The sequence below is a fragment of the Argentina silus genome, assembly GCF_951799395.1.
Source record: "Argentina silus genome assembly, chromosome: 1".
NCBI lineage: Eukaryota > Metazoa > Chordata > Actinopteri > Argentiniformes > Argentinidae > Argentina > Argentina silus.
In genome coordinates this window covers 17475995-17577744 of record NC_139655.1, presented here as the reverse complement: position 1 = coordinate 17577744, position 101750 = coordinate 17475995, and the positions used below count along the sequence as shown (strand labels likewise).

At 41.0% G+C, this 101750-nt stretch overlaps 7 protein-coding genes across 9 annotated transcripts; 5 read left to right on the top strand and 2 right to left on the bottom strand.

Moving 5' to 3' along the window:
- Positions 1–4721: 4721 nt before the first annotated feature.
- Positions 4722–5420, top strand: LOC310808456 (transcription factor Sox-14; the record flags this gene model as incomplete). Its single annotated transcript, XM_083675361.1, has 1 exon — positions 4722–5420. The coding sequence occupies one exon, from the start codon at positions 4722–4724 to the stop codon at positions 5418–5420; it is 699 nt and encodes a 232-aa protein (XP_083531487.1).
- Positions 5421–10311: 4891 nt separating this feature from the next.
- Positions 10312–12464, top strand: cldn18 (claudin 18; the record flags this gene model as incomplete). Its single annotated transcript, XM_083669800.1, has 5 exons — positions 10312–10531; positions 11580–11744; positions 11915–12053; positions 12161–12271; positions 12365–12464. The coding sequence occupies 5 exons, from the start codon at positions 10312–10314 to the stop codon at positions 12462–12464; spliced, it is 735 nt and encodes a 244-aa protein (XP_083525926.1).
- Positions 12465–13105: 641 nt separating this feature from the next.
- On the bottom strand, positions 13106–18579 carry selenof (selenoprotein F). The gene is made up of 5 exons (XM_083677910.1): positions 18428–18579; positions 17385–17552; positions 15413–15476; positions 15062–15111; positions 13106–13855 (listed from the first exon to the last, which is right to left on the bottom strand). The coding sequence occupies exons 1-5, from the start codon at positions 18473–18475 to the stop codon at positions 13724–13726; spliced, it is 462 nt and encodes a 153-aa protein (XP_083534036.1). The 5' UTR covers positions 18476–18579; the 3' UTR covers positions 13106–13723.
- Positions 18580–18941: 362 nt separating this feature from the next.
- On the top strand, positions 18942–42781 carry hs2st1a (heparan sulfate 2-O-sulfotransferase 1a). Its single transcript, XM_083665289.1, has 7 exons — positions 18942–19365; positions 38386–38624; positions 39257–39342; positions 39710–39848; positions 40058–40155; positions 40577–40734; positions 40899–42781. The coding sequence occupies exons 1-7, from the start codon at positions 19242–19244 to the stop codon at positions 41123–41125; spliced, it is 1071 nt and encodes a 356-aa protein (XP_083521415.1). The 5' UTR covers positions 18942–19241; the 3' UTR covers positions 41126–42781.
- A 1826-nt stretch (positions 42782–44607) lies between these two features.
- pkn2a (protein kinase N2a) lies at positions 44608–87729 on the top strand. 3 transcript variants are annotated; one of them, XM_083670683.1, is made up of 22 exons: positions 44608–44913; positions 68176–68476; positions 73017–73171; positions 74264–74393; positions 74609–74754; positions 75127–75340; positions 75619–75804; positions 75937–76046; positions 76773–76916; positions 77801–77876; positions 80197–80353; positions 80453–80573; positions 81044–81180; positions 81454–81523; positions 81624–81715; positions 82333–82509; positions 83100–83162; positions 83255–83331; positions 83471–83613; positions 83817–83924; positions 85556–85636; positions 85827–87729. In XM_083670683.1, the coding sequence occupies exons 1-22, from the start codon at positions 44893–44895 to the stop codon at positions 86028–86030; spliced, it is 2913 nt and encodes a 970-aa protein (XP_083526809.1). In that variant the 5' UTR covers positions 44608–44892; the 3' UTR covers positions 86031–87729. The 3 variants fall into 3 exon arrangements, with proteins under 3 accessions (XP_083526809.1, XP_083526808.1, XP_083526807.1); XM_083670682.1 differs by having other exon boundaries at positions 80453–80585; XM_083670681.1 differs by having other exon boundaries at positions 80453–80597.
- Positions 87730–88225: 496 nt separating this feature from the next.
- gtf2b (general transcription factor IIB) lies at positions 88226–92743 on the bottom strand. Its single transcript, XM_083670713.1, has 7 exons — positions 92653–92743; positions 91154–91266; positions 90115–90248; positions 89781–89927; positions 89496–89625; positions 88969–89250; positions 88226–88767 (listed from the first exon to the last, which is right to left on the bottom strand). Exons 1-7 carry the CDS (start codon positions 92667–92669, stop codon positions 88634–88636), a joined length of 957 nt encoding a protein of 318 aa, XP_083526839.1. The 5' UTR covers positions 92670–92743; the 3' UTR covers positions 88226–88633.
- Positions 92744–96919: 4176 nt separating this feature from the next.
- lrrc8da (leucine rich repeat containing 8 VRAC subunit Da) lies at positions 96920–101450 on the top strand. Its single transcript, XM_083678960.1, has 2 exons — positions 96920–97126; positions 98374–101450. The coding sequence occupies exon 2, from the start codon at positions 98376–98378 to the stop codon at positions 100926–100928; it is 2553 nt and encodes an 850-aa protein (XP_083535086.1). The 5' UTR covers positions 96920–97126; positions 98374–98375; the 3' UTR covers positions 100929–101450.
- Positions 101451–101750: the final 300 nt, after the last annotated feature.

Genomic DNA, 101750 nt, shown 5'->3' with positions numbered 1-101750 from the left:
GCTTCTGGAGTGCCCTGTTTCATTGTCAAATTTAGTCGTTCATAAATTGGGAGGTAGGACTACAGTTAAGGATGCCTGATCACAAAATTGATTGCAGTGATACAGAGAAAGATTGACAGGAACATGATTTTATTCCCCATGTTGCTACCAAAACAGATGAGGTTGCATTGGGATGGATATAAAACAATGATGTCAGTTTTGCTAGTTAAAAGGTCATGAATTATGAACTGAATAATTAAACTAGACTCTGAATCTGCAGTAACCCTATCTTAGGAGCAATCTTACCCTCTCACTCTCACCATTTAATGTTAGCATTGCTATGCTTAGCCCACACCTTTTACTTTCAAGCAGCACTTAATTTACTGTAGGATATTTGAAATCTCTAGCCTGCATGACGCTGAGCCGCTGACAAATGCCTGGTTGCAAATGTATCTCATTGACTGCTGACTCTGTACTATTATAGGCTTTTAGATAGGCCTCCACTGTAATATGGCCTTCAGGTTTATCCTGAGATGTTGGAAGTGTATTAATTTAGCTGGGCCACAAGAGCATGCAGGGGTAGAGCTCTCAACCCCCTCAGGATTGGAACTGTCTGCCACAGAGCCAAAGCATATTCCACCATCAATGTGTCAGGGGGAAAGCTATTAAAACCGCTTTACTTTTCCTAAGTATCATGAGAATAAGCACACGATTTAGTGAAATCCCCCTGGAGCTTGGAAATCTGGGGGATTTTCCCACTGAAATGTTTCCTAATGTACTGCTCAGAAGTGTCAAAAACTTTGTTTTTTTCATACCCAGAAGTTGCGCATTTTCTGGGATTTCTGTGTATTTATGGCTAGCTGAAATTACAACATTTGAAGTGAGGGTGTTGCTGAACTTTCTATACACTCAAGCGAGATTTCTTTTTAATTTACTGTACATTTTTTCCTCAATTACAGTTAATAAACAGGTTTTTGAAAACATTCTTTCTCCATGTTATTTCATGTTCATTTGTGATGTGAGAGTGAATTAATATTTTCCAAAGGAAATAAAAAATAGAACATTGAACAAACAGTTTAAATAAAGGTTAAGGAAGGAAAGAGATATTAACATAAAACACAGATGAAGACATTTTAATGTTCAGTTTTGTTTTTGGTGATTTATCCCATTGGCCTATTGAATAAACAGGTGTGGTTTGCACATGGTGGAAACCACTTAGTGAATCAGGTCCTCTGTCTTTTGACCAGTAAGTCTAGGTTTTCTACTGTATTGTGTGTCAATAATCAATTTTATCCCTGCACTCTTACCTGCCTGACCCTGGATAACCCAACAGTTAGGAACTGTGATAAAGAGAGAGGGACACCTACTGCAGTCTGAGTTGCCGGCAAAATGTCTTCTCTAATATAGACAGAGAGAGACAGACGTTGAAATTCATGTGGTCTATAAGCAGACTTGTAACATCATCAATTAAGACAAGTTATCCAGTTCTTGTGGCATGCCTAAACCATAGCACTCCCTCCGCCATGTTTCCCAGATGAGGTGAGAACTTTTTAGCAGACTTGACCTGACTTGTCCTTTTTGAGGATAACTCGTGGTTTGCGCCTTAATTATGGTGAACATTCTTCGGTCATCCACTGTCATAGTCTTCCTTGGCCTACCAGCCTATTTGCAATTGCTGAGCTCACCAGTGCTTTCTTTCTTTTTTCTTTTTTAATGGTGTTACAAACTGTTGATTTTGGTAAGGGTCTGGCTATGTTTTTTATTTTTCTGATATTTCAGCCTCTTAATGGCTTCCTTTACTTTCATTGATGTCTCTTTGGTCCTCATGGTGACAGACACCAATAGCAGACTCCAAAGGCAAATGCAAAGCCTAGAATCAATACTAGATATTGATAGCTCTCTTATGCCTGCACAAATGATGTAACGGAACACACCTGACTAACCAGAAACACCTGTCAAGCCAATTTTCTAATACTTTTGGTGCTCTGAAATAAGGGGACTACGTATAAAAAGGGTTGTAATTTCTAATTGGTGAAACCAATCTGAAAAAAGAAGAAGAACATTTAATTAAAGCTGAGAATTTCTACTTTTCTACCTAATAGTAATTGATTGATTTCAAAGTGTACAAGAGTATAGAGCTAAAATAAGACAAAATTCTTCCTCTTTCCAATACTTATGTACTTAACTGTACTAAAACTGTACTTTTAGTAAAAATGCCAAACGCAAACGTCAGGTGCACAAAAAGGAAAAGAGAAACAAAAAGGACAACATGAAATAATAACAGGCCAAATTTCAAAAGAGAGGTGATGGTGTAGTGGTTGAAGCAGCAGATCGTCATCACTGTTACACCATGGCAGATATATAATCAGCGATCACATCTATTGTAAATAGTGGGAGTAGTCAATATTTAGTCTCAAAAGAAAATTAACATGCAGGGCTTTTTTTTTTTTTTTTTTTTTTTTTATAACTTTTGGAGGAATTCTCTGTTTTTACCTCTGATTAACAGAAGTTGGGGCTCTGACCTCCAACTATCCCCCTGTTCTTTCTACCTTTTAATTTCCTTTCTCCCCCTGTCAATTTATATCTCAATTATGACTCCTTAATCCACCTGAGTGCACAGAGGACAGTTTTGACATAAGAAGAAAAGAGGACCAGTAGAGCCTGGAGGATAACCGGATTATGTTGGCCATTTTGTGCTGTTGGGCAGTTTTTCTTATTACCCAGGGTTTTTGTCATCTTTAGGTGGGAACACCATCCTTAAAGAACACAAACATTGACATACCAACAGACTCTACTAAAAACTACACATTTATCACTACCTTCAAATAAACCTCTCAGAGCTCTAAACTACCCTTTGAGGACAGCATGACTGAAGGAGTATTGTTATTAAACTCTCTTAAATATGCATGAGTATTGTCACATTTTGGGTTACACTATTGTTCATTATGATTCCATCTAAGTACAAAGAAGAACCAAGTTGTTATTCTGTGGAAGCAATCAGCTTCACTGCATGGTCAATGCCTCCTGTGTCTGAACTAAACCCACAGTAGATAACATGGCTGAAGGGGCACTGTGGATTCACTGACCCCTGCTGACAGACAGTTTATCCATCCAGCCTATGGAGAGGCCCAGCTTGGACCCCAAGATTCTTTCAAGTCGTTATCATCTCTCCGTCTGTCGCAGGACACACAGATCCTTTATGTCAAATGCTTTGCTTTTGAAGTGGTCGGCAGTGCTACTGGGCTAGCTAGACTATAAAAAGGCCCCCACTCTGGGCCCCTCTCCTTACCAACCATTCCCAACTCTGATCCACTGGTACCAGTCTATCTGCAGAAACATCCTCCTGTCATGGTAATAATCCATTTGTTACAAGCCCTATAGGACATTTTGGAGTGGCACAGGGGCTCCCACTTCTAAAGACACCAACCAACTCCATTCCCCTTAAAATTGTCTGCCTCCAGTTGTTAACAGTAATACATACCAAATCCCATAGCATAAGTGAGTATTGCATTTATAAATGCCCAAAGCTATTTTGATCTGGTGCAAACCTGGGTATTTAGATATTTTAGTTGCTGTATTGTAAGTATGCTGGCAATATATTACATACATAAATTAATGTAATTTAAATATGAAAAATAGCTTAAATGTTTATTTTTGTATTAGATAAGGGATAGTAATTAGTCATCTACAGATCAATGTAATCCTCCAAGACTTGTGAATTATGTCAGTGAATATTATTATTGATTTATGCATGGATGGCTGGGTCAGGTGAGTCACACATACACAAATACAGTAGCAAGTGTGTTCAGTCTATTAGTTCAGCCTGTCAACTTTGAAACAAAGTTTGTAGGTGAAGAAATCATAGATCACCACACATTGATGAAAAACTGCCAATGGCCCCTGGTGTGAGCATTGATTACTTTGTCTTATGATGACTGTTGGATAGATGATTCACTTACTTAAACAAATGTATTTGTTGTAAGTCGCTTTGGATAAAGGCGTCTGCTAAATGCCATAAATGTAAAATGTAAATGTAAAATGTTTCAGCTTTTTCTAATGTTCCTTCTGCTCTATATTTATTTATACAATATCAGATAGGCTAATGTATTTTGGGGGCTATCAGATAAATTGGCCTATGAACTACATTTTAAAAATGCATCTGACTTTAATGCTATCAAATAGAGTCCCTGTTTTTCTCTGGGCGCCAAACGTTGTCCACGGGAGACGAATGTGAGGGATTTCTCGCGTCCTTAAAAAACGCACTTTGCCTTCACAGGGATTTTGGGGAGGTTAGAGAAAGAGAAATATGGAAAGGTTTCCTCCTTGAAATTGTGGCTAATCTAATAGGTTACTTTTGAAGAAAAGATTGTAGGTCTATTGCTCTCGACTCCGATTGGCTTGGTGAGATGTGACAACTCTGTGATGTTGTCAGGTTGCGCGCAGACCTGCCCAGCACCATCCATACCTTTGAACTTGGCCGCATTTGGCTCCCATACACTAGTCTTCACTAGTGTGCTGCTCCTCTTTTTTGAAAAACACGCACGTTTTTGAACGGGAACATATGTATTTATTTTGTATTCTTTTTTGCATATTTCGATAGAACCAATAGAACCAATCTGTTTAAATTTAAATGACCTACTGTCCCTCTTGTGCTTCAATTTCCCCACCACATCAGAAGAGTATGAACAGTTGAAGAGGTGAATATCTTCAGTAACGTTTTTGGTTACCTTGCGCATTTAAACATGGCAAAACCTTTAGATCACATCAAGAGACCCATGAACGCTTTCATGGTGTGGTCTCGGGGTCAAAGGCGAAAGATGGCACTGGAGAACCCAAAAATGCACAACTCTGAAATCAGCAAAAGACTTGGAGCGGAGTGGAAGTTGCTCTCCGAATCAGAGAAGAGACCTTACATCGACGAGGCCAAGAGATTGCGCGCGCAACACATGAAAGAGCACCCCGACTACAAATACAGACCCCGGCGCAAAGTCAAGAACTTGCTGAAGAAGGACCGTTTTGTCTTCCCCTTGCCTTTCCTTGGGGACGCAGAACATTTGAAAGGATTCTCCACAGATTCGCTTCTGGCCACAGCAGAGAAAGCAAGAGCTCTCCTGCCGCAGACGTCTTTACCGTACTCATTCACTGAACCTGGCCAATTCAGCACTGGCGCTATCCAGCGGATTTCGGAAATTCCGCACACCCTGACTGCCAACGCCTTGTCCTACGCACCCTCTTTGGGTTACCAGACTGGCGCTTTTGGAAGATTGGGTTGCCCTGGACAGCACACTCACCACTCACCCACAAATCCGGGCTACGTCGTGCCTTGTAACTGTGGCGCGTGGTCATCGACGTGTTTACAGCCACAGGTTGCTTACATTCTTTTTCCAGGTATGACCAAGACTGGGATAGACCCATACTCCTCACCAAATTCAAGTGGGTGACGACCGATGCAAAAATATATTGCTCTTATGAACCTTTGGAAAATGCATGTGATTAACCAAAGAATGTTCATACAATACTGTGATAATAACGTTTTCTAGATCACCATATCATGAACCATGCATCATACAGGCGGGCTCAAGGAGGACCGAATAAGTTCATAATACAACGTCTATAGGCTATTTATTTATGGTAGATATGCATTTATATTTTCACCTTGAAGCTTTTGAAGAGTTTTTGTTCTATACAATTATGGTAGCTTAAAGACGTTGAAAACAAATGTGACATCCAATATGATGTCACTTAGGCTATAAAACAGAAGCCTATATAAAAAAAGATCAGATATTGTCTATTGTAACTACTGATTAACTAATGAATTAGAACACCCCTACATGGCAAATTAGTCTGGACGCAAATACATCTGAACCAAGTATAGCTGCAAAGTTGACGTTATCACGAATGCCATAAGAGGCGGATGATTCGCACAGGGAATGATTCAATCAGGATAATTTCTTATATGAACAAACGGAATTTCTCTAAATGTCAATGGATTATTTTGTATATTATTATTCACCATTCATTTGAATAATGTTCAATTAATGCTTTAGTTTGAACTCTTATACAGACGAATAAAGCAGTCAATCTCAAATTGCAGTGAGTGCATTCTTCTATCCATCACTTGCACAAAGCCATTGGATATGTGTATACTCTGACATAACAGTTCATAGGTCATTAACTGGTGTTTGGCTTTTCTCCCTTCTATCTTAACTGTTCGCTGGTGTGCATAGGATATAATTACTAATTAGGGCTGATCTATGTTCAGTCTTGTGTTTTATGTTATAATATTTTAAGGGGATTGGGGTTGGGGTAAACCTATGATCTATTTTAAATTAGGGGTTTGGGACCAGTACACTGTTAGAAGAAAATGACCCAAAACATGCATATTGCATTTTGAAGCCATAGCAAATGTACCTAAGCGTACCTAAGTGTACCTTAGCTAAGATCTGGTGTTTCAATGGTGTTTGAATGGAAACCCCATACATGTTGTGATACACTGAATGTGATTGAACACGCCATTACAGTGCAACTAACCACCCAAAGTGGTTCTTAAATCAGAATTTGGTGTAGAGAGAGTCTGGCAAGAGAGTGCTATGAAAATACATTTAGGTTTTTCAGTACACTTAAAAGCAACATCCAAACACTAAAGCAGTTTGTATGATATGTTTTGCCAGACTGTCGTCCATGAAATCAAATACTGTAAGTGAACAGTTAATGATAAAATTAGCTATGAGAGAGAAAACATGTGCAGTGTCATAATAATGGTATTTGCAGCATAAAGAAATATAGATTAAATAATAGTATAACAATCTGCAATGATGGGGCTTGAACACTGACCATTTGTTCTTCAGGCAACTACTCTATCCACGACTCCAAACAGAGATTTACCACCTAAAGTGCAAGTTTGTTAGGCTTACATAGGCCAGGATCACTACAATCTTATTAACAATCAATGTTTTCACGTCATACTGTATCAAAATTTTTTCACTCAATTGACAAATTATAGCATTTTACCAAACTGTTTGTAGAGCCTATGTGACTCATCCTGAAGAGAAGAGAGAATGGCACTGCAACTGTGCAATAGTTGCTCGGCTCAATTTATGGGCATAGATAATGTTATATTTGTAATGTGGAGGACTGTAAGTCATAGTCAAAACTGTGAGGTCAATAATTTAAGCAAATTGTAAAACCTGAGACTTGAACCCAGGATCGGAGTAGTCCCATAGACCTCGTTGAGCTAAAGCCTGTGTCCTTATGATATGACACATATTTAGATTATGGGAAAGATTACCATAGAGGGTTTTGTGAACTATGAACTATATTGTGCTGGGAACAATTAATAATGTTTGTTTTCTTAGATTTCAAGGGGGAACAAAAGATAATACACAGTAGGTCTGTGTGAGACATATAAACTCAAGTGTCACAGCTCTTGGCCTAATGGTCTTCCATGTGGGAAACATGGGTTCGAGAACCTTGTCCGTCTCAACAGTTTAGGTTCTAAAAACAAAATCCTGTTTGGTCTGGAGAATTTTGATTGATTAGGTGATATCGCTTGAATGGAACCCTAGCTACCAGCAACTATGAGTTCTCTTTTTCGTTACTCTTGAAAAGAGCAAATTAGTCGTTGTTAGACAATCAACGTAGCTACCATTGATAGCAAGCTATATTTTTTTAAGTGGTTTTATTTTTCCTGGAATTATAATTTGGTTGTTGCAACACTATCCACGTGGGGATAAGTGAAAATGACTGGCTCTTCGTTTTGAGCTGCCTATTGACTGCGTGAGTGTGGCAAGCACATTACAGGTGCAGGTTACAAGGGGCACACCTCTCAATGCCCATGAGCATAAATTTATCTTGCCGAAGTTTGTAATCCTAAAACTATGTTGTGTAGTTTATAATGAGGTAAGAAATTGATTGACAACACTCAAGCAAAAACATGGACACAATTTGCAATTAAACTTCAACTGCAATTAAAGAGTGTATCTTTAATCAATACAATACAAAATAATATGTAGGGTAGTGAAACTCACCCTACACAAAAGACAATAAAAGAGAACAAAAGAGGAAAAAATGTTAACAACTATCAGAGATAATGAGACTTGATCAACACAGGCATTACATTGTTTCCCTTATTTCCAATAATCAGGCTTATTAAAGTAGGCTATTTCCTGATTAGAGGTGTAAAATAGATTAACCTGTCTGGGAAAAGTGTTGAAAACATGTGGGAACAAGATGGTATATTTCATTGGCTATGGAGGTACATTTGAGCACCTGTTCAACCAATGACTTGTAATAGGAAGCATTCAAAAGTATAGACACTCCCCCTTCTCTCTGTCTGAGAGAGTGGAGTGTGAGGCCAAGTAGTCACCAACATTGTTGGTTTTTGATGCTTTTATACTGCTTGGGTTCATTGATGGTTCCTGTATAACTCTTGTATTGTGCACGGATAGGCTAACTTGTTCCTTCACTGCTTGTAAATTCTTAATCTCAGTTTGTATTGCTTCTTACTATGGTAAACAATATTGCCTTAGTCCTGTTGTTTAGTCACATTTTTTTGTTTGATATGCAAGATGGCTGACACCATGTGCTCTTCAAAATGGCCAAACTTGCCTGTGCTTTATGCCCACATGGCGATAGTGTCAGCCATCTTGCGCATCAAACAAGTTGACCAAACAATAAGAACCAAAATTAAGACATTGACAGTTAACCATAGTATATAGATATGTGTACGGGAATTAAGTACTTACTGGTTATGCACACTATCAATGCAACTATGCACATATCTTAAACGCACTCTACAACTGCATTCTGTCAGCATCAGTGGCAGAGGTGTGTCTGTACTTCTTCCCATTGCATGTAATTTTCTGAGCAAACATTGGGTGCTGGTGAGTAAATTTAACTCAGCAGCCAACCAATGAAAAACAAGATTGTTCCCGAAGTTTATAAACCCATTTCTGCCCAGCTTTTTTAATTAGTAGATACTCCCGATGAGGAGTTTATCATCTCACCTTCAGAGATAGGACTCCCGATGAGTGTATCAAACACCCTGGTAGAGAAGGGACTCCTGATAGGGATAATGTTGATACACCTCACTGTTTAGAAACCTCAGAGGGAAGTGTCTTGGAGCTCCCAAAAAAGAGGTCTGATTCTGCACATGCCGTGTTTCAAAACACCATTGTATTGGTGCTCAAACTCCTCGAGATTAGTATTCTGAATCTCTGAGAGGTGCTTCACAACTCTTTATTTATTGGTATAACACACCACCATGTCATGTTTCGAAGCATCTAATTTAGGATGTATGAGTGTTTTATACATCCTAAAATGTGTGGTCTGAAAAAAAACAGCGAAGAAAGGTTTTGAAGCCTTTGGTGGCAGCTCAGTTGGGTTTCACAACAGTGTAACACTTTTAGCAAGTGCAACAGGGATTCAAATAATTTTTGAAATTTCCATGTAACAGTTAATTTCTGTTTCATTTCATTTATATTCAAATTCTGAAATGAAGTTATTTGTTCCCAGATTTGACTTCCCTACCCACTGATGACAATGTCTAGAAAAACATCAGTATGTTACTGTATAATGTTCAGTGAAATCCAGACTATTTATTACTTACTTTACTGAAACAAAGCTTGTATTAATCATCTACCTCTTACATTGTGTGTTTTCAGCACTTAAGATGTTTGTGATAAGAGAAGAATAGAAGCCCTCTCTCCTGTCCAGTCTAACTCTGTTGACAAAGTGATAAGGTTCAATCATGTGATTAAAAATGGTTTCTGTTCTGTGTTTCTTCAGTATGAGACAATATGAGTATTTAAAACCACCATGGTAAAGTATTGATACAATTACAGTACATCAGCAAATGCAACACTCATTACTGGCTAGTTGAATGACCAGAATCTTCTTGGCCTGATGTCTGTCTCAGTACAGGCTTTTACTCACATTGAATCATCTTATGCACTCAAGCCTCAACTAAGATCACCCCTCTACATATCTATCGTGTGTGTGTGTGTGTGTGTGTGTGGGTGGTTGGGTGGTAGGTACTGTTAGGGGGTTGCCAGAGCCTTGTGGAGTGATTCAGATCTATTATTTACTCCCGCTCTTGGTTGTTAGCTCTTATGAAAGGTTTCAGGTGTGCCTATCGCCACTGAGCCCAGAACTCAATTGAGAATGTGCACGTGAGCATGCACGTGGTCAGTCCATGCCATGTCACACACCCAGCAGCAAAACCCAGCAGCCCCACCCTGCACCTCGTCAGTCCCACCACCACCCTCTTGCTGTGCACCACTATTGCCCTCAGTGTCCTTTCCCACATACACATACTTCACACAGGAGAGAAGAATGGCCTCCACCGTGCTCCAGACAGGCGGCTTTGTCTTGGGCCTACTTGGTGCAGCTGCCATCATCGCTGCAACAGGCATGAACAACTGGAGCTCCAAGGATCGTCAGGGGGACGTAATAACATCGGTATACACCTATAAGGGCCTCTGGCGGGACTGTGAGAGGGGCTCGTCGGGGTTCACCGAGTGCCGACCACTCTATGGCATCCTGGGGTTCTCAGGTATGGGTAGAGGTTTAGTGAGCAGAGTTGAGGTCATTTCAATCTATTCATTCTGTCCCTATTCTGTTAATAGGATACACATTGAAATTCCATTTAAAGAATTGGAAAATCCTTTTTTTACATTTTTTTTATTCCAGTTTCTCTCTTGAATTGAATAGAAATGTAATTGACTCAACCTTGTTACAGAGACAGTAGTTAAGAATTCAAATGACATTGACTTATAAAGGTAGCCTACTACGAATAGTGGCTGGACAAAAAGGGTACTAATGGTTTGAATGTTTATGAGGGTGCCCTGATTTGTAATGATTTTGAATTAGGGGAGTACACTCCCCTAATTCAAACAATACCAAAGCTACAGTTGGTGTGGGTCCACAAAGACTTGAAGGGTACATATCAAAGCTGAGGTTAAATCCATTTCTGTTTCTCCCGGTTTGGAGTTGGACGTGGAAGGTTTTTGTCTGGGTTTTTTAAATGCACCACCAAGCAAGGCTTCTCTTTGAGTTACTCTGACTGCAGGATAGTTTAGACTTGCTTGAACTGGTGCTGACATCTGAATGAGAAAAATCATCAATGTTGACTTAAAAAAAAAACTCTTCCTCTTATTCTACCTGATTGAATAGGTCTTAGAGGTCTGTGTGATAGGGCATGGTGGAGTGGTTCTGCTTTTAGTTTCAGTCCCCAGATGAACTCCCATGTCCCTGGCCTGTGCCTATCAGTATTTACCTTAGCATCAGTGCATCATGATTACTCTGCCAGGCCCATGCTTAGTCAACACAGTTATCACAGATAAAACAAACAGCAAGCATAGGTTCAAACACCTAGAGAATAGAGTATATTTCAGCTTGCTGTATGAGAAAATGCAGTTGATGGTGAAGTGAAAAGTCTACTGACAAAAGAACACGTACACACAAAACAGTTCATGTTTTGCTAGTTGGATAAATGTGGTCTACAGTATGTCAATAGTGCACATTGTTTATAATATTTCATCACATTGAGAAAAGCATTTGCTGAATTTACTTTCTGTGGTGTGATCTGTGTTGTCTTCCAGGTAGCTTCCAGGCAGTGAGAGCACTGATGATAGTGGGTATTGTACTAGGCGTTATTGGGGCAATGATATCACTGTTCTCCCTGAAGTGCCTTAAAATGGGAAACATGGACGACTCCTCCAAAGCCAAGATGACTCTTACAGCCGGGGTCATGTTCATCATTGCAGGTAGGAGGAACAGTATTTTGTTGAGGAAACTTGGGTGCACACTGGTATTTGTTAACCAGACTTCTGAACACTCACTGGATTAAGTGTTAAATTGTCAAATGTGTCAAAACAAACAGCCTTTTAAAGTCAATTAAAACTTTCCTTCTTTCCACCCCCATCCACCCTCTCAGGCATTTGTAGCATTGCTGGGGCTTCAATCTATGCAAACCAAATTGTGGCCAGTTTCATGATGACCACCAACAATTATGGGGGGATGGAACAGGGGATGGGGATGGGGATGGGAATGGGCGGAGGGAATATGATGCCCAGGTAAGACAGCTTCTCATATCGGCATATTTCCATATTTTATCAAGATATTGCAAAAGACAGTTGAGTCACTTCCTATGTGATAAGTGGATTCTCTTTCTCTGTACCAGGTACACGTTTGGCCCTGCCCTCTTTGTTGCCTGGATAGGTGGGGCTGTACTGGTAGTGGGTGGGGTCCTGAAATGTCTGGCCTTCAGGGGGTTGAGATCCGACAAGTCAAAGTGAGTCAAGTCACAAATCTTAATGACACTAAATTCATATGAATTATACATATGGAAAGTAGTTTGACTTAATATATGTTATTTTCCTATCAGTTACCCAGGAGTTGCGTACAAAGCCCAAGTCCACAACAAGCCTGCCAATGATGACTATCATGGAGAGGATGGGAAGAGAGAAAACCAGAAATATGTATAACTCCTGTCAGGTTGAATTGTTGCTCAGAAACATAGCAATGCATTTCATGTATACAATATGTTTGCTAAATCAGTTTGAATAGAAGTAGTTTCTTACATTTCACAGGCTACAAACTGAATGTTATTTAATTATCTTTCTGTTGTTGCAATGGGCTTCTTTTGTATGTTTTCTACAGCCAATAATTATTTTACATAAATGTAGTCTTGAATAGTGTGTTACTGCTCTTGTTGTTGGTATTTGAATTTGTCCAATTTAATCTACCAAATAAATCTTCTAATTAAAAAAAAAAGAAAAAAAAAAAGAAAAAAACTTTTCTTGAAAGTGTATTTCCTGCGACTGAAATGTCCAACTTGACTAATTGCCTCAAATTCTGTGCAACATAAAAAACAATACCTAATTCAAAATCTCACAGTACACAAAATGCCTTAATTTCAGTCAGGGATCAATAAAGTACCTTTCTAAACAGTTCATGCCTTTTTCTTCCACTAGATGGCAGGAATGCTTCATTCTTTGGACTCAAATCAAAGCCCCACACAGTTAATTTTCCCAGCTATCATATCTTAAATAATTGTGTCTATGCATCTATAGAAAGTCTCAAGAATTTAACACTGTATGGAATTAGAGAGAAAACAGAGCACACATTTGAAAACAAATGACCATGAAATACATTTTAATGCAGCATTTCCCCCCTCCCCATTCTATACAGACACTAGGGAATCCAGTCCCTCTCCAAAAGCAAGATGTCCAGAGTGACACACAGGAACATCAGACCTCACATCCCAGGTTTGGTTTACTGTGAGGCCTTCACAAATGTATGCCCATCTATTAACATCCACATGTGGCGAGCCACAAAGATCCCCCCGCATCTCCCCCCCATCACTGACACCGCAAGCATTATAAAAAAACTATACAGGGGTAAATCAATAAACTTGGGGAAAGGGGAAAATAGTCTTCCATAGATAAAAAAAGAAAACAAAAGACAAAGAAAAACAGTGGACAGTGACAAGCAGTGGACATCATCTTTACAGTCTCTCTGAAAAATTTGTAAGCATTTTTGATATTTTAACAAGTCTATGAACAGCCATTTTTCATCCATGCACAAATGTCATTGATAAAATCTATAGATGAAGTTCATGATTTTCATGTATTCAGATACAAAAACAGTCAAACAGTGCAGTCCTTCAACAAATAATTCAATAATCAATTCTGAACTGTGTACAAATTGGTAGCTAAAAGAAAAAATGAAATAAGGATAAGCATTATATCCGGTCGAGCTTCTCACTCAAAAATTCCTCCACGCTGTCTGTGTTCCACTTGAGGATGCTGAGTTCTTCAGCCATGTTCCCGTTATCGTCCAGCAGCTTTAGTACAGGGTCTGAGCCTCTCACGTACTGAAACCAAAACAGACAGGACTTATTAAACTACGTAGGGTTCATCAAATTAAATGTGAAGCATTTAGTTGAGCTTTGAGACCGTCTTTGGGATAGGCCTATTTTCACACTGTATATTTGAAAATGTGAATATGCTACGTTTTATAATAGCGGCAAATATGTGCATATCCTTGTAAACAAATGAAACATAAAATGGGTACGTAAAAGGCCAGTGCTTGACCACCAGATTTTAGAAAACACTTTGTTTGAAGCAAAACAGAGCTCTTCTCTGAACGTTCTTTACCATGTGATCTGGACCGTTAATGTACCTTGCCAGTCTGTTCCAGTTAGGATACGAACAACTAAAATTCAAATAAACTGTGCGTAGTGAGCTTGACTTAAGCAGGGGCAAGTTAGGATTTCAACCTAATTGAATATTGTATAGAATCATTGCACAAGGCATAATTTAAAGGCACAATCTGGCATTTTTTCAGATGTTCAATGGTCATTTAAATGTATGATATCAGTATCCAATGATTCTAACAATATGAATACCTAATGAGCATTATACAACTGTTGAACCATAACCCAAAATATAAGGTTGCTAGTCTTTGTAAACAATGTATAGCTTTGAAATATGTTGAAAACATTAGTTTCAATATAATGGACTGTTAGTCCTTGCATCCACAACTCTGGTTATTAATTTTATAGTAGTCATATTTGCAAATACCCATCTCTCAACTTTATACCAAAACAAGCAGCAAGCAGGTCATTTGGCTAAGATTTTGAAATTTGCACTTCTACATTTTCCAATATAATGGAAGTGGATGGGGTCGACCTGATGGCCTTTCACCCCATCCACTTCCATGATATTGGAAAATCTGGAAGTGCAAGTTGCCAAATAATTAGAATACGGACTTAAATTGTCTTGGTGTATTGACTGGAGGGATGGTATGTGATTGATCACAGGAATGTGATTTTTAAGGTTATGTTTTAGAGTGGGGCAGTCCCATTCGTACTTTTTTTTCGGACAGAGACAGTAGAGAAAGACAGGATGTAAGGAGGAGAGGGTATGTCAGCAGGGCATGGGCCAGTTTCAAACCCATGCCGACATGGGCATATGTGGGCACTGTAGGCCATGGTGCTAAACCACTGGAACACCTCAGGCGTGATACAGAATCACAGAACATAACTATGCCTTTAAGAATATCAACAATTTATTTTTACCTTGATTTGAAGACCCTTGAACATCTTCGGCTTGTCACTCCTGACAAAAGCTGTGGAGATCAAGAAATAATCCAAAACTCATTATTGCAGGTGATGAATCCATCAATAGGGGAACAATTCTATTTGTGTTCAAAGCTTGTAAACAGTGACTGTTGAGAAACATTCTTGAATACAAGTTCACAACACAGCTGTGTGTGTACAGCAGGTCCTAACAAGCAGTGCCATATGGTCGAGGGCTCAGTGACTCTGCCCCACACTGTGGCAGGCTGCAATAACAAACAAAGTAAAGTAAACTGGCACAAATAAGCTTGCCAGGACAGGTGGTCTACTACATGAACCCACACCTCTCACCTTGGACTTGAGGGAACCTCCCCAATTTTCATCCACAGACCTCAAGGATAGCCCCAGGATAGAGCTGTGGAGGGAGAGCAGATTGTAAATATAGTACAAGCAGTTGGCCACTTCCATGTTTCTCTATTGTAGGTAAGCCCTAGGAGCTCACTGATGCCCACGTTAAAACGATAAGTTCTTTGATGCCAACACAGTTCTGGACTGCCATAGATTCCTCACTCTATATACCAACGGGTTGGTGAGATTCATAATTACATCCCTTTGTCAACCCAATGTTCTGTTATAAAATCAGAGAAACCCAACTTCCTCCCTGACTATTAATTTGTACACGTTAATGCCCACACAGAGAAGGGCCTGGTGGAGGTGAGGTACGGTAATTTGATTCTGGCAGTCTGACTCATAAATGTGTCCAGGCTGTTTCTCAGGGTATTTAAACTATGTGAGCCTGTGCATATGGAGGGGGTCTGACAAATGGCAGCTTTGTGGCCGCTTGTAATCAGACCTACACACCAATATACAACAACTTGGAAATTGGAGTGTCACAGCAATCTCAAATGTGTGCTGTAACTGGGAGTGGGCATACATTAAATTACATCAGCAAAGCTCCCTTCTTCTAAGCCAGCACTGCAAATTAAATTTGAAAAAAATTATTTTTAATAAGATGCACAGTCACAGTTCTGTTATAGTTCTTCTGAAGTATATGACTTGCCGGTTAAACAGGACGCTTAAGGTACTAATGCCAATGGGCTAAAAGCGTAAATGCCAGTGTTGGCCTGCTACACTAATGGAACTGAAGTGACAGTAATATTAGCCTGCAGAGAGGCAGTGGCACTGGAGGGTTAGAGGTGCAGCTGAGTGTTTCTGAAAACACATGGAAAAATGGGTGAGAAAATGTCTTCCTTGCTCACAAGTCTCATTTTATTACTTTAAAATGTACTCTTTTAAATGTTTGATGCAGCAAAATGTCAAGCATGAAGAAAATAATTCTACAGACAGGAAAAGGGTGACATTCACTCAAGTGAATATATTTATGGCAGTGCCATTTCCAAGGTTTCATAATAGCAAGAGGAGGAGCAGAGACTTGATGTTTTCACTGACATTTGCAGAAGAAGGGAAACGGCAGCCCTAAATGAAAATCAAGGCGAAGTTATAATCAAGATGTGAAATGAGGTGTGCTCAGTCCTCCCTGTGGGCTCTCTCCTAGGTGATGTTGCTAGGATACCACAGCACTCAGGGGGCTTAGTTTAATCATGGAAAAATCACATTTGTTTTGCACTTGACTCCACTACTTAACCCAAGTTTAGTTCATTGCTGAAGGATACCCTGTTAAATCAAGGAAAATGTAAGGGGCCATGAGTGGCGTAGTTTCTAAAACTATTGGCAAAAATAAAAATGTTCTGCTGTGAAGAGATAAATATTTACACAAAGGGGTTGTGAATTAGTCAATTGCATCTCCATTATTTTAGCACTCATGACTTATAAGGCTGCAAATTAGGACAAAAGTGGTCCCAAATTTTATAATAATTATTACTCTTAGTGAGCCTAGTGATTGTGACCCTGGTATGTGAATGCAGCATTTGAGTGAGAACATCTGCATGCCCCGGAGGACAGCTCTGCTCCATAAGCTGACAACTGAGCATGTGTTTTGGGGCAGACAAAGGGACAACTCATCATGTAATGCTGACATGTCAGACAATGTGGCACATAACCAAATCCTAACAGCAATGAATGTACAATATCATCCACTCCAAGTGACTGCATGGCTAACTTGTCTAACCTTAGAGAGGTGGAATAGCATTCTCAACTCATTTAAAAAACATCTTCAGGGTGCAGCGTCTCGAGGACATAATGAAAAGAAAACACATACTCGCTAGAATTACTTTTAGTACTTGAATGCATACTTGCAGCAGCAGCCTAAAAGTATTTCTAGCAAGTGTGTTTTCTTTTCTTTATATCACCTTGCTTGTCTTACCTTCCTGGACTCCATCTGGGCCTCCTGCTGGCAGCATTGCCTGCAAACAGGCTGGATCTGACTCAGGCTGAACTCGCCCAGCAGGTCACAGGAGCTGCACTGGAGGTTACTGGAGAATCCCAGCTCCCTGCATGCCTCGGAGGACAGCTCTGCTCCGTAAGCTGACAACTGAGCAGGAAAGAATGGACACAACTCAACTGTTAAAAGGTGTCAGTTAATATTAAGTATGTAATGTGTTCATTGGCGTTCATTCAATAAAAGTAAGTGTATGTATTTTTCTACAATCTATCTTTCCATCCTTTAAATCATTAGAAAGACAACTCTTAAGTTAGTTTATGAGCTTTGCACTGTTTTAACATATTTTATATGTTGTGTCTCGTGTATGTATACCTTTGTGTATGCTGCTTTCTTGGTTAGAGCTCACTTGAAAAATATGTAAAATTCTGTGACTTCTCTGGTTAAATAAAAAACACAAAAATTAGGCTATTCATTAATTCAGGCCGCGGCGCGAATATCCAATTTGCCAAAGAAAGACTTTACAACAAAGCTCGAGCTTTTAAGATTTTGAAAATGATGAGCTGCTTTCTGGTGAACAGCTTTGTCACCTATCACATCGGCTGTGCTCTACTTCAGAGCCCTCTACTTCAACCAGTTTGCGCTAATCAAGGCCCAGCTAGCTAGTCAAGAGTATAGTGCTGTGCCAGTGGCATACTACTACTAGTTTGATTGAGTATATTGGCAGAAGTGAATAGCTCTAGGAGTGGACGCATTTTTCATTTAGCTTCTTTAAATTCATGGAAACTGAAAAACATCACGAAACACAACTGTAGCAAACAAACGTGATCGTTTGTGGTAAACAGGTGAGATAAGCCACGTCATTCAAGTCAAGCTAGCTGGTTGTGAATGCGATGATGGACGCTACTACAGAGAACGAAATTTAGTGGGGGGGGTTTCGGAAAAGCGGCCATAGAATAAAAGATATGCTCTTTTGCATCATATCAACAACATTTTCATGCAGGCCTATATTTCTGTTTATAACTTACCGTTTGTATGAGCGAAAGAAGCCACATGAGATACACCTCCCCCGACATTTTTGGGACTGCTTCGTTAGGGAAGTAGGAAGCTGGACTTGTTATTAAAAGGGAAGTGATTGTCTTGGTAGATGCTGAGTGGGATCCTTGGGACGATCTACCCTTAAACTAAAGAGAGTACCTAGGGGTGACGTTAAGGTCGGGCCGTCCCAACGATCCCAGTTAGTCTTTCAACACTGTCTAGTCCGACTTCATACTAGTCCGGGTAGAAACAGGGACTGTGAAACATCGACTACAACCATAGACTGCAACAGTCACAACCATTCAGTGGGTGAACAGCGCTCCCTGTTGCCAAAATGTATACCTGTCTCAAAAATACGGCCCAATCGCGTTTCAAAAGGCGTTATTTTTGACGAATGAAAAGCCTGCTCATTTTTGTGAACTGTTGGTACAGCCAATAGCCTTTTTGTCACTCAGTTGAGAGAGACATGCGTACAGGCTAGACAGAACACAGGACAGAGCTGCTACAGACGAACACAAGCTTGTACAGCTGCTATTCCTTTGATACCTAGAGGAACGATTCAACATCAACACTGCATTTGGATTTTATGCAGTTCACTCTTATGAGAGTATATTATTCTATGATACCAATATGTTGGAACTGAGTGTGTTCTACAAAACCGCCGGGGATTTAAACACAGGACAATAACATCTAAAATACATAGGGCCATACGCAGCCAGTCAGTCACTTTGTAATTGACAACGTTATATTGCCTTTTTTTTTTTTTTTTAAACATGGAATGACTTGTTCTCACTGGATTGTTTGATGGGGCTATTAAGGATCATGATGCCGCCTAAGTTTCAGCTTCTGGCGCTGTTGGCATTCGCAGTGGCCATGTTCTTCTTGGAGAACCAAATCCAGAAGCTGGAGGAGTCTCGGGGAAAGCTAGGTAAGACTGGTCAGGTTTGCAATAGACTAACCCTGCACGATTTGCAGACAACAAAACATAGGCATATAAGCTATGTATTTGTCTGTGAAATTCAGTAGTTGTAACATTGCTAGATGCACCTTGACAACTTGGCCACCAATTTGGATTGACTTGTGAGTGAAAGCATCATTATCATTATCTTTAGGAAATGACAGGCTTGCACTTCTATGACTGCAGGGCAAATCAAAGAGCATATCAGCCCCGTTTGAGTTAGTCATTGGTAATGTAGTGATTTAAGGGTATTTTCACTCACATTTCCTTTCAGTCAATTTTGTAAAGTGGGTTGCCAACATTATCATGCATATGTGAATGTTCCAAATGAACTCCCCTCTGAAGCTAACCGAACTGAGACCATCTCAGGATCTGAGCTCGGTTCACTTTATGTTCGCTTTTCTGGATGCAATGTGAGTGCAAAGCACTCCCAGTCCACTTGTCATTGGAACCGCTTTGTCCTTTCCTGGCATGACTGTCTTGGCCGTCTGGGCTTGCTTTACATGCCACATACTTAATCAATGTGCAACTCACCCAAGGTACAAAGCACTTAATTGGCCTAAGTTCCAATGAATGATGGCACTGTGAAAGCAGAGTGGACTGAGACCTCATCACTGCTGAAATAGACTATGGCAGCAAGACAGCAATAGTCCTCATTCTAACAGAAGGGCGTTGAACATACATAAGTTGTTTTATTTTTTTTCACCTCTTGGTTCATGAGTTTGGTTCTTTTAAAGAGGACTATATGTGAAAATACCTTCAGTGAGGACCATGGGGATTGACCTGCACTACAGGGCTCGTGGACTACCTTTTAAGACATAAAAGATGCATACTTCTAGGTAGAGGCCATAGCGCATATTTCTGGTTACAATATTCTTCCTCTCTCAAGAAGCAGTCGACTCATAAACTTGATAATGAACAGTACAGGAGCACACACAAAAAATGGCCAGAGAGACCGCAGGATTATCTCATGCTGCAAACAATTTTTTGGAAGAACTGCCTGAGTAGGACTTGAACTGGCCCCACTCCAGTCATAGGGCAGGCACTCTGCATCCTGTTTCATAAAGGTCCTCTTTGCACATGGTTTTCTATGCTTGTACTGTATGTACATACAGGGAAGTGTCCCATGGAAACCTTTTTTTCCATTGTAAAATTAAGGCCTATAGGGCACTTTCCTAAAGAATGTTTTTTCAAACAACCCCCTATTTTGATGGTATGGTTTGTGAATTGGTGAATGTTGTTGTCAAGTATTTGGTTTATATTGCACAGTGCTTATAGAAAGTGTGGATGGGATAAAATTGCTCAAGAATGCTACCCTGATGCCTGGGCCGGTAGTTATCAAGCCTCTCAGAGTAGGAAACACCTCATAAGTCCCAAAAAATTCAGAGAGTGATGCACATTTGATCCTACTTTTATGCATATTGAATAAAAGTTATCAAGATTCTTTAGACTAAAAAATGTGTTGTGTGAAGAATAGTTGTATGATTGTCATCAGCTGGGACTGGGGAGTTTGTCAGGATCAAGAGAAATTGTAGAATGTTGCTGAGTTCGTAGTGACAGCCTGATCAACGCAGTGTGTTATTGATTCCTTTTCAAAGGAGAGACCCACCAAAGACAAGGGTATTCTTTCGAAATCATGTGAACTATTATGATTGCACTCAGGTGTACTCAATTAAACGTATTTAGTCACTTATTGAAGTCTGCATTGCATTTGAGGAGGCTATATTAGGAGAGCCACAGCAAGGGGTGTGTAGACTTTTGCAAACAGGTCTTCTTTGTTTTTCATTTGTAATCAATTATTGACATATTTTGAGATATGAAGTTGAAAGTATCCAGCAGGCTGTGCTGATCAGTGAGGAAAAAAAATCTGATTTAATGTATTCTGATTTAAGGAATTTAATTAGATTCCAGGCTCTAGGACAGCAAAAGGTGAACATTTTTGAAAGGGTGTGTAGACTTTCTTTAGGCACTGTACATGTTTTGGCTGAGTAGAAATAAAGCAAATAGTAACTCAAATAGAGTTGACATCCAAATGCTTCTTGGGCACAAGCCTTGGTCTACATAAGATTCTGAAACGGGACCTAAATACCTGTCTTTCCCCTTACAGTCTACTCCAAGAATTTGATGACTTGGCAATACCACTGATTGATGGCTAGATGGAGGAGACGTCTGTATACTGGAGACGTGAATTATGTGCTGCATAATCAAATAGTTTTGAGGTTTAAGGAGCATGACACTATGGACACCCCCTGACTGTTCAACCAGGTGCTGATGCATTTTTCCAGTCCACTATGAAAGCAAGTGATATTTCTGTTATAACTAGGCTATTTTATTACAAATTATGTCCATTTCCAAAATATATATTTTTTTTTTTTCTGGTGTCATAGCTAGTTACTTGGTATTGAGGTTCAATCACTTTTCTCATTAGAAGATTCCAGCTGAGAAGCCACTGTGATTTGTTTTCAGGCTAATTGTCAGAAGTTTAATTAAAACCCTCCTAGATTGCAATCATACCATAATTATCTCTGTATCCGCAAGTGTTGTGTGTTATCTGACAACATATTTCCCAGTATGCTAGGTCAACAGTAGCACAGACGATGGGGAAAACTGAGGTGCTTATGCATGGACCCATGGGGGGCTGACCCTCTCCCCATTGGCCGTAACCCTAGAGGGGAGTCATGCTATGTTAAGAGCTGTGTAAATAGAAACATTGTTTATAAACCTGTCATCTCACGGCTCATGCAACTGGAATTTAACGTCTCACCAGTCCCCCCTATGTTACAACAGGCTTGTTTAGTGTTATTGGTTGTCATTGGTGTTTCTTTTCATTGGTCCACCTCCAGACCCCCTTGTCGGAGGACGTTATCTATTTTTCATAAAAATTAAACAGTTAGGCCTACAGAATAACTTTTACCCTGTTTCTCTAACAAGCAATAGTGCCCAAGGTTCCCAGTGACACCCATTCAGCCCAGGGGTAATTAAGAATGGCTTAAATCATACAAGCTCCATTGTGCAATATTTGAGTGTTGTGCCTCATCTTGGTATGCGATAAATTGAGTTTGGAAATTGATTCCTACAGGATATTGCTTTGATATTCTATTCTGTCCTAATAGAAAATCAGCCCCATAAAATAACCCCTAAAAGAGATGCCCTGTGTAAGAGAAGAAAGGGTGCAGATGATGTGAAATGTAGATGTGATGTAGGGATGCTTCTTCAACATGTATTCATTGTCTGTGCCATAACCTCCTCGAGAGTGGAATCTGAACTTTCTTCTATTGCCATGCCCCGTTACTCACTGCTGAATGCTCTGGACAGAAATTAATTCATGGAAGGACCTGGCCATCGCTAGATCCACAACGTGGATTATTATTACTATGAAATGCCCAGCTAGGTACAGTGAAAAAGGATTGCTACATCATCAGTAGTAGTTATGACCAAACAGATATATTCTGGTCCATATCTTGGACCATTCATCCCTTATTATGCTGTATTCTTAACCATACTGACTGAAATAATTTTGACTGAACATACACCAATAACATGAACATTTGTGCAATGGGCAATTCCACGGTAACAAACATATGTCAATCAAAAACCTGTGATAGCAAAGTTTAACTAACCATACAACACGAAAATGGAAGAAAAACATAAAATGTACTTTAAGAACTGTGCAGATTCAAAGTTTGGTAATGAATGACCCAAAAATCTTCCTGGGTTTTCCACCCCAAAATATCTGCTACAAATTAAGATTCAAATACAGTCATGAGAAAAAGTTAGGACACCCCCCAAAATATTAAGTTATTCTCTTAAAAATATGGACATATCAATATGTTATCTTCTTTCTAACAATGTCTATAGATAAAGGGGATGTAATTGAACAAAAAACTATGAAAATGTAACTTTGTAATCATTTATTTAACGAAAAATTAACAATAATGCCAATTCCTACTGAGGAAAAAGTTAGGACACCCTATGCCCTAATAGCTAGTATTGCCCCCCTTGGCTGAAATAACCTCAATTAGACGTTTCTTATAACTGTCTACAGGTCTCTGACATCAATTGGGAGAAAGTTTTTCCCACTCCTCCTTGCAGAATTCTTTCAGCTGTGTGATGTTCGAGGGGTGTCTTGCATGCACAGCCAGTTTCAAATCAATCCACAGCATCTCAATAAGATTAAGATCCGGGCTTTGACTTGACCATTCCAGAACTCTCAATTTATTTTTCTTGAGTCATTCCTTGGTAGATTTACTGGAATGTTTTGGGTCATTGTCATGTTGCATGGTCCACATCTGCTTCAGCTTCAACTTTCGAACAGATGGTCTCACATTTTCCTCAAGCACCCTCTGATACAATACAAAATTCATAGTGGATTCTATGATGGTGAGCTGACCAGGCCCTGCTGCAGAAAAGCAGCCCCAAACCATGACATTTCCACCCCCATGCTTCACAGTTGGTATGAGGTTCTTGTTCTCAAATGCTGTCTTGGTTTTGTGCCAAACATGTCTACTCTTACTGTGCCCAAATAGTTCAACTTTGGATTCATCTGTCCAAAGCACATTGTTCCAGAAGTTCTGGTCTTTCTCTAGGTGTTCTCTGGCAAACTTTAGTCTTGCCCTGATGTTTTTTTTTGACAGCAGGGGTTTCCTCCTTGCACACCTCCCATGTAATGCAAACTTGTTCAGTCTCTTTCTTATGGTGGATGCATGTACTTTGACATCAATTGTGGCAAGAGATACCTGTAGGTCTCGTGATGACATTCTGGGATTGTTGGAGACTTCTTTAAGCATCTTTCGGTCAGCTCTTAGGCTGAACTTGCTTGGGCGGCCTGACCTGGCCATGTTGGTGGTGGTTTTAAATGTTCTCCACTTGTAAATTATTTTCCGGACAGTGGAATGGCCAATTTCGAATAGTTTGGAGATCTTTTTATATCCCTTCCCAGACTCATATGCATCTACAATTTTTCTTCTGAAGGCCTCAGAGAGCTCTTTTGATCTCGCCATGGTGATGCAACTCACTTCAACAATCAAGAGCAAACCAAACTAAATATCTGAGGCTTAAATAGGACAGGCTCCTCCAAAATCCTCTGTAACGATGTTCTAATCATTTGCACCTGATGTGGTGCTCTTTATTATAATTTTAGGCATTTTAAGTGGAACTAAATGTGGGGGTGTCCTAACTTTTTCCTCACAAGAAGATTGCATTTCTATTAATTACATTTTACCAATCATTTTTTAAATAATTTGTTTCAGTTGTATTTGTTTAGTTATATTACCTCAATTTTTCAATATTGTTCAAATGAATATCAAATGTCCATATGTTTGAATATGTTGAAGAAGACAAAGGTTTTCATAGGGTGTCCTAATTTTTTCTCATGACTGTATGTCTGGAGAAAGACTGGGGTGTTAGCTATCATATGGTACCTTGAGTTTGAAAACTTAATTTTGATTGTTGAGTTACAGTAAGTGAAGTGGATTTATATCCAGTAACAGATTGATGATGAATGATGTGATTGATTTGAATGTCATTCTTTACATGATGATGTATCCAAAATAGACACACTCATTGAAGTCATAATGTATTCTTTTATCAACTTAAAAAAGGAAATTGATTAAAAACACATGAAACATAAATCTTCATTTATTGTGATTTAAATTAATGACATTTCTGGTTTTCAGTGTCTTTTTCTTCATTATACCAAAAGACACTTTGGGCAGCAAAAAATAAAATACGTTACCGATTTGGTAACAGAATGACCTGTTTTAATCACTTATTCATTCATCAGTTAAATTGATATCAGTAAAAACAACAACAAACATTTGGTAGGTCTACCTATACTTCTTACTTTTGCTACCTTCCATTATCCTCGCCTCTCATGAGGCAGAGACATTGTAAAATATCTTACACTTTTTGGGTTTTTGGTAACACAATGATTCTTAAACTTACTAATTTCCTAAAAATGAAATGTATTTGTTGACACCTTTTTAAAGACTTTTTCTGGTAGATAGTTTTTCGTAAAAAGCTTTTCCATATGTTTGACCAGAAGTCAAAGCCTTTGCTTATCCCCATTCTTATGATGGAAGATGGTTGAGAAATGTATTTCTCATTTAATTTTCCCAAAATATAAACTCTTAGCTTTCATTTGACACTCAATGTGATATGCTTTGATGAATGTCATATTTTGGTCCTCATTGGTCCTTACACAGAACTGCTCCAATATCAAACTTTCTACTGGCATGTTGTCAATTATGCACAAGGAGGGCCTATCTCAATGCAGGAGGTTCAGCTATATTGAATAGGCTTGGTTTTATCATGATATACAGTGCCCTGCGTAAGTAACAGGGACAGTGATTTTTTTCTTCTTTTGGCTCTATACTCAAAAAGTTTGGATTTGAAATCAAACAATTACTATGAGGTTAAAGTAGAGATTCTCAGATTTTATTTGAGGATATTTGTGTACATATTGGTTTCACCATTTAGAAATGACAACTTTTTATACACTGTCCCCCTATTTCAGGGCACCAAAAACAATGGGTCATCATTTGTGCAGGCATAAGAGATCTCTCAATGTCTAGTATTGATTCTAGGCTTTGCGTTTGCATATACCATAGCAACTAGGGAGTTTTTCAGTGCCAAAAAGTGGAAAGTTCTTCACTGGCCAAGTCAATTTTCAGATTTAAATCCAATTGAACATGCATTTCATTTCCTGATGATATGATTTTAGGTTGCAGTAAAGGCCTGGCAGAGCATCACCAGAGAAGATACCCAGCATCTGGTGGGGTCAATAGGTGGCAGGCAGTTATTGCATGCAAAGGATTGTCAACCAAATACTAAACACTTTTGCCCTAAAAAAGGGGGCTATGTATAAAAAGTGTTGTCATTTCTAAATGGTGAAACCTGTACACAAATGCCCTCAAATAAAAGCTGAGAATCTCTACTTTTAACCTCATCGTAATTCAAATCCAAACTTTTGAAGTATAGAGCCAAAAGAAGAAATAATGGTTAGTCTGTATCCTCACTGGACTCAATCATTTCTCTTACCTTTATTACCACAAGGTTTAAACTTCAGCTCTGTCTCGTCTCTCAAGTTCAACTCCAGCTTTGCTAAATGGTGGCAGACACGACATTGCTGTATTTAGCCCCCCTAGGGTTATAAAAAGGTTTGAGTCATATGCTATAAGTCGGCTGGCATTCATTACAGAGGCTACTGTACCTCTTGTGGGCCAGAGTGGATCTCACTCGGCTTTGGAACATGTCATTGGAGTGCCTAATGGAGGGGATCCTTCCGTGGAAAAGCAGGTGTCAGAAATGGATTTGGTGTGGGCATAGTGCTAATGGCATGAGCTCTAGCTGTTAGGAGCTTCATTGTGTATTTATGGCATTGGCTTGCACATAGAGAAATATGTGTCCTGTGAAGTTACTCTGTATGTGCTACATTTTCATGTGCAGTTGTAGCTTTGACAGACAGACTAATCACGTTGTTATGAACTGTTCCGCACTGAATGTAATTGAGACCACCCTCCCTCCTGCAGTGTTCCCTTGTATGGCTTGACAAATGATGCAGTCTGTCTTAATGCTGGGAATTGCATGTTATATCACAATATGATATTATCACAATACATCTCTATTGCGATTTGATACTACAAAATATTGCGATTCAATATTGTTAAAAAAAATAAAAAATAAAAGTTTTACAGTTGAATCATATGGAGAACATGTTTTTCTTTTTTAAAAAACACAGCCTGTAAAATAAAGAATAAAGTTGTCCTCCAAAGGGGGCTGGGCAAAAAAATACATAATAGTCTTGATAGAGATTAACGAAAAATAATACCGCGATACTCAACTGTATCGATATTTTCCCCCACCACTAGTCTGTGTAGTTAAGCATGCATGAAAGCAGGTGTAATTTCCCTCTGCATTTATTTGAGGCGGGTTACCATCAGTACTGATCAACGTCCTTTCAGAGACAGAGCCGCTGTTATTTTGTCACAATCACACATAATGATATTACTTTCATCCGATTCTTTCCTTTGCCAGTTAATATCCATAAACAGCTCTTTTATCTGGAGTCTGAGATGCTGCTGCAAGATGATAATCCCCTATGGTCAAACAGTCTTTGGATGGCTGTCTGAAATTGGATATCTGATGCTTCAGAGCTGAGTTGTATCAAAGGAGCAAAAAAGATTTAATTTTCATCTCAACAGAGAAATATTTAAATCCCTGGCTGCTCAAATCATAAGCCTCCACAAAGAGAAGAAACATGCCTTTAGCATTTTACAACCAATTTCATCAGAGAAAAGGGGGATAAGGCAGTCTGGCTGAACTGCTCTACTTCTCTCTTGCCTGCATTTAACATTGCCTTACTGCCTTAGTATTCATATTGTTTGCTACAGTGCATCTTGTATATCAGTCCTGTACCTACTGTATAGGAAACTGAGTGTTTCTCTTATCTACTGCCCCTCCTTGTAAGACTTTCTTTCCAGCATTGCACTGTATGCCACTGGCACACTGAGTCTGCAGACTCTCCAGGGACAGACTCTTACCACAGAAGTGGTGTGTGTCACAGAAAGGACATTTAGCATACAGTATTTGAGATGTTCTTGTTCATGAATTATCTCAATGAATTGTTCATGGGCTCTAGTTTTTGGGGACTAGGATTGAGGACTGCCTGCCACTGACGCCATGGAAAATGTTTTGGTTGTTCCTCTCTGCTCTATACTTTTAGTAATGACAGCAAATGATGGATCTCACCCCATATACTGATACATTTTGAATGTGGGGAAGGCACTCTCTGTTGGGTATTCTCTGTGATGCTTTTGGTCCTATTAACCTGTCCATCCCTCCTCATCTGGCCTATGAATAGCTTCCCTCAGCAGAATTGCCTGAATTGCCTGTGGATTTTCCCCTTGACTCCTATCTATGCATTATTAACAGTGTGTTATGGGCAGAGAATCAAATATGTGTTGTAACAACAAGATCTGCATTGTCATGTTAGCTGTTTGTATTTAGTATGCTGTGGTTTTCACTACATTTATTCATCTGTCAAACCGTTTCTTTGGTGGTGGACTTGGAGAAAGATTCCTCTATAATTCTGGAAAGATAATGTTATTATTCAGATGATATTTTGTTCCATTAAGAGCACCTGCCTTTGAAAATGTAACTCCCCTGCTTAGTCAATGACAAGTCTTGCCAAGAGATCCGGTCAAATCAATTGTCTACCAGACAGAGCAGCCCATGGAATTAGTCCTAGAAACTACCATCTGTGTAAATTGCCCTATAATCTTGTCTAATTGCCTGTTTCTGATGGACTAGATAGAATGTAGGAAAGTGTAAAATACTATACAGTATATAGGGCAGTTCTATGTAAAAGCACCCATGAGGACCAAAATGTGAAATTCATCAGAGCATATCAAATTGGGTGTCAAATGAAAGAAGAAGAGAGAGTGCGTATTTTTGTGGAATTAAGTGAAATACATTTCTCAACCCTCTTTCATCATAAGAATAGGGATAAGCAAAGGCTTTGACTTATGGTCAAACATGGAAAAGCGTCTATGAAAATCTACCAGAAAAAGTATTTAACGGTGTTTAGAAAAACATGAAACCTCACTATTATATGTTCAAGTATGGACCACGGCCAGCTAATATCAACACTTTTATATTTTGTTTTTATGAAACAGTTTGAGAACTTTAAGAATCATTACCCAGTCTCCAGGTCATTCTGTTACTAAAAACCCACATAAGTGAAAGTTATTATTTTCTCTGCCTCATTAGGAGTGAGGATAATGAAAGTAAGAAAGTACTTTTAACAAAAGTAAGAAGTATAGGTAGACCTGCCAAATACTTGTAGTGTTTTTACTGATATCAAGTTTATGTATTAATAAGTGATTAAAACAGGTAGTTCTGTTGCCAAATCGTCACATATAACCTAAAAGGGTTCTTCGGCTGTCCCTGTGGGGGAACCTTTCAATGAACCCTTTTGGGTTCCATATAGAACGGTTTTGGGCTCCATGTAGACCCCTTTTTACAGAGGGTTCTACATGGAAGCCCAAAGTATTCTACATGGAACTTAAAAGGGTTCTACAGGGACAAGCAAAAAACATTGGGAAATCATACAGGAGTAGTTACAAACTACTGCATCAACATCCTCACCAAGCACTGCATCAACATCCTCATCTCATGCTCCAATAAATGCAGACTTCATTGTTGTTGAGTACAGTGGGGAAAGCAAAGCCAGCAAATCACACAAATATGTAGGGCAACTAACTTCCATTGAGAATGATGACATACATGTTGCAAAACTTTTACAAAAAGGATGTGAAAGGATTTATCGTCATCATTACAGAGCACACTAACACATGGTGTGGTGTCCCACACCGGCTGCAGACAATATACAAGGTTTTCATTTTGCAGAGGATACCTCTGAGGCAAATTAGGAGCAGATTGGGTGTCTCTGCGTGTGTCTGTACATGACAGAGGCCTAATTGTATTTCATTTTTTCAAAATCTGTTTTTTTGCTACCAAAAGTGTAGGCTATTTTCTTTTGGTATTATGAAGAAAAAGACACTGAACCACAAATCTCACTGATTTAAATCACATTAAATGAAGAGTTTTAACGGCAGATTTATGTTTCTTGTGTTTTGTGAGTTTTTATCAATTTCCTTTTTTAATGTTATATATAAGTTGATAAAATAATACATTATTACCTTAATGACAGTGTCTATTGTATATTTCTACTCGAATGCTCACCATAATGAAGAAAAAAAACAATACAACTGTCCCACAGTTCAGGAACACTCTCCAGGAGGTAGGCGTGAATGTGTCAGAGATACATCCGCAGAATACGTCACCAGTCAAACTACAGACACTTCACTGCAAGATGCAAACCACTAGTTATCCTCAAAAAGAATGGTCAGGTTACAGTTTGCTAAAAAGTACCTAAAAAGCCTGCAGAGGTGTGGAAAAAGGTATTGTGGATAGATAAGATTAATAGAGCATACCACCTCATCTGTGAAACATGGTGCAGGTGGTGTTAGGTTTGGACCTGTATGCCACTAGAACTTGCTAACTTGTCTTAATTGATGATTTGAAACTGTTGACGGCAACAACAGAATGTATTCTGAAGTCTACAGAAACATTTTGTCTGCTCAAGTTTTTCAAGGGCAAAAAGTGGAAAGGTCTTGACTGGTCAAGTCAATCTTCAGATTTAAATCCAATTGAACATGCATTTCATTTTCTGATGATAAGATTTTAGGCAAAAACCTGAAGATTGCTGCAATATAGGCCTGGCAGAGCATCACCAGAGAAGATACCCAGTGTCTGATGGGGTCAATGAGTCTCAGACTTCAGGCAGTGCCCCTGCATGCAAGGATTGTCGACCAAATACTAAACATTAGTGCTTAATTTGGACATTTGATGAATCTGTCCCATTACTTTTGGGTAACCTAAAATAGGGGGACTGTGCATAAAAAGTGTTGGAATTTCTGAATGGTGAAACCAATATGTACATAAATACCATCAAATAAAAGCTGAGAATCTCTACTTTAACCTCCAGTAATTGTTAGATTTCAAATCCAAACTCTTGGGAGTGTAGAGCCAAAAGAAGACAAAATGCTTTACTCTTCCATGACTTATGCAGGGCACTGTATTTTCAGACTCAAGGTATCATTTCATAGCTAACACCCCACTCTTTCTGCAGACATTTGAATCTTAATTTAGAGCAGATATTCAACAGTTTTTTTATTCAAGAGTTTTTGTGAAACCTGGTTACATAAAAAAAAAAGAGGGAGATGTTATGGTCATGCCATTACCAAACTTAATCTGCACAGTTCTTAAAGCAAATGTTTTTTCTAAAGTTGGAATTGTTTGAAGTAGTCCTTGTGCATAGAGTTGTATGGTTTGTTAAACTCGCGATCAAGGGTTTTTATTTAGCATGTTTGAAAGTGAAACATTAAGCCCCAGCATCATTCTGTTACTGTGGAATTTCCCATATGCACACCTGTCAGTCAGATATGATGAGTTTAAGACTTGTTATGGAAAATACATTGATAGAACTGTTTGAAGAACCTACACTTTCATATGACTGGTAACTTGTGTGAATACTGTGATTACATGTTGTCCTTTCTTACCACACCTCTAAGGTTCTATCGCCATTGTTCTGAGAAACATTGTATAATTACCATATGGATAGCTGTGATTCCGGGCTGGGGGGTAGGAGGGAGAGTACAGAGACGGTCACATCCTGCCAACTGGATAGTGGAAGTGTGAAATGTTGAACGCCGATTGATCAATAGGATATGGTAGGAAGTCTCCCCATTGTTCTTTCCCTCCCGCCACCTCTCACGTAAGCACAAGCTCGTAAGTGATAGCCTTTGCAGCACCGACATTTGGTGTTTCATATCTATAAAAGACAATCTTGAGAATCGCCTCTTCAGACTTGCGCTGAACAGACCCTCGGATTTACACTGGGCTGCTGTTACGCGCTTGTCTCTTGTTTGCAAGCAATAATGAATACCGGACTCAAATATTGTGGCTACTCAGGACTTTATTTCTTGAATCTTACCTCCGAAGAACTGTACAGAGTGGTAAATCCTAGTCATCCACCACAGACTACTGAGAGAAATACAAGGTAACTGTGATTAGCGCATAGTGTGTATTTCCTCAGCTTGCAGTGACACTGACGCTATAAGCTTAAACCGCACAGCTCCCATATACAGTTAGGTCCGGAAATATTTGGACAGTGACACGATTTTCATAATTTTGGCTCTGTACACCACCACAATGGATTTGAAATGAAACAATCGAGATGCAATTGAAGCACAGACTTTCAGCTTTAATTCAAGGGGTTGAACAAAAATGTCATATGAAACGTTTAGGAATTGCAACCATTTTTATACACAGTCCCCTATTTTCAGGGGCTCAAATGTAATTGGACAAATTAACATAATCATAAATAAAATGTTCATTTTTAATACTTTGTCGAGAATCCTTTGCAGGCAATGACTGCCTGAAGTCTGGAACCCACGGACATCACCAAATGCTGGGTTTCCTCCTTTGTGATGCTTTGCCAGGCCTTTACTGCAGTTGTCTTCAGTTGTTGTTTGCTTGTGGGTCTTTCTGCCTTTAGTTTTGTCTTCAGCAAGTGACATGCATGCTCGTTCAGGTTGAGATCAGGTGATTGACTCGGCCATTGCAGAATATTCCACTTCTTTGCCTTAAAAAACTCCTGGGTTGCTTTTGCAGTGTGTTTTGGGTCATTTTCCATCTGTATTGTGAAGCGCCGTCCAATCAACTTTGCTGAATCTGAGCAGACAGTATATCCCTAAACACTTCAGAATCCGTCCAGCTGCTTCTGTCTTCTGTCACATCATCAATAAACACTAGTGACCCAGTGCCATTGGAAGCCATGCATTCCCATGCCATCACACTGCCTCCACCGTGTTTTATAGATGATGTGGTATGCTTCGGATCATGAGTAGTTCCAAGCCTTCTCCATACTTTTTTCTTACCTTCATTCTGGTACAGGTTGATCTTAGTTTCATCCAAAGAATGCTGTTCCAGAACTGGGCTGGCTTTTTTAGATGTTTTTTTAGCAAAGTCTAATCTGGCCTTTCTATTCTTGAGGCTTATGAATAGTTTGCAGCTTGTGGTGAACCCTGTATATTTGCTCTCGTGAAGTCTTCTCTTTATGGTAGACTTGGATAATGATATGCCTACCTCCTGGAGAGTGTTCTTCACTTGGCTAGATGTTGTGAAGGGGTTTTTCTTTACCATGTGAAGGATCCTGCGATCATCCACCACTGTTGTCTTCCATGGACATTCAGGCCTTTTTGTGTTGCCGAGCTCACCAGTGCATTCTTTTTCTCTCAGAATGTACCAAACTGTTGATTTGGCCACTCCTAATGTTGCCGCTATCTCTTTGATGGATTTTTTTTGTTAATGCAGCCTAAGGATGGCCTGTTTCACTTGCATTGAGAGCTCCTTTGACCGCATGTTGTGCGTTCACAGCAACAGTTTCCAAATGCAAAAGCCACACTTGGAATCAACTCAGACCTTTTACCAGCTTAATTGATAAAGAAATAACAAAGGAATAGCCCACACATGTCCATGAAACTGCTTTGAGTCAATTGTCCAATTACTTTTGGTCTCTTGAAAAAGAAGGGGCTACATATTAAAGAGCTGTAATTCCTAAACCCTTCCTCCAATTTGGATGTGAATACCTTCAGACTTAAATTAAAACTGAGAATCTGCACTTTAAGCCCATATTCATTATATAACTGTAACTTTTTTGGTAAACAGCTAAAATAACAAAAATTGTGTCAGAGTCTAAATATATATGGACCTAAATGTATTCTCACAGGAAGAGGCCTTTTTTTGAGGTCTGCAGGGTTAACTTTCTTATAGTGACAGACCGTCTGGTCACAAGACCCTTTCACAAAACAATGTTCCTGAAAACTGGCTGCAGAAGTTCTCTCACTGACAAGGGCATGTTTTGTCTGCTTTCAATGACACAAGAATATTTTGTCTGGGTTCACAAAAAAGCTTGTTTAAACTCTCATATGGAACGATAAGGGTACTTAGCAAAAAACCTGGCCTCCAGAAAATAATCTACCTCCACATTCTATAGCTTGGCTTTTAGGTCTAGAAACAGGACACATAGGCCACTCCACTGCACCTCTGTTGATATTGGAACTAGTGAAATGTCTCCACTATATTGGTCATTTGGTTGTAGTTTCTCATGTTCTGCTTTGTCTCCCTACCCAGCTCAGTCCCTGTCCTCTCTCACCCAGCTGTCTAGACCTCAGCTGGTCAGGATGGACATGAATGAGAGCTTTCATAGAGCATCAATGCAGCAGTTGTGTCTCAAACCAGGAAAAGTCCCCCCAGAAACAGTAATCTTCCCTAAAAAGAACACTTAAGGAATTAAATAGTGACTCATGGTGCCACTGCCGCTGTAATTTCTTCCCAAACATGACAAAGAATGTGTCTCTGATTTTGTTTCTTTTTAACATACTGAGAACACTTATGCAGACGTTGATGAAGCATTTCTGATATGGCATGCTTGAAGTTTAATGAAACTGTTCAGAATAATGGTTATACAGGGGACCAATAGAGACTCAGCATCTCTGCTCTACTTTCCCCCTCAGTCAGTCACACACTCCTTTTGCTACCTGCCTGAATGTTCATGAGTGATGAAATTGGAGAGGAAACCACACCACAGGCCACATCTACACCTGTGTGTGTGTGTGTATGTATGTATATATATTATATATATATATATATATACAGCTCTGGAAAAAATTAAGAGACCACTCCAAAATGTTCTTCAATCAGCATCTCTACATGTATGGCAGCCATTCCATTCCAGTGTCTGTTGAATTCCAATACAGGCACACCTCATTCTACTTAATGAGGTACTGAGTAGGTGATCACCTGAAACAAATCTTATTTAATGAGAAAAAGTATAAAAACCACTGCTGTGGTCATCACTATCCTCTTGCAATAGGACCAGCTGGATGGCAAAAACAGTTCTAGTAGTACCTCAAAAGTAATTGGAATAAACATTTTTACTATTGACCATGCCAAAAGAGTTGAAAAGAAAAGTTTTGAGTGAGGAAAAGAAGGGTTCAATTCTGGCTTTACTGGCAGAGGGATACAGTGAGCGTCAGGTTGCTTCCATCCTTAAAATTTCATAAGAACAAGGTCAAGCAGCAGACATTAGGGACAACAAAGCTACAGACCGGCAGAGGGCGAAAACGACTCTCCACTCACTGGGATGACCGCCAACTCATTCGAATGTCACTCAACAACCGTAGGAAGACATCAAGTGACCTACAAAAAGAATGGCAAACGGCAGCTGGGGTGAAGTGCACTGCGAGGATGGTTCGAAACAGGCTCCTAGGGGCAGGGCTGAAGTCGTGCAGAGCTAGAAAAAAGCCCTTCATCAACGAGAAGCAAAGAAGAGCCAGGCTGAGGTTTGCAAAAGACCATAAGGATTGGAGGACTGGAGTAAGGTCATCTTCTCTGATGAGTCCAATTTTCAGCTTTGCCCAACACCTGGTTGTCTAATGGTTAGAGAGAGGCCTACAAGCCACAGTGTCTCACACCTACTGTGAAATTTGGTGGAGGATCAGTGATGATTTGGGGATGCTTCAGCAAGGCTGGAATCGGGCAGATTTGTCTTTGTGAAGGACGCATGAATCAAGCCACCTACAAAGTTGTCCTGGAAGAAAACTTGCTTCCTTCTGCTCTGACAATGTTCCCCAACTCTGGGGATTGTTTTTTCCAGCAGGACAATGCTCCATGCCACACAGCTAGGTCAATCAAGGTGTGGATGCAGGACCACCAGATCAAGACCCTGTCATGACCAGCCCAATCTCCGGACCTGAACCCCATTGAAAACCTCTGGAATGTGATCAAGAGGAAGGATGGATGGTCACAAGCCATCAAACAAAGCCGAGCTGCTTGAATTTTTCCGCCAGGAGTGGCATAAAGTCACCCAACAGCAATGTGAAAGACTGGTGGAGAGCATGCCAAGATGCATGAAAGCTGTGATTGTAAATCAGGGTTATTCCACCAAATGTTAATTCCTGAACTCTTCCTAAGTTAAAACATTAGTATTGTGTTGTTTAAAAATGAATATGAACTTGTTTTCTTTGCATTATTCAAGATCTGAAAACACTGCACCTTTTTTGTTATTTTGACCAGTTGTCATTCTCTGCAAATAAATGTTTTTATTTTGTGACAAATGACAATATTTTTATTTTGAATTTGGGAGAAATGTTGTCAGTAGTTTATAGAGTAAAACAAAAATGTTCATTTTACTCAAACACATACCTATAAATAGTAAAACCAGAGAAACTGATAATTTTGCAGTGGTCTCTTAATTTTTTCCAGAGCTGTGTATATATATAAAAAATATATAAAACCAGTGCTTCAAATATTACAGCAGCAACCTAGATCTCCCCCTGGTCATCCTCCATTGATTTTGCAATCCATTGCTATTCAAGCAGAACCATACAAGGCCTCTCATACAGGTGATATCCAATCTCTATTACCCGCAGTCTAGGCTTCGGGGCTAACCTCCTCAGGGTTGAAGAGCTCCAGAGTATGATGGATTTATGAGCTGCCTGGAGAAAGGATCATCTTCTCCCCAGTTTTATTATCCCATCAGATCTTATGAGATGGCTATAATACATGACAACCTGTCATATTGCAAATTTGGAGGTGAATATGAATGATGATTTAAAATGGGTAACTCTAATAAACCGTGAAATTATTTTTAGTCAATACTGCTAGCTCTGTTGGCATTTTTAGAATTTGAATTCAGAATAATAGGCTTATTACAGTTGTTAAGACTCTCGCCTCCGTCCTAATTAGCCTTGAATGCATGAAGATGAGGGGGAACCAACGGAAATGGGGAATGAATAGAGGCATGCTGTGTGGCCAAAGTGATTCAGCTCTACAAAGAAGGCTTTTGTCCAGTAATGAAATGACCTCAGAGGGGACCATTAAGCTTAGCCTAAGTGTGTGTGGCTCTCACTGATACAGTGGTTTGAGCTGAGCATGTTTAACACAATGGACTACAACAAAGCTCTCCTTGCCTAGTTTGTTGTTGGCACAGAACACCATACCCCAAGTGGTCTTGGGCATGTTTTGATAGTTCTGCTCATTATTGTCAAGGGTAGGGAAAGATCTAGATTAATTTGTTACAGGTAGAGCGTGACTTGGGCCCGATATCAAGACTGGGGAATTGACTATGCTTTAGAAAGCATAGTCATAAGCATGTCATTGCACTGTATCCTGTATATTGTATATTTGATAAATAAACTTTGATTTGATTTGAGAAAGGCATCTAATATGAAGTCGGAAATGGTCAGAAAATACAGGTCTTTTACAGCTGTTTGCTTTGGATGATGTGTGTGGATGGATATCTGTATCGCTTAACTATGGGAGTCATTGGCGACCACTCAGACTGCCACCTGTCACAGACCAGATTACAGTTAGCACCAGTTGCTAGCGCACAGTTGTGTATGAGTTAGCACTAGCTTTGATCAGTAGGACTTTAACAGCTGCTTGGGAGGGCGTAAGGGAGGGGGGTCAGTGTGTTTGTGGGGCTGAGGAGGCAGCATGATCACAGATGACATCTTAATTGCCCCTCAGTGCCAGCTGCCAGCCTGCCTGTCTCAATGGCTAGGCTTGGCTCAGGTTGGCTTTGGTCCGAGATCCCACGAGTATTAGGTCCTTGAGTGTTCTGTTATTGCACAGACCTGAGGCATTGTCACCATCAGTCAATCTTAAACTGATTTAGACCTGGAAATCCCTAGTGATATGGCTCCAATTGTCTATTTATCTGTAATGTTGTTCCCACACTTCCGCCCCAAATATCATTCGCACACTTTTGCCCAAATGTTCGGATGGTCTGGTGGACCAACATATCAAAGTTGGCCTTTGTTTACAATACAATGACCAGGAGAATCTGCTGGTCGCATGGCCATTGGCTTAATCGGCGTAATCTACCAACCAATCATCTCCCACAACACCTCCCCCCAGTGCTTGCGTACCACACGTTTGTGATTCGGAGCCAGTTGTGTAATTTACTGAAATCAAATAATGACAAAGGCCAGCTTTGACTCGCTGTTATTCCAGGCTTAATGCACTGTGTGAAATAGCCTGGGGACAAGGTTAATTTAATTCAAGGTTATTCAAGTCTGCATAGTCATGCACTGCAATAGAGGAAGGGATTTATTTTTTGTCCATTGAATAGATACTTCTCCCAAGTTGCAAAGTTAGGCTATCCAATTTTATGGATACACAGAAAATACTGGATTTAGAGTGTCCGTGACCAAATGTTTTACTTAGTGTAGCAGTTCAGTTTTGGGTAGTTGAGTGCAAAACAATGGTAGTGGTAGGATATAGTAGTCATAGATAGTTAGTAATAGTGAATTTGGTTGAATTATCCCTATGACTCCTCCTCTTCTTCTTATTGTTCTACAGAGCGGGCCATCGCCCGGCACGAAGTGCGTGAGATTGAGCAGCGACACACGCAGGATGGCTTGCGGGAGCGGGAGGTCCCCTCAATGGGCGAGGACATAGTGGTCATCTACAACCGAGTCCCCAAGACGGCCAGCACCTCCTTCACCAATATCGCCTATGACCTCTGTGCCAAAAACCACTACCATGTGCTGCACATCAACACCACCAAGAACAACCCTGTCATGTCCATGCAGGACCAGGTGAGAGGCCAGACTGTAGTGGGGGGTCATCCTATTATTGGACTTAATTGGATAGCTGAACAGAAAGAGAGGGGAATCATTCCCCACTCTGTAGATGCTAGAACGTTTTGACCATTATGATTTATGTGTTGTGACACTCAACCACTAGGGGCATCTTGTGTGTGTGTGTGTGTCTGTCTGTCTGTCTGTCTGTCTGTCTGTCTGTCTGTCTGTCTGTCTGTCTGTCTGTCTGTCTGTGTGTGTGTGTGTGTGTGTGTGTATTCTTTCTTTCTTCTCACACAATGTTTTGCATACCCTTCACATGTGAAGTCTACTAGATGCTATAGCCCTCAATGCTATTGTGCAGAGGAAGCTACTTGCCAAAGCTTTAACCATAGCCAAAGCTTTAGCGTAGTGTGTACCTACTTAGAGGATGCTATAATGGAATTCCATGCCCTTGAGACAGGTGCTCTTTAGTTGAAAAGTAAAGAGAGGTGAGAATGAAAGTTAAAGAGGGAGAACAAGATCTAGAGAGAGGGAGTGAGGAAGAAGAGACGGCATAGAGAAATAGAAAGAATGAGGGTAGGCTCAGGAATAGGGTAGGAATCAAGTAGGCTCATGTCATATGTTTATTATTTTGTCTGCCTGCTCAGGTCCGGTTTGTGAAGAATGTGACAGAGTGGAGGGAGATGAAGCCAGCAATCTACCATGGACACGTCTCCTTTCTGGACTTCACAAAGTGAGAGCTGCTCAGCAAAAGGACCACTACAGAAGCACATCCACCATCCAGATTGAGACTTGCATACACTTCTTATGTCTCCACCTTGTGGTTTTACAGAATATCAGCAGAGTGCAACATTCTGAACGCTGGCAATATAAAAACTCTTGGAATGGAAAAGATGCACCTCTGAATCATGTGAAATAGGGCATCATGGCAGCTGGACGCATTCAATCTCTATCTGTCATTCTAACGCTCCGCTCCATTAAACAGTAGCAACATAACTATTGGTCAACCTTGTAGTAATACACTACTTAAGATGGATAACGTAAATTATTAATCAACCCAGATTATTATCTATCATAACTAAAAACTCTCTTGACTTCAGGTTTGGGGTGAAGAAGAAGCCTATCTACATTAATGTCATCAGGGACCCCATTGAGCGCCTTGTGTCCTACTACTACTTCTTGCGCTTTGGGGACGACTACCGCCCAGGTCTGCGACGCAGGAAACAGGGGGACAAGAAGGTCAATCCCATAATAACGCTGTGTGTTCATCTGTTCACATGTTCAGTGTCGTTCCATATCAACACTGTAAACCACTCTTGAAAACAGAAAAGGCATTGCTATCTATTGTGTAGTTCCCCTGAGGACAGGGGACCTATATTGCTGTTAGATTTTAAAACATACCACCATAGCTATCTTTGTTTTTACACTGGGGTTTGTGTGTGTTGCAGACCTTTGATGAGTGTGTGTCGGCGGGAGGCTCAGACTGCGCTCCAGAGAAGCTCTGGCTGCAGATCCCTTTCTTTTGTGGTCACTACTCTGAGTGCTGGTATGTTCCCTTCTATATCACAGACCCTCACTATCAACAACCTATCCAAACCACCTACCTATACTGCATAACACACTTCTTAGAGCGCTGGTATATTGTATGACATCAAATCCCACAAAGAACATACATAGTATTGCTTAATACCATACCTACCTCTATTACACTGTACTGCTGCTTAGAGTGCTGGCACTAAGGTTACACATTTCCCCTCAATGTTTCTTTGATTCCTCTGGTAGCCTTGATGTGCTCTTGCTCCCTAGTGATCTGTATCAATCTCTCTCTCTTTCCCTCCCTCCCTTCCCCTCTCCCACTCCATTTCCCTCCATCCTCTCACCCATTCTCCCCTACCTTTCCCTATCCCCCTATTCTCCCTTCCCCCTTCCTACCATCACCCATTTATCCTCCCCTCCCTGGGCTGTAGGAATGTGGGCAGTCACTGGGCCCTGGAGCAGGCCAAGTATAACCTGGTGAATGAGTACCTGCTGGTGGGGGTGACTGAAGAGCTGGAGGACTTTGTGATGATGCTGGAGGCGGCGCTGCCGCGCTTCTTCAGGGGTGCTACAGAGCTCTACAAAACAGGTACCAACCTGCTACCAAGGTGTATTGTAGTTTAAATAGACATTTTGACTGCTAATCCAACTCATTCTCACCATTGTTCACAGCTATAACAATGCACAGTGCACTGGTGCCTCTCACCATTTAACTTTGCTTTTACTGAATATTTTACCTGTTCTTTACCACAGGGAAGAAATCCCATCTAAGGAAGACAAGCGAGAAGAAGCCGCCCACCAAGGAGTCCATCGCCAAGCTGCAACAGTCAGCCATCTGGAAAATGGAGAATGAGTTCTATGAGTTTGCCCTGGAGCAGTTCCAGTTCGTTCGAGCCCACGCTGTTAGGGAGAAGGACGGTGAACTCTATCTGCTGGCGCAGAACTTCTTTTACGAGAAGATCTATCCCAAAACTAACTGAGACAAACACAGAGGGTCAGAACCTTCATCCAGGCATCATGCCATAGTCACACACACTGGGGAGGCAAAGGAGAGGGAGCTATCTCGGCCGAAGAACAGATTTAGCTGGTCGATGGGACTGTATGTGTTGGACGTTAGTCAGCAGTTTGTGAATGTTGTCCATGAAACTGACCTGTTCCAACTCCTGTTCCATCTCCATAGTAGCTAACAGAACCAGGAAGCTCCCTGCTTCTTTTGCAAGTGCCAAAAGGTCATGTTCCTACTAACATCCAGGACTCCTTTTTCACTTCCAGGAGAAAGGTTATTGGAGTGGTGTGGTGTTGGACACATGGCTGGAGACAAGTTGGCTCAGTCTACTTGGCAGCTGTCCATATCCTCTTTTTCTCTGGTCTCATGATTAGTGTTCTCCATCCAGAGGGAGTGTTTTTATTGGCTGTCTTCTGTTTGGTTGCCTTTTTCTTGTATTTTTAATTCTAATACTATTGTTGTCTATGAAGACAATATACATAAAGAGGGTATCATTTTTGTGGTTCAATGGCCAACCCCTCATACTAATTGACTACTGTTTTATCTTGGTATGGACTATCACTAGGGTAATGGAGAAACACCCTGTTCATGACTGTGGTACTATTCTGTGTTTTATACTGTAGTCATTTTGTTGTTCTATGACTCTTGTTCACTTTTACCTAGTTGGTTTTGACTAGGTGATGTGGGAGCTGTTTACACATGATGTAATTAAACTATAAAAGACAGATGACAGATGTTTCTGCTGCTGTACATATAACTAATTTCCAATTCATTTTGGAACGAAAGGCTATTTTATTTCAAGTGCTATGAACTTAATATGTACTTATTTAACCTTTGGATGGGCCGTCTGTATGAACAAAATTTCTTTAATTTCCTGTTATTTTCTTGACATATATTAATGACTTGAGATAATTTGTTTCCATGCTTTTATTTTTATTTTTTTTTACGTTCCAAGCCTTTTTGCTACCGTTGAACCCAGAGAGTGCTCATAAAGCCAATGCTCAGCTGCTTGATTATTATAATTTCATTGTCTTTCTGTTTCCTTGCAAGCTGTAACTATTTGTATTTCTTTATTTCTGATTCAAGATTTAACTTTGTCCTGTTTTTGTCACCAGTTTTGGTTTTCCCTCCTGACTGCCTATAGGTTGCCTACCAAGCAGAGGCTGTGTGCAGTCCCTCTCCCTATCTCAACCCAGCCTCAATGACTACATTTTAATAGCCCAATAACATGAAAAAGTGATATTCTTAACAATTCAAGCCTTGGCTTAGACCTTGGGGCAAAGGTACGAAAAGCAAAGGGATTTGATCCAGGGTGAATAAAAGAAGGGCTGAATCTCCCATGAAGCGGTGAAAAAGGATGTTGAGGGGAGGTAGTGGGCCAAAGTGAATCCCACAGAGATTCTCATGTAAAGGCCTATGTTATATATACAGAGGCTACTCTTGAAGTTTTGGTTTCTCTGCATATTGTGCCTTCCTGACTAAACACAATTACTGCAAAGACAGACCCACGTAGTTGTTTTTTTCTGTTGCAGTTTGTTCTGCTGGAATGTCAACCTCACATTTGTCATGATTTTGTCCTGCTCATATTTTCATTTCCAAAAATATACATACATTAAAAAACTGAAATGCCTGTGACTGCATGCTTTTTTAACTAAATGCCTATCAAATAGATGCAGCGTGTTAGAATAGAATTCATAGAGTTACAGTATATCCTAGAGAAGGCACATGCCATCTTTCCCATTAACTGAATTTGTGACAGTATGAGTGGCGCCATTGTAGTCAGCTGCGTTGGGACTTCCGATAAACTGGGAAGGCATCAGCCAATTGGATTAATGCATGTTCTTCTTATTCAATAGGTTCATCTATAGATTTGAAATGGCTTTCAGGGGCATGATGCCATCTACTGGTGCTATTTCTTTCCTCTGACTGACGTGAAACACTCGAACTCTGTTGATACATGAATGGACACTCCAGCACAGCAGGTGGCAGTAATTCAACAGCATTGGATTTACACTCACTCAAACCACAAAAGATGATGAAAGTTGATCACATGGGGCTCCCCATATAATCACAGTATATGTAGTGGAGTGCGCCCTCTAGGGATATAACTCTATGGTTCAGTGCTTCCAGGGCTTCTATTCTCTCTGCTAACTCTCTCTATTCTCCATGCCAGACAGGTGGAATGATTTGTCCACTTGCTTTGACTGGAGCTGTAAAGGAAAGCATACAGTAAGTGACAGGGCTGTGCAGTGAAGCAGTGTGTCACTATAAGCTCTACCCAGGTAATCTTTTGCAAGTCATCAACTGAACCAATCTCTGATTAATCTCATATCAAGCTTCCTGGATTTGGCCCTGTGACCCAATAGAAAGGGAGCACTCCTGTCCTCTTAAACCACACATGGCGTTCCCTTTATTAGAAATCACATTTTCAGTGTTTTAGGTCCACATTGGCTTCTATAACTATATCTGGCCTTTTATATTCCTGTCTATTTGTTTTCACTATTGCTGTAATAGGCAAATCCCAGGTCAGAGGTGTCATTACACCCTCCAGTCTGTCTTAAATTAGGCTAGTGTCTCCTGCAGTCAATGATCTCCCTGAACTATTGTGAGACTACCTTGGTGAGTTTACTAGGCAGTTCTGGGACCTGCTCTGATAAGGACTGTCCATCACATACCCAAATTGATCATGGACTTGTACTGAAAACTTGAAGTACCCATAAAGACAGAAAGGGGGAGCTGAGAGGGAACATGTAACAATAACACCCTTACTGTATTGTTGACATAGTGGTGGAAGGAAATCATGCAGAAAACCAACTAATTTCCACATCAAACCCACCAAACACAGTTGTCAGCCTAGAGGACTTAGGGGTGATTTTCTCACATAGTGTATTCAAAAGCTTATTGTGATTGGAAAAGCTGATATTGGAAATTGTCTGAAACTGTCTCCACCCTTTCATAAGGGCCTATGTATGATATGTCACACCTGAGTGACATGGAGAGTTCAGCATCGTCTTACATAAACCTCTGGGGCCAGGCACCCCTATGTTTCACATGGGTACAGTAATATTCAACAGGGAGCAATGTCTAAAACGTTACATATGCGGTACACTGCCACAACTCTGCAGTCAGTTGACAGATGCAAGACTGGAGCCAGAACTAAACATATAGATTCATGATAGGCCTATTCTACTGCGACTACTACTACTACTTGTATTACTGCCACTACTACTACATAGGGACAATAGGCCAATTTTTTCCTGCCTGTAATTAGTCTTTATAAAATGTTCTGTAGCACCAAATATTCATTGTATGATCATGAACATTATTTCATACAGGGGAGTGTGTGAGGCTCGTGCGTGTGTGAAGTTTATGATCACGTGAGAGTGTGAGTAGAATCTGGACGCGAGAGTGGGCTCTGGGTTGAGTGAGTGCATAGCTCCTATGGGCGGACGCTGGAGCATTTCCACACAAACCACCGTCTCCCTCTCTCCAAAAGCAGTGGGACATTTATGTTGCTGATTCATATATGTGGACTATAGAACTTGTTGGCCCTCGGTCACACTGAAATAAGACGCAAGGAGTCTCGAAAAGATATGGAAAGTCCTGTATTCCCACGATGACCGATGGTTTGGTCACAGAATAAGTTATTTTTGTCGCACGAGAGGGAAACTTAAAACAAGGCTGTTTTGGAGTTCCACCTCCCCTCCCTCCATAGGGTTTGATTCAAAGTCGAAAGCCAAGATGGCCGCCGATTCTGTGCAGGTAGGAAAAGTTGACAACTGTTGCAATAAGTGCGCAAAGTTGTTGTAAAACGCCCTTTCTATTCATGTTAATGATCCAATTCTATCGACGATTCGCAGCGGGTTCCAAACTCTTTGAGATGTAGACATTGTTGAGAGAATTATACCCCGCCTTGGCCTCCTCTCCCGGAGGATTGTCAGGGAATTATGGATTGAGGCCTGGAAAACAATTATCAAAATATAATTGTTTGAGGGTTTTTTTTATGCTTTTGTGTGGCAGCACACCACAGACTGATATGTTTGTTATCATAAGTTGGATTAATACAGACCAAGTCTATATATTACATTATGAGGATAGTTTTTCTAAACCAAATAGTCTACGGAACGCATGGTATTACATTTTCCATTTTAATTCCCATCATAAACAAAGTCATAGTCATTTTCCATGGTAGACATCATGGCAAGTAGGTGTGTGACACACTTGAGCGCGTAGTTCTAGGTGTATATATTTATTTGAGCACATTTAGAAGCCTCAGACATACAGACTACTCAAATAACATATGCTAACTTTAGAAAAACATAGCCCACTATTCAAAGACATCCATACTACAAAGTCAATTCCTTTCTAAAGAAGGTTGTGTTCCATGAGACAGTAGACACGATGAAACATGACGCTTTAATTTGAAACTGGTGGACTATTATTATAAATGATAATGCGATATTTTGTAACTGCACAGCTATTTCGAAAAGTTAACATGTATTGCTTTTAGTCATATCTCATCTATGTACAGTAATGGTACAGTAATGATTCCGAAAAGTTGTGGTCACACTGGGATGACGTCAGTTGTGAAGTCGCCACTTTGTAACAAAAAAAAATCATGTTAATCGAGTAACAGTGTAGCACAGTATAGCTCTAGCCACCCATCTCATGGCATGATCTGACCAAGTAATTCGATCACTAGGTTTATATTTTACCAAATGCCCCCCATAAGCCCCTCTGTAATCTATCTCTCAAATGTCTGCATAATGCAGACATCAACACTGAAGAAATATTGCCTGTGTTTTGTAGTTTCAGTCACAGTGATAAGATGAGAAGAAGGTACACTGGAACCATGTATTTCAGTGATGAATGCCAATGTATCTTGTTTGCAGACATCATCTCACAAAATTGTGCCTGTACTGGGTTTTATTTGGGGAAATACTGAGTTGTTTGGACAGTTGTTTTTAATCATTCTGATTCGCTACTGTTCTCCCTGAAGTATGCATGGGGGATTGGTTGGATTTGGATTGGTGTTTTTGTGTTAACAGGGGGGAGAGTATTTCCCCCATTTTGCATACACCAATCCAATGCCTTTAAATTCATTAGGAGAGTAAATGAGTGTACACTTTGGATAGGGGTGAAGAATTGGAATCCAGGTGTAATCCTGCAAATTAAGATGAAGTCCAACCTTACATGTTGCAGATATCACTGCAGTTTGGCATGTGGTGACATTAAAACAAACTGACCAGTATTATATTCAGTCAACCTTCTGTACAATACACATTAGACTTTGAACTTTGCTGCTATCTGAAAGTAATACAGTACGATGGAGATTAATTGTCCGGTGCTGCTATTTCAGAAACTCTGCATCCAACAAAGGTATAGAAGCAGGTTTAGGTAAGAATTGGTGTTTAGGTTTTAGGTTTAAAGAGGAACTGTAGCGAAAAACCAACTTTTGCAGTTGAAACCTATGCCTGTAGTATGAAAAATCTCAGAATCATGACTTCTCGATTACCAGATTGTCATGGTATACTGTATGTAGTAGGCAAGTTAAAATAATTTGATAATTTAATTTTGAGTTAGGCTATGTTGTCAGTAACTAAAAACAAATCAAATTACGCTTGTGAATTCCTTATATAAAAAGTTTTTTCTTTTCCTGATGAAATGATGTGCAGCAGTTCACGAACTATTTTGTTTTTTCACGAACAGCTCAACAACTCTGGTGTGAGGTGTTATATACCTGTTGGTATATACCACATAGCCTATGATGAAGCCTACTGAAAGTGAGACCTTGCACTAACTGCCACTCAGGTACCCCAAATGACTTGGTTCACTCAATCTGTGGCAGTGGGCAGTGTTTGTCCGCATTTTCAGCATGAAGAAAAAGAACAATTCACTCAAAGGTAAATTGACACACTCAAATCACTAAAAATGGTTGTTCAAAAAGAACAATTTGTTTGAGAACTGCACATCACTAGTGATTAGGCTTTTGATGAGTAAGGCTAGTAGTGCTCTTTTTGTAGTGCCTGTTGAGCTTAAGGCTTAGGCTACTTAATGTGCAGTAGATGTTAATGTAAAGTTTACTTGAGCTTAAAAGTGTTGATTTGTAAAATGTATTCTTAAGAGATGATTGGAAATGCATGACAAATAACTTAATAAATCGTTTAAGTTTTTCTTAAGGATAGTGGAATCCCACTGCCTTTCGTATGTTTTTTACAATTATTTATACATTGTTTTTGGCCTGAACTAACTCAGGGTAGTCAAGCACAGCTACAGCTAAACAGATTTGCTTTGAAAGCTGCCTTATTACCTTCTCCAGGAGTTGTGACCTCCATTTTGCTATGAGTCATACAAGGAGCCTCTCTCCCTGGACTGAGGCTTATATTTCCTCTGTAAAGCACCTACGGAGGGAAGGGTGGGGTGAAGGAGGTTTAGCCAGCCAGACCAGGGAACCACAGTTCACTCTAATCTCAAACACTACTGACTACACTACACTGTCAATAAGAGCACAGCAAAAGTGCAACAATGTACTTTCTATTTTATTCTTAACATTAATAATAATAGCTTCATAGCTCCTTACTGTCGTTACACTTAAGTCGTGGGTGATTGCCACAGGGGCAAGGCTAAGTATAAATCCACTGTTTATTGTGTCTTGTTTTTTTCTTAAGGTTCCCAATCTCAACCTTATTAGTAGCCATTTAGTTTTACACAATTTTAAAGCCCTTCTCCTCCCACACGCGTCGCTCTACAGGGGAGGCCATTGGACTGCTTGCATTTGTTTTTAATCAGAGTTTATTTTGAGACGCCACTCTCTCCGGAGTGAGATTAGGACCCATTCTCATCTGCTGTGACCTCACAGAGCGAGAGGCTAAGCAGGATTTGGCTGCTTCTCCTCAGATGGTTTATCTTCTGTGCTGATGTCAATGGCGATTGTGTGTGTTTGTAGGCGGGAGTAGTGGGGGAGCAGAGAGAGTGTCTGAGTTGTACTGACTTTTGAGTCAACCAGGCATGGTGAACCTGTTGTTGTAGAGGATAAACCTAAACCTAATGATGTGCTGCAGATGTGATGGAGATGGATGATGACATTGATGATATGATGGTAAGGAACTTAGTTGTGTGACATCTATAGTCAGCAGGAGCATAGGATGCAGATGATACTAGCGTAATAATATTGGTTGTCTAGAGGGCTATTGTGACTTTTCTATGAATGGTGGAGTAATCTCAGTTCAAGTGTCTTAAGGCTGTTGTCGTTTCAAAGGTCTTTAACTTATATTTCAATGGCACCTTACTTTGAGGAAATACGCACAACTTTTTAAGAGAAGGTCTAAACAAGGAGTTAAACTGAGAAGGAGTATGTGCTGGTGCTACTTTTCCATCATCCCATAGACTTCGCGGAAGGACATCTTTTCAAGATCTGTTGTTGAAATACACTTTAAATATGCTATATCTGTGTTTCCCTTAGGGTTTTTTTCAACAGTGGGGTTCAATGTTTTGAATTGCGAGCTTGCTTTGCACGCGTGCGCTGCAGGCATGGCACCCCACCGGGGTTTGGAGGGCGTGCACATGCTGATATAGCCCCCCAATTGGGTTGGGGTGAATGTCAAATTTCACTCATTTTAAAACATATATTTATTGCCATTTAAGACGCATGGTGTAAGGCTGAATAGACTCATCATAATCAGTTCGGTAGAGCCATGGCTTAAGCCTTGGAAGATCTACCCATTTGGGGTCCCATCTCAAATGGGTAGATCTTCAGCATGTGCTTCCCAGACAAAGGCGATCTCTCCTCCTCTCTTCCTCTTCACTCCTCTCCTCCTCTTTCCTCTCCTTCTGCTCTCCTCTTTAATTTCTCCCTTGCTGCACTTGCCTCTACCCTACCTGTCTACTGGTCTGGTAAGGTAAATACACTTGATAAAGAAATCAGTAGGATTAGGCAACCTGTAAGAACATTAAAATCCTGTAGCAACTAGCTAACTTACCACACAAGATATTTTAGAGGGCATAATTTCCTTGTACCGCTTAAACATTTTGAGGGCATTTTCAACATTTTATTTACATTACATTTGTCATTTAGCAGACGCCTTTATCCAAAGCGACTTACAAGAGCCCAGAGCGCCCCCTTCTCCCTACCTGACTATTCTCCGCTTCTTCATCATCAGGGGCAATATTTCTCCTTTGAAAAATATGTGTATGTATTCCTCTTAAGTCTCAATTATTTTTATTTCAATGTTTGTAAGGGGAGAGAAGCAAACCCTAAAAAGAATTGAGCTTTTACAGTCGTTGAGCATGCAGCTTGTGCACTACAGATGCACAGTGATGACCGAATGAGGTTGCAATATTCTACACATAAAGAATGTGCGCCTTTCATGCGTGAGGCTGACATATTATGCAATTTTCGGGTCCACGTCTAGCTCACAAGCACATTTTAAAACTAGTGGTCAAAAGCTTGATTGTGCATCTTTAACCTGTGTGACCATCATTTCCCCACCTGTCTGTCAATATTGTCACTTTGAAAGGGAGGCAATTTTACAAAAAATAATACATATCGGTTTAGAGGCACTTAAGCAGCACTGATGGAATGTACAGAATATAGGGATGCATCTACACAGAGAACAAATAGACAACAGATTTGTTGTAAGGCTCATCCAGCTTTCTTTGATCTTGTTTGTGGAGGAAATTATGGCTATCATTAAGTTGTTGGTTGTAAGCCCCTACCTATCCAAAATACTATACATCACTGAATAGATGTGGTGTGAAACACACACTTCTTTTATGCTCCCTAGACTGTCATGCATTCACTAGTTTTTGTAAGGGTTTCTGGAAAAGGCGTATTACTATTTCGTTAATATTTTGCTATTTTGTCAATTTCTTGTCAATATTTGCTATTTGTTTTTTATGTCCATGCACCAACCTCAACAAGTCAATTTCCTGTATGTGCAAATATACTTGGCCAAGTAAAATAATTCTGATTCTGAATTCTGATTACATTCGTATCTTTGTGTTAATGGCCTTTGTGTTTTTGTTGATGTATGACATCCTGGTGTTGTACAATGTTATTGCACAATAATTCAAGTCTGAAAATAGCAATTTTACATCAAAGTATGTGTATTCTGGGCGATACATTCTATTTTCTTAGCTCCTGCTAAATCGATTTCCCACGTGCAGTGACATATGTCATTTCTCACAGCTACTCTGGTGTGTGACGTGGCTAGCCTGTTCTAGCCTGCGCCCACAGGCAAATATAACCCACACAACGAGAATTGCTCCTAGCTATATCTGGCATTACTTTCTCAAATAGCTCTGTGAATGACTGATGTCACCACTCATGTTGCTGCCTGTCTCCAAAAATTATGAATGTGTTCAGTTATGTTTACATTCTGACTTTTATGGTGTATGGATCTTGTCGTTCTAAAACGTTTAAATTGATCGTAAACAACGCTAAAAATTTGCTAGCTCGAGATGTAATAGCAAACATCCTACTGTAGGCTGTACTTACTGTAATTACTGTACAACTACGATATCAAGTTCATGTATGTAATGAATGTTTTAACCTATTTCTGAGTCTGGGCTTGTATTATGTGGCTATGCGAGACAACCAATCCAGCAAAAACAACGCAGTGGCAAGATCCCCATTACCCCATGCTGCGTACAGTTTCTTCAATGAGTAACACACACAAGTTATACATTTTGAGGAAGACTATCTGCTGTTAAGTACCATACGGTCACAACAGAATGCAGCTAGCCAAATCGCCGCTCTGAGAGTTTAAATTACCACTTGGCCAGATGACAACAATGTTTCTTTCCATGTCGATACGTATAGTATAGCTACAAAAAAGAAACATTTATCTCTGTTTATTACTAACCCAAACTGGTTTAGCTAGCGAGTGGTTGACCTCAGTGGCGGCTGGTGCTCGATTAGAGATTTTTATATATTTTTTTTTTATGAGTATGGCCTTACTTCTTTTAAAGAATATTGGACGACAGTCCATAATTTTTCATTCACCCAGCTCAATGTAACATTGATAGGTTTAGGCTATTGACATACCCAGCCATGGCCCAGACTTGAACCCAATCGAACATCTCTGGAGAGACCTGAAAATAGCTGTACACTGACGCTCCCCATCCAGCCTGACAGAACTTGAGAGGATCTGCAGAGAAGAATGGGAGAAACTCCCCAAATGCAGGTGTGCCAAGCTTGTAGCGTCATACCCAAGAAGACTTGAAGCTGTAATCGCTGCCAAAGGTGCTTCAACAAAATACTGAGTAAAGGATTTGAATACTTATGTAAATGTGATATTTCAGTTTTTGTTTTTTTATAAATTAGCAAACATTTCTAAAAACCTGTTTTGGCTTTGTCATTATGGGGTATTGTGTGTAGATTGATGAGGGACACCTTTTTTTAATCCATTTTAGAATAAGGCTGTAACCTAACAAGATGTGGAAAAAATTAAGGGGTCTAAATACTTTCCGAATGCACTGTACTGTTAACCAGTAGCCAGGAGAGACCTTTCCACTCCATTTAGGATGACCTTTAAATCTAAACCCATACTAGAATCGGACTCATTGAGCTTTCTAATATTTCCCCAGTCGGGCCACGAGGGGTCTTGCCTCAATTAGAATTTTGTGCCCCAAAAATGTTGAGATATCTGAAACATTTTGTCATGTCATTTTATCCGCTCCACAAAGGGTTAACTGTCTCAAGATCGCCTTGTTGCTCCTCCCACCTCCAAAAACCACGCTGATTTGATTGTCTTGATTTGAAGCTCATCTGAAGTTGCAGCTTGTCGGTCAGTCAGATGGAAGTTTGCACTCTGTGTAAGTGTATGTTATGAAATATGAAACCTATCACTGAGGAAAATCTCTGCGCATACCTGCAGTGGCTACGTTGCTACTTTTTAGTTAGGGTGGACAACGGCTACCATTGGATTTCGAAGCACTCAACCATCTTCTAATTATAATAAAAATAAAAAGCCACTGACCTGAAAGAAAGCCAGATGCCTGCGCTGAAGGTAGGCTTATTGTCATGTTGTCAGCAACAGTTTGAGTAAATAAACCTACCTAAAAAAGCTAACTATAAACTATATACAGTGCCTTGCGTAAGTAATGGGACAGTGAAGCCTTTTTTCTTAATTTAAAGAATAGATTGTCAGCTTTTATTTAAGGGGTTTTGTACATGTTGATTTCACCATTCAGAAATTACAACACTTTTTATACATAGTCCCTCTATTTCAGGGCACCAAAAGTAATGGGACAGATTCATATAATGTCCAAATTAAGCGCTCGTTTAGTATTTGGTCGACAATCCTTTGCATGCAATAACTGCCTGAAGTCTACAACCTATTGACCCCACCAGGCCTGGGTATCTTCTCCGGTGATGCTCTGCCAGGCCTGTACTGTAATCTTCAGCTGTTGTTTGTTTTGAGATTTTCTTGCCTAAAATCTTATCATCAGGAAATTAAATGCATGTTCAATTGGATTTAAATCTGAAAATTGACTTGGCCAGTCAAGAACGTTCCACTTTTTGGCCCTGAAAAACTCCCAAGTTGCAATGGCGGTATGTTTTGGGTCATTGTCTTACTGTATAATGAAGCGCCATCCAATTGAATTGGAGGCATTTACTTGCACTTGAGCAGACAAGATGTTTCTGTGCACTTCAAACTAGGGTTGCGCGGTATACATTTTTTCACACCTTTTATACCGTCCTAAAATGTTACAGGGGTATGCAGTATTACTGTGAAAAATAATGTTGCAGGAGGCTGCTGGGAGCTGTCTTTGCTCCATATATTTAATCTACATTGAAAAACAGAATTATTTATGTGGTGACTGCTGTACCGTATGACATTTAGCCAAAACAATCATTTAAACTTTACATCCTGATCACAGCTTGACATACTAAACCAAACTAAACAGTTGGATAGCATAATATGATAGCTTAATAAGAAGCATCACACACTGCATTTGTAATAATAACTCGTTTCATGTCCAATGTCATATAGGCTGTCATTTGTCTATAAAATATTGATTTAGTTACTGTTATGAGACAATGCTCTGAGAGTCCTAATTCTGCTTGCTTCTTTTTGAGCTCTCTCTTTCGGGACCAGCTGTGAGAGAAAGCGGTGATAATGTTATAGCAGACTCCGAGGGCCCGCTCTGTCCTTTGCCTCTGGTCCTGCACTGCGTTTGTCACCGCCAGATTGAGGTTGTGGCCAAAACAATTGAGCCATGGCCAATTCATGGCCCTGATGGAGGCTGCAATGTTAGCAGCATTGTCAGTCGTTATGGCAGTTTATTCTCATCTAATTAAGTGCTGTGCGGAGTGCATCAACGATGTTGTCCGCCGTGTGGTTTTCTGGAAGAAAGCTAGTCTGTAAGCATTTTGACAGTAGTTTCCAGTCGGGTGTGACAAAGTGGATGGTTAACGACATGTATGGCGTCATGTTAACTGACGACGACGACATATCTGTTGTCAGTGAATAGCTGTCTGAACCCGACAGCAATACAGACAGATATCCCATCCATGCAACTCTTAATGGGTGGTTCAGTTTGAGGTGTGAGTGTAGATTAGTTCTGATTTAGTGTTCTCTGCTTCTTTTTCATGCACATCTATAGCTACAGCTATACATGCCCAAAGCATAACACCCCCTCCACCATGTTTCACAGATGAGGTGGTATGCTGTAAATCTTGGGCAGTTTTTTTCTCCAAACTTTCCTCTTGCAATCACTCTGGTACATGATAATATTTGCCTTATCTGTGCACAATACCTTTTTGTGGTTTGCACCTTGCAGTGAAGCCTCTATAGCAGCTGGTGACATATTCTGCGAATGGTAGTCTCTGACACATTCACGCATTCCTCCTGGAGAGTGTTGCTGATCTGCTGAACAGTTGTTTTGGGGGGTTTCCTAATTATGGTGAGCATTATTTGGTCATCCATTGTTTTTGGCTATGTTTTTGATTGATTCTTTCAGATTTTCCTTGATTTTCATTGACCCCTCTTGGCTCCTCATGTCGACAGACTACTGATTAACAATAGCAGACTCCAAAGGCAAACGCAAAGACTAGAATCAATACTAGACATTGACAGCTCTCGTATGCCTGCACAAATTATTTGACGGAATACACCTGACTATCCAGAACCCCCTATCATGCCAATTGTCCCATTCCTTTGGGTACCCCTAAATAAGGGGACGATGTATAAAAAGTGTTGTCATTTCTAGATGGTGGAAACAATACAGAATGTGCACAAATTAATATCAGCACTTATATTTTGTTTTTAGGAAATGGTTTGGCTTCTGTAAAAATGACATAGTAACATTCTGTTACCAAAAACATGTAAGATATTTTCTAATTTCTCTGCCTCATTGATGGGCTATGAGCTGGTTCGGTTTTGGGTTGAATATTGTGCAAGCGTTGCTGTACGTTTATGAAAACAGAATTTTGGTGTGGGGCCTGGCCGAAGCTGGTGTCCGTGCTCTTATCTCCCTATCCCCTCCTAAATAGTAGTATATTAGTGAGACACTTCCAGGCCGGCCCGCATGAAACAAACCTTCCCACCTTGCTATTCTGCCTTGTTTGGTGCAGTGAGTGTCAATGGCATTGTCATCAGTGAGGAGAGACAGATTTGTTCTTGGGGGAAATCAACGTTCTAATTACTTGGCACTAAGATGGCGGTTTATTTGCAATTTTGAAATTCTAACGATGCTAAAATGTAAAAAAAAAAAAAAAAAAAAAATCAGGCAGGATAACAGAGAAGGGGCGTTTTATTAATTAAAGTCTACATCAATGCTGTCGGAGCTGCTCTGTCTATATCAATGCTGCTGTTGTTGAAGCTGCCATTGTTCCACTGTCCACAGATGAGTGGTCATTGTCGCCCACTGTTGCATATTCATTATTATATATCAGTGTTGATTTACCTGAAAAGTTCAGATTACCAAGTATACCACATGACACTTAACCATTTCACATTTACATTTTTGACATTTATCAGATGCTTTTATCCAAAGCGACTTACAACAAGTACATTTGTAAGTGAGTGAATCATCTATACATGAGTCATCATAAGCAAAAATGTATGCTAGGACCAGGTGCCATTGGCAGTCACAATGCTAGAAAAAGGAAGGATTCTTTTTATATATATATTTTTTTTTTTTATTAACAGTAGAGGAATTGTACAGAGGGGTAGTGGGGGGGGGGACAGTCAAGGTGTAGCTGAAGAGATGGGTCTTCAGTCTATGGCGGAAGATGGGTAGTGACTCTGCAGTCCTGACAGGAGTGGGAAGCTCGTTCTACTCTTGGCTGTCTGGGAGGAGGTTACAGTGGAGTTCTCGACTGTGAAGAAGAAGTCTTGGAGAGGGCAGGCTTTCCCAGGGAGGAAGAGCAGCTCAGTCTTGTTAAGGTTGAGCTTGAGCTGGTGGGCTGACATCCAAGCAGAAATGTCTGCAAGACACGCAGAGACACGTGTCGCCACTTGTGCCAAAGGTGGGGAAAGAGAGAGTTGAGTGTCATCAGCGTAGTACTGGTAGTAGAAACCATGTGCGGAAATAACAGAGTCAAGAGATTTGGTATAAAGTGAGAAGAGGACAGTGACCCTCTCCATGTCATCTGGTAAGAGCGATCAGCCAGGTAGGATGCAAATCTGGAGAGTGCAGAGCCAGAGATTCCCAGCTCTGAGAGGGTGGAGAGAAGGATCTGGTGATTTACTGTGTAGAATGCAGCGGACAGGTCCAGAAGAATGAGAACAGAGGAGAGGGAGGAAGCTTGAGCAGAGTGGAGGGTCTCCATGACAGCAAGGAGAGCAGTCTCAGTGGAGCGCCCAGCCTTAAAGCCGGATTGGTGAGGGTCAAGGAGATTGTTCTAAAGGAGATAGTGAGACAGTTGGTTAGAGATGACACAAGGAGAGAAGGGATACCGGTCTGTAGTTATGGACAGCAGACAGGTGAAGAGTTGGCTTCTTGAGAAGAGGCTTGACTCTGGCTATTTTAATGGCTATTATCTGTGAGATCCTGCGGATAGAGAGGAATTGATTATGGTGGTAAAGAGTGAGGAAAATGTGGAGAACATTTTCCTTGGGTCAGAGGCAGAGGATTGAATTTTGGAATGGTAGTAAGAAGCTTTAGCAGCTGATACAGAGGTGGTGTAGTTGAGGAGGGGAGAGAGAAGGTTTTAGGTGATCAGGGAGGCTGGTTTTACTCCATTTCCTCTCAGCTGCCCGGAGCCCTAATCTACAAGCTCGCAGGGTTTCAGACAGCCAAGGAGTGCGTGGAGAGGATTGTGCTGGCCTTGTGGTCAGTGAACAGAGAGAGTCAAAGGATGAGGTCAAGAGTGCACAGGAGGGGGGAGGAGGTTGCATCAGTAGATAGAAGGGAGAAGGATTCAACAGAGGGTAGGGAGGATAAGACCGAGGAAGAGAGAGGTGAGGGAGAGGGTTCGCAGGTTGCGAGTGGATACAGTATGGGTAGAGTCCAACAGGGAGGGGTGGATTTGAGGGGAAGGGAGAAGGATACAAAATGGTCAGAAACTGGAGGAGGGGTAACAGTGAGGTTGGCAGTATGGGAGGATCTGGTGAAGACAAGGTCGAGCTGATTGCTCACCTTATGAGTCCGAGGAGAGTGGGAAAGGGTAAGGTTGAACGAGGAGAGATGGTTAAGAAGGCCTGACAAGTGAAACTTCAAGTGTGAACCTGACAAGTGTTGAAGTCACCCAGTAGTGTGAGTGTGCTGTCCTCAGGGAAGAAGCTGAGATGGACGTCCATCTCTTCCAAGAAGTCACCAAGCTGACCTGGGGGACGATAGATAAAAACTATGATGTGAAGGATGTTTGAAAAGATCCATCCTAATCACTAAATAAAAAAATTAGTGAGTGGTTGGTGATGGTTTGCCTTATCAGAGATTGGCAAAATTGAGTTTATTATAGCAGTTCATGAATAACAGAGTGGAACTGGTTTAAATATCAGGTTATCTTAACGAGGACCAAGCAATGGGACCAACTCCTATCTACTCATACCATCATCACGCATTCTCTCACAGCGCAGAGAAGCGGGGGAAATGTTTTAACTAGGGCTGTCAAATGATTAAAATTTTTAATCAGATTAATCACAGCTTAAAAATTAATTAATCATGATTAATCACCATTCGATTCGGTCCAAAATATGCCATTTACTTCTGTATATTGTTGCGGGAATTGAAAGATAAATGACAGAAGGCGGATATATACATTTAACATACAATATGTATGTATGCATGTTTATTATAATAACATCCACAGTGTGGTATTAATATTGAAAAATATACACCAAACTGCTGTACAATGACAACATTGTTATTGCTATTCCTCGAAACAAAGTAGGATGGTGTTAAGAACATTCTTTTTGTAACACACTTACTTGGCCATTAGCCAAGCCATTTCTCTTATTTGAATGAAACCTTTTTCTTTTCTTTTTTACAATAACATTTCCTTGTCAAAATAGGAAAACAAAATAGGGTGGTGTCTCTTTCTGTAACACACTTTCTAGCCATCTTAGCCATTTCTCTTCAACAAAGGAAAAACAAAAAACAAAGACATTCTCTTTTTTTATCTTTTCTATCAAACCAAAAGAACATGGCCTACACATTTACATGTGGCCCTCTTCTCTACTCATCCTTTAGCCAGTTGCTGAGGCAAACCAACTTGTCCACATTTTCTGAGAGTAAAGCTGACCGCTTCTTTTGCACAATGTGACCTGCTAGTGACATGATGTATCGAGGGACGCTACTTTCAAAACATTGGCGAAGCCCTTGTCTTCAACGATGGAAATCGGTCTACAGTCCTTTGCAACCCATTTGGCAATTGTGTTGGTTAATTTATCCGAGTTGGACTTACTTACTGGTCTGCGTTCATTCAGGGTTGTCTGACGCAGGCCAGGTGTAGCACTGGAAACCCCAACAAGTGCATGCTTAGCGTTGAGATGGTACTTTAAGCTTGAACAGCTTCGGTGAAACTGAAACTCTTTCTTGCAGTATGTACACATTACTATTTGTTTATTCATTGTTCCATCTTTGTTTTTTTTAAACTCAAACCCATCCAGAGGGCCAACCTGTTCGTCTTCCTCCATGCTGTGACTTGTTAGCATCCGCTCGCCGCTCAGCTGCACACTGGAGCGACATCGGGTGGAATTATGGGATGTATGGGTGGGGGGTTCTGCGCATGCGTTAAATGCGTGATTAATTACAAAATTTAATTACCGACGTTAACGCGTTAATTTTGACAGCCCTAGTTTTAACGCAATCTGACATGAATAAGCACGAGTCAGCATTAATAATGCAACTTTGCATTATTAATTGATTGATTACAGAGTGAAGTTAGGGATTTAGGATTTGGGGTTTCAGTAGAATTGAGACTGGATAGAAAAGTAGCTTACAGTTGTTATCATTAAAAACGTCATAATAGGGTGCGAACGTCCGAATTTTCAGCAAGGGCTCTCAATCCACTCAGTCAAACATCTTTCTATCATAACTGGTGAACATGATTTGATATTTGGGGAATAGTTAAAAGTGCCAGTGATAACTGACAAATCCAAGTTCATTTTTTATACTTTTTGACTCATCGTCTGTCAAACAGCAGAGAGATGCACAACTGCTAGCTGCCTAAACCAGTTAGTAAGGGTTTGCAGTAAACATGGTAAAGTAAAGTTGATCAGTATCTATAACTGTCTATCTATCGTAGCCTACCTACCAACATGACATGGAAAGAAACATGTGAGCTGGCCGAATGGGTGGCTCTCTCAACTAGCAGAGATTGGCTTGTTACGAACGTATGGTGACTGTATGAATTTGTGTGAAGAGGCCAATGTCACTTTATCAAAACACAGCCTATGTGGGAAATCTGTTCAGACTACCCAAGACCATATTACATCAGATAATAGTGGTTTTATTTGATATGAACCATAAAATAACCACAATGTTTTCAATGGGTTTCTATCAGTTGGAGGGAAACGTTCGCAGAGCCTATTGTGACGCTTCATGTCAATCTTCTATGAACTAATGGAATTTGTTAAATGAAGAACTTTACTGTTTTAGGGGAGGGGTGGGCCTGGATTGTATTCAGCATTCAAATTTTATCTCTAAAAGACTGTCTAGTGGCTAGAGAAATTGTCACGCTTTTGTTTGTTAACCCTCTAGACCCCACAGCGGCTGTCGACGGCCATTCTATATGTTATTGGAGCGGCTGCGGCCAGCCGTCACTTTCACTCATACAAATAAAGCAATTTAAGCATATAATACTTAAAACATGGAAGGTATAATCACTTCAACATTAGTTTTTTTATCATGTAATGATGATACTGCACCAAAGTTCAATTTGAGTTTATTTCAGCTGTCGCCGGGGCTATCACGCCTATCTTCCGGTTTTGAGACATCTCAAAGTGTTCAAAACAAAAGTGAGTAACAGGTAAGCAGGAGAAATAGTCAACCTTGCAATTTAAATTGTTGTATGCATCAGAAATAGGGAAATAGCCCAAATTTGTCACTACTCAAAGGCAGTACTTGCTACTGGTGCTAGCTAACTGACTGCAGAAATAACTATACAAAAGTGACTAAAAACTGAACTGTAAGTTAGCTAATGAAAGCAAAAAAAAACAAGATTACTGTACCTTTGGTGATCGATTTGGAGCCAATAATCCAGTGTGGTGTGTAATCTAGGGATGTGTAGGCAGGTAATTTAGGTGAGAGAGCCATACTGTAGCTAGCTAATGTTTAATCTGCAGTTCATATTTTTAGCCAAATTAGTTTTTTATTAACTAGCAAATCGATTGGTATCAATAATGCCTAGACTGCCTGGGTTATTCCTTGTTTCCTTTTAGTAGTGATGAGTTGTATTTCTGTCCTATTAATAGCCATAGATATAATCTGATAGTGTGGTTTGGATTTATGACATGAAGGGGATTCTAAAATTAAAATAAAGGAGCTCAAGCAAGTACGCACAGGAGCTGCAGCAGAATGTGTAGCCTACAGATCTTGAATATCTCACACATCAAGAACGGTCCAAGGCTGGACAGTGCGAACGTCCGAATTTTCAGCAAGGGCAGCCTTCTCTCGTCCTCTCAATGTAAAACACTGAGAATATACTCTCCCTCGGTGTCCCTCATTCTACCCCCCCTGCCTGCTACCATTATCCTTTGATGCCCTTTTCAGATTTATTCTCGTCTTTGCACATGGCATGTAAACCTTTTTTAATTGATTCATAAAAGCGCTCAATCATGTGAAATACATTCAGTGTGATCTTGTGGTACCAGAGCAGAAACTTAATGACATGAACTGCACTCTTTGTGAGCATGCTGTGTCCATATAGCCTACTGCTGAAATGCACAGAATCAATTGAGAAACATTTGACCACTTCAGTTAATTAATATGGAATTTTGCACACTTCCACATATGGTTAGGTCTGGAAATATTTGGACAGTGACAATTTTACGCCACCACAATGGATTTGAAATGAAACAATCGAGATGCAATTGAAGGGCAGACTTTCAGCTTTAATTTAAGGGGTTGAACAAAAATATCATATGAAACGTTTGTGGAATTGCAACCATTTTTATACACAGTCCCCCATTTTCAGGGGCTCAAATGTAATTGGACAAATTAACAATCATAAATAAAATGTTCATTTTTAATATTTGTCGAGAATCCTTTGCAGGCAATGACTGCCTGAAGTCTGGAACCCATGGACATCACCAAATGCTGGGTTTCCTTCTTTGTGATGCTTTGCCAGGCCTTTACTGCAGCTGTCTTCAGTTGTTGTTTGTTCGTGGGTCTTTCTGCCTTTAGTTTTGTCTTCAGCAAGTGAAATGCATGCTTGATCAGGTTGAGATCAGGTGATTGACTCAGCCATTGCAGAATATTCCACTTCTTTACCTTAAAAAACTCCTGGGTTGCTTTCGCAGTATGTTTTGGGTCATTGTCCATCTGTACTGTGAAGCGCCGTCCAATCAACTTTGCTGAATTTGGCTGAATCTGAGCAGACAGTATATCCCTAAACATTTCAGAACTCATCCAGCTGCTTCTGTCTTCTGTCACATCATCAATAAACACAAGTTGACCCAGTGCCATTGGAAGCAATGCATTCCCGTGCCATCACACTGCCTCCACCATGTTTTATAGATGATGTGGTATGCTTCGGATCATGAGCAGTTCCGAGCCTTCTCCATACCTTTTTCTTCCCTTCATTGTGGTACAGGTTGATCTTGAACAGGGCTGTTTTTTTAGATGTTTTTTTAGCAAAGGCTAATCTGGCCTTTGTATTCTTGAGACTTATGAATGGTTTGCACCTTGTGGTGAACCTTCTGTATTTGCTCTTGTGAAGTCTTCTCTTTATGATAGATTTGGATGATAATATGCCTACCTCCTGGAGAGTGTTCTTCACTTGGCTGGATGTTGTGAAGGGGTTTTTCTTTACCATGTGAAGGATCTTGCAATCATCCACCACTGTTGCCTTCGATGGACATCCAGGCCTTTTTGTGTTGCCAAGCTCACCAGTGCATTCTTTTTTTCTCAGAATGTACCAAACTGTTGATTTGACTACTTCTAATGTTGCCGCTATGTCTCTGATGGATTTTTTGTTGTTTTTGCAGCCTAAGGATGGCCTGTTTCACTTGCATTGAGAGCTCCTTTGACCACATGTTGTGCGTTCACAGCAACAGCTTCCAAATGCAAATGCCACACTTGGAATCAACTCAGACCTTTTACCTGCTTAATTGATAAAGAAATGACAATGGAATAGCCCACACCTGTCCTTGAAACAGCTTTTGAGGCAATTGTCTAATTACTTTTGGTCCCTTGAAAAAGAGCTACATATAAAAGAGCTGTAATTCCCAAACACTTCCTCCAATTTGGATGTGAATACCCTAAAATTAAAGCTGAGAGTCTGCACTTTAAGCCCATATTCATATATAACTGTAACTTGAATATGTTTTGGTAAACAGCTAAAATAAAAATGGTCAGAGTCCAAATATATATGGACCTAACTGTATATTCATAAAGACATAATTTTATGAAGTGTCCATGAAGACATGATTTGTTCTAAATTAAGGTTTATCCAAGGACATTGTAGGAATTTCACCCTTGTGAAATAACATGTCTTGCAGTTCCAAAATCGTCAAGTAACAAGTTTATTGTCCAAGCAAAATAGTATTGTACGGTACACCGAGTGAGAGACACATTATATACAAGAGACCCCAAAGGTGTGGCTACTCTGGAGGTGGGCAACAGGGCTTTGTCAGTCAGTATCAGGCAATCAAGTCATTGGTCCTGCCTATGAATAGCCAGGCAATCAAATTGTCAGCCAAGTTGTTGGCCATGGCTTTGTCAGTCTGTGCTTGTAGAAGAGAGTTCTCATGTAACTGACTAGCAGACCCCTTTCTTATCCTAATGCCTGCAAATCCATAACCATATTTCCTTACAACATCATTTCGATTTTCTCCGAACGGACAATAATTTGTCCTTTTTCAAATTGAAACAACTCATAAACGACTCTTCACAGAATTCATCCAGGCTGACATTATTGTTAATTCAGAATGAAAAAAATGAATTACAATAAAACAAATTAAATTAAAATATACAATTAATATCAGCTCACACCCAAGAAGGCGCCGAGTATGGCTGCCGTGCTTCGGGCTCCTGAACGACAATGCAGCTTTTTGCTTATTTTATTGTTATTTTGTGTTATTTTACCTTCTAAAGTAGCCTGCTACCTTAGATACGACAGAGATGCACTACTGCACATGAGAGAATTGATGACTACGTACCCAAAACCAGAGTTTTTTCACTGGGTGAACGCTGGCCAAACAACAACAATAATAGCCGGACCACAACAACAACAGAAGCGCCGGCGGCAGCGACGACGACCGAGAGGCCGCAGGGCTGGAGTGCTGATGAAGCTGAGACGCTGTGGAAACAAACCTCTGCTCCCCAGCATTCTGCTAGCGAATGTCCAGTCACTAGACAACAAGCTCTGCGAGCTAAGAGCAAGGATTGCCTTCCAGAGAGAAACAAGAGACTGTAATTTGTTTGACTGAAACCTGGCTAACAGAAAATACACCGGACCAGGCGATTGTTCCTCCGGGGTTCTCTGTCTGCCGCGCGGACAGGTCAGCAGAACTTTCTGGACAAAGCAAAGGAGGTGGGGTGTGTTTTATGATCAATAACACTTGGTGCAAACCAGAGAGTGTTCATACCCTTAAGACTTTCTGCTCCCCAGACTTAGAATACCTAGCACTGCTGTGTCGCCCTTACTGGCTACCTCGCGAATTCACTGCCGTTATAGCAATAGCGGTGTACATTAGGCCATCAGCAAACACAAGTACAGCGCTCAGCAAACTTTATGACTTTGTCAGCAACACAGAAAACAAGCACCCAGAGGCCACTCTTATTTTGGTGGGCGACTTCAACCGAGCATCGCTGAAACAAGCAATTCCCAAACTTTACCAACACATTGATGTAAACACGCGTGCCGGAAGTATTCTCGATCACTGCTACACCCCCTTCCACCATGCCTACAAACCCCTCCTTCGACCTCCGTTCGGCAAATCAGACCACTCCTCCATCCTGCTTCTGCCCGCCTACAGACACAGGCTGAAACCTGCTCCACCCACCGTGAGAACGATCCAGGTTTGGTCCAAGGAGACAGAGGCTGTTCTACAAGACTACCTGGACGACGCGGACTGGAAAATCTACTGGGATGAATGACGGCATGCATGGGTACATGGAAGGACTCATGGGATTCATACAACACGGAATACAGGAAGTTGTCCCCACAAAGACTGTCCGGCTGTTTCCAAATCAGAAACCGCGGATTAATAGCGCAGTCAGAGCTGCACTCATCGTGATAGATACAGCCTTCAAATCCGGTGACATCACCTATGACAAGAAAGCCCGCTACGACCTCCGCAGATTGATCAAGGCAGCCAAATGGGAATACAGCAATAAGATAGTCACAACTATGCAGCAACAACTCATGCAGAATGTGGCAAGGGCTATACACCATCTCAGACTTCAAAGGGAAACCTGGCTGCACAGCTAGTGTAGTTAGCTCTCTCCCGGACGAGCTGAATAGCTTCTACGCCCGCTTCGAGAACTCCAACGCCACCCCACCAGAGAGGACACGCACTGCGGACAGCACTGCCAGCGCCCTGGTCATCACCGAAGCAGACGTGCGCAGGCAGTTCGGGCGCATCAACATCTGCAAAGCGGCTGGACCAGACAGCATCCCAGGCCGGGTAATTAAAGTGTGCGCAGCGCAACTGGCTGGTGTGTTCACAGACATATTCAACCTCTTCCTCTCCCCAGGAATAGTCCCCTCCTGCTTCAAGTCATCCACCATTGTCCCAGTGGCGAAAAATAACAAGGTAGCATGCCTTAAACGACTGGCGCCCTGTTGCTCTCACTCCCATCGTGAGCAAATGCTTTGAGAGGCATGTCAAGGCCCAGATCTGCAGCATGCTCCCTCGCACCCTGGATCCTCACCAATTTTGCCTATAGGCAAAACAGAATCCACTGACGACGCCATCGCCACCGCACTCCACTCCGCCCTCACCCACCTGGAGAAGAGGAACACCTACATGAGGATGCTGTTCGTTGACTACAGTTCAGCATTCAACACTATTTTCCCCTCCAGGTTCGACACCAAGCTGAGAAACCTAGGCCTCAACCCCGGCCTATGCGACTGGATACTGGACTTCCTGTCAGACTGACGACAGGTGGTGAGAATGGGCTTGAAGACCTCCACCCCCCTGACCCTCAACACAGGAGCCCATCAGGGCTGTGTCCTGAGTCCTCTCCTCTACTCCCTGTACACCCACGACTGTGTGGCCACTCATGGCTCCAACTCTGTAATCAAATACACTGATGACGCCACAGTGATTGGCCTGATCACAGACGGTAATGAGACGGCCTACAGGAGAGAGGTCCACCGCCTGGCCGAGTACAGCCAGGAGGACAACCTCTCTCTCAACACCGACAAGACCAAGGAGCTGGTGGTGGACTTCAGGAAGAAAGGCCGCAAACAGGACTCTCACCATTAATGGGTCCGCAGTAGAGAGGGTCAACAGCTTTAAGTTCCTTGGTGTCCATATCTCTGACAACCTCACCTGGGACGAGCACACCAATCAGGTGGTGAAAAAGGCACAGCAGCGCCTCTTTCACCTCAGGCGGCTGAGGAAGGTTGGTATGGGGCCCAAGATCCTGCGGACCTTCTACAGGGGCACTACTGAGAGCATCCTGATGGGATGCATCACTGCCTGGCACGGCAACTGCACCGCCCTCAACCACAAGGCGCTGCGGAGGTCAGTCCCAGTCCAGGGAGCTCTCTCGTCGACGCCCTGTGACATTCCACGGACATGTGGATGTGAGTTTCCCTCCATCCAGGACATATACAACAAAAGATGTCAGCAAAGCCCGGAGGATCATCAGGGACCCCAGCCACCCCAACCATAGCCTGTTTGAACTGATGCCGTCCAAAAGACGGAGCCTCCTCCGGAGCCTCAGGGCCAAAACTCAGAGGCTCACCAACAGCTACTTCACCCAATCCATCAGGCTCATGAACAAGCCTACCTCAAACTCTTGACTTTACCCGCAGCACACCCACAGAATGGACTTCACTAGCACACAGTCACTTTAACACCTCTTACACCATCGGCACAGTGCAATAACAATGACATTCCACTGACCCACTTTACTTTTTTTTCCTTACTAATTATCCTGTAAATTGTGTCATCTATTGTCTTGTGTCCAACAATCATCACTGTCCAACTGTCTCACTTATCTTGTACTACTTGTACTATGTCACTTATTGTCTTGTCCTTATTTCATTGCACTACTGCGTATTTGCGTATTTGTATTATTATATTATTTGTATTTTGTATGCTGCATTGTCATGGAACCGAGCCCAAGAATTTTACTCCCTGCACTCATGTATGAGACGTAACAATAAACTTGAAACTTGAGCAAGTGAAGATGCAGATATTTCACACAAGCCCATCCATTAGATTTGCTCAATGATGCCCCCTGGTGGTTGTATTGCCGAGGTGAAGCACCTAAAATATAATGTTTGGAGAAGGCTAGTTTACTAGTTTACTGCCGCGGTACCCCAGCGATATCGTCGCACAAACATAAACCTTTTAAACTCTGACCTACTGTACTACACAACTTAATTCATACATTGACTCTGTATATTATGTGATCAAGATCGGTCATAATTGGCGGTGAATGTTTTTAAACTAGCAAGTAGTCTCGAGCCATCCAGACCATCTGAATGAAGGTGGAAATTGCACTCTCAATAAAACTCTATTTGTGCAAATAGCTAACATCGGCAAACCTCTAGTAGTTAGCGACTCATTTTGTGTTCGGGGGTATGTTGAAGATGAGGCACAACCAGATTCGGAAGAATAATAATGATAGGAGGAATTCCTGTGTGGACATGTCCCTCTCTATCAATCTATAGTCTATAGTGTTATTGCCGGAAGACAATAAGCCACCTCACTGGAGGCAAGACATCTGGCCCTGCAAGACTAAATAGCGAGAGATTACAAGACAGAAAGACTTGTTTAAAAGCGGTATAGAGGATTGAGAACTGGCAAACTTGACATTATATATAAGTATAAAAAAAGTATACACATTTTGTATATGTTGTAGGCTATATAATTTTATGTATCACAGAAATAGATTTGCTTATGATTTGTAGTTTCCCCTCAAACGGTGTGAGAGGCTTCCACAGCTGACTCCCTCAACATTTTCTCTGGTGTTTTGTCACTAGTTTGTCATCGGCTGGTCATGCGTTTCTATTGCCTAGAGCTGTATTCCTATGGAAAACGCCTTGTAGCCCCTCTCACACTACATAAGTGATGACCAACATTTCAGAGAAAATAATCAACACGTCCTGGACTGGTCGGAAGAACGGAGCAGCCATTTAAGGTGCATTGGTGACCCACTCACACTGTGGGTACTGACATCCCGAACCTAGCCTACGTTCTTAGGATTTCACCCAATCATGAAAATTTGTCTAGGGTAGCGAAATGGTGTATGCCAAGCATTAGGTTTAGTTGAGGCACCCTTAAAGTGGCAATCTGGGATTGGTACATCAAATTTTGGACTTTTAAATTAATGATATATAGCCATTGATTCCTGAAGGATATAACTGGGGTGCTCGGCCAGGGTACAGAATTTCATGAGAATTTACACATTTACAAATTTTGCTTGCAGCTTGTTCTCAATTAAAAGGGTGGCCTGTCCTGGCTCATGTTAGTGTAGATCATTTTTCACTAACTTTAACTCACTGAAAAGCAAGATTTATTCAGGGACGCATTCAGGACAACATTTATTCAGGACAACATTCAATACAGTCCAGTTTCACTTCTACCTGGGTACAAACACAGAAATTTCCATGACTTATTATTATTATTATTAGTAATTAAGAATAGATTCCTCATCAAATTAACATGCCAGGTTGGAGAGGATTGGAAGGATCAAAAGGTAGTGCATTTTTTGGGTGAGGGCCTGAGTTGGAGGGAGGAGAAGATTCGGACCGTTTGATAGATCGACAGAAGGTAGCGGAATAGTTGCAGCACGTAACTGTTGTAGACTATGGCTCTGATGTTTACCGCTCTTTGCTCGCAATGTGTACTACAGGGTAAGCTATGATATGTGGAATAAACCATTTTTCTGAAAAGGTGTTAGGAAGGCTAGTGGTAGGATTCACCATACAGGTTGTTTTTTTTACACTGGCTGCATAACCCCCTGGCTTGTTTTACTCCATTGTTTGTAAAGAATACAATTGTAAACTCCCCCCCCCCCCCCCCCCCCCCAATCCTGACCCGAACTATAAGAAACATCAAAGAATATCTTGCCTATCATGAGACCAGTGGTTAGGGGCTCACCACCACTCCAACAAGATTGGATTGACTAAAGGAGACGGGCCATTAGTCCACTTTTCAGATTTTTTCAGACCCTAAAAGTAGTCTGTGGAGATGATTCAATGCCCCATGCATTTTCCCTCCTCTTTAGGGCGATGCCAGGGGCCAGCTGGTATCGGAGCGGCTGGGTTTGGGCCACAACCTGGAGCTGTCAGACACTATGGTGCAGCAGAAGCTGGACGAGATCAAGGAGCAGATTCGCCGTGAGATCCGCAAGGAGCTGAAGATCAAGGAGGGGGCAGAGAACCTGCGAAAGGTCACCACAGACAAGAAGAGTCTAGCCTACGTAGACAACATGCTGAAGAAGTCCAACAAGAAGGTGGAGGAGCTGCACCAGGAGCTGCAGGAGCTCAATGCCCACATCGTGGTGAAGGACCCTGATGAACTGCTAGGTATGGTATGGGGAGAATTATATTGGATCTAATCAATTTTAATACTTTCCCCAAGGTGAACTTCAGATGTGGCATTTGTATAAAAAACACAGCATTACACAATGAATTCTAAGCACATATAAGTCTATTGAAGTGAACAATGGGTTTTATGTAGATGCATTGGAGATAAAATAGCATTTGGGTGCACATTTTAAAAACTCAAACTGTGCTTGCAAAGCATCGTATTGCCCCAACGTTTGGTCTTTTCCAACCATCGTCAGAACAACAATACCTGACAAATAGACAAACAATGAATACAATTCTCTGTGGCGACTCATCCTCTAGGACCTAACATTGTTACATTCCACATTCCTTATTGCGTTACAATATGCTTCCATTGGTTACGTTCGAGGCTGCTGAAACCTGCTGTTTAGAATTTGTCAACAACAATGGACTGGAATTTTTTAGTGTGTTAATGGAACAGAACTTAATTCAATATTGTATTCCAGTGGATTCCCAGGAAATACTTTCTTAAATCGATGATGGGTGAATAGAGAGGGGATGGTTTTTGGACTATATTCACTAGGCAGTAGGCCTTGGAAATAGGGGGGGGGGGGGTGAGGTAGTAATGCTAGTCTTAAGTGGGAACAAATTTTGCCTGACTCATTGAACCCTTATCTGATGAGAAAGGGCTTTTGTTCACTGACTCGTCGCCGGTGGAATGTCACAGGGCGTCGGCGAGAGAGCTCCCTGGACTGGGACTGACCTCCAGCCAGCTCCTCGGCAGTCAAGTTCTTGAGAGACATGGGAGGGCTCTGGTTACTCTCTGCTCTTGATAACTACAGGCCCTGTTCTGATCAGTTATCAAGCCTCTCAGAATTTCTCATAGAAATCGCCAGTTATAACTAAAAAAACTCACAGCTTTCTTGCTATTACTAAATAATGAAGTCATACACACCCAATGTTTTTTAATAGAAGATTTGTTTATTCAACAGAAAGCAAGAATATCTTGCATAAAATAAACTGCACACATCAAACGAAAAAGTTACCAAAAGTGAACTTGATAGTAAAAGGGCATTAGCGCTCTCCCTCAAAATGCAGGAGATGGAGAGAGTTTGATAGACTGATTAAGGTAGCAAAACAATTGTTAATAATCATTCATTTACACTCCTGATATTGGGTAAAGTATATGAATGTAAAAAATAAAACATTTACCATTTTAAAATCAATGTATTGAAACGGTTATGATGCTTGTTTTTTTTCCACTGTGTAACCGTCACAGCTATATTCCTAAGTTTGCTGCCATATATTGGGTTTGCTCCAAACATTGTCTATCCAATGCAATCGTATTGACGCTCTCTAAATTAAATTTCAAAGTAAAATTAACATACAAGTACAAGTAAATTAACATAAGGCATGATTGGTACCACATTTTGTTTAACTTGACGGTAAGTAATGTTTATGGTTTTTTGATATATCATAGTATCACAATAAAATAGTAGGCTACAACAATACCTCATCATGTTTTTTCATTACGGTTAACGCTGAAATTACAGTTGACGTTGAGTTGTGGGGAAATCAATAAAATCTTGTAATTTAAGAGTTATTGCGCTGGTAATGGTTGTCTTTGATGGACCAAAATCGTTGCTGTTTTCCCTGTTGCCAAAAAGTGCAAGGGTTATTTTATTATTTTAATTTCATTTCTCCCCCGTAGATGGGGAAGTGACACAAATTATGCCATCCCTATCCAACCAGTATAAGAAACTCTGCGTTGTCAATGTTTGTAAAGTGCGTGCAGCCATCTCTCTGTAACTCATAGCCTAATCATAACAAATTAAAAGACACCTCTTAAGGACTCCTAAATACTTGTGGAGTTAACGTTTTGGTATAAAGACTAGTTATCAAGACTTGATAACTTGTTTTTATTCATATGCATAAAAGTAGGACCAAATGTGTCACTTTTTCGAGCACTTACTCCTACCTACTCTGAGAGGCTTGAATAACTAGGGCCCAGCTCTCCTTTTTCTTGTCGTCATATCCTATTACCAGTAGAGCAACGGGTAATAGGATGAGGTAATTGTGTTTTAAGGGTGCTCCCCTGTGTTTGGCTGACCTCAGATCAGGGCTAGGGGGCTGGGTAAGGGTTCCCCTGTCAGAGCTCAAGGAGTGACATCACCCTGCTTGCTATTCAGTGGCTTAGCACTTGTATGTTGGCCTAGCATGGGCTGGGTGGAGGAGGCCCTTAACTGCTTAGCCTCTATCAAACTTCTTTCTGGAGGGAGGCGCTGGCAACCACACACACACACACACACACACACACACAGCTAAATACGATTAGTGTTCTGGCAAGGCTAATACGTTCTATAAGAATTTGTATATAGAATATGACTGAGTGTGCAGCACCCTCTGAATTTGAATCTGCTGACGCTCATTCTTCGCTGATATCCACACAGCTTATTGTCTAAGGGAACCTGGTCTCTTAATCTTTCTCATTAGCAGCCAACTTTATGATTGAGGGTTGCTGAGGGGCCCCTGACGTGTTCTCCTTTAGTCTATTTACAGAAACCACAGCATGGTGCTATCTCAGGTAAATGGCTGATAAGATGAGTCATAAACTAAATGCACTGTTGGAATGTTTGAATGAATCGGCGACTGCCTCAGGTGTTTCCACTGTCTATAGAGGCAGTATAGAATATGAAAATAAAACATTGCAGAATAGATGATGGGTCAAACATAAGACATGCATTTATTCCCAATGATTACTTCTAATAGTTATGGACATGATGGAACGAACTCAACACAAGTCACATGACCAACTAACACAAGTTAACATTACTGTTATATCTGACTCCAAAAGATATTTCATGATTAATAATGATTGATATTGCTTTGCTCATCCCTGTGTGACAGACAATCGATCATATCGGATCCTAGATACCATTAAGAATACCCAAAATGCTATTTTCACCATGCCCTCAGGCCAATATCTGAAGCTGACTCACTCTACGTGTCGTTAACGATGCATGTGAACATTAGACATTAAATGGGAGAACCTGGTCACGATTATGTCGTGCTGTATTGACAGAACCTTTATCTAGTGCACAACATCATATTATTGCACATAGGAAGAATGAGAATAGAGTATCAACAAAAGAACCAATTTAACAGTTTCAAAGCAACATATGACTAAGTTTTAACCATACGTTAATGTGCATCAAAGACAACACGGGAGAATGGTGCCCGTGACGGGCCTCACCCAAAACTCAAAGAATATCTTGCTGTCCCTCTCCTTAAATATCATTCCCAACAAAGGACAAGGTGTGAGATACATTACAATCGCAAAGGAATTGACAAATGGTGGGGTGTGACCTTTTCAGGATGTCCGCCAGGCTCATTCAACTGTAAATAGTTATACACATTGAAATCAAGGCTGGTGCCACCAAAATCCGTCTACAGCAGCACTATTTTTAATTACATGTTGCTCTTCTCACCACTAGTGACTGAACGATAATGAAATATTACTCTGGCGGGTCGCATTTTGAATCAATTTAAATGAGGTTGCACTTATCCATAGGTATCCAATATGATTCCTGAATTGACTCGAATTGAAATGAAAGTAGCTAAATGAGCCCAACTTTAGCTCAAGGAACCCAGGAGAATAGCTTCAACTGTCACCCAGCCAACAGCATCAGCCAGGAGAAGTCAGGCAGGTTTTTTGCCCATCTGGGTGTGAAAGATAGTGTTCGCACTGTGGTACTGGACTGGGGAGGGGTTCACCATTCGAGCCCAGGCACGAAAAGCGGTGAGCTCATCCTTCAGCACTGTGACCTTACTGAAATGATAGAGGACACTTTTGTTTTCGGGCTGCTTTTGTTTCGGTAGCTACACACTTCGGAGTTAACGGCCCTCAGGCAGGAGTTCCTGGCTTCAACTGTCTCAGCAATGGTGGCAAAACACCCTTAAAGACATCACGTTCAAACCCAGGGGTTTTTAGTAATGAGAGGTTGTCAGTTTATCATAAACATGCATGTCATATTTGCATGTACAGTTACTTGCATCACATCTAGTAGTGAGCAAGTTCATGCTTGTTTTCCTTTCGACTGCTACAGGAACCCCTATGTTTTGTATAGTTTGGAACGGAATTCCCAAGACCGCACAGTGATTTGTGTATCAAGCACCAGGGTGAACAAACAAGAATTCCCAGCCATAAATATTTTTTATATCAATAATACACTTCTGTTTCGCCACAGATTGCTTTGTTGCAGGCACAGGTTATCAAAGCACCAGATGCACAATATGACTAGAGCACAATACTTAAGTCAATGTGTTGACTTAAGTCTTGTGCGTCAAGTCAGTGTGTTGAGGCAAAATTCTAACCTCAAGCATCCCCCTTCCACCCTGTAACATTTTTTTATGTTTTAATGCATATTAAGCTTTACTGTTATATGTTTTGAAGTTATAGTATATCAGATTTCATTTTATGATTGATACATTTTATATCTTTGCCTGTTTTTTTGACTTTTTTTTTATTACTTTTTTTGTCTACCTTTTTTATTTCTAGAATGCCCTTTGACCCCAGACACCCCTAACAGCGAGGCACGGATGTGCACCAGCAGCAGCAGGCTCACTGCCCTGAAAAAGCAGAACGACATCGAACTGAAGGTCAGACAGGGGGCTGAAAACATGATCCAGATGTACTCCAACGGCTCCTCAAAGGTACTGTACGTACGCTCACCTCTGACCTTTTACACACGACACCCACTGAGAGTAGAGGTTGCTGGTAGACATGGTCATTCTATTATCCCAGTTCATTACCTCTGTGCTTCACCAATGATGCGTTTTGTGACTTTTGATCATCAATGAAGTACCCAATGGGTCTTTCATGGTTTTAAGGAGATGGCAGTTGTATGATTACCCATGGTAATTTGTTAATTTTCCACCAATATTTTCCACTATTCTTGCCAGTTGGTGGTCATGCAACACTGAGTAACCCCCCCCCCCCTTTCTTTTGAGTAAGAATATATATTATGGATTTTCCAATGTGGGAGCATGGCACTGCAAATGCCAGTGAGCCTTTATTATGTGTAGGTATCAGCAGACCTATTACTCACAGAGTGGTGTTAGCTACAGTAACACCATCCATATTAGCAGGCCTTGTATAGCCCTTACTACTAGCTACAGTGTGGGATAATGACCCTAATGCTAATAAGCCATTGCATAGCTATTAGCAGACTCTACTCTATAGCTGTATGATATTAGCTCAGGTGTGGAATGTTGGTCAGGGTCAGTGCTCTTTTGCCTGCAAGCCTAGAGAGAGTCACCATCCTGTGGGAAATAGCAGGAGCTGATGATGATGTCAGCCAGGAAATGCCTGTCAGACGGAAGCCTTTCCTGTTCGCAACGCTGCCATAGCGTGGTCGGTCGGACAGCCAAAGGAATTCTGGGTGGAGTCGAGTTTACTCCACTGGCCATTGTATGCTCGAGGGTCAGCGATAATAACATCACACACACAATGACATTCTACTTTGATCTCCAGTGAAGAGCTTTTTCCATGTGGTCATTCACAGTTTTGTTCCAATTAAGGGCATGAATTGACGAGGATGAGGATGTTCAGATTTTGTAACCTACACACACACACACTCACGTATGAAGAGATTTAGCATCAGGTGTTCTGTGTTCTTTTTACCCATAAAGGCTGATGGAATGCTATATGGATCAGAAGTATCACACTATATGTACACAATGCTCTATAATGCTATCACTCATGCTATGACTTAGTAATGGTATATCTTTTGTTCTTTTCCACAGGATCGGAAATTGCTGGCAACCGCTCAACAGATGCTCCAGGACAGCAAGACAAAGATCGAGTTCATCAGGATGCAGATCCTCAAAGCCAGCCAGGCCAGCGAGTTGAGCTTTGATAACAACGATGTCATGGGTGAGCTACACACACACTTTGGTCCCCTGCCTTTACACCTTTATTCCAGAAAGGAAAGAGACATTTTTGCTATAATGTAGTAATAGAAAAAAACTTTGCAAAACAAAGGCCATTCATCCATCTGGTGAGGCCAGGAGGATGTGCCTTCTCCTGGCCTGTGGTACCCCATATCTCGCGCACACGTACGTCTCTTTACCTGAGTCCTCATTTCCCAGCCAAGCCTATCATCAGCCCGTTGGACCTGCGGGTGGAGGAGCTGTGTCATCACGCTAGGATCGAGTCGGCTGTGGCAGAAGGTGCCAAGAACGTCATGAAGCTTCTGGGCTCTGGCAAGGTCACAGAGAAAAGGGCTCACTCAGAGGTACGGTCCACCGTATAAACAGTGAGCCTGGTCCCTTTCTGCAAGAACCACAAACCAGGACACGCTAAATTAATGTCTAAACCATAATTCTCTACCCTTCTTCCTGAAGTGTGTACTCATTTACTCCCCCTTGTGGATTTAAAAGGAAACGACTGGTATAAGAAGTATGCTGGAAACTACTTAAACAAATCCACTACGTTTAGATGCTTGAAGGGGAGTGAACGACACTTTCTCACTTTGGGGAGAAGGGTAGAGAATCAGACTGCAGCCCTTGTGACCTCCTTTCAGTCTCTTGAATTTAATTTAATCTCTTGAAATGACAGGATTAGATTGACCGCAGCCCTGACCATGCTGTTGTGTGTTCTCCCCCAGGCCCAGGCCCGCTTCAATGAGTCCAGTCAGAAGCTGGACCTGCTGAAATACTCCTTGGAGCAGAGGCTTAGCGAGCTGCCTAAGAACCACCCTCGCAGCAGCAGCATTGTGGAGGAGCTGTCTTTCATGGCCACCCCGGCCCTCAGCCCGCGCTCCAGCATCATCTCCACCCAGAACCAGTACAGCACTGTGGCCAAACCCGCCGCACTCACAGGCAGGGAAAACCCTCTCTTTCCTCAGACACTATGCCACTGCGCCCCTCTCTTCTCACCCAATACCCCACTCTACCCCTATCTTCTTACCTAGTCTCACTCTATCCCTCTCTCCCCACCCTTTAAGCCTGTACATGAGAGGGACCTGTCTCTTGGCTTCTCTACCCAGATCTTTTGGGCAGTTTGTACATATACAGTATTTACACACAGTATTACAGTATTATATATAGCCTTATATAATGAATCTTCTTAAAAGTAATATTTGATCTGGTTTACACAGGCACGTTAGACGTCAGGCTCATGGGCTGTCAGGACCTGCTGGAGAACATTCCAGGTCGCTCCAAAGCCAGTTCAGTGCCGCTGCCCGGCTGGAGCCCCAGTGAGACCCGCTCCTCCTTCATGAGCCGGGGGAATCGGAACAGGGGCGCCAGTGCACGGAACCTCTCTAAGAGCGAAGATCTGTCCAGTGAGTCCAACTCTTCTGAGAGTATGGGCTGTGGTGGAATATATGGAAGAAGTGGCACAGGACAGGGGGTGCTGTTGTCTAGATAATGAATGTAGAACAGAATGAATGTTCATTGTTTGTGTGTTTCTCCAGATGAGATCAGTGCGGTGCTGAAGCTTGACAACACAGTAGTGGGACAGACCAGCTGGAGGCCTGTCAGCAACCAGTCCTGGGACCAGAAGTTTACACTGGAGCTGGACAGGGTATGAAACGAACATGTGTGTCACATTCACATGAATATTCACACTCATATTCAACTAATTACAATTGCAACAAATGGCAATGAAGACAAAGAAACTTGGAAGCACTAGTACAGTATTCTCATAGGCATCAGCCTAGCCTCTTTTCACAGGCAATGTATCTCCAACAAACGCCTATTATCCTTATATTGGCATTCTGAGTTGGAGACCTTAAGTGATTGGATCTTCCTCGGACATGAAAGATGAAAATTCTATTGAGCCTGAGAAAGCTCCTCCCTCACCCCCATGCTGTTGCTGTTCATTTTCATCCTAGACTTGTTTAAGGAAGCTAGCTGGTTAGATAGAAGTTAGCAATAGAGATGTCCAGTCTAAAAACAAAAAGGTTGTTTGAAGTTTTACATTTAAAAACGTTATATGTGCTTGCTTGTGATATCTGATTGGTGCTACGACCTGTCAGTAATTTCATTTTGAACACCAACAGCCCACCCACTTCTGACTGCTCAGTAACCATTGAACAAGCTATGTTTGACAGACTCTAGAGTGTGGAGTGTGCGGAGCGCTCTGAGTCTGTCGTCTAGAAACTAGCATCAGCCTAATATGGATAGTTCTTTGGTCACTGAAGTTGCTCACATGTTTACATGTCCTATGTGTCTTGTAAACTTTTGAAAGTGTGTGGGTGTGTTTGACTTTGTCGGTGCTTGACCTTGACTGTGTGTATTTGACCTGCAGTCTCGAGAGCTGGAGATCTCTGTGTACTGGCGAGACTGGCGCTCCCTCTGCGCAGTGAAGTTCCTGCGACTGGAGGACTTCCTAGATAACCAGCGTCACGGGATGTGCCTCTACCTGGAGCCCCAGGGGACCCTGTTCGCTGAGGTATGCCACCCTGACAATTAGGGTTGGACCGGTATCAGAATTCTGAAACCGGTATGTATACCTTCCCGCCAAAATACCTGCTACACCGGTAATGGCGGTGTGTAAAAAAAAAAAAGGAAGAAGAAAGCCACCTTGCTCCAGGTTCTCAGAGTTAATAATTAAACTTAGAAAAGGTAAAAAAAAAACTCAAGCACACTGGCTTTCTTGCTGCTTCACATTTATGTGGAAAGTACCAACATTTCGGTCAACAGACCCTCATCAGCGTGTGTATTACACTGGTAATATCTTTAAAAAACACGCAACACTGTAAAACGAGCGCACCCAAACTCTGAGCGCACCAAGTGACAGCAGGAGTTTTCCTCCAGTATTTTACTGCATGTGTACAAGCTGAATCTAGTGGCTTATTCAATTACCAAAAGTCATGAAAGTAGTATTCTGTGCTTCACAGTTAATGTTGAATAACATTACATAGGAATAGCCTCTACATTGCTAATGATCGCTAACTGGCTACACACACAAAGCCAGCTCTAAAGTTTTTATGTCTGAATTCTGTGATTCTGTCCACGTTTTTGCAGAATATATAGGTATTTTTTCTCTCTCTGGCTACTGTAGCAGGCTCAAAATCTTCCACAGTGTCACTCATAATGCCTCCCGCGTAGCATATGTCATTTTATTCATTTAATAAACATGCGGTGTATTGGCAAAATAATGTTATGGACAGTGTGATGGGAATTATGTAAGCTTGTACATCGTATGCCACCAGTAATACCTTCCACCAGCCCAACCCTACTGACAATACATATACTGTATCATCAATATACAATATAATAATCCTGTTTGCTTGTTTTCTTGTATACATCGTCACTGTTGTGTTTTCTGTTCAGGTGACATTTTTCAACCCTGTTATTGAGCGGCGACCCAAACTGCAACGGCAGAAGAAGATTTTCTCTAAGCAACAAGGTGAGTCTTAGTCTGAGAAAAGACTAAAAGTGGTCCCACCGAAACTGATATCCAATTTCAACCTCAGTACTTTCATATATAAAGTCAGTACTTTCATAGAAAAAGTCTGAAGTCATGACTCCATGTTGTCTCCCGGGAATTCAGGCTCTATACAGAAGCCCCCGACCAACCCTCTTGTAACAGGTTTGGATCCTCAGCCTGCAGGGTCTTACCCACCTCAGATGCTGACTGGTCCTATGTAGGTTGGTGTCGATTGGACTCACTCCGCTGTTAACAGTCTACGTCCCATAGTTCCTCCCAAATCTTCCTCTACCCACCTCAGATGCACTGAAAAGTCACCCCAATAAAACCGTACACCGAAGTGGGTAATCTCTATGGTTAACGACCGCTCTAATCTTATAAGAGTGCCCGATGGTGTGGTTGCGGATAAAATGTTTATCGGTAAGGATAACTTACCCAAAGGAGGTAATAAGGGGCCAGATATAACCCTTCAGATCCTAAGATGTAATATGCACAGTAGTCTATAATATTTTATGTCACCAGGAGGAGGTAAAAAGGCTTATGATGGATGGACTGACTAAAAAAAAAAAAATTAAAATAAAGAATTAAAATTGAGAAAACTGTTCCTTTAAATGCAGGTTAAATTCTTTAATGATGGCTTAAAGCATTGCAGCGTTACAGGCAGAGTGATTAAATGGTAAAATGCTAGTATTCAAAAACGCTAAAAATTTGAAAAGAATAAAACCTATCAGTCTGTCCCTACTCTGCCTGTGAAATTTAGAGAAGTCCCAGTTTCACTTGGCCCGAGCGAAGCCGGTTCCTCTTTACGCCATATCTGTTGTTGTACAAACAAAGGTCCGCCAAGGTCCTCCGTTGTGCTTGTGTGGCGAGGCCGTCAGTCAGAATTCAATCAGAGTGTGAGCTCCGGACAAGGAGAATCTACTCGGGTGCTAGAGTATGGAAGCTCCAGTTTCCACTCCGGGGTAGTTTTCAACACACTCAGTCCTGCTCCGACCCTTCAGGTGTTACGCTCCGCAGCGGGGAATGACCGTTGTACTGCTCCAGGGAGCTCTTTTTATAATCTTGCAATGGGGCTTTTTGTTACCCCCACCCTCTCTTATGTGGAAGTGTCTCTGTCCCTCAACTCTCAGTGTCACAAGACATATAATAATAATTCGATCTAGTTCATTCAGTCAAGCATAGAATTCGATCTAGTTCATTCAGTCAGGCATAGAATTCGATCTAGCAACTAGTACATCACCCTGAGTTCGCACCCATGCTTAATAATGGGCATAAGGGCACCTGTTGTTATGTCTACTAGACATACTTATCATACTCATGCTTAAACATGGACTCAAGGACACTTTTTGTTGTGGACTTCTGCAACCTGACCCACTACATCCCGCAGATCCTACACTATCAACCCTTCTTGTGCCATACTAGGCATTTCTCAAAGTTAACATTTAGTACATATGGTATACAATCAACATTAGCACACGTGATTAGCCTACTTCAGTAATCATCCCTGAGTAAGAATTACACAATCCAACATTAGTACATATGGTAGCCTACTTCAGTAATCATCCCTGAGTAAGATTACACAATCAAACAGTTCTATATTTCTATATTCTTAGTACCTTCCGTGTTAGTAAGCTGTCATCACAATGAGGCCCAAGCAGATATGTTGACCCAGGGTCATACACTTGCATTCTAATTCCTCTTATTTAGTTATGCTTTTGCACATATTTGAACTCATTTATCATTAATCAGTTACCCATTTTTGAATCAACTTATCATTAATCAGTTACACACATTTGAATCAACTTATCATTAATTTAGTTTCACACATTTGAATCAACTTATCATTTCAGTTTCACACATTTGAATCAACTTATCATTTATAAGCAGTAATGCAGTTTACACCTATTTTAATCAACTTATCATTCATAAGCAGTTATGCAGTTGCACCTATTTGAAGGATAGATCAAAGATAAAATGTGTTTCAGGAACATCCGCAGCCGCGGTGTCCCTCGTCAGGTTGGGCCCCCAGCTGCTAAGCTTTTTCTCTTTCTCGCCGTGTCGTGGTGATTCACCAAGGTTGCTCTCAAACCTCGGGCCAATCCTGCTGTGCTTAACTGGGTAACGTTGGGAATGGTGTTTAGGCCGGGGAAAGGCCATACTAGACTCGCCCTCGGCGACAATGTTAAGCACTGTCCATAAGGTCGTGCCCTCTAGGGGTGTGGTGAGGATTAATAAAATGTGTTGCTGTGTTAAGGAGGTTTGAATGTCACTGACCCAACCTACCCTCTTCCTCTCTCAGGCAAGACCTTCCTGCGCGCTCCTCAGATGAACATCAACATCGCCACCTGGGGCCGGCTGGTCAGGAGAGCCATACCCACAGTCAGCACCAACTCCTTCAGCCCTCAGGTGCCTGAGACTGGGCCTAGCAGCCTGCCGGGGTCACCAACACCCACCAGGTAGGCTAATGAAAGAAATACACAATTTCTCACTTTCTCACACACACACAGACAAGCATGCATTACTCTCACATTATGATGTGACCCTGTCCCTTCCAGTGACCCGTTGGTGACCAAGCTGGACTTTGACAAAGAGCCCACCCCAGGATCCAAGCACTACCCTGTACCTGATGACATCAGAGAACCACTGTCTAAACTGCCCGATAAGGAGGAAGTGCAGGTGCGAACAGAGGTTACTATGGAGGTACTTGATAGAGGAGGTGCAAGTGAAGTCATGGGTCACCATCGGCATGAGAGAGAGTGGGAGATGATGTTGTTGTGAACATGGGGCACAATTTATTGTCCAAGACTTGTCACTGCTGGATAGCTGTCATGGCTTTTGTTGAAAGGAAGGGGAAATGCATTTACAATGACGATGGTTATCCTAATCCAATCTAATTTGAGTTTGTTCCTGCAAATTATAACTGATGTGTTTCCTGACTTTTAATGTTCTGGGGAGATTTTTGTTCCTGCCACTATAACGTTAGCATTAATGACCCAAAAATAATGCTGAATGAACCCAGGGTAGCACTCACTTATCGGCATGGACAACTCATCTCATGCCATTGTCAAAGAGTGAATATTACAGCTACTGTCATTGACAGTGGAGTCTTGTCCCCTCGTCCTAAAGTGTGTGTTCCCACTCTGCAGGATGCTCTGGCATCGTTTGACTTCCTGAACAAAAGGAACAGCCTGGCAGTGAAGTCAGAACTGGACGGTGTGGTAGAGCACGAGATCCAGCCGCCAGACCTAGAACTCACTGCTATTCAGAAGGATACAGAGATAAGGTATAGGTCACTGACCATATGTGACCTCAAACATGTTAGACCTGTTGGGATTTTATTCTGATGCATGCATTTTTTTCCTTCTAGCTATATTCTTTGTAATGTTGTTCCCAGTTAGCTACCATGAGAGGGCATATTTCTACATCTAAAACTGTTTAGTTATTTTCCCTGTCAAATATAGACTTTGTCTCTTTGTTCCTTCATCATGATTTATATTCATAATTGTGTGAATAATTATAATAATTTATAATTGTGGTTAATATGATAATGTTTCAGGGAAGAAGAACAATTTAGTCTCAAAGACTTCAAATGTGTGGCAGTTCTTGGACGTGGTCATTTCGGAAAGGTACATACCCAACCCTATTCTTTACCTTTTTAAAGCCCCCTCTAAAGAAATTGGCTGTTTTGAAATTCAACCCAACCTCTCTAAAATGGCTCTTTTACAGGTATTGTTAGCGGAGTATAAAAGCACAGGAGAAATGTTTGCCATCAAAGCCTTGAAGAAAGGAGACATTGTGGCTCGTGATGAGGTGGACAGGTAAGGGCTCAAACTGTGCACGTGCATTTGGAGACCAGGCTGATATTTGCCAAGCAGAACAGCTTACTTATGTACAACTTGTTTGTTCAACACATTATTAAGAAGGAAAGCCTATCATTCCATTGTGAAAGGGTCTCCTAACAACAAACTCTGGACAACCAGAGTGTAGGTCAAATGTATTGTAGTAAAAAGGAATTGATTGCCAATGGTATTTGAAAAAGTATATAGCTACGTAGATATCCTATTCATCACCACACTGGGCCTTGATCCCAACTCTGCTACCTGCGGCCACATACAGTAAATATGTTACAATACTTGATCTTACATCTCTTATATTTGTCAATATAAAGAGTGCCTCACTCGATCCAGCAGTTAGCGCTGCTGTCCATGGTCCACACGTTGGGGGGGTCGAACCCCCAGGCTTTTTCATTTCACTGTATACTTTTTTGCATTTCACTGTATACTTGTATGCACGTGACAAATAAAGAATCTTGAATCTATATTCCTACTGTGATCATCTCTATCCCCCTTTCTTTCTAAATAAAATTAACAAAAAATAGGAAAGGAGAGCCTCACTCGTATCTGTAGCTGACATCTTTGTGTCTGTTCTCTCCCAGCCTGATGTGTGAGAAGCGAATCTTTGAGACGGTCAACAGTGTGCGCCACCCGTTTCTGGTCAACCTGTTTGCATGCTTCCAGACCAAGGAACATGTGTGTTTTGTTATGGAGTATGCCGCCGGGGGAGACCTGATGATGCACATCCATGCTGATGTCTTCTCAGAGCCCAGGGCCATGTGAGTGAGCAGCCCAGGAGCAAATAGACAAAAACATTTCAGATTGACGTACAATTATGATCCTGCTTGTTATATCGTTTTCAGAAGTCTTTGATTAGAAAAATAATACTTTGAGATACGTGTATTATAGTCTGCTTTTGTCCATACTGATACTAGTACTATACACACAACACCTTGCACTCTTGTGTGGTGTTCAGTAGGCATGAAATGGGAGAGAAGGTTTTGAAACTGATAAACTCACCTTCAACGCTTGTGGTTGTTTGCCCCAAAACTTTTTCTCCAGTTTATTCCCTACTAAACATTATATCAGTTTATTCCATTCCTTTTTAACTGACCTGACTAAAAGGTGTTTTTGTCTAGTAGTCGTAATTGTATGATTACTCACTTTGTGAGTACCAGAGCTTTTGCTGCACTGAGATCATATTCAGAGGCTCCTTGTCAGTTCTACCAGAATTCTAGGTGTCTTAGGTATCTTGTCTTACCTGTTTCTTGTTTTTACTTGTACCTCACATTATTAAGTATTCTCTTCTGGTTTATTCCTTGCTTGTACTCTGTCCCAGCTAATATCAGTGGTTCTCCCCCTTCCATAGATTTTATGCAGCTTGTGTTGTTTTGGGATTACAGTTCTTACATGACCATAAGATTGTATACAGGTAAGAACTACTGCATACATTCTGTGGAAATATGCTCTGCTATGAATTTATATGATGGTGATCAAAATGCAATTATCATTTTGAACTTTCAGAGATTTGAAGCTGGACAATCTGCTTTTGGACACAGAGGGCTATGTTAAGATTGCTGACTTTGGCCTATGTAAAGAGGGTAATGGACCTAAAACCTCAATCCTAAAATGACTAAGTAGTCATAGATTCTATAAAATGTTCTTGATATTCAATGTTAATATCACCTTTTATTTTGTTGTGATAACTTTATGATTTGCAATTGTTGTGTGTTTTATCAGGAATGGGGTTCAGGGACCGCACCAGCACATTCTGTGGCACGCCAGAGTTTCTGGCCCCTGAGGTTCTGACGGAGACATCGTACACGCGTGCAGTGGACTGGTGGGGTCTGGGGGTCCTCATCTTTGAGATGCTGGTCGGGGAGGTCAGTGGCTCTCATCTGTTCCATTTGAATTATTTTAGTGCCTTTATCACATAATTACAGCTGTCATATTGTTTTTGTCACATCATGCTCATAGCTGTACATGGCCAGTCAGTACATCAACTAAAAAGATGACTCTAGAACCTATACAATTTGACAGTGGATCTGTAAAAACGTATAGAAAATGTATGTGTTTTCCCATTCAGTCTCCTTTCCCCGGTGATGATGAGGAGGAGGTGTTCGACAGCATCGTAAACGATGAAGTACGCTACCCAAGATTCCTCTCGACAGAGGCTATCTCAGTCATGCGAAGGGTGGGTTCTGGATCCCTGGAGAATGTACTAACCTTGGTTTGACCTCTTTGGAAAAAAACACCTCAAACTGCTGCTCATTATATTTATAAGCAAGTGTGAATTTAAAGGTGTATTAAAGCATGTCTAATGGTTTGTAATGGTTCTTAATTACTATGTTTAATCTGTAGTGATTAGGGAATTAGATCCCTTGAATGAAATATTTAATTGAGAAATGCTGTTTTGGTCCTGAAAAGCACTTTCTAAAATCAAGTGTTGTGGTAGGACACAGGTTTGTTTACAATTGGCCAGGAGGGTTCTAAGGGAATGGACTCACTGATTTGTGCCTATCTGTGTCTGGTGGCTGCGTCTTCAAATTGTGCATGCTAGAACAAACTAAATTTCACCTTGGGGGGCCAGAGGTGGCAAATTTCCAACAGACTTATGCACAGCACCGTTAAATATAGAGCAGCCATGCCAGGGTCTATGCCATGGCGCAATATTGCACCACATTTTTCACAAGGCACCAATGGAATAATTACTGTAACTGCTGGATCAGAGTGACTGATTTAGAGTTCTCAGAGTTAAGAGTACTGTTATCGTTTTCAAAGTACCTGAGCCTTAGGTACTTTGGAAAGAATAACAGAACTTTAGGCCTCCTCAGGCCTGATGAAACCCCATTGCATTTTTTCTAAAGTCTGAGAAATGCATTCAATGTTATATTCTACTTTAAACAACTTCTCGAACCCCTGGGTGGATTGGCACAGAATTAGGTATACATCATCTATGGACCAAGGTATTACCAGTTACTATTTTTTATGGGTGTAGGTAAAACAACTTAGCCACTATGAGACAAAAACCTTTTTATAGCTCTCTGTGGTCAACCACACCCATACTTTAGGGGTTAGTTAAACTCATACCCCTGACCATCTGTGCATTTATTTTCATGACTCCAAGTCAAACAGATCAATAGATATCAATATGTGCTTGTTATGGTGCCATCATGTGACTGATCAGAATGTGACTGCATATGTTGGATCCTAAAAGTGTTATACATATGTTTGCTAAGTTTTGTAGTGAATACACCACCATGTCTGAATTATTAGCATGCAAGTAATAGTAGGATACACCCTCCTTAAATATTTTTAAATATCTTGGTCCATGGATGGTGTACACCAATTTTCTTGCAGATCAGCCCAGCAGTTGCAGAGCAAGTTGCAATTTGAGTATTTTTCATAATTTAAAATGGCCGTAAATCCATCATGGTGAAAGTTATAGGTCCATGAGGCAAATTTGTTCCTTGTAAGGACACAGACCTATGTACCAATTTTTTTTTTACTCTAGGTTATACAGGGTGAGTGGCGTGGCCCTCCCAAATGTGCATTTTCAATTGCATAGTATAGCGCCACCATGTGGCCAGATGGTATGGCAGGGTGTGGCCTACAGCCCATTACCATCTTACCAATTTGCAATCTCCTGTGCCTTACCACGTAAAGGTTAAGGTTACAAAAACAGCAGATGCACGAGAATAATAATAATAGGCAACACCAACAATCACAATAGGGTTCTATGCAGCTTTGCTGCTTAGACCACTAATAGAAAACAGTGGTAGCATTGAATGCTTCATTGTTAATTCTACACCTTTTTGCTTGTAGCTCTTGAGGAGGAGTCCAGAAAGGCGTCTGGGGGCGGGAGAGCGAGATGCAGAAGAAGTAAAGAAACATCTGTTCTTCAGAGTAAGTTACATTTGTAATATTTTCAACACAGCCACTGTTGTCTCAGAGAACAGATGATGATGCATAATCACATAGTTAGACAACATATACACAATGTTCACAAAAACCAACTCTCTTATCCTGGATGTTACAAGCCTGTTCTCAGAGGTTAACCTTTTTCCACCAATTTTCCCATTTCTTTTCCTCCCAGAATATGGACTGGAATGGACTACTGGCCAAGAAGGTGAAGCCTCCGTTTGTGCCAACCATCCAAGACTCCAATGACGTCAGCAATTTTGACGACGAATTTACCTCAGAAGCGCCCATCCTGACCCCGCCTAGAGAGCCACGGGTGCTGAGTGGGGAAGAGCAGGACATGTTCTCTGAATTTGACTATATTGCAGACTGGTGTTAGCCCCCCCCCCCACACACACACACACACACACACATCCCCTCTCCACAAACACACTGTGAACCAACACAGCGCTGACTGTAGCTCACATTTTAAACTTCCCTCTTTTGCAAACGTCAAGAGGGAACGTCTAACATTGCTCTACTAGCCTTCGGGCGCACTCTGTGCCATTAAAAGACAAGCCCAATTTATTTTTTAACAAAATGAAGAACTTTTTTTAACAAAAGAGGAAAAAACAACATATTTGCTCTTGAGAAACTGAGTGAAGAGGGAAGGGATGCCTCCTGCAAATGTTATGTCTATTGTCTGACCACTGAGAATGTTTTCATATGAACTCTGTCAAGGAAATGGCAACATCACAATCATGTTATTCATTGTCACTGTCTGTTTTTGATCTGTACAGAATATATTCCTCTGTATTTTAGTGACATTTGTAAGCCCTCTGCCATAACTAAACGGCTTTATCTTTGTAAGGTTGATATGTCTGCCATATGTTACAAAATGTTGTGCTCTAAGCATAATCACTGAACTAAGGTTTTAAGACAACAAACATCTTGACTACTACTGCTTTTTGACTTGAAACCCAAGGAAGATTTCCCCTCAATACTATCTTCAATCCTGTTCTTAATTCCCCAGTTTTTAAGATGCCATTAACTTTCCTGTTACTGATCAGTGAGCTTCTGTCACCTGAATTCAATGACAACCTACCAAAGCTAACTGCTAATGTGTGTCTGAAGTTAAGAATTATGACCCAGAAAACAGCAGGTTATTTGACAGCTGATTATTAAACAAAAGCAGTCCATCCATTGTTAAAACTACTTTTGATATTACAACACTACTATCCCTCATGTACTGTGACCATGTTAGTTTTACATGAGCTTTTACTGTATATCGGAAGATCGTGTGTGGGTGTTTCAGGATATGACTATATGGTTTTTGTTATACAGAATCGTTGATGGTAACATGAACAGTTCTACATCACAGCAGACTAATGCCATTAGACTAATCATGATTGTTTGGAAAGAGCACATCATATAAAAAAACAGTTATAGCTCTGGGGGCTTCCCAGCATCAAAAGGCAGATCTGAAATTGCAAACTCCAATCCCTGTAGACTAGCAATGTTGTGGTCAAGTGGGTAGAATCAATTATTCTAGCATTTCTATTTGAATTCACTTAGCTCAAGATTCAATACAAAAGTAGACATTACAGCCCTCAATGATTGGAGTTGGACTTGGTCAAATGAAAGACTGACCCAAGTCACTGATTCAAATACAGCTGACTACCAAAACCTATTCACCCAGTCCTTACACTGGGACTAGGGAAACAGTGATGAATATATGATGAACTGACAGTAAACCTAGCTCAGTGACAGTTTGTACAGACATGTTGATATGAATTACTACAGGGGAGGGCAGGGTGTATATATATATGTACACACAATTAAGCTGAAAGCACTAATTTTATCAATTTTTTTTTATCTATGTTTAGCCGAATTATAAAAATAGATTGTACAAAGTTGTTTTTATTATTTCCCCAATGCTTAAATGGCTGCTTGAGCATGTTGCAAAAACAGACAAGAGCTTTTTGAATGGTACACCACATTGAAGTTACTCTAAACTGTTGATCCTGGTGTAAAAAAAAAAGAAGCATTTTGCAGTCATTGTTACCTATCATGAATGCACATATTAAACCTTTTTATTAGAGTTGTGTTACTTTCTGTGCATGTTGTATACTATTTAATTTGGCTCAATTCAGAATTACTGGGCTCAAAGATGTCTTTGGAGAGAGAACGGAAAGTCAGGACCCCTCAGATGTTACGGTAAGTGGATAAACAAATTCTTAATCCTATCCCTTCTCTTTAGGGATCAAAACCTGAGGCTTCTGTAGATTTTTTTATTAAGAGCAAATTAAAGCAAAAATTATCTTATTAAAACTATTCTGGACTTTACTGTAGACCACAATCACAGCAGAGAAGTCAGTTGATCTTCAACCCTCAAGACCTGTGTTGTGAATACTGAGGCTTGAACTCTTTTTGAAACCCAACTTGTCTAGCTGTTTAATGCTGGAAGTATCAATCAAGGCATTCCAGTGCACTCATTTAAAAAATAGTCAGGGGTTTCTTAATCCAATTCTCACTCCAAAAAGTCTAGAAAAAGTGGATTAGTCAAAACACTCAGCAAGCTCTCATTCAGTAAACAAAGTTTTAATGTTATTTAATGCATGAGTTGTTCAACATGCTTTTCTGAAAAGCATTTCATTTCTTAATTTACTTATTACAATGCAAACAAGCTAACAAAATAGAACCTCCTAATTTCCTACAAAAGAAAGTGTATACAGTATGAAACCAACCTAAATTGCAAGCACCAATTACACGCTCACTTGGACATATATACAGTATATATACAGTCAAATGAAATACTGTAAGTACAGTCTGCAATCAGTTTTAAGCATTGGAATGTGTGTCCTGTACTTGTCTGTATTCCTGCAAAAGTGCCTTGACAAAGGCTTGAAGTCTTAATAACGAGGGAATAGATAAACCTTAGAAATCCAATAAAAAAAATAACCCTAAAAGTACAGCAGAAAGTATTGTTGGGCGTGTAGGTCTTCACAGCTGGGGCAGTTTGTCCACAGGGGTGTCGAATTTGAAGTCTGGGGGGAAGAGGTCTGCGGCACGGGGGTAGATGAGGCGGTATGACTGTCTGATCGTAACATCCGCCACACCAGCGATGTCTCCAATCTCTGCCAAAAGGGTCAGATGCACAGAAATGTCTAGGGGTGCATTTGACTAACAAGTAATTTACAGGTCATTAAATACCATCATAATTCTTGGAAAGGCAATTTGTAAAGCTTAGGTATATGGTTGAGAGTTTTGAAATGCATGAGTTTCTTGGTTCTATACAGGCTATGAATCCTACACATTGGAGTAAACTCCAACCTCACCTTTCTGGGTCTTCTTTTCAGCAGAGGCCTGGGAGGCCATGTAGATGGCTGCAGCAGCCACAGAGATGGGGCTGCGCCCAGGCACCAGGTCCAGCTCCACAGCCTTCCTGGCAATGTAGGTGGCAGCCATCTGCACTTGCTTGGGCAAGCCCAAGTTGGAGCAGAAACGGGACATAAAGTCTCCCGTGGTGATCAGGTCAACACTGGTTTCCAGGGCCTTCAGGATCAGCTTGAAGCAGCGGCCTATCTCCTTCTTTGAAATACGGGACACGGCACAGATTTCTGGTACAGGACGAAAGGTAATCCTTTAGTTACAACTAAGTGAACCTCATGATCAAGGAGGCTCTTATGGGATATGAGTCATAGGATATCCGTCATATCATATTTATCTTACACTATATGAAACCGAGTAATCTGTTTGTATGCATTCATTACATATTTGTAGTGGATCTGTTTTAGCAGAAGGAAATATTTAATGACCCACATTTCTAGATGATTACTGTGTTATCTCGTAACATCTACCTCACCTTTAAATGTCCGGGGCACACCTTCCTGTCTGCAGGCGATGTAGAGGCAGGCTGAGGCAATGGCGTCGTTACTTCGCCCCTTCAAGCTCTTCTGTTCATACACTTGTTTAAATAAGTTATTTGTTCTGTCCTGAGGGTAAAAAACAACATACAGTTTCAAGGAAAGTCCATTTTAATGTTGTGGTCTTCACAAAGATTGGTTGAAAGGTAAACCCCCATGTTCAACAAAGAATTAACTAGAGGCACAAAGCATGTGATGGCTCTCAAAGGACGCAGGCCACTCACTATGATGTTCCTTGGTAGGTTGATCCGATCTGCCATGGTGGTAATCTCTTTGAAGGCATTTAGCATGGCCCGGTCTGAGCTGCTCATGGTCCGGCGGTTCTGGTACTTGGAGTTGCCAAACTCATCAAAGCTAGCTGCACCTGTTCCCTAAAGTGACAACAGGACCAGACAGAACCTCATGACAATGTCGTCTCTGAAAGGCAATAAAGTAATCTGACTAAGATCATGCCAGTCAAAACAATGAAGTCTGTTTGGCACACTGAACGAGGTCAGGTAGCAGTGTCTGACTGTGCCGTGCCACGTTAAGTTGCCAGTTGAGATGCCCCCAGTGTACCTTGCTGATCATGGTGGTCAGGTCTCCCCCATTCAGCAATGGATTCTGGGCGTCGCCCACTCTGGATGGGTCTTTGGTAGCTTTCTCATTGGTAAAGGTTCTCCACTCAGAGCCCACATCAATGACCCGGTCACCTGTGGGATGAGATCCATTTACATAATGGGCTATGTCCAAATAGTTTCAAAAAGCTTTCTTTCCTAGTCTCCTTTAGTTGACGAAGAGGTGACAATGATATAAAGTGCCAAGTGGTATCCACCGTATTGATTTTACAAAAGAAGAATGCTTTCACTAATCTATTATTTCCTGAGCAGTGGCAACAAAAGAGATTAAATCGGACAATGGGAGAGGAAGCCGCTAAGAATTGGAACATAGCCAACACTTGGTTATATAAACAAAAATACAAGTAAGACACAAAACAGCAAATATGCCAGCTAATAAAATGAACACATTTCTACCCTTTGTTCTTGTCACAGATAGGATTATACACTGCCTTTACTAGACTATCCAGAAGATGGCACCATTCTCACTCAAGGACGAGCTACTTTTCTTTGTCCAATATTTCCTCTTATTCATGACCTCTTGCTGGGAATTTGCAACGTCAAGGATTAGGTTGCTGATTTTAATCCTATGAGTTCTTTCCATACATTAACCGAACTAATATGACATTCATCTGCTTATGGCAGGGCAAAGCGAGGGGATACAAGCTAGCTTTACTTAACTTAATTAGTTCACCATCTTTCCTATGGAGCTCATTAAAAGAGACCCATGTACAGCATTGTGTTGCAATCTTGTATAGCTGGGTGATGGATATCTAAAGACTCTTGATTGGTGCACTTCATTCGATTACATTTTTGAGAGCATGTTGTTATAGTCCTATAATTTCCTGGTAATAAGTGTTCAAGAAAGTTTTACACATTTTTCTTAACAGGGCCTTACTGACTGAGTCACATGTCATGGATGTCATGGAAACCCTGCATACACACATCACTTCTAACTAGAGGCCAAGTTTGGTGCATGTGAGAGTGCCTGTGTCACTCACCCACTACAAGGCCACACTCTGGGCATATCATGTCCCCTGCTCTGTAGTCCTCCACCAGCATGGCATCTGGGTGGTTGGGGCACTGCACCTTTGGAAGGGTCAGAGCGTCTCCGCTGTAGAGGGTAGAAACATTCCTAGGTCAGCTGACTAATATCTCTGATCCCTGCTCAATGGCAGTTAACACTACAGGTAGAAGTCACCCTTAGGCCCAGGTCTAAGATCAGCATTCATCACGTGTTTAGGCCCAGGCAACTTTAAAATGGCTAGATAATCACTGTAATTGATTGTACTGTACCTCTCACCACTGTCACTGGTTAGACATTTGTTGATTTAGCTTACTTTTTACACTATAGTGAACACTGCTAACTATTGACATATTTAAATCGATTGAGAAAATCACACCTTAGTCAAAATGTTATCCATGTCATTATAAGAAATTGACATTTGGTAAATATTAGTTACTAACGTTATGACAACAAAAAGCTCATTCATTCGAACCATTGTTGCGTTGCTTAACATCAACATAACCTTTTTAATACAATTTGTGCAACTTGTTTTAATTTAGTGAAAATAACTGGACCTCGACATATTATATTTACAAATACTGTGTCTAGAAGTGTCTCAATTTGAGCTATATGAATATCCAACCAAAATCATGCTGATGTGGCCGAAAACGCTGCTTTGGGGAAACTGCCCGACGTGGTAACGTTTCCATACGTTTCCAGGCAAATTATCCCAAGACTCTCCTTAATAATAAAACCACCAGGAGTACATGCCACCAAATAGTCTTGACAGTGCGTTAATAGTTGATCTCCTCTGCACTGTATTATGAGCTAGCCAGTTAGCTTGCTGTTAACTAAACTTACTTAACCGATAATAAGAGACGTACGAAAACGGTAAACCATTGTCAGTAACGAGTATAACATGCAGCTAGATAGCAGTAACTTCAGATTATCAGATCACTGAATGTATGCGTGCAATGGCACTATTGTACTGACACTTGACTGTAAATATATTGGACAAGTTAGCTGGCTAGCATTGCTAGTTGGCCCGACGTCGACGATAAACATCACCTTGCGACATCACCGACCCCCTGCTTGAAACATGAAAGCTAGCTGACAATAGCTAACGACGTTATTGTATGCTGGTCATTATAATGTATAACACTATTATCATGTTGTACTGCAGGGGCTGCTTACAAACAACACTATGGTATATTATCGAGTGTCAATACTGTGGTTTGACAGTCATTGGCTTCTGGTAGGCTAGCCAAGTAAAACACTGTCAACACAGCGAACACCGAAATACCTAAGTTAGCTAGCTAACGTTAGCGAACGGACATTCTACTGTGGCTAAGAAAAACATCAAACGTATAGCCTACGTAAGGCTGGTCGGCCGTTCGTTCAATAACTGTTCCACACACAGAACCATAATAATACAAAATACAGGGTTAGGGGTCGCTAGCTAGCAACATCGCTTAGATTAGAAATTGTACACACCGGCTCGTAGACGCCATATTAACTACTTCTTTCTGTTTCTGCCACTGGTGAACTGTTTCGAACAATGGCTTCTTCTACCTCTATATATGGCTTTTTCAACCCATGCTTTACGTAAGGACGGAGAGCCAAGAGGCTCTAAATTTATCCGGATAAAAGCGCTTTAACCACGAAGGCAAATCGTTGCCAGGGAAGAGGATTATAGCCTATAGTGAATTATTTGAATAACGTTGATGTTGAAAAATTACAAAAAGTACAATATAATATTAATATTTTGACGTGTTTTGATAGGAGTGTCACCTGGACGCTGAGAGGAAAGTGAATGTCTTATAGTATTGCTATAAAATGATACGTGTATTGTTTGAAATTATAGGCCTGTTATAATTCAATATAATTTACAATTATATATTATTCTCATGTGTTTGTTATGTGACTCATATGACTACTTAATAAGTACAATATGGACAAAATCCAAGGGCTAGATATGGTCACTTGCCATTCAAGAAAATACAATTTAAATGTTCCTTTATTATTAGTGTTGGTTCTGCGTGTACATGCGGAAATATATCCTAAGTAACAATGGTAATGGAAGTATAACCCTGTTAGCCAGGCATTCAACAAACTGAATTAAGTCTGACCACACGATACAGCAGTCTCACTGTAAGAGCGGTAGCAGACAGGCCTGCTCATTAGGCTGTCAGTGATGGCATTGTTTCATTGTTTCATTGTTCAGTGACCCTGGCTATCACTGCCAGTCTGTGATTGTATTACCCCTCGCCCACCCACCCTAAACCATTGAACTCCGTAGCCCTGGTTCAATGAGTCATTTCACTTGGCCAAACATCCTTTGGCCGTAAAAGGAGACAAGATGAAACATTTGACAAATAATAGCCTTTATCACCGCATTACATTGTCTGCAACAGCTTTATATGTCCTAACTTAATGTACTGATTTTCATTTATTAACAAATCCGGAGAGCAACACCATGTTTTTGTCAAGTGTACACTACAATGACATTGAATGGGCAAGGCAGAACATAAATTCTTCTGGATTTAAAAGACAACAGCAGGTGGAGCTAAAGCCCCCAAAATGATCTAACATAATCTAAAACGGGCATTTTCTCAAACGATAAATAGGATTGCATAGCACAGCACTGACATTTTTAGTGACTTTCAGTCTAAAATTCTGCTGCTTAATTGAAAATGTATTTTAAAATATAGGGAACGAATCCAATATATATAATAAAGTCTGTTTTGAGTTCAATATGATCCTCAGTCATCCACAAATTGATTACAGTCATAGACTCCATTTTGTGATCGGATCACAATTCTCTGGAGAATTTTATATTAGCTGATCTGGCTTGGAATGAACTGGACGGAGCGATGGGAGAATGTGCTCGCAATTTCATTAGCTGTTACATTCCAACAACCCTCTACCCACATGCTTGTAGAATGGTTGTTTGTTGTTATGTGTATACCTTTTCCGACAGGGTAGGACTATTTTGCAGAGTTGTTGCCTAAGATAGTTTGCAATATTGAAGAAAATCTGAAGGAAAAACCTTTTTTCGGTGATCCGCCCAAGCAAGGTATTTGATTGGTTTAAGGTGTTGCGAGGCGTCAATAATTTTAAACGGGTTTCCATCCATTTGTAGCTACTTTCTGCAAAAGATTTCCCCAGGCTTTCCTATTTCGACAGGGTTACCCCTGTACTAGTCAAGCCTCACTTCTCCTTCTCAACCCTCACTCTTGCAGTTTTTTGTTTTGTTTTGTTTTTTGCAGTGAACATACATGACAAATTAGGGAACAATTCACAAAGACTTTATTATATAACAAAATAAAATAAAAACAAAAAAAACACAAGGGGGTTTCATGAAAATGAAAAAGGATACACAGTACACACATATATTTTTGACGCAAATACAAATGAACATTTTCAAGGTTACATTAGATTAGGTACTGAGACATAGATTGGTAGGCCTATATTTTCTAGACATGTTTTTCACCGATTTGAGGGATTCAAATAATTGGTACAATTCAATAAGACTGCAAGACCAAACCCCTCTTTCACCTTTTTCATTAAAGGGGAAATCTGGGATTGGTACATCCATTTTTGGGACTATTAAATTAATGATATCCATTGATTGTTGAAGAATATAACTTAAATAATATAAAATAATACATGCCATGAGCTTAGTTCAACTGTCTTATCCCATCTGAACCCAAAATATAAGGTTGTTTTACTCTCTTAATTGTAAACAAACACTGTATAGCTTCCAAACATGGTTAAAACTATAATTTTGATCTCATGGATGGTCAGTGCATCCATAGCTCCGCCGCTATGAATTTGCCCCATCCCTGTTAACCAAAAAGGTCCACTTTGTTGTTGCTTAAATCCCAGATTCCTCATTTAATAATTTTACCATCTACTTAAAATCCCTCAAATCCCCTTGTTGTGTATTTTGTTCACTGCAATATAAATACAAATTGTGCAGGGGTGATACTTGAGGGGTGAGGGTTGATGAGTAGGGTTGATGCTTGACTAGTGCAGGGTTGAGACTTGACTAGGGAAGTGGTGAGAGTTGAGAAGGAGGAATTACAAATGACTATGCGTTACCCGGGTGAGCAATCTCATCCAACAGTTGCTAATGCTGGCAGTACTCAGTGAGTCCCAGAGTCCCATTTGGGGATCTTTGTTTGATCCTGCCAATGCACACAGTACCAGGGGGGTTATTTCATCTTCAGCACTGCAAAAAACATTCCAGTGACTATTCCATATGTGGTAGATGCGGTTACGTGGTGGTTAATTTCATAGAATTCAGGATACTATAATATTAGGGCTTATTGTGCTTAATAGTCATTAATTGTCATGTAAATAGGTGTGTCTGAGTTGATTGCATCTGTGCAAATTGATGGGGGATTGATGAACAGGCACACATCATAAAGAAAAAAAATCTAATTACTGAATCACTGTCTGTTTGTCTGCCTTGCACTTCAAATAATGAGTGTTGGAGATGTGTGTGTGTTATTGTAAAATGTTTTCTTTGGTAAGGAGGGAGGTCTATCTTTTGAATAATTTACTGTGCATTCGGCCCTTTGTCAACAGAATGACCTGGTTGCTAGGACATCTGGGTACTTCGGCTGTCATCCCCTGGGAGGCGGCCCTAATTACAAGATGGCTCCACCCAGGCCCACCACTGTGTCCACAACCATAGCTGAGGCCTCACCTCAACTCCAACTTTATGCCCCAGTGTCAGATTACTGTGGGTCTGACACCATTTGCAGGGCTAGAATCACATTAGGGTTATATTGGTTCTCTGGTGTTACACAATCAGAATCATTTCAGCTTAATGTGTTCTGTAGGGGACTTATAACAATATTCGAAATGTAATAACATTCTTGTAACTATAACGTGATTTTCATAATGCATGAGTAAATAAACATTAAGTATGGCCGCCTCAACCATGTTTGATCTCGCATCTACCTTGCAAAGTACCACAGCACTCCCTTATAAAAAGAATCACTCTCTCTGAGAGTACAAGGGTTGAGTGGAGGGTAGCCTATTCTTCTCACATTATCTAGCCTGGACCGGTTGAATCCTGTACCAAACTCAAGAGACACTTCCTCCACACTGTGCACCAGTGTAAGCAACCAAATCCAGACATAGCTGGAAATCCAGCATGACTTCAGTCAGGAGTTTCACCCAGGGTCCTAGATTCCTTGCATAGCCTACCTATACTGACATACAGACAGATACGAAGAGGGAGAGATAGAGATACACGGAGAGAGAGGGAGAGAGAGAGAGAGAGAGAGAGAGAGAGAGAGAGAGAGAGAAAGAGAAAGAGAGAGAGAACATTTTGACATTAGCTATGAACAATCTACAGGTACACCTGATACAATGCAAGCAAGAAACAATGTATTCATTCACAGAAGGGAGTTCCATATTTGCTACAGCTTAAAGCTTTGAGTTTTGGCTATGCGCACGTAAGAATATACTCCTTCAAAAGGATCAAGTACAGCGGCACAGCACTGGTGCGTACCCTGGTTTCATCGTAATCTAGTATTTGGTCGCAAACCTTGAAAGAAACTGTGGTGCAGTTTGAGATAGCACGTAGTATCTTTTGGACGTTGATCTATGTCATCCACCAATGAGAAACGCCGGTTATAACGCGTGCAACGCTTCCATGTTTTAGCTAATCGGACCACCCTTTTCTTCGAATTACATGATTACGGAGGTAGACGGTCTGCGCACACTCTGCACGCCGCGAGCGAGACTGGTGTGTCTCAGGTACGCTGGCTGGCGGTGAAGGATGTTACCGACAATCGCACTGTCACGGACAAATGTTTTTGTTCGTTACACACAAGCTTAATTAGTTTTGATGGTGGTTTTAGTGGTAGGCTCTGAGTTGGTTCGTAGGACGCATGAAGCAAAACTGGAATGTAAAGAAAATATAACTCAGTAGAATACGTCACCCAAGACAGTAAGTTATGGACGTTTATTTTTTCTCGGACTTTCTTTTTCACATGCAAAAAACTGTAATACCTTAATTAGGAATAATTATAACGTATGTATATGTATCTGGAGCTGTTATAATGCAAGTGGCCAGGTAAGAAATTGCTAACGCACAGTAAATGTTTAACGTTGGACACATGCTGTAGTTTAGTTACAGTGTGTAGGCTACCCCATGTCACAGCAGTCACCTGACCCCAGACAACAGAAAAGTTAATGTGCACGATCTCTTGAACGAACGTCTATTTGGCATATTTAGTGTCTTTTCCCAGTGAAATAAACAGAATTTTAGATCAGAAAGGTTTTATTAGTGCACATGGACTATTCCGTCTCTTTGTTAAACTGGTGTGGGATAAACTGTCTTCTTCTTTAGATACTTGATTATACCGTATGCAAACGTCATTGATGGCTTACTGGGATATTTGGCATAAACCTATGAAGCCAAAAGTTTGGCTATAATAATGATACATTTAATATTACTGTAATTGTGTCAACATTTATGTTTTTGCAATTGGCTATTTGACACGAAATTATTGATGGAATCAAACGTTAAACATAATCAACAAAGCCTCATTGATAATTCATCAAGTAGACGTTGTTTTTGCGTTGTTTCTAATTAAAAGTCGAAACACAATCACTCATATGAATGTATGCTTACAACATGATTGTTATATGTTTATTCAGCTACAATTGTCAAAGTAATGACAAATACAGTACTAATCATTATTAATGTAGTGATCGGCTTTTGCAGGTCAACATGACGAGCAAGCTATCAGCAAAATTGTTTAATCATTAGCATATAAACACTTATAATATACAACATCTTCTGCCTGGAAAACACGATCAGAGCAGAGAACAAAGTTAGATGCAACACTACAAATCCAGGAAGTGCCACATGCTGCCTCTGCCATTCCATAATCCACATGTTGTAACCTGGTTGTTACTAGTCTTCATCAGGGGAAGACTTTTGGCTTTGTCTTCACATTCTTTCCACTACTAAAAATAGGTTTGAGGAGACGCAGTTGATGGGGATTAACCAATGTTATTGAAATTACTTATTTGTCTGGAAGTTTTACGAAACATTACACTTTGTAAAATCATACCAAGTATAAAGTACAAAACATACATTTTGTGCTTGTTTTTAAGGTATAGCCTATTTCTGTTCTTCAAATGAGTGCTCTAATTTCCAGCTAAATACCCTATGTTCTTCCATTGCAGGAATGTTTACCCTCACTGAGGTTGCCTCACTGAATGACATTCAGCCAACCTACCGCATACTAAAACCATGGTGGGACGTTTTCATGGACTATCTGGGGGTTGTCATGCTCATGTTGGCCATCTTTGCCATGACGATGCAGATCACAAAAGACCAGGTGGCGTGCCTTCCCTGCCTAGAGGAATCCGAGGCGACAGGGCCAGACTCCTTCACCACACAAAATCCACAGGAAACTACCTCAGCAGCAGTTAGCAGGACAACTGTGGTTGCTGCATCATTAGCCACTAAAGATCTACCAGACAGTGCTGTCCACGAGATCCACATCAGCCAACACACTGCTGTAAAGGCAGAGAAATTCATTGGGCAACCCCAGCCAACAGGGATCAGAACAAATTTAGATTATCAGCAGTACATCTTTGTCAACCAAATGTGCTACCACGTTGCCTTGCCCTGGTACTCAAAGTACTTCCCATACCTTACCCTTATCCACACCCTTGTGCTTATGGTCAGTAGTAACTTTTGGTTTAAATACCCCAAAACAAGCTCAAAGATTGAGCACTTTGTGTCCATTTTAGGACGATGTTTTGAGTCTCCGTGGACCACAAAGGCTTTGTCTGAAACAGCCTGTGAGGACTCTGAGGAGAACAAACAGAGATTGACAGGTACATCCTCTGCACCAAAACAAGTTTCACTGGAAAATAAAGATGAAAGCAACAATCCCAACCCATCTACCCCAATGCTTGGGAATACTGGAGTGAAGTTCTCAGCTGATAAGCCTATTGCGGAGGTCCCAAGTATGACCATCCTGGACAAGAAAGATGGGGAGCAGGCAAAGGCTCTTTTTGAGAAGGTGAGGAAATTTCGCGCCCATGTGGAGGACAGCGATTTCATCTACAAGCTCTATGTAGCACAGACTGTGGTCAAAACTGTCAAGTTCATTTTGATCTTGTCATACACATCAACTTTTATGGCTGCCATCGATTTTCGTCACATATGTGAACCCAATATCAAACATTTAACCGGATATAAGCAGTTCTTTTGTACCCACAACATGGCTTTTATGTTGAGAAAACTCCTTTTCAGCTACATGGCCCTCATAATGATCTATGGAATGGTCTGCTTGTATTCTCTCTTTTGGTTGTTCAGACGCCCCCTCAAAGAGTACTCATTTGAAAAAGTCAGAGAGGAGAGTAGCTTCAGTGACATTCCTGATGTCAAGAATGACTTTGCATTCCTTCTTCACATGGTTGATCAGTATGACCAGTTGTATTCCAAACGTTTTGGAGTCTTCCTCTCTGAGGTCAGTGAGAACAAGCTGAGGGAGATCAGTCTAAACCACGAGTGGACCTTTGAGAAGCTGCGGCAACATGTGACCCGAAATGCCCAGGACCAGCAAGAGCTCCACCTCTTCATGCTCTCTGGTCTTCCCAACGCAGTGTTTGACCTCACAGATCTGGAAATACTCAAATTGGAGTTGATCCCTGAGGTTAGGATCACTGCAAAGGTCTCCCAAATGACTAGTCTGCAGGAGCTGCATCTCTGCCACTGTCCAGCCAAAGTGGAGCAGACAGCCTTTGGCTTTCTCCGTGACCACCTCCGCTGCCTTCATGTCAAGTTCACAGATGTTGCTGAGATTCCCAATTGGGTTTATTTGTTGAGAAGTTTGAGGGAGCTTAACTTGGTTGGGAATTTAAGCTCAGAAAATAATAAAATGATTGGACTAGAGTCCCTTCGAGATTTGAGACATCTAAAGACATTGTATCTGAAGAGCAATCTCACCAAGATGCCCTCAAACCTCACTGAGCTGTCCCCACACCTGATCAAACTAGTGGTGCACAACGACGGCACTAAACTATTGGTACTGAACAGCCTCAAGAAGATGACAAACTTAGCCGAGCTGGAGCTGCACAATTGTGAACTGGAGAGGATCCCCCATGCTATTTTTAGCTTGACCAATCTTCAAGAGCTGGACCTCAAATCTAACAACATACGCACCATTGAGGAGGTCATCAGCTTTCAGCACCTCAAGAGGTTGACCTGCCTCAAACTGTGGCACAACAAAATCATCACCATTCCAGCTTCCATAGGCCAGGTCAAGTGTCTGGAGTCACTCTACCTTTCACACAACAAACTGGAGACGCTCCCCCCGGCACTGTTCCACCTCCCCAAGCTGAGGCACCTGGACGTCAGCCAAAACTCCATTACAGTGATTCCATCTGACGTGGGTCTCCTGCAGAACCTCCAGCACTTTGCCATCACGGCCAACAAGGTGGAGGTGCTCCCCAAGCAGCTGTTCAGATGCACTAAGCTGAAGGTCCTGTGTCTTGGGAACAATGGCCTCTCTATTCTGCCAGAGACTGTGGGACAGTTGGTACAGCTTGCTCAGCTGGAACTGAGAGGGAACTGTCTGGACCGCCTTCCCTCACAACTCGGGCACTGCCGCATTCTTCGTAAAAACGGCCTCATTGTCGAGGACCATCTTTTTGACACTTTGCCTGTTGAGGTAAAAGAGAGTATGAGTCGGGAGACCAATGTGTCCTTTGCGAGTGGCTTATAGCATAGAAACACACCCACACTTCAGATTAACTGACATTTCTACTATTATTCACTCAAGCAATTGAAACACCTTTTATTGATTATTTTAATGCATTATCTCAATTGCACAATATGGTAGTTATGTGTACTTGATAAAGTGAGGGAGAATGCATTTCCTCAGTGCAGACTGCGTCTGTGTGGCACGATAATTCAAAGATTTGCATTAAAGCCTATCTTTTCATCTACCATTTCTGACATTTTCAAGATTGAAAAAGCTTTTAGCTTGCTTCATAGTTTATTCAGTGCATAATATTGTTTGCTGGTAATTATTAATTACATAATATGTATTAGCTACTCAGGTATAATGTTAACCATGGGGAACAGTCTTGCCTTAACTGCTTTCTCAGTGAGGGCTTTCATATAAATGTAATGTTTGTCGACACACTCGAGTTCCATTATCACATTACTATTCAGAGTGTGGGAACAACATGCTCTCTCTCTCTTCAATAGTAATTCACTTTTGTTCAAATCACATTTCATAATTTTTCCGAAATGACGTCCTATCGCAAAGTCGTCGTTAAAAGTGTGACAGTTGTGTGTATTGATAAGAGGGGATTTTTACAGTGGTAAATGTCTTGAACTGCTTCTCCACAGTCTGGGCTACTCATCATGATTTCTTAGTCCACAAGTGGAGGAGGAGACAGGCTGAACTTTTGCCACCATGTGGGGGTTGTATGCTGTCAATTGGAATGTTTTTACAAAATGACAAGCAAGTTTGTTTAAAGATAGTTGAATGTTTTCTAAGGATAACACTTCCATCACTGAACAAAGCCTAATTTCTTTG

Coding starts and splice junctions, on each gene's coding strand:
- hs2st1a (XM_083665289.1), top strand. CDS start 19,242: ATGGGGCTATTAAGGATCATGATGCCGCCTAAGTTTCAGCTTCTGGCG. Junction 19,366..38,385: donor GGAGTCTCGGGGAAAGCTAG/GTAAGACTGGTC, acceptor ATTGTTCTACAG/AGCGGGCCATCGCCCGGCAC. Junction 39,343..39,709: donor TCCTTTCTGGACTTCACAAA/GTGAGAGCTGCT, acceptor TCTTGACTTCAG/GTTTGGGGTGAAGAAGAAGC.
- pkn2a (XM_083670681.1), top strand. CDS start 44,893: ATGGCCGCCGATTCTGTGCAG. Junction 74,394..74,608: donor TGATAACAACGATGTCATGG/GTGAGCTACACA, acceptor CTCATTTCCCAG/CCAAGCCTATCATCAGCCCG. Junction 83,332..83,470: donor CTTTGGCCTATGTAAAGAGG/GTAATGGACCTA, acceptor GTGTTTTATCAG/GAATGGGGTTCAGGGACCGC.
- gtf2b (XM_083670713.1), bottom strand. Junction 90,249..91,153: donor AGAGTGTGGCCTTGTAGTGG/GTGAGTGACACA, acceptor CTCATCCCACAG/GTGACCGGGTCATTGATGTG. Junction 89,626..89,780: donor ACCTACCAAGGAACATCATA/GTGAGTGGCCTG, acceptor TTTTACCCTCAG/GACAGAACAAATAACTTATT.
- lrrc8da (XM_083678960.1), top strand. CDS start 98,376: ATGTTTACCCTCACTGAGGTTGCCTCACTGAATGACATTCAGCCAACC.